This window comes from Mercurialis annua, linkage group LG6 (assembly GCF_937616625.2).
Source record: "Mercurialis annua linkage group LG6, ddMerAnnu1.2, whole genome shotgun sequence".
Taxonomy (NCBI): Eukaryota; Viridiplantae; Streptophyta; class Magnoliopsida; order Malpighiales; family Euphorbiaceae; genus Mercurialis; species Mercurialis annua.
The window spans coordinates 44,686,352-44,817,431 of record NC_065575.1 but is presented as its reverse complement, the minus strand read 5'-3'; the positions used below and the strand labels follow the sequence as shown (position 1 = coordinate 44,817,431).

The 131,080-nt window shown below is 34.0% G+C and overlaps 9 protein-coding genes and 2 pseudogenes across 19 annotated transcripts; 6 read left to right on the top strand and 5 right to left on the bottom strand.

Annotated features, from left to right (window-relative positions):
• Positions 1–14,029: 14,029 nt before the first annotated feature.
• LOC126686378 (uncharacterized) lies at positions 14,030–20,160 on the bottom strand. 2 transcript variants are annotated; one of them, XM_050380417.2, is made up of 8 exons: positions 19,115–20,160; positions 18,718–18,919; positions 17,958–18,186; positions 17,550–17,617; positions 15,864–17,460; positions 15,610–15,773; positions 15,336–15,522; positions 14,030–15,238 (listed from the first exon to the last, which is right to left on the bottom strand). In XM_050380417.2, exons 3-8 carry the CDS (start codon positions 18,106–18,108, stop codon positions 14,601–14,603), a joined length of 2,805 nt encoding a protein of 934 aa, XP_050236374.1. In that variant the 5' UTR covers positions 18,109–18,186; positions 18,718–18,919; positions 19,115–20,160; the 3' UTR covers positions 14,030–14,600. The 2 variants fall into 2 exon arrangements, with proteins under 2 accessions (XP_050236374.1, XP_050236373.1); XM_050380416.2 differs by lacking the exon at positions 18,718–18,919.
• Positions 20,161–37,465: 17,305 nt separating this feature from the next.
• On the bottom strand, positions 37,466–42,764 carry LOC126686085 (putative recombination initiation defects 3). Of its 3 annotated transcripts, none has more exons than XM_050380110.2 (12): positions 42,497–42,764; positions 41,553–41,703; positions 40,710–40,863; positions 40,441–40,575; positions 39,996–40,048; positions 39,694–39,892; positions 39,457–39,518; positions 39,311–39,360; positions 38,644–38,797; positions 38,335–38,416; positions 37,950–38,058; positions 37,466–37,714 (listed from the first exon to the last, which is right to left on the bottom strand). In XM_050380110.2, the coding sequence occupies exons 1-11, from the start codon at positions 42,556–42,558 to the stop codon at positions 37,952–37,954; spliced, it is 1,209 nt and encodes a 402-aa protein (XP_050236067.1). In that variant the 5' UTR covers positions 42,559–42,764; the 3' UTR covers positions 37,466–37,714; positions 37,950–37,951. The 3 variants fall into 3 exon arrangements, with proteins under 3 accessions (XP_050236067.1, XP_050236066.1, XP_050236068.1); XM_050380109.2 differs by having other exon boundaries at positions 37,466–37,785; positions 42,497–42,763; XM_050380111.2 differs by lacking the exons at positions 41,553–41,703; positions 42,497–42,764 and adding an exon at positions 41,153–41,241 and having other exon boundaries at positions 37,466–37,785.
• Positions 42,765–49,707: 6,943 nt separating this feature from the next.
• On the top strand, positions 49,708–55,160 carry LOC126654094 (U-box domain-containing protein 33-like). Of its 2 annotated transcripts, XM_050348150.2 has the most exons (10): positions 49,708–50,325; positions 50,517–50,638; positions 50,791–50,912; positions 50,998–51,102; positions 51,310–51,487; positions 51,537–51,659; positions 51,938–52,075; positions 52,405–52,932; positions 53,492–54,256; positions 54,769–55,160. In XM_050348150.2, exons 1-10 carry the CDS (start codon positions 50,034–50,036, stop codon positions 54,949–54,951), a joined length of 2,556 nt encoding a protein of 851 aa, XP_050204107.1. In that variant the 5' UTR covers positions 49,708–50,033; the 3' UTR covers positions 54,952–55,160. The 2 variants fall into 2 exon arrangements, with proteins under 2 accessions (XP_050204107.1, XP_050204106.1); XM_050348149.2 differs by having other exon boundaries at positions 49,711–50,325; positions 51,310–51,787.
• A 1,201-nt stretch (positions 55,161–56,361) lies between these two features.
• Positions 56,362–61,833, top strand: LOC126654095 (U-box domain-containing protein 33-like). Of its 2 annotated transcripts, none has more exons than XM_050348151.2 (9): positions 56,362–56,832; positions 56,934–57,055; positions 57,290–57,411; positions 57,831–57,935; positions 58,130–58,277; positions 58,385–58,525; positions 58,940–59,461; positions 60,546–61,301; positions 61,510–61,833. In XM_050348151.2, the coding sequence occupies exons 1-9, from the start codon at positions 56,640–56,642 to the stop codon at positions 61,690–61,692; spliced, it is 2,292 nt and encodes a 763-aa protein (XP_050204108.1). In that variant the 5' UTR covers positions 56,362–56,639; the 3' UTR covers positions 61,693–61,833. The 2 variants fall into 2 exon arrangements, with proteins under 2 accessions (XP_050204108.1, XP_050204109.1); XM_050348152.2 differs by having other exon boundaries at positions 56,363–56,832; positions 58,388–58,525.
• Positions 61,834–64,752: 2,919 nt separating this feature from the next.
• On the top strand, positions 64,753–66,933 carry LOC126687941 (U-box domain-containing protein 33-like; annotated as a pseudogene).
• Positions 66,934–67,415: 482 nt separating this feature from the next.
• On the top strand, positions 67,416–72,070 carry LOC126686536 (U-box domain-containing protein 33-like). Its single transcript, XM_050380638.2, has 7 exons — positions 67,416–67,792; positions 69,502–69,623; positions 69,706–69,810; positions 70,052–70,151; positions 70,234–70,374; positions 70,463–70,888; positions 71,099–72,070. The coding sequence occupies exons 1-7, from the start codon at positions 67,568–67,570 to the stop codon at positions 71,759–71,761; spliced, it is 1,782 nt and encodes a 593-aa protein (XP_050236595.1). The 5' UTR covers positions 67,416–67,567; the 3' UTR covers positions 71,762–72,070.
• A 1,061-nt stretch (positions 72,071–73,131) lies between these two features.
• On the bottom strand, positions 73,132–78,186 carry LOC126686535 (U-box domain-containing protein 33-like). 2 transcript variants are annotated; one of them, XM_050380637.2, is made up of 10 exons: positions 77,807–78,186; positions 76,756–76,881; positions 76,558–76,679; positions 76,348–76,469; positions 76,114–76,218; positions 75,907–76,042; positions 75,682–75,819; positions 75,147–75,605; positions 74,032–74,778; positions 73,132–73,631 (listed from the first exon to the last, which is right to left on the bottom strand). In XM_050380637.2, coding segments are annotated over exons 2-10 (2,022 nt in total). In that variant the 5' UTR covers positions 76,757–76,881; positions 77,807–78,186; the 3' UTR covers positions 73,132–73,439. The 2 variants fall into 2 exon arrangements, with proteins under 2 accessions (XP_050236594.1, XP_050236593.1); XM_050380636.1 differs by lacking the exon at positions 77,807–78,186 and having other exon boundaries at positions 76,756–76,918.
• Positions 78,187–79,053: 867 nt separating this feature from the next.
• LOC126687939 (U-box domain-containing protein 33-like) lies at positions 79,054–85,737 on the bottom strand (annotated as a pseudogene).
• A 1,657-nt stretch (positions 85,738–87,394) lies between these two features.
• On the top strand, positions 87,395–88,909 carry LOC126654075 (uncharacterized). The gene is made up of 2 exons (XM_050348121.2): positions 87,395–87,762; positions 88,236–88,909. Exons 1-2 carry the CDS (start codon positions 87,526–87,528, stop codon positions 88,329–88,331), a joined length of 333 nt encoding a protein of 110 aa, XP_050204078.1. The 5' UTR covers positions 87,395–87,525; the 3' UTR covers positions 88,332–88,909.
• An 837-nt stretch (positions 88,910–89,746) lies between these two features.
• On the top strand, positions 89,747–96,084 carry LOC126687271 (signal peptide peptidase-like 4). Its single transcript, XM_050381767.2, has 14 exons — positions 89,747–90,013; positions 91,080–91,238; positions 91,343–91,454; positions 91,671–91,790; positions 91,952–92,103; positions 92,207–92,392; positions 92,547–92,581; positions 93,635–93,797; positions 94,043–94,096; positions 94,453–94,545; positions 94,631–94,773; positions 94,908–94,978; positions 95,108–95,191; positions 95,786–96,084. The coding sequence occupies exons 1-14, from the start codon at positions 89,870–89,872 to the stop codon at positions 95,896–95,898; spliced, it is 1,629 nt and encodes a 542-aa protein (XP_050237724.1). The 5' UTR covers positions 89,747–89,869; the 3' UTR covers positions 95,899–96,084.
• A 1,151-nt stretch (positions 96,085–97,235) lies between these two features.
• On the bottom strand, positions 97,236–102,684 carry LOC126688115 (SKP1-like protein 21). 5 transcript variants are annotated; one of them, XM_050382706.2, is made up of 10 exons: positions 102,530–102,684; positions 101,260–101,456; positions 100,555–100,779; positions 100,155–100,346; positions 99,964–100,074; positions 99,709–99,787; positions 99,242–99,345; positions 98,974–99,155; positions 98,573–98,706; positions 97,236–97,874 (listed from the first exon to the last, which is right to left on the bottom strand). In XM_050382706.2, exons 2-10 carry the CDS (start codon positions 101,293–101,295, stop codon positions 97,867–97,869), a joined length of 1,071 nt encoding a protein of 356 aa, XP_050238663.1. In that variant the 5' UTR covers positions 101,296–101,456; positions 102,530–102,684; the 3' UTR covers positions 97,236–97,866. The 5 variants fall into 5 exon arrangements, with proteins under 5 accessions (XP_050238663.1, XP_050238659.1, XP_050238662.1 ...); XM_050382702.2 differs by having other exon boundaries at positions 97,236–97,762; XM_050382705.2 differs by having other exon boundaries at positions 97,236–97,633.
• Between the last annotated feature and the right edge of the window lie 28,396 nt (positions 102,685–131,080).

The window sequence follows — 131,080 nt, the reverse complement described above, 5'->3', positions numbered from 1 at the left end:
ATACGTTAGAAATATGTTTATATTGTCTTAATATATAACTGAGTGTTTAAATAAGTACATATATAAGATTATTAGCAAGTCGTCTCATAAATTTAATTAAATTACATTACTAACTGATTAGATAGTATGAACAAGCTTTTTTAAAAAATTATTGAGTATATAGAGTTTTTATTTTATCTTTGTTTATGGGAGTTTGTATATAATATGATAAATGACAAACTCATAAAAATATATTTATTGTTGATCATAAGTAATACTGACTTTAAATAATTCGAACCCAAAGCGAGGCATGGATCTCCCAAACTATCCATGGCTCGCCCCTCTATAATATCTCTCTAGATGAACTCTAACATCGCACATATGCGTTGCTTTCCATCACACGTGAATATCGCCAACCGTGGTTAGCCACGTACACATAAATCAGGAAAGAATGTGGGTGACATTTGTCGATCATGAAGACTATGAAACCAAGAAAGGACATACATAACTTGTCACTCGTAAAAACTATAAAAGTTGCTCTACAGGCATTTAGAAGGGTGATGTTTTCTAGATCTAAATACTCGGTACATCCATTAACCTATCAAAAAATATGAGTGACTTAAACATTTAAGTGAAGTGATTTTTAGACAATATTAGCCTTACTCTTAGAGCTTAGTTGTTCTTTGTGCAGGAAAATCATCGAGGCGATCCCAGTTTTTGTTGTATCAAAAATATTTTATTTATTTATTTATTCATTTTTATAATGAATTTAACCATGCATTTATTTATGATTCTGCATAGAGGGTTTGTAGTTAGAAAATCTATTGTGATTTATCCCTATTACCTTTGCTTTACCTGCAGATGTCCAATTGCTCTCTTCTTGAGAAAAACTAGGGTTTATCCCTTTGCTCTCTTCTTGAGAAAAACTATCATTTCAAAACCCAAACTCCATTTATAATACCTTCCCCTGGCAGATTAACACTCTACACGTTTATCTCCCACAGCTGCTTTTACATTCTAGCACTTATTCCATCATCCCTCTCAAAATCCGTTTTTTTAAAAAAAAAAAAAAAAAAACTCTCTTTCTGGTCATTACTTTCCCTTCATTATGACCCAACCACAACCAATCAGCATTACGGATCTCACCATGCATACAGCTAATCTCAATGTCTCTGAACCACTACTGCATCTCACTCAAGAAAAACTAGAAAACAGATTTGTCCTGGTGGGACAGTTTGCAGGGAAAAAAGTTTTTCATGATGCTGTTGTTCATGAAGTCCTAACTAAGTCTTGGAGAACTATCGAGAGGTTCAATATATCCAAGGATAGGGATGGGATATACATATTCTCATTCAACCTAGAGGAAGATTATGAAAAGGTATGGGCTGGCAGACCATGGTGCATTACCAACCACCTCTTGGTTCTGCAGCAGTGGCCAGAGGATGAGGCAATGGACACCATTGATTTCTCTCTATCTCCATTCTGGATTCATGCTATGGGTCTACCGCCAAACCAAATTAACGTGAAGAACGCAAGAGAAATAGGGAAATTATTCGAGGGATTCATTTCCTCAGAATGCGACGACAATGGAAAAGGTGGAGGATGGGGAACTTTACGTCTGAAAGTTATGATCGACGTTAAGAAGCCTTTGAGGAAAGGGTTCTACATTCCTGATAAGAATGGGCAGACCAAATGGGTAAACTTCATGTATGAGCGGATGCCCGACATATGTTTTCGTTGTGGCATAATCGGCCATGCAACTTACTCTTGCAAAACGGTGGTTGCTGTTAATGAAGATTCCGATGAAGTCGCTTTTGGATCGGAGATGAGAGTGGGTTTCAAGAAAGGATTCACTACAGCCAGAAATCCTACACTGAGCAATAGGAATGAGGGTTTGCCCAACTCAGCGAATGGAAGCTCAAAAGGAAGTTGGTCCATGTCCGGTGGGCCTTTTACGGCGGCCAGAAACCCTAGGGAAGCCCAGGCTCCTCATGCCGTTCCGGGGAGAGGTCTTTTGGCTCTTGACCATTGGATAGACAGAAGTACCAAACATGCTGCAAAAGAAGCTCAGGTAATCAGTGGACCCAGCAGGCTTGTGGCAGCAGACCCAATGCAACTCGAGGGGCGACTAGACAAAGGAAAGCAAGTCAAACACTCCCTTACCCCTAATTGTGGGATGTCTGAAGACAAGAAACTGGGGAAACAGAAGGAAAGTTCCTTTTATGTGTTAAACAAAACCGACGTACTATCAAACAAAAGTGACCCAATCAGTCTCTTTCATCCAGGAGTAGGCACATCTGTTGATAAGGTTCAAAAGGAAAGCCTAAACCTTTCCTCTCTCAGTTTGGGGGTTCCCCAAGGTAATCTCTTCAATCAAGACAACAGCAAAAGCCACCAATCAGGTTTTATTAAGGTTTGTGAGATGGAGAAACAGCTCGCTGAATCAGAACCCGTGATTAGGAACCCAGCAAATTATAGGAAAATCCAGCTTGACCCATTCCTCTTTTCTGCAAGTCCTACGATCAGAGCTGATCCAACGAAAGAATCCATTTTGTGCAACAGGCAAGTTCTGGAGGAATTAGGGCTGCTACACCTAGTGATACCAAAAATCCCCAACCTTGCTTATCCTCCCACCAAAGCACTTGCAAATCTTACTCCCCATGTTTCTCCACGTGAACAGCTCCCTACCATCACTAAGGTCCATGAGGAATTGATCCCAAATCCTTCTGCTAGCAATCTGAGAGCCAGACGTGGTTCCTCCCCCCTAACTTCTCTTGAAATAAGTCATGAAGCTTATACTTTTAACCCTATTCCTAATACTGCTGCTAGCAAGAAGACTAATACCCATGCAGCCCATGCATCCCCACGTAAACCAAACCCTAATAACACCCCTATTCAAACTCCCACCTCTGACTCTCTTACTAATAAATCTCTCACTGCCCATGATGGACCAAGTCTAGAGCAGCTCCCAGTCCGGCATAGGCTGAAAGTTCTGGCTAGACAGAATCTTCAGTCTCAAAACTCTGTGAGCAGTGGCACTATTCCTCTTTCCAACAGAGATGAAACCACTACTTTCCAAAGTGCTGCGAAGGAAAGCAATGAAGTTTTACTCAAGCGTAAGGGTGAAGAGATGGACATCCAAATGGTCAAAAAGAAGTGTTTACTCCCGTTATCCAAACCGGTGGAGGGCGCCAGCCAGAGTGGGCCCCAAAAGGATATATGAAGACCCTTGTGTGGAATTGTCAGGGTGTGGGGAACCCTCTGACAGTTCATAACCTTCAAGGGATTGTGAAATCCCATTCTCCGAGTTTAATTTTCCTTGTCGAAACTAAGAATAGGACCGAAAAAGTGGAACTGATTTTCCGAAAATGCGGCTTTAGAGAGTTCAAATGCGTTGATCCTTTGGGCCTCTCGGGTGGCATAGCGCTCACTTGGAATTCCACATGTAGTGTTAGTTTAGTTTGTTTTCAGCATTTTTTCCTTCATTGTATGGTAGCTAGTGAGGATAACAATGTAACCTGGAACTTTATTGGAGTTTATCTAAGTGTTTCCTCCTACGACCGTTTGCAACAATTTAATTTTATTGTCAATTACATTAATGGTCTATCTGGAGGCATTGTTATTGGTGGTGATTTTAACTGCATTAGCAGCAGAGAAGAGAAAATTGGAGGTCTCCCTTACAACTTGAATCGTATGGAGAATTTTCAAAAATTTCTTTGTGATGCTAAGATGCAAGATTTGGGTTTTTCTGGAGCGCCGTTTACCTGGAATAATAGGCGGGGTGGTTCAGAAAACATCCAGATGAGATTGGATCGGTGTGTGGCTAATTCCGAATGGCTGAATATTTTTCCCAATAGCACCGTGTCCCACCTGCAGGAATTGGGTTCCGATCATCGGCCTCTTATTCTGGATACATCTCCTTTGACCCAGAAGAGTCATAGCCGGTTCATCTTCGATCACCGATGGGGCACTAATCCTGAAGCCAAAAGGATTATAACCGAAGCCTGGAATGCAGAACTGCCATTGGATTCAAGATACAACAACAACAACAAGGAGATGAATCTTATCCAATCTAAGATTAAAATTTGCCGAAACACTTTGTTTGGCTGGTCCAAATCCAAAAAAACCAATGCCAGACTTCTCATGAAAACTCTCCATGACCAGATTACTGATCTCCACTCAAAAGGTTTTGACATTTTTGCGAACGAAATCAAGGCGCTAGAGGCTGAGTTCGCTAAAGAAGTCCTTCGTGAAGAGCAATTTTGGTATCAGAAATCTCGCATCAATTGGCTCCGCTTGGGCGACCGAAATACTTCGTATTTCCACTCTAAAGTTGTTGAAAGGAGGCGAACTAATAGCATCAAACAGCTTCAGGATAGAGATGGAACTATGTGCACAACTCAGATGCAAATGGTGGCTATTGCGGTTGGGTATTTCAAGGAAATCTACAAAACATCCAACCCGACGAGGATTACAGAAGCTGTTAGGAATGTTCATGGGCGAGTAACCCCAAGGATCAACCAAAGCCTCGTCAGAGCTATTTCTGATTTGGAAATCCGCAAGGCAATGTTTGACATTCACCCGAATAAATCGCCGGGACAAGATGGGATGACGGGGTGTTTTTTTCAAACTAATTGGGAAACGGTGAAGGCGGATGTTTGCTCAGCTGTGAAAGCTTTTTTTGACGGCGCTACCATTCCAACCGGTCTGAACCATACCACCATCACACTTATTCCGAAAGTTAAGAACCCAACAAACATGGCTGCCCTCCGACCCATAAGCCTTTGCCCCGTCTTCTACAAAATCATAGCGAGAGTTCTAACAAACCGGTTGCAGCCACATATGAGCGAGATTATCAGTGAGCATCAAAGTGCTTTCGTCAAAGGCCGGAACATCTCGGATAACATTTTGTTAGCCCACGAAGTGACGCATCACCTTAAGACTCGAAAAGGGAAATGTAAGTTTGAGCTAGCTCTTAAATTAGATATGAGTAAAGCATATGAGAGGATAGAGTGGAATTTCGTCAAACGGGTGATGCGTAAAATGGGTTTTCATAATAAGTGGATTCGATGGATAATGTGCTGCATCTCCTCAGTCACATACTCAGTCACGTTCAATGGAAGCTCCCATGGTTTCATCAAGCCAACCCGAGGGCTTCGCCAAGGCGATCCCTTATCGCCGTTCCTGTTTTTAATTTGTGCGGAGAGTTTCTCCTCTTTGCTTCTTCAGGCAGAATTAGAAAATAGCATATCGGGTGTCAGGATCGCTAGGCGCAGCCCACAAATCTCCCACCTCCTCTTCGCCGATGATTCGCTCCTCTTCTTTCAAGCCACATCGCAACAAGCTCAGGTGATTACCAATATTTTATCCTTGTATTGTGAAGCCTCGGGACAAGAGATCAATAAGGAAAAATCATCGATTCTCTTCAGCCGAAATACTCCTCCTTTGGTTCGGCAACAGCTCTTGGTTGATTTACAAGTTCATAACCATGGAGGGCAAGATAAATATTTGGGGTTACCGGCTCTTGTTAACAAGTCAAAAATGGAGACTTTCAAAGAAATTACTTGTAAAGTGAGACACAAAGTCAATGGATGGCAAGGCAGCCTATTGTCAAATGGAGGCCGAGAAGTTCTTATCAAAAGTATCGCCCTGGCCGTACCGGTATTCTCTATGTCTTGTTTCCTTTTACCTAAAGGAATCCATAAGGAAATTAATTCGATCATCTCAAATTTTTGGTGGGGTCGAAAACGTACCGAACGTCGAATGCATTGGGTTTCTTGGTCTAGAATGTGCCAACCAAAGGAAATGGGCGGAATGGGTTTCCGTGATCTTGAAAATTTCAATTTAGCGTTGTTAGCAAAGCAAGGTTGGCGATTCATTAATCAACCCGAGTCACTTATAAGTAGAGTCTTCAAAGGGAAATATTTTCCTCATGAATCTTTTATCAATGCAAAATCGCACTCTAATAGTTCATGGGCTTGGCATAGTATCTTGAAGGGGCGAACAGTGCTTACGAGGGGCATTCGATGGCAACCCCGATCGGGCGAACAAATTTCTGTTTTAAATGATCCATGGCTCCCTGGAGTATACCCCTTCAGAGTCTCTCCGCAAACCTCATTACCATCTACTATTAGAACGGTTTCTGATTTGGTTAAGGAAAATTCGAAAACTTGGAATGAAGAGCTTATTACCTCCATTTTTACTCCAGAGGATGCTAATGCCATTCTTTCTTTGCCTATGAGTATTACCAGAGCCCAAGATAAATTGATTTGGGATCATACCAAGTCAGGAGTTTTTTCAGTAAAATCGGCTTATCATTTATCCTTCGCTGACAATACAGGCGGTCAGTTGAACTTCGGGGTTGTCAACCAACCGAATACTGAAACAGTAAAATGGAAGGTCCTGTGGAAGATGAAGGTCCCTCCTAACCTGAAATGCTTTTTGTGGAAGGCTATCAACAATGGTCTAGCGGTTAATAGCAATATATCTAAAAGGATCCCCACAGTCTCTGCCCTCTGCCCTCGCTGTTGTGCTTCTGAATCAGTAAATCATGCCTTTTGTTCATGTCCCTTTGCTGAATCAGTTTGGTTAGGGTCTCCCATTATTCATGTTTTACAGGACAGCTCATATACTTCTTTTCAAGGCCTCTGGCAACAACTCTTTGCTCTCCAGTTAAGCATGGAAGAGCGGGACTCCATTCTTTCTAAAGCTGCATGGATAACCTGGGCACTTTGGCTGGCGAGAAACAATTTAACGTTCAGAAACGAGGATAGTGATCCTATGCAGGTCCTTCAAACGGCGAATAAACTGTTTCAAGAATGTACTGAAGCTCTGGCAATGGAACAACGAAATGAAAGAGCAGTTATTATGGAGGCCCAATGGCAACCTCCCCCGTCTACTTCGCTCAAAATTAATTTCGACGGGGCATTTCATAAAGGGTCTAACTCAGGGGCGGGGGCCTGTGTGGTGAGAAATTCGCTGGGCAGACCTTTAGCATCTTTTGCCCGCCGGTTCAGTCATGTTAGCTCTCCTGCGCTGGTGGAAGCGTTTGCGTTTCGTGAAGCCATTCTGCTAGCCCAAAGGTTACAAATCCAGAGTGTGGTGTTTGAAGGCGATGCGAAAGCGATTATCGGGGCAATGTCGGGTACAACTACTGTCGACGCATCTTGTGAAGTTGTACTACAGGATTGTAGAGTCTTATGTCAAAGTTTGAGTCTAGTTTCGTTTAATTTCATTAGACGTTCCGGCAATTGGGTGGCTGATTATCTAGCCAAAAAATCCCTTAGAGATGTAGATTTTTGTGGTAATACTCTAGCACATATGGTGTGGCTAGAGTCGAGACTTTTGTAGTCGATGTTTTCGTAATGAAATATAATCTTTTCGGCAAAAAAAAAAAAAAAATAGAGGGTTTGTTGCGAAATTTTATGCTAAGCCTGGAGAGTAAAGCTTCAATTTTCAAAAGGAAGTGGAATGAAGTTAATTTGAGCATTTATAAGCTTTAAAGTGACATTTTTTTGGATGCATATGGAAAGATTAAAAGGCATTTTTGTATATAAAAACCAAAAGGATGGTGCCACAAAGAAGGAAATGGAACACATTGACATGGTTGGTTGGTAGGTTCCTGGGAATTTGTTTTTCATTTTCTTTATGTCAAAACTAATTTCATTTCATTTCATGGTTAGGTTAACACAAAGATTAGTACATTAGCACTGCATTGCATTAAAGTATTGTGTGCCTGATTTTCTATTTAAAATTTAAATTTAGTATTAACATTCTATGTGATATATTTAAGATCAACAATGATAGAAGGGAGTTTAATAAGTAGTTTTATGTGTCTAATTTCTTTATTTTGCTCCTTGAAAACGGTGATTTCTAAGATCAAATGTCCTACCATGAGGTATGGACTATGGACAAAAGTGTGGAAGAACCCCACCGAAAATAATTTTTAAATCAAACCAAATCAATATTGTAGGTTCGATTCATATTTTAATTTATTTGTTTCGAATCGGTTTGTTCAAGTCCAAAAAACCGATCGGTTTTGATTTTATGATCATGAACATTGTAACACTAAATAATATTTACAATATGTGAACATAAATTTTAGGTCTCGCATACTGTGCGAAATTTATTTAATTTACACCGGATTAACAGTGGATTATTCTCTTATGAGTGAACTCTAACATTTGAGGATGTCACAAGAGAGTCAATGGAAATTTGATTCTTTTCTAAAAAAAAAAGTTGTGCGTCAGTGTACTGATAAAATCACGAGCGAGAAAAATCAGCATACAGATAGATTAAAACATATAATATATCATAGTGGGTATTGATTAATTGAACCTGCATAATTAATAAAAAGGTATTTGCAAAAAATACTCTGTTTTTAAATATATTTACAAATGAACATTTTGAATTTAAACATCTATTTTTTTGAAAATTTAATTTTGACTCTTAAAGCTCATAAAAAATACCCTTTTTTAGAAAATGTTTTAAAAACGGCTTTCAATTGTGTTTTTACGTGTAAAACCTTTTAACACTGTTTAGGAAATTAAAAAAAATGATTGTAAATTATAGTTTTAAAAATCATTTGAAATCCATTTAAAAATTGTTTAGAAAATGGTTTTTAAAACATTTTCAAATTGTATTTTTTAAAAATCATTTGAAGTTGCAAAGTAAAAAAATAAAGATTGAAACGCGATGGACTAAAAACACACTTTGGAGGTTGAATTTTGCAAGCATTTTTTCTTTGAAAAAATTAGAAAAAAATATTTTTTTATTAAAATAATATAATTTTCTACCTCAATAAGAAAAAGATAGAAAATATAACTTACCCTTTTAATATAGTTACTTTTTCACTCTAAGACGTATTTATATTATAATTATATCTATTTTTTAATATTATTTTACACTAATGATATTTGATTTACTCTAATCATACCATTTGTCATTTTTTCTGTTTCTCTCTCTCTCGCTCTTCTCTCTTTCTTCTTTTTCTTTTATGTGTATTTTTTTCTTTGCCATTTGTTTCTTCTTCTTTTTTATTTCTTCTTTTCTTCTCCAGTTTTAACTTTTTCTTCTTCGCTCCGCCATCGTTTCGTCGTTACTCTGCCGTTCTTTCATATTTGATTTGCAGTTTTTTTTCTTAATTCGTGGTAATAAGTACGATTTATTTTAATTTTTAGATCTAAATAAATTACTCTTGTATTTTTTCAACTTTAGATCTAAAAAGCTTCATAAAAAACGATGTTGTGATGAAAAAATAATTTTCTGCACAAAAAATGATTTTCTGCAAAAAAAATAGCATTTGATTATCATATGAGTATCACTGTATTATCATATTTTTATCATAACACTGCAGAGAAAAATATTTTTTTTATAAAAAAGTTAGCGTCTGATTATCATATGAGTACCACTGTTTATCATGTAGTTATCATAATATTGCAGGAAAAAAAGATTTTTTGAAAAAAATAATGTTTGATTATCATATTGTTATCGTAATATTATCATGTCGTTATCATAATATTATCATAAGATACCGATATGATAATGTTATGATAATATCTATGATAATATGATATACTAGTGTCTGATTATCATGTCAGTATCAGTATATTATCATATGTTGTTATCATAACATTGCAGTAAGATAATTAGATGATAATGAAATATGATAAGGTTATGATAATTGTATGATAACCTACGAAAAAAATAAATTACATAAGGATTTATGATAACCAAATGATAACGTAGTAAAATAATAAATATTTTAATACCCATAGTAGAAAAACATAAATCTTGAAAAAAAATGTGAAGTATTTTCTGTAAATTTTCCGCGTTGAGGTAAAAAGTGAAAATATTTTTATTTTTAGAGTAAATACCTAAGTTTCCCTTTTTCTTTTGGCCTAATTATTTTTTTTAAAAAAATCTCACCTTATAATTTTTTTTCATTTATACTCTGATATAGAAAAACGTTCAATTGTACCATATTTTTTTTCATGTTTCAACTGTACCCCGAAGTACTAAATTGATCTCTTTTCATATAAAAAAAAGACTAAAAAAGTCCTCCATATTTAGCTTACATTTTAATTAGACATTAATATAAATAATTGTACAAAAACACCTTATCCTCTAAAAAAAAAATCAACTAATAATAATTATTTAATTTATATTAATTATTAATATTTTTTTAAATCAAAAACCATAAAAAAAATAAAATCTATCACATTTTTTTTTTTGAAAAATCTGGATCCCTCCTCGAAGGAGGAGCACGAGCTGCTCTCGCGCTCCTCCTTCATGAAAGGAGGAGCTGCTCGAGAGCAGAGCTGCTGCTCCTTCCTGAGAAGAGGAGTAACAGCTCATTCTCAGGCGAGGAGGAGTCCTTGTCTGAAATTTGAGAAAAAAATAATTTTTTTTAATTCAGTAGATAATTTGTAAATTGAAGATGTACGGTGGTGGATCGGAATATAATTTATTTATGATTATTTAATGTCTAGTATAATTTAATCTCTGATGTGAATGACTTACTGGCTACTGCTTTGACTTCCCCTTTGTTTATGTCTAGTGATGCATACAGGTTCAGGTCGGGTTTAATCTGTTTTAATTTTTTTAAATGTAAGTCTAAATTTATTTCGGATCCAATTCGAATTTAATATTTATCATCCAAACTCAATTCTCATATTATATTTATGTTGGGTAGGGCTGAATTTTGAACCTACATAAAAAAAATTAATTAAATATAAAAATCAAACTTACACTAAAAAAATGGACTAATATGGAATCGAGTTCAGACCGACCTTTTGAAAAGAAAAATATTCGATCTGGTTCAAGGAGGTTGGATCTGTATGGGCCGGGCATCTACCCGGCCATGATCAGCTCTAGTGTTGGTGATGCCTGCCCATGACTTTGACACTCATTAGGCACTCTTTTTCATTCTTGAAATTACGTTCTTATGATGTGATGGCCACAATAAATTTGTGAGGAATTTGTACAAAACACTCTTTTTTTTAACTTATTTGTTCTAAATACCTCAATTTCAAAAATTTATTTTTTTACTCTATTTTTCTATTGTTTTTATTTGTACCTCAATTAGCAAAATAACTTATTTGTATTTTTATCCTCCTACTTTTAAACACACTGATTTTTCCTTTTTTTTTCTCTTCTTTTTCTCTTTCCTCTTTCTCCTTTTTTTTGTTTTTTTTTTCTCTTTCCTTTTTTTTCTCTTTTTTCTCTTTCTTCCTTCTCATTTTTCCTTTTTTCTCTCTCTTTTTCTTCTTCTCTCTCTTCTTCTTCTTCTTCTTCTTCTTTTTCTTCTTCTTCTTCTTTTCTCTGCAACTTTTTTTTTCTTCGTTTTTTTCGAATCTGCTTTTTCTATTTTCCACATTATACAAATGAACTCTAAGACAAAGAAATTTGAATAAAAAAATAGTTTAAGAGATAATATGATGGTGATAGATGAAAAATTCTTCTTCTTCTTCTACTTTTTTCTTTCTATGTTGTTTTAAATTATTGTAGCATCGTTTTTTGGAATTTTTTACAACAATTTTTTAAAATATCGTAATGTTCTTCATTAATGATATTTTGATCTGGTTTTCAAATGTTTTAAATTAATTTTAGAAATCGTTTGAAACTGTTTTATACTGTTTGAAACTGTTATTTTTTAAAATGTTTGAAAATATTTTTTAGAAACTGTTTTAGACTGCTTGAGATCTTTGGAAACGGTTTGAAATTGTTTTATACTGTTTGAAACCTTTGTAAACGGTTTGAAACTGTTATTTTTTATGTAAACGGTTTGGAACTGTTTGATACTATTTGAAACTGTTATTTTATAAACTATTGGAAAGTATTTTTTTAGAATCTGTTTTAGACAGCTTGAGACCTTTGTAAACGGTTTGAAACTGTTTTATACTGTTCGAAACTGTTTTTTGAAACTGTTATTTTTAGACTGTTTAAAAGTGTTTTTTAGAAACCGTTTTAGACTGTTTGAAAACTTTGTAAACGGTTTGAAACTGTAATTGAAACTGTATTTGAAACCGTAATTGAATTTAAGCGAATGAAACAGTTTGCAACTGTTATATAATTTTTATTACGTTTTAAACTATTTAAACATCTCGAAATTCTTTGAAACCTAATTAAACATACTAAAACTGTAAAATAATTCGATTGAAGAATTCTATATCCTTTTTTTTCACCGAATCCACAGTTTTTATTGATAGTAATGTATGAATTTAAGTAATGAAGCATTAATTCGAAAATATCTGACAGAATATTGAAGAAGAAATAGTGAAATTTGAGAAAATTTGAGATCTGAAAAAAAAAAAGATGAGATGAAAATTTTGAGGAGAAAGAAGAAGTTTGTTATGATAAAAACAGGTGTAGTAATTTTTAGGTATAAAAACAAATAGGGTAGGGTATAAAAATAAATAGCTGACACAGATAGGTATGTAAGTCAAGTCCAAATTTTATGGTAGGTAATTGCTAATACTTTTCTTATTTAGGTAATTCTCTGTTATCTCTAAATTTGTTAATGATACAAAATTTGACCAATTGGAAAATATTAGTGAGATCTTAAACCATTCTCTATGTGCTATTGTATTAAAGAACCATCAGTAACATTGCTTACAACACCAACCATGAAGAATTTGACGAAATCGGCCGGTTTCATCAATTAATCGGCAACCAACGAGCTATTCGACTGAAATAACCTTTAAAAATTGAAAATCTGGCCAATCAGATTGGACCGATAAAACTACACCGAATTGACGATTACAGAGTTTTTAAACCAATTGAACCGGCCAATTTCTTGATTATTCTGCCTTGAATTTCTCGGCATTTGACAATACTATTTTAAATTTTTTATATATAACTTTACTTAATAGGTTCAACCTGCGGCCGATCCAAGTTTGATTTTTAAAAGATTTACACCAAACAACAAATTATCTCTACCGTTCAAACTAGACCAAATTATTATTTAAATGAACAAATTATTCTAAAACACCCCACATATGTCATAGTTCACACTTCGATCCCTTTTATTTAAAAATCAAACGATTTAGTTCCTCATTTTTTCCCGTCAACATTTAGTCCTTCAACCCATTTCCGATATTAGTCAACCGAGCCAAAGTACCAAATCAAAAAAAATTAATTTTAGACAAAAGATGTGGTCCCCCGCTTTTGTTTTTGTCTACGATTTCATCCCTCAAGTTTTAAATTAATTTACTCCTAAGTCCTTTAACTTGGTTGACTAACACTAAAAATAGACGGAGGGACTTAATTGTTGACAACATCAAAAGTGAGGGATCGAATCGTTTGATTTTCAAATAAGAGGGACCAAAGTGTGAATTATGACAAATGCGGGGGGCTTTAAAGCAATTTTCTCTTTTTTGATTTAAATTTTTACATTTTTATCAATTACGACAATTTTTTTTAACTTTGCAATTATTTTTTATAATTATGTTCAAAATTTTAAATTTTATTTTTAAAATCTAAACTTTTGCGTGTTTTATCAATTGCAACCAAACTTTTGTAGCAACTCTTTTTAAGAAGTTAGACAATATTTTTTAAATTTTGATGGCAATCTATAAAGGACGTAAATGTTTGGATTTACACAATAAAATTCAAAATTTTGAATACAATTGCAAAAACAATCTTTAAATTGGACATAATTATAGAAATTAAAAAATTTGATCGCAATTGATAAAAGACATAAACATTTAAATTTTAACAATTTTGCCTTTATATTACGTCCTGTGAGGTCTCTTAGCATGTTTGATTCATGGAATAGGTGCGGAATGGAATAGTTATTCCGTATAAAATGATAATTATTTGTTTTGGTTCATGGAATAGGTATTCCAAAAAATTGTTATTCCATGATTTTGTGGAATAAACACTCCTCTCAAAAACTAAAGAATGGCTACCATCCTTTATGGAATAATTATTCTATTACATGCTATTTTATTCCATAAACCAAACATGGCCTTATAGAATACCAGAACAAATGAATAAAAAATACTATGTTAAAAAAGAGTTTAACAAGCAATCTTCATATAGAAGAAGATGAGTAAAGAGATGTAATATATTCCACATGTTGTATGAACTTATTATTCATTAATACGAACACAACAATCATTAGCACTCCTATAAAATCACCCCTCTTATTCTGCATAAACCCCACAAAAATAAGTAGTTGACAGAATAATTAATGAAATCAGGACCAAAAAAACCACACAAGCTATCTCAAGTTTAACTAACTAATACAATCACAATCAACACACCAAACTCTACAACGTGAGCACTTGCACTTTTGTTGTCAGCTGAGTGCAAGGCGCTGATCCAGTTATGCTTCAAACCAACTAGTCTTTCTTTATTAGTAGTACTTGCTGTCTCAAGTTTCTATCCTTCAGTTTCGTAGCTCTCCGATCTTTTACGATGTGGGACATTTTCTCTATGTACATGATCTCGATGGAAAAGTTAGAAACAGTTCGAGTCCTCAAGTCATATCCAGGACGCTTTGAAAGGGTCAAATGCAGCTCTCGGCTGCGACGTAGCGCTTATTGTTGTGACGCACAACCAACGACTTGCTTACTTTTCCTTCCCACACAAAAACTACGTAGAAAGTCGTTTACAAATCAATTGTTACTCTCATCCTTCAACTCTACAAGAGTTAAGTCATTTCCACCTTTCAAACTTTCATTTACACAATTCGACATGGTTTCTTCTATCAGCTCCTCGAAAATGGATTCACCGATCTCAATGACCATACTTTCACTATCCCATCGAAGGTCCATCCATGATCCAGTTTTAGCCATGTCTTTCTTGACAATCTGCTCTAGCGTACGAGGCAGTGGCAAGGGGAGGAGATACCAATACACTCCTTCCCAAACCTCGTGTATAGCGTTTTTCACATCCGGACCACGTCGGACAATAGGTTTCCCAAATGACAACCCGAGAGGGCAACCAAAATATCGACCATATACCTCCATAAGAACCTCATTAATACAATCAAAAAGAAGCTTTTTGTCGTAGCAAAGCTGGTTGGGAAAGAATCGCACCTCGTCACATACTGATGGGTCGAGAATTGGGTCTGAGGAATTGGACATGGTATAGAATTCATCCCAGTCCACTTCAGAGGTTTCTAGAACTTCTTTTATGTACTCGAGTACTGATTCCTTGTCTTGTATAAAAGCTTTTAAATGAGTTCCGAAATCTTCAGATAAAGAACCAATCTCTTCAAACTGAATTCTTATAGGTTGCAAAGGGACCTCAGCTGAAGATGTAAGAATGAACTGGTATTAGCTCAAGCACCATATTATGAATAAATTCAAAATAAATATTGGAAAGTAAACTTCTGTTTGACGGCCTACCAGGTTTAGATCTGGTGCTTGTTGGGCTGATGTCATCCTCTATGAAAAGTGGCTCGAGAACAGATACAGGACTTGGCCGGTCTGTCACCTCTGCAGAACCCTCCAGATCATCATCCTTCTTCGTGATTGATGAGAAGGATGGAGATGGTGATAAAGAGCATAGAGATTCGATTTCTTCTAGTGATTCCTGGAAGAAGAGAACAAGGCAATTAAGCAATAATGATATAGAATTCGGTAGAACTAGCATGGACAGAAAACCAGTAAGTAAAATTACAAGTTTCAAGATTTTGTAACAGTCTTTCACATCGGAAGCTTCGGACAATCCACAATTTTGGTCATCTCTGCTCGCAGAAGACTCGCTCAGTTCAAAAAGAGATTCCGGGACATCAATTTCTTCCTGGACTTCAATTTCATATGCTTTTACAATTTCCACATCACCTGTAAAATTATGAAAGGCCTAATTATTTGATGTAAAACCATAATTAATCCATGAATCACCAAGTAGACTATCAAGAAAATAAAATATACCTTCTGATGCCATCCCATCGTCGATGGAACACGAAATTTTCTCCAGTTCAATGTCTTGGACAACTTCAGTTGAGCCACTAGCATTTGGATCCAAAGCAACTTCTGCCTTAGAATTAGCACTTTCATCAGAAACACAAATATCAGTCTCTGAGTTTAACGTCATACGACTAAGAGGGCTGACATTGTTTTCTTGTTTCTGAAACCTGTCATTGGCAGAGAGTATCATCTGTGCAGTGACAAAATTTTGCTCCCATACTCTTTCAGGACTGCCAAGAGGAGAAAAATTGTACTCAGGAGGAAGAGAGAGTATCTTCCCAAGTGTTTTTGGAACCTGTCTGCTTGAAAAATCCACATCCGAACTCCCAGTAGTGAGCATCTCAGAAAGATGTTTCTTGGCTTCAACATAAATATTAGATACTCTTTGCTTAGGATCATTTTCACAATCTTTCAACTTGTCGGTCTTCTCACCCTTTTTGACACCTGCAGAAGGCCTTGCCATTTTTTCAATGAAGAAGTGGTCTTTATTTAAAGACTTTCTGCCAATATTCTCTTTATATCTTTTGTCTGTATCTGCCTTCGCCCGATGCTTGTTAGAAAGTATCTTGGAAGTACCATTATAAGCCACTTCTTGTTGCTCTTTCCCCATAGCTTTGATTAGCTTTCTTTTAATTTCAGAGAAAAAAAAGTGGGCACCGGCTCTTTCATCTGGTCCCTTATTTCTAACCAGAGGTAGAGTCTTTGGTGACGGCTCAACAGTTCCTTCACTTTCAGGCTTTTCCACACCTGTAGGTCCAGGCTTTAAAATTACAATCCTATTCAGAGCTTGAGAAGCATTACTTTCGTCGGATGAAGTTTTTTCAGGAGTTTTGGCCTTCCTCCTGAAAAATTTCCGCTGTTTACTGCGGACAACCTCATCATTCTGATTTGAGTTATGAACCTCCTGATTTGACAAGTTAGATGAAACTTCATCTTTCTCTACCTGAGCATTCAATAAGTCTTCAACATACTTCACCATTCCGGACTTTAGATCATGCAAGATTTCCAAAGATAATTCCTCATCAGAAGTTAAGTTCTTTAGTGCATCCTTGAGCTCTCTTGAAGGGTGGATGTACCCCTCACCACTATCACGTTTCCCGTTGATAAGCCTCTGTCTTATAAAAATTTTGATTGCCACTCTCAATTTCTCTTGAAACTCGGGATTTTTATGCTCTGACTGGTTGCGAACATCACCATGGTGGTCTTGTTCTAAGCCACTACTGTTATGGATCTGACGGCAGAAGTCTTCCATCATATCATCTATGTCAAGACAACTAGCAGATTGCTTTTCTAAACACTGAAGGCAAGGCTTTTCACATTCCTCCCTGGCAGCATCCAAATTTTCTGTATATATCTCACAACTTTTTGTGCGACTCCTATTTGTTCTTTTGCGGTTTTTCCTTTTTTGACCTCCATGTTCTGATTGTGACTGATTAGATTCCACTTTAGCACAATGCATCACCTTCTTTGAGTCTTTCTCACAGAACATCTCGTCTTCCATAAGCTTCTTCACACTTAGCTTACTAGCATCAGCTGCCACAGTCATTATTTCTTCACTATCCTGATGCATATAATTACCAAGTAATGTAAAAAAAACTGAAGCATATAAATAACATGAATTAAGTTCAAATCATAAGTTAACACACTTACAACAGTGCCTTCAGAATTTTCATCAAGATTGATCAACATTTCAGTCTTATCTGTTGCAAGTCCAGCAGCTGCAGAAAGAAAAAAATGTTGAATTTTCAATTTAGAACATTGGAAATATTTGGTCCTTAAAGTGACAGTGATAAAATTAATCTGTAAAAATGCTTAGTCTTTAGTTTAATATCATGTTCTAGCATGTTAACTAGATTACTGTCATTCAACAGTACCGTGCACTATTTATTGACTCCCTGAATCCACTTCAGTAAAATGAAATTTAAGAAACACGGTAAAATGTGTGCTTGTAATCTACACCATCCTTTCTCCTTAAAAGTAAATCTTCTCGCTTGCTCGTATATTGGAATTTGTGAATAGTTTTTCAAATTCATTTTGCTTTAAAAATAGATTTCTTACCAGCAATATGCCTGGTCCCACGTCTCTTATCTGAAAGCAGCTTATGTGTTGATCGACCATGGCGGAAGTCAAACATACTAATGAAACCCCACATGCAGCCAGATTGGCCTCTCTCTTGTCGCACAGAGCGTTTCTGAGATTTCTTTGCCATGGTGAAAGTTTGAGCTGCTCCTTTTACTAAACTATGCTTTATTCATTTCAATTTCTTACTAGTATGCCCACCTGAAATCTGAGAACAAGGGGAAAACATAAAAATTACAATCATAGTATATCCATAAGTTATGATATAAGTTTTTTTTTCTTTTCAAAACTCCACATATATGGACTAACAAGATACAAAAAGGTGTATTTCTTTTATCTATAAAGGTCTGAAAATAAAAACAAAATGGATTGTGGATTTCAGTATCATTGCATGCAGCATACATCAATTTACACATCTAACATCTAATGAAATTGACTATTAATGCCAATGCTCGCAGTGGTCCTCAATAAAATGTTTAATAGTCTCCAAGATATCACTATCAAATTTTAAAAACGGAATAAATCATAAGATGTAAAACAATAGCAAAGCTGGTTAAAACGTTTTAAATCTTTACATGATCAAACTTCTCCCCTTCAACAAAGAACAATAAATGAAGTTTCTACCCATAGCTCTCCATCAAAGATCATAAATTCAAAAGCACACTTCAATAACCTTCTAAGAACACCATTTCACACTCTTCAGCATTCAGACAAATTCTTGTTCTTCAAACAAACTTACATAACTATTTCCAGAAAAGGTAATGAAATCGAATCCGAAGTCGTCGCCGACGACCAAGGTTCTAGATGACACAAGAAAAGTGAGATCAAACAATTGAGTGTGATGATCTAATCCAAACTATTACAGCCTCTCAAAGTAAGATCTGATTCCCACTTGCATCCAAGTCCCAACTGTACTTCAAATAAACACAGTTTTTTGTTCCCTTGTCCAGAAGCAAACATGTTATCCAACCAATTACACAATTATTATTATTTTAATGATAGAGCAAAAAATTCAGCTATAAGAACACGTGAACCATCAAATATTTTCAAGTAAAAAACAAAACTAAAGAAACAGATTTTCATGTTTGATATTGAAAATTGGCATATATTATATAAATTTTGAGAGAATCAAATACCTCAAGATTGATAAGAACAAGAACAACAATGCAGCTGGATTTGCTAAAACCAAAACTTCCAAATTCAAGAACTGAAGCTTCCTCAAATAAACATCAACCTCAACTCAAACCACTCAGCAAACATTATCCACAATAATTCTTAACCAGTCCCTGAAGTTTCTCACTTGTTCAAAAACAAACTTTACATAGATAATTTGATCTTGATCTTCCCTTACACCAAATAAAATCCTTGCCTTTGAAGCTCAAAAGTGGATCAGGACTCAGAATTTAACCAATCAAAAGAAAAACTTTTGCCACCAATTAGACTATTATACAACAATAAATAGCCAACTAGTTGACATCAAATCCAGAAAAAGCATGATCTTGGCCTTGTAATAATGTCAAAACTGATGCAAAAATGATGACTTTTTTTTTATATTTCTATCCCAAAAACTGCCAAATAACAGCAACAAGCTCAGTTGCATCTAAATTAGCAATGAAAACCAACCAGCCAGCCAGCCTTTTCTCAACACATTCATCAAACCAACAAATATAGATTAAGCAACAGACCCCTAGATTTTCTCCAATTGATAAAACCCTCCAAAACTATATAAAAACAGATCAAATTTCAATGAAATAAGGTAAAAATAGGCTCTTTATTTAATTTTGGTAAGTGGGTATCTATCTAACTTTTGACAACTAAAAAGTGAGAAATTCTCACCGACCCTTTGAAATGGGCAGACATTAAAGACTGTAAAAAAAGTATCTCAAGGAAGAAGAAGAAGAATACTTGACAGTTGGGTTAAGAATTGAAGGTGGACCCAAATGCAAATAAAAAAAGCTTGGTATTCAAGAAAAGTATATATTTTTTTCTTCTCTGTAACTCCATGTTCAACAATAATCATCAAAGTCACAATCTTTTTTATTTCTCTCCGACAATTTCTTTTTGGGTGTTTGTTTCTCTCTCATCGTTATGGTTTGCTTTAACTTTTTTGGTTTCTAGAGAGAGAGAGAGTGGTTTTATGGGTTTTTCTGAGGAGAGAATGGAGAGGCATACATGCGCAGAACTGAGACATTGATGGTAATACGTTTTTATCAGGGGTGTAATTGTAAGTATAGTTGAGTGTAGGGAGGTAATTGTAAGTATGAGTTGAGTGTAGGGAAGTGATTGTAATTTGGGTTAACGGAATCTTGCTGTTGAAGGCTGTGATGGGTGTTTTATTTACCTTAATTGTAATTAATGAGTAATGTGACGGTAGATATTAATAAAGTAGTATGATGTCTATTTCCTAATTAATACTTCTACATTTCCTTAAAAAACGTTTAATAAATCGAACTAAAAAAGAAACAACTCAATTTAGGGTATGGATTTTCGCACTCCACCATTTATAACGGCACTCCACTTTTGGTGGTAAATGACTTTAACATCCTTCATTAGATATCATTTATTACTTTTATACTTTTAAAATCTCACTCATTAATAGTACTTTTATTTTTTTTAACTCTTTGGTTCCAATAACTTTAACATATTTTGACACATTTTGAACTTTTTTTATCTTATTTATTTATTTATATTTTTATTTAACTTAAAATTAATAATTTGATACATATATTTATATAAAAATTATTTATTAAACTATATACATAGATCACATTTTATTATTGTTTTCATAGAAATCTATAATTATTTGATATTTTTTAAATATAATTTTTTTCTCGAATAATTAAAGGAACTTTAAATAGATTGTGCATTTAAAAATATGTCCAAATAAAATTAATTTTTATATAAATTTATTATTAATCTATTTTTATAAAAACTTCATAATATTAAATTTAATTTTTTTACTAAAAGCATATGTAATGGTATCATATATTTATTACTAATTTAATTTTATATAATAAATTATTTATTTAAACACCATAAAATAATTAATTTTATCATCATCCTATAGTATTAAATAATTAATCAATGTACTTTCAAATAAACATACAGCTAAAAAGATGAGAAAAAGATGTGAGGGTGATGTAGTCAATATGAAATGTATTGGAGTGTGAAAATCAATTTGAGGAGTGCGAAAATCCCCACCCCTTTTAAAATTATGTTATCATTCCATCTAACATTAAATATATCTTTTAACATATTTAATTCATCTATATAGCTGATAACTTAACTTATTTATAATGAATCAATATTAAAAAGTTTAATTACTTAATAAGGAGGTCAAATTTATAATAAATTTATAAAAATTATATAAAAATCCTAAGATAATGTATATTGATAAATAAGTATATTCACCTAAAAAACGGAGAGAGTATTAATATATTACATTTATCACTAAAATTTTGTTTAATATATTTCATACACCCTCATGTTTATAATATTTATCGCATTTGAGATAAACTATAATATTTGTTACTTTAAAATATAAAAAGAGCATTTACTACTATTTTTTAAATTTATTTCCATCAATAAATAATTTAATGAGATTAAAAGGGTGTATCGAATTTAACAATAATACAAATAATTAATATGGAAAATTCATTTATTTTTTTGTACAAGGTCCATGAGGTTTTCTGAATGGGTCTCAACTATGAGGCGGCACCTTTAAGCCTTCCACATTCAGACTAACCCCACTCGAGCCGTATGTAGGTCCCTTGCGGGAAGCAAACTCCGATCCTAAATTTTAAATGGCTACATATATAAGTACGGTTCGAACTCGCGACCTCACTTAAAGTAGAAGAGCGACTTACCAACTCATTTACGCCTTGGGGTTAATATGGAAAATTTATAAATACATATATAAATCAAGACATATTTATTAATCATCCTGTTTTAATAAAATTGCCCACTTTCTCTATATTAATTTTGTCTAAAAGTTGTTATCAAAAAAAAAATTGTCTAAAACTCCTTAATTAAAATTCACTATTAAGCCAATATTTATTGCTATTTCTTGAAATATATAAGCTAGTGGATATTAAATAAGGATATATTAAAAAAATAGAGGAAAAAATATAAAAACTTATAATACTATTTGTATTTTTTTAAAATTATGTGATAATAATAAAATATACAATTTTATTTAAACATATGATATTTTTTTCATCTATATGAAATAGCTAAATGCGCTATATATGAAGAAGTAATAAATGATATCTAATGAAGGATGTTAAAGTCATTTACCACCAAAAGTGGAGTGCCGTTATAAATGGTGGAGTGCGAAAATCCATACCCTTTTAAAAGGCTGAATAGTTTACTAAAGTTGAATGCTTATTAGTTTAATAGATTGATTGCATCCAAACCCAACCTTTTTGGTTTAATTATATTTCAATTATTCAACTATTTAATTTGTGATAAAATTATTAAAGATTAATTTGATAGAAAGACTGTTTCATGCTTCTTCTTATTAAAATTCAATTTTCAAAATTCAATGGACATAATAAAATAATAAGATTTTTGGAATAGTTCATCAATGCCTGTAAAAAACAATATCAAAACAATAAAGAATTATAAAAATATCATTTTCATCAATTTTTTGATAGCATAAAAGTCAAAATCAGCATAAGACAATGACTAATCCCATGTTTTGTCGTCCAAAATATAAAAATACAAATTTAAATATTGCTTCCAACACTACACGAATTGTTTAACTGTAATCAAAATGTATTTATTTGTTTTCTCTGTTAATTTAATTTTTCAGAATTTAATAAAAGGTTAAAATAACAGTAATGTAGCAAAGTTGTGCATTGTCCAGGAAGCTTTAAATTAATTAAATATTTAATGGTAGGAAAAAAAGATGAAACAGGTTGTTAGAGGAAGATAATAAATTCGTTGGCTTGTTTTTGACATAATCACTTTTTTGTCAAAATGCTATTATAGTGGTAATGATAGTTTTGTTTTCGAATTTACGTCTGCAAATTACCCTCTCCTTTTATTTGAAAAATTCCTACTCTTAATTTATACACATATTAAAAAAAATCCTATAAATTACATATTTTATTTATCTTTATTAATTATACTTTAAAAATATATATATTATATCGTATAAATTAGATTAATTTATTAAAATAAAACTAAACTATAAATGAATTTCTTTAAATTGAATATAAAAATAATGATAAAAAGACTTTTTAAATAGAACGAAAAAAGTTTTATTTTATTATTTAATTCGGATTAGCTAGAGGTATAAACAAGTTGAACTACTAGAAAATTGTTCTAAATTAACTCAACAAAAAAATTTAGGCAAGTTCAAGCTATTTGAAATTCATCTCGAATGATAAAAATGTATGTTAAAGCTTTCTACGCTCATAAACTGATGATTTGTATTTTATTATATTGATTTTTATATGAGTAAAATTTAAGTGTACATCAATTAAGTTGATCAAAATTCATATTTTATAGTAAAATTTTTCATTAAATATGATAAATCTTTGATATTTTTTATTACTAAATTAGAGTTGAGCTCGAATTCAAATAATTTAAATAACATTTAAATTCAAATTCAAATTTAAAATTTAAAATTTAAATCCATCTAACTTCGAATTCGAATTCGGATTTATATCACACATTCGAATTCGAACTCCATTTGACATATATCAAATGGTTTTTTATTCCATAAACTATGAAGTATGGAATATTTTAACAAATACTAGTAATTTGCCAATGTACGGCTGGCCAAAAGAAGGCAAAACCCATCTACAGGTCCTTGTACTATATCATTTTTATTTAAAAAACCCTTGTACTATTTTTTTGTTCTTCCGGTCCCTCTACTTACATAATTTTTGATTTTCAAGTCCTTTTGAGGGACTAGAGAAATAAAAAAATTGTAAGTAGAGGGACTGAAAAAAACTAAAAAAGGACCTGAAAATAAAAAATTATGTAAGTAGAGGGACCAGAAGAATAAAAAAATAGTACAAGGGCTTCTTGAACAAAAATGATATAGTACAAGGACCTCTAGATGGGTTTAGTCCCAAAAGAACGAGCCAACCATCCACTAACATTTCTTACGCTCCACCAAAAATGTTGGCTAGCCAACCTTTTGTTTATTTTGGCTCTTAATGATATAGTTATATGTATGTTATCGTCATATTGTATGTTTATTATCCAAGTTGGCTCTTAATATTATCATAATATTTGTATGCGTATGATAATTATTTTAAGAGATCGTAAAATAATTTATAAACTTTAAACATGCTTTATAATTACAACACAAATATTAAAATTTCATAAAATTAACCACATGTTTTTTATTTTTGCAAATCGAAACACCGACTCATCTTTCGTTGAAAAAAGGTCACTATCTATCAAAACAATATATATTAAGATGTTTATACCAATAATTTTTTATCTGAAAATTTATGACGAATATTGTTAAATTCTAAAAATTATATTTTTATTGAAAAAATACGTTAAAATTCGTAGTTCAATATATATTTGAACCATATTTTTATCATAAGAGGTGGCTCTTAGTGATATATATATTTATTTCGACCAAGAATGTTTTATAAAAATTGATAGGAAGAGGCTAATAATCACCCATGACCCCTGATTTTAGGGGTACCTTACAACAAATCCCCTGATAAAAAAAACGATAAATAAACCCCCTGACGCCGTCATTTTTAGTCAACTAACATTTTTTTTGAAAAAAAAAAAATTGACAGCGCAACGTCAGCTGCCACGTCACCAAACTACCCTAAAACATTAAAACACCCAACCCAATCTAAAACAACCCAATCAAATCTAACCCAACAAAATCCCTTCACCCTAACCGCCACCCCACCGTCCTCCGGCCACCACCACCACCCGCCGTCAAGGCCGGAAATTTTTCCGGCCTTCTTTCTTGATACGTTCTTCAACGAAGAACAAATCTGAGTTGTTCTTCAACGAGGAACAGACTAATTTTCCGGCGATGGTTGGAGTGGCGGCGGTAGTTGGGTGGTTGGGTTGGTTATTGTGGTTAAACAAATGGTTATAGGGTTGATTTATTTTTTTTGTCTTTTTCTAAATTAAATTAGGGGTATTTTGGGTGTTTAAAATTTTTAAAGTCTTTCGCTGACGTGACGCCGTTAGAATTTTTTTTTAATTAAGACTGACAGTTGACTGAAAAAAACGGCGCCAGAAGTATTTTCGTCATATTTGGGGGTTAGGGGGTTTAGGTGGCGCCGCCATAAAAATTAGGGGGTTTACTGATCGTTTTTTTTATCAGGGGATTTGTCGTAAGATAACCCTAAAGTCTGGAGTCATAGGTGATTATTAGCCATAGGAAGATAATAATTTTGTTATTTTGAAAATACCCCTTTTTGCATAGAAGGAAGAAAATAAATAAAAATAATTTTGTCATTATAATTTTTTTACTCTGTTTTTATCACTTTTTGCTCTAAAAATAACACCGACCAATTAATATTTGAGTTTTATCGTATTTATTATAATTAAACTTTGAAGTTAAATATATTGTGAATGATAATAACAATATATTCTTTTATCATATGCGATCATGCCGCAAAACTTTACTATAATTGAAGCTTAATGAAAAGGAAAACATATGTACATCCTTATTTTAATTCTCATTATGAAACTTTTACAAATAATAATTATTTTTTGGATTAATTCATTTTTAGGTTTCTAAATTATACCTATTTTATTCATCCTGTCCTTAAATTTCTTTTTTGTCCTTATCTGATCCTTCAACTTAGTAAAAAATCATTTTAAGTTCGTTTGATTTGTTTTTTTTTTTATATATATACAGATTTTATTTGTCATATAAGCTGCATTGGAGGCGCCTAAATTGTATTTCTTAGTAAAAAAACCTAAGATCGACGAAAATAACTTTTCATTATGTTATTTAAAAGGAAAAAATTATATAGTTATAAATCAAAACAAAACGACTTTAATAGAAAAAGGATAAAACTTTAGGAACTGCTTATCAAAATTACCCACATATATGCTAACATAAGCATTGTGTTGGCCACGAAGGAATTGTGAAGCAGCCCGGGACTAAAGAAGATCAAATGAAGCAAATAGTTAGGTCCCCGCGAAATAAAATTGTTTTCAATTGGGTCCACTTATTTACCAAACCTAATGGCGACTTATTGGAACCACTAAGGCCCATATGAGACAATTCATGTTCTTTACCTTTCACATTTTAACACTCCACTACCTTTTTGGTGGATATTTTTGAATAGTCGGCAAGACATTACAATAAGTAAACAACAAAGAAAAAGGAATAAGAACTATTTTAAAAAGAAGAATATATTCTTAAAATTAGCCTATCTACTATTTCTTTTCTTTCTATTTTCAAATAAATTATTCTATAATAAGCTATTTCACATCAAATGATAAACTAATACATAATTTATTAAGGAGATCCTGAGTTGGCTTCGTGATGCGTCTTACGTCATCGTCGAATCCGATGTAGACGTGATTTCAAATATTCTTTCGCCTCTGAAGACGGGAACCGATGTTCTTATAGATAATTATGTTCGACTTATGAAGTAATGTAGTAATTTTTGTTTTAATTTGTAGGACGATCTACGAACACTGTAATACATTCTCTTGCGCATACATTTTGTTATATGTCCAGTCAGTAGGATTGGTTTGATAATTGTTCAGCGTTTTTTACTCGTGCAATTGATTCTTTCTTGGTTTAGTAAAACTTATACTTTTTCTCCAAAGAAACATAATTTACCATTTTTATTTAGGCTTAATGATTTATAAAATTCAAATATTTACATTATGGTAAATTCTAACAATTTTTTTAAATATTAGCCTATTTTATATTTTTAACTTTCAACTATAGTCATATATAAAATTTAATTGAATTCAGCCATTTCAAAGTCTTTTTAAATGTCGAAATTTTGTTGTCTTTTGTAATAATTTTTTAAAAATAACTAGTAATTAAATGCTAAATAATTAAGCTTAAATTGACATTTTTATAAGATTTTATTAGAGTTGACGTACTCATTGATTTGTTTTATGTCATTAAATCTTTTATTTATAATTTATATTTATAACCAACAAGTTATAATTCAAATTGTATAAGTGCTGGACATCAAACTGTCAAGGTCATGGGTTCTTTTCCTTCCACAAGCGCTCCTCTCTCTAATTATTAAATTAAAAAGGGGCGATGACAAAAGTACCTAAAATTTTAAAAATATTTATAAAAGTACCAGTAAACTTTTTTTATTTACAAAAATACGACTGATTTAAAATTAATTACAAAAGTACCAAAAAATGAAAATTAATTACAAAAGTACGATTTGTATAATGTCGGTATAATTATGGTATAATTTTGGAATACTAAAACTATAAATCAGATAATTTAAAAATAATATTTGGTTTATTATTGGTAAAATTTCAGTATATTTTTGGTATATCGATTATAAATTTTTATATATTTTTTCTAGTTAATAACATGTATATTTTTTTTATATGTACTTTTCACTATAGTTGGTAATGAACTAGAGAATTTGTATATTGTTACTATAATTTTAGTATATTGTTAGGTTAATATTTAGTATGCGATGTGGTGTAATGTTGATGTAATAATAAAATTTCAGTATATTTTGATGTGTACACTTTTGGTATATTATTAATTTAATTTTTAGTATACGATTTGATGTAATTTTGGTAAATTTCCATTTAATATTAATAAAATCACAGTATGTATAATGTCGGTATAATTTTGGTATAATATTGATATAATGTTAGTTTATTAGTATACTGACATTATACCCACAGTATACACCGTATGTTTGATATTATTTTTTATTTTTTTGTACTTTTGTAAATATTATTAATATTTTTGTAAATGAAAAAAGTCAACATGTAGTTTTGTAATTATTTTCATTTTTTTTGGTAAATGGTGTAATTTCCTCAATTAAAAATGTATATTTTTAACTTATACAAATCACCCGTCATTTAATTTAGAGAAAATTAGGAAAAATACTCTCTTTTTAAAAATAATAGGATTTCCTACCTCAAAAAGGAAAAAATAGAGAAAATACCTCACCCTTTCACTATAATTATTTTTTTACTCTAAGACATATTTATATTATAATTATACCTACTTTTTATTATTATTTTACTCTAATCATATTTCTTTTACTCTAATCATATACTATCTGTCACTTTTTTTTCTCTTTCTCTTTCCTTTCTCTTTCTTCTTCTTTCTCTTCTCTGCTTTCTTTTTTTTCCGCCATTTTTTTTTCTTCTTCTTCTTCTTTATTCTTCTTTTCTTCTCCATTTTTCTTCTTTTTTTCGTCATCGTTCCTTCATCGATCCGTTGTCGCTTCGCCATCGTTTCGTCGTTGCTCCGCCGTTCTTTCATATTTGATTTTAGCGATTTTTTTTCTTAATTCGTGGTGATAAATACAATTCATTTTAACTTTCAGATCTAAATAAATTAATCTTGATTTTTTTCAATTTTAGATCTAAAAAGCTGCATGAAAAACGATTTTATGATGAAAAAAACGATTTTCTGCACAAAAAACGATTTTCTGCAAACAAAACAACATCTGATTATCATATGAGTATCACTGCATTATCATCACATTATCATAACACTGCAGAAAAAATTATTTTTTTTATAAAAAAACAGCCTCTGATTATCATATGAGTATCACTGTATTATCATGTAGTTATCATAACATTGCGGGGAAAAACATTATGCATAAAATAATGTTTGATTATAAAATCGTTATCATAATATTATCATATTTCGTTATCATAACATTATCATATGATACCGAGATGATGATATTTATGTATCAAGATGATAATGTTATGATAATATCTATGATTATGTTATGATAAAACAATATTTGATTATCATGTCAGTATCAGTATATTATCATGTTGTTATCATAACACTGCAGTAAGATAACTAGATGATAATGAAATATGATAATGTTATGATAATATCTATGATTATGTTATGATAAAACAGTATCTGATTATCATCTCAGTATCAGTATATTATCACGTTGTTATCATAACACTGCAGTAAGATAACTAGATGATAATGAAATATGATAAGATTATGATAATTGGATGATAACGTGCGCAAAAATATAATTACATAAGGATTTATGATAACCAGATGATAACGGAGTAAAATCATAAATATTTTTAAACCCAGAGTAAAAACATAAATCTGAAAAAAACGTGAGGTATTTTCTGCAACTTTTATGTGTTGAGGTAAAATGTGCAAATATTTTCATTTTTGGAGTAAATACCTAAACTTCCCTTTAATTTAAACATGTGCAAATATTATGAATTATAGGTAAAAATTATGAATTACATTTTCTCTTATTGAGTTATTATTCCACGTCAGATGCTGACATGACATAGTTGCTACATCCGATAGTTTGTCCTCATCTTTTTTTAAAGATTCTAAAAATAAAGTTATGCAGCCATGAATATGGATTAGTTAAACCCTAATGATAATTAAAATTAGGACAATCAAGTGTAAACCTTGTCGTTATCTGCAATAGTTAATTAGTTGCAAATTTGGTTTTTCTCCACTATAAGGAATCTCTTAACCAATTCGATTTTTGTTTTGTTCAAAAGAGAGCAACAATTTTGTTGCTGCCTAAATCTGGGGACCATGCACTATTTTAGTGTGGTAAAATAAATCCTAAATAATTCATGTTTGTAGAGAGTTAATATTAATCTTTAAAATGTTTAAAAAAAACAATTTTTTTTTGTTTTTTGTATCTTATAACTCAATAATAATTTCCAAGAAGAATATGTGGCCGAAATCGAAAGAAAGACGGATTTGAAGAAAAAAAAAAGTTGACGTGTTTGATGTTAAGTGTTTAGATTAAAAAAAGAAGAATGGTACCAATTGATTCAAACAAATTGATTCGGGTTTTTATTCTAAATAGCACCTTTTCTTTAAATAAAAATCGGAATAAAAGATTATATTTCAAAGTCCTGCCACACTACCGAGCACTCTGGTGTTACACATAAGCAAAAAACGATCGGAAATTAAAACTACACCTACAAAAAGCAAGATAGGAAAAGATTAAAAATTTATTTTATAATATTTTGAACATTCAGATTAAATTACTGCAAACATGAAACATTGAATTTTTTTTCCACCAATTCCAAAACAAAATTTCAGCTACTTTAATTATTAGAAATAAACAAAACGTTCGAGAAAATATTATAATTAATGGAATATCGTAAATCCAACTTATTATGTTTCGGTGACTATATTTTTCCCGTTCTTTCTTCCAAATAGGATAAGAATTATAGGGGGAGTTATATGCTGTTGTATATTTATGAAAATTCATATAAATAGAGTATGGACTTTTATAAATATGCTATTTTAGTTAGTGTTTGATCTTTTTGTTATTTTAAATTAATCTTTTTTTTTTCTAAATTATATCGAACGAGTTTTTTTAGCTATGTATTTTTCGTCACCAAACTATTAATAAGATTAAAAATGTAATTTAAATTGTTGAATAGTTGGTCATTTAATTATACATAGACAAGCTATCAAGCATATCATCTACACAACATCATTTTCCTTTACTGATAGTCATGGGCTAATAATCACTGACGGTCCTCGACTTTTACCCCAAGCTTCCCTAAACCCCCTATACTTTTAAAAGCTTCCCTAAACCCCCCAACCTTTATGGCGGCGCTCACTCATGGTCCTTATGGACGAAAATACCCCTCAGCGCCGTCATTTTTTGGTGGCTGTCATTTAAAAAAAAAATAAATTGGCGGCGTCATGTCAGCTGACACGTCACCAAAATACCCTAAAAAATTGAAAAACCCAAAATACCCTCAAAATAATATTTGAAAAAAAATCTAACCAAACCTAAACCATCTATTCGAACCCAAACCACCACCCGACCTAACCCACCCGACCCAAACTGACCCGTCCCCTCCGGTCGTCTACTCACCTGAGAAGACGACCCAGAAGACGACCCAGCTGGGTCGTCTTCTCAGGTGAGAAGACGACCAGATCCGGTCGTCTTTCTCACCTGAGAAGACGACCGGATGGGTCGTCTTCTCAAAAAATTCTGTTCTCGCGAATAGATTTCATCTGTTCTTGAGAACAGATCTCAAGAACAGAATTTTCTGTTCTTGAGATCTGTTCTCAGGAACAGATTTCCAAATCTGTTCTTGAGAACAGATTTGGCAATCTGTTCCAAGAACAGATATGGCCGGAGGACGGCGATGTTGGTGGCGGAGAACGGCATCGGCGGCGGCAGGCGGTGGTTATAGGTTGACCGGATGGTTGGGTTTGATTTAATGTGGTTGGGTTTGATTTAGTGTGGTTTGATTAAAATATTTGAGGGGTATTTTGGGTGATTTAATTATTTTTGGATATTTAATGACGTGTCAGTTGACACCTGGCGCCGCCAATTTTCTGTTTTTTATATAATTACAGCCGCCAAATTTTTAAGGGGTATTTTCGACCATAAGGGCCGTCAATGGCGCCGCCATAAAGGTTGAGGGGTTTAGGGAAGCTTTTGAAAGTATAGGGGGTTTAGAGAAGCTTGGGGTAAAAATCGAGGACTGTCGGTGATTATTAGCCGATAGTCATGGTTGTGCAATAACCGGTTGAAATTGATTAATCGAACCGACTTGAATTGGTTGAACCTATTTTTTATATAAATATATATAGTAGTTAAGTTTCTGGATTGTTAAATAAATAACATTAGTTAAGCGGTTCAATTTAGTTTTTATAAATAGAAAAAAAATATCAAACCAATCGAATAATAAAATTATGCTGTTTTGATTAATCTTACACAAATAAACTCTAAAGAAAAGTGAAACCCACCCAAAATGTGTAGGCTAATGCATTATCTAGTGATTGTGTGTTCGAACTCCGACCTCTATAGTTTGTAGTTTCGGCTGATTTAATTTATAAAAAAATACTAATATACTTCTAAGTTCTAAGCCTAACTCTTGCTCATGAATTTGAGTTAAAAATAATAAAATAATAAACTCTAAAGTAATTCACCAAACCAACTATTCGATTTTTTCACATCCCATTATAGCTCCCTCTTTTCAACTTCTTCATCACCTTCCAACCCCGAAAATCCTCCTTTTGTTCACCTTTAATTCTCACCAATTACGGCGAGTCTTGCCTTGCCGTTGGTGCTGCTGGTGTGGTTGTTCTACTGCACTAGTACGGGCGGTGGTGTGAATTGACGTTGATGATAATGTTAACGAGTGATTAATGAAAAAATTGGTTTCAACCGAACAAAATCAACTACAGTATTTTATTTGGCAAATTAAGCTTTATAATAATTTTGATAAGTCAGTCAATGACTAAATTGATCGATGCACACCCCTTAATATGCCAATGAAACTCATTACTGTCTTTTCAGAACAACGACTATCAAAAATTCCTAAAAGTACTTAATTAAATACTTATATTTTTAAAAAGTTAGAATACTAACTTAAAGAAAATAAATACTAAGACATTAAAACAGTAAATTCGCAAGAATTCAAAAGCTTATGATGTAATTTTTCTTATGGGAAAGAGATGGGGGTGGACTAAGGAGCCCTTAAAAGAAAAGGTTTTGCATGCTACCAATGAGGCAGGCAGCTTTTTTGTTGCTTTGTCTTAAAGAAATTGTAGATTATTAAAAGCTGGGGGTCAAGGCTACATGAATCACTCATTTCTAAATCAATAATTTTCCACTCCACCAAATTCATCTGCAACAGATGCACATAATGGTAATGGTAATGTGTGTCCATCTCTTAGCTCCATGACAAAAAAATATAACTTACTATTGCTTTAACCACCTTTGAGAGTGATACTAGTATTTTATAATCAGGGACGAAGCCAAAATTGGAGGCATAAAAAAAAAATAGATAGTTAGAGTCCATGATTATATAGATGAGTAAATTACTCTGATATTTCTAATATTTATAGAACTCGAGAATTGGTAGATAAAAACCAAAATGTAGAAGTTTTTTGTGAATTTTAAGATATATTGATGAGTAAATTACTCTGACATTCCTAATATTTATCATAATTTATATTTGTATCTCTCTAATTTTATGATCAAATGATGCGATTCTTAGATTTTAATGATATAAATAATTAAAGTGTTATATAAGAATCTTATGATTTTACTGTTAAAAAGGAAAGAAAATTTAGCAAATAGAGTCCACAATTTTATTTCTTTATTTTACCTTTTCTAATGCTTTAAGTCCATTTTATCTTTCGAGATTTCAACTATTAGTTCTTACTTTTCCTTTGATCGTGAATATTAACAATTTTTCGTAGACAAAATACTCTAATTATTAACAAAATTTTGAGAACAATATTATTTGATCATGATTAAGAAAGATGTAAATGTGAATTACGATAAATGTTGGGCGTATTATAACAATTTAGTTGATAAACATACACTTTTATCTCCAAAAACAAAGAAAAAACATTTTGTTTTTGTTTTTCTTAACATATAGTTGGTTGAGCCAACACTGCATGTGGTGATTTAATTGACGGTTCTCATGTAATGTCTCCGCAAATATATAGTGTCATTTCGCTACCCAATTTGTTAGGATTGAAAAGCCCTAGCTACTAGTCGTTCAAATGTGTAAACATTGAACTAGCTAGTCCTTTTTGCATAATGATTTTAGTGTCTGGTTTAAGAATAGCATTTGTGTTGATTTTAACACTAGTTTGGTGGCTTAATGGTTCAAAAAAATCTAAAATATTTTTGTACTTTTATAAATTTAAGTAATTTTATCATGATGTAAAAAGTTAACTGTAAATTTAACCAATTTTAATAACTATTCAATTTAACATATATTTTTAAAACTATACTCCCTCCGTTTTTTTTAGTTGTCCATTAAAACAAAATATATTTGTCTCTAAATACTTGTCCATTTAGAATGTCAATGTGAATTTAGCTATTATCTTCCAAATTTATCCATTTTTAATAAATGACTCTATGAGTCAATTTAAAATGCATTTATTAACTAATAGAGTTATATTTGTATTTATTCTTATAATTTAAGACAAAACACCCACTATCTTAATATGTATAATTTTGACTAAATGGACAACTAAATAAAAACGGAGGAAGTAGTTGATGAATTACAAAAATTTATAAATATATTTTTCACTTTCACTTTATATTTGTAAAAATTATGTATAATAAAAGACGTTATATAAGAAATTTTGTGTTAATGCTTAAAATTGGAATGAACTATTATGTAGTCGATGACCAATTGTGTCTTAAATATATATAAAGATTTTCTAGTTCATATGCTTAAGGGTAATTGTTGTTTGTTTATAAAGTTATTATCAATAATAACAAAAATAGTTATCAAACTAAACCTCATCGGTACAACTTACATGACTGTGGCAAGTTAACTTGTACAACTAATGTTGGTGAGTTGGGTTGATACGAATATAAGAGTTTTGGCTGTTTCAACTCCAACCAATCTTTTGAAGCATTGGATGCCCCATCTTCTGATCACCCAATTATGCCTAAATGGAATCCCAATCCCTACACCAATCTCTAAGGAAAAAAGTTGTATTACACTTGAGAAAGTAATTGAAACTTTATTGTTGAAATCTACTTTATTAGATAAAGAATGATTATGAATTGGCCATCCTAAGAATTTAGTGGAATCATGAAATTTTAAAACGTTATAGCAAATTGTTTACCTTATCATCACACGGCATGGAATAAAGAACTTAAAATGTTGTAAGTTATTAGAGGGTAAAAATTCTTTTTGACTCTTGAAGCTATCAAGATATAGAACACTTTATTGTCTCATCTCATCAAAGTCGCTCATCATCCCTTCATGATCATTCGATAAAATTGATCCGATAATCACCGACTAACAAGGGTGATCCCTAAGTCGGGTCGATGTTAAAAAAAATCAAGAGAACACTAAAAAAAATTATAGTTCTTCAGTACGACACTCTGAATCAATATAGAGAAGTGACAAGGTTTATAAATGAGAAAACAGACTATACCTATGGTCTTACACATAAAAAAGTCTATCTAAAAGGTTGAATGACTTGTAAAAAAAATCACTAATTCTTATACTAATATTGAACTATATTTTATGTCTAAAAAGATGTGTCATGAAAATACTTGTCCTTCTAGAGAATCATTATAGTCCCTGGTTTTATTGTTCATGTATAGTCCGAGCTACTCTTAGCTCAAATATTTATGTTGCCCTGGTTTGAGTTACTCATAGCTCAAATATTGGTCTTCTACGGTTCCAAGCTAATTCTAACTCAGATTTTGATTTATCCTTGTCCTAAGTTAATCCTTGCCGAGATTTCTTTTTCGACTCAAAAGTAATAATATCATTAAAATAAACAATCTCGCTGCAATGTTTGAACGATGAATTTTTTTACATAGAATGAACCACCTAATATTACTATAGTGCCCGTCAAGTTAGAATAAAGAACTTGTAATCTTCAACTGACAAACTAAGAATATAGTTGCCTTTAATCTTTTTTATCTTCACAACTACATTTGATTAATGTTGGACCAATACATTGAAGAATTAATGAGATTTGATTAGATTTAATATTTCGCTTCAAAACCTATGTAGATATGGCCATAAAAACAGACTCCTACAAAAAGATGAAAAAATAGAACTCCAACAAAAAATGAGACAAACAAAAACTTGGAAAAGATAAATAAATCATATATTAATGTAGATATATCCACTTTATTTATAAATAAAGAGCAATTTAAACTAAATGGGACTTATCGTCGGTAAAATGACAACGACAGCTCCAAACGAACTCAATTTAGAAAGAATAATAAAAGAAATTGAGAGGGAAAGAAGGCAGCTAATTTTTTTTTTCAGTTCTTGTTATGATGTTATTCCGTGTTAATCTTATCTCAATTTTTAAAATTTTTATTTTGGATTTTTATGTTTGACAGAACTTGGTTTGTTAGGCTTAGTAGGCTTTATAGGAATTTTTAGTTGTTTTTGACATGTATTGTTATCAGAAATAATATATTATAAAAGATTAGCACGACCCTAGGCAAGGATGACCAAAAAGCCACCCATCTAAATGATTCTAATTTCTAAAGTAGCTAATTAGCTATAAATTACATGCCAAAATGATCAGCGATAGCATCAAATTTTGTTTACAAATGAGTTAATTTAAAAAACCATTAAAATCATAGACAGCTGATCTTTTACTTTGATTCTCTAGTAAGACAAGATAGCTTCTGTCTTTAAGAAATAAACTAAGTTAATTAATAAGCAACATTCTACTAATCTAATCATCTGATTAGAGCTTAGGAAATATATATAAAAAAGTTCATATAATAATAATTATCTCTACAGGAACCAGTTCATAAGCAACACTAGGAATCATATAAAAAAACTGAAGTTTTAGTTGCCTTTGCCATTAAAAGAAAAAAAGGAATCACCCAAAGATATGTTAGTTCAGCAAGCAAGCTGTACACAAGGACCAAATTTATTTATTTATTTTTTTTGCTGTAAAAGATGCACATATGATTTGGCCTCGTGCACTTTTGAAGAAAATTTTAAACTTTATTATATAATTATTATTCTATGTTACAGAAATAATAACTTACAAATTATATTAAAAAAGTTTATGGCACTCTCTTAATATTACCAAAAATTATGAAAATACAGGAAACTCTTACAGCCCAAGTTAATAAGAGTGGGTTTTATAATTTTATTATGAAAATACATAAAAATTAAACCCGCTCTTATTAACGGAGTGTGTACTACCCGTGCTACTTTTCCATAACCAATTATGCCATTTTCCAAATATAAATGTGTGAATAAAGGGTCATTTAACCCCTCTTACTTAACACAAAATATCAAAACTGTCCAAATTTGTATTTTATAACAAACTTACTCACAACTTGACAATATTGATTAGTTTACACCCTTGACCATCAAAATCAACTTCAGTTTAGGTTATGAATTGACTTAATTATGATAAATTATTAATTGTTTTGTCATAAAACACGGATTTAAACCATTTTTATCTCTTATATCAAGTTATAGGGATGAAATTAATCTTTGTTGATAAATGCATGCACCATTAAGATAACCACCATATCTCTATCACGTGTAATGCTAGAGTTAGGAGCAACTTTTAAGCTGTCATGTGTCTAATAGTCTAATGAATTTGTACTCAAGACAGGCCTAATTGGGCATTTGAATTCCTAAGTGTTCAGTTAAAAGAAAATTCCAAAGTGATGGACCAGGTTACAAATTGGGAGCACATGAGACAAGGCCGCTTCAGACAGACCCAATGTTAAAAGCGGAGGACCCCGACGACAAACTCATTTTGCCTCAACTTTTTTAACTTTATGCTAGCAATGCATGCAGTTATTTGTGCACCGTTTATTATAGCTGTTAAAATCAGACCATTGCCATTTAATTTCTAACTCGATCAATTATGCTATTGATTTACTTTTTACTCGTGAAAGGAAAACGATAGTTTTATGAGATACATTTAAAGAATAGGAAAAAGAAAAAAACTTTACCTATACTGCTCACAAACTGCACATACAGCTAGCATCCTCCTTCCTTAGATGGAAGCCCATTTCTGAGTTGGGAATATGAATATGCGGTAAACCTCCGGTATTCCAAAGTTCACCTTAAAATCAATCAAGTTCATAATACTGCACATAAAAATTCCTTCTGTGACCTTTAATACATCATGGTATGGACGAGAAATCTTCGCTCTGCAGAACTGGCAAAGAATTTTCAAGTTTGACAGAAAATATAAGTACCAGTGAGTTGCAAAAAGGGTTATGACAATGGAAGTATAAAGTTGTTTCAGCATGGAAAATGAGTTAGAAATCTACTAAGGCAGAGTAGTCCAGAAGAGAAGAAATACAACAGGCACAGGCATACCTTCAATTAATAATTATAACGTTGGAGTGTTTTCTCTTTCGCCTCCTTGCTTTTCTTAGAATTCTCTCAGAGTTTACAGTTGCTTGATCAACAGTGTAGTCTCCAATTCCTTATTCAAGAAAAAAGATAAAATTTAGGAGCAACAAAAGCAAGGCAATATTGTTAGCAATGCGTGCATTATAACTGGATTCACAGAATTTAGATACTTCAGGATCTTTTAGCAGTTTAGCCTACAGTAAATGGTTCACTTGATTGCAGAAATGCCAAAATATTTGCTAAATTAGTGCAGCAATAATTGCTATCACGGAAACTTCTATGAACAGATACGAGAAAGGTTTAATTATTAACAATTAACAGCCAATCCAGCAAATCTGGCTTTACCTACCTGTTTGGTTGCCGTCCATCAAGCATGAAAAAACTCCATCAATCTCCTCATCTGATTCAATGATGACACTGCATTGTTTCTCCTGTAACATTGACTACATCTTAAACATACGCAGCAACAAAAATGGACCAAAGTTTACAGTAAATAGACATATTCTCTCAAATCCCACACAGTCACGTGAATCTTAGGGCCAAGTAACTTAAAGGGGAAAAAAAAATTCAATTGTACAGGGTGCAACATGTTTTGACCACAAGGCATGATCAGCAGGAAAAGAACACCATACATAAGATCCATGCATGTACTTAGTACCTTGTGAATAGGAGAACATCCTTTGCGCTTTTGCTCCTTGTGGATTTCCCTCTGCGCGATTGTAGCTTTTTCTGTCTTTACAGAATTCCAACTTCCCATTTCTATCTTTGGAGGCATTGTTGATTGCCCACAAGCCTTTCCAGGCATCAATAGGCTGATAAAAACCATTTGTAATTTCAAAATTTTAAACAAAAGTCCAAGACAAGGATGTGCTTAACATGATATTGAATTGTACTATTGTGCATTTCTCTCTATCTCTTCGTGTTACACATGCATCCATATCCGCCCTCATGTGCATATCTATTTTGTACATCGCATAAATTGCACATAAACTTTTGTGCGAGCACTAAACTGAGTTACAGTAGCAAAAAACATATAATTTATTATTTAGTCCTTTAAAGTGCTCATATAAGAAATTTCAATAATGCAGATATCAATGTTCAATCATATATTCCATCAAAGAGAGATTGTATGTATGTCTTGCTTTCCTCCTGGTCCCTATTTGGAGGAGGAATTCTCAGCCACTATCACTTTAGTGAGAGAATACCCTATCAGATAAAGCTAGTAGACCCAACAGTCTGATATTGGATTATATAGAAGATAAAATCTATGTTGAGTAACTGAAATAATCTATGGCCAATTTAGTAAAAGAAAAGGTTATGCGTACTTGTTAATCAACTTTGGCTTCTTCTGCGGCGTGCTATGAGAGCCACTAACCTGCATAATTTATATCATAATTTTGTGAGAATTGATGCATAGATAGTCGACTGTTAAATTTTTTGTTGTGTTCCTTGCAGAAAAAACAGCAGATACCTTTGCTGGAAGTATCATAATGGATGGACTATTTTGGCTGAAGGTTTTCTGGTTCAAGGATGCTGCCTACAAGGATGAGAACTGTTAACCATAAACTAGCTGAGACGTCTTACAAAAGTTAAAACAGTAAGTTCAGCTTCTATTGGAATGGAAGATTTTGAGGCTTTATTAAACTAAAAATTGCACTGCGGCTTAAATTAAAAATGCATGTAGTTCCTTAGTAATTAATAATTATACATGCCTGTAGTTCCTTAGTAAAGGTCGTGCAGAGGTCGCTTTGTAGTTTCAATACAGAGGCTTCCATGTGATGTGGCAAGGCAGAAAGGACCAAGAAAATCTGCTGCAGTTTGTCTTGAAATATATCCTTGCTCAGTTGTTGAGATATAGATATCAAGCTCCCATTAATGCTAACTTTGGTATCATCCTGTCCCTTGATCTGGTTTACAATACACAGTCATGTTTAAAAAGACTATACCCTTCAAAACATTGAAAATGTGCAAGGTCAATGTGAAAAATAAAGGGACACTAGGGGTTGTTACCATTAACTGCAGTGAGGTGTCAAGACCAACCAACTTCTGCCGTATGGCTTCCACTGCATTACATTTTGATAAACAATAACACAGATTAACTAACATCATAAAAGTCTAAACACTCCAATAAAAGAGTACAGCTATTCAACAAAAAGTAACTTAATCTTTTACTTTAGTAGACCTGGAATTAATTCATGAGACAAACTAGAAACAATTAGACGAGAAGTATGCATTAGCAAGTCAAACAAATGAAAGCAGAAGAGAATAGATCAATTTTCAACTCTTAATGAGTTATCAGTAGATTTTGAAGCACTTTCAACTCCAAAATTTTGGAAATACTTCACTAATCTGTAATTAAGTTTGCACAACATCGCTAACTATTGTCATATGATTTAAAAAAAATCACCCCTTCAGGTCATTATATTGTAAAATATCACGGACTTGGGTTACTTACTTTCCAGAGATACTTCTTTTGTTCCTTTGCTAATTTGCATGACATCACTTTGAACAGAATCCAAGATCATGCCAAACTTGTTCAATGAAGTTTCCATCATTGTCATCCGGTGCTCAAGTTCTTCATTTATCTGACCTGATAGGGTAAATTGAAAATAGGCCCTTGCAATGAGATCTTTGGTGAATAAAGACAAACAACTGTAGGCTGTTTCGTTCTTTTTATTTTCTCAATGCAGCTTAAGTTATTTTACTTCCAGAGTAGAAACTTACATTTGTGATCTGGAATAGATGCGGGATTCCATTTACGAATTATATTGGTAGAAGATCTAGATAGAGGCATTTGACTTTCTTCACGAGCATAGCCAATTGGGGGAAAGCAAGACGTCCTTTTCACAGAGTTCTCTCGTTCTTGAGAATTAAATCTCTGTACATAACAAATGAATACAGACCATGGAGAGCGGAATTACAATCAATATGTACTATACTTCTTTGGTTACAACATTATTGCTATTAAAGACCAAAACCATTATGAGAAATTGGTCCATTGTGAAGATTTAACAAAGAAGAGATTGCAAGTAATTCAAACAAGAAATTATCCTGAACCACAAACTAAAAGATCTTTAAAGAGGTGAAAACATGCATGCCTTGTGCGTATTCAATAATAAGAGTTGTGTATCTTGCGTGATCAACGCTATATGAGTAGATCTTCAGACCTTGTACTGAAAAATATCAACCATAGGAAAAGAAAATAAATCCAAACTGGCTGCTATCCTTTGCTAAACGTATACTTTAAGATGAACAGATGGTAAATTTTACTTTTTCGAGGACATGTGATAGAAAGAAAAGAGAGAGGGGGGACCAATTTCTGATCATGCCTCAAAAGACCTACAGATTTCATAGTGCATGCTAAAAATTAATTGGAAAAGAAGATGATGAGAATAATATCTCAAATTTTGTTCCATTCATCAAGTGCATCAACCACTAAGCTTTATGCTGATGCAAATCCAGTGATCTAGCTGAGCTATGTCTTTAGCAATCTTTTCTTTTTAAATAAAAAAATCTAGAAAGCCAACTTGAGTTACTTGACATGAAAAACAAAAAACGAAATTCCACCTGATCATTTATCGGAACTTCATCAAAAGAGCTTTGAGAGAGCTGAGAGAACATGCCGTGCTGAGATGAAAACCCCTGTGAAAATGATTGCTGTGACTGTTGCGATCGATGCTGTAATGTTTGTGGTCCAGTTGCTATAGCACTCAATCTCCTAGGAATCAATAATAAAAACAAATGAAATAGTATAAGTAACTGATAAAAACACCTATTTCAGAAACAAAAGCCTCTTTCGATTCACAACCATTAAATCCAACAGAAAGTAATCATGATTTCACAATTCATAAATTATGAAATTACTGAATTATTCGATCTCACAAAGACGCTAGAATGATCTACCATTGCAAAACTAGCCAGTTGTTATAGTTCTGGCAGAGAGAAATAACGAAATCAGTACATTACTGAAGCTATTAATTCTATGTTCGTATTTTCTAACTAGTAATTAGTAACTTAGCATTAAATCGTTATAAATCTAATACTGATCATAAATTCATAATACAAAAGCATTGGTGAAATTTTGATCTCATTTTTATTTTACAAAATAATGAATTAAGCTAGGCAGCAATTCTTACGCCAGAGCAAGAGAGCTAAATATTCTACAATTACAAACTTATTTTAGTGATTTTTATCTTGGCAGTAAATAAACGGATCATACTAAGAAATCAAGAGCAATTCAATCACCTTATATAGCAAGCTAATTTACCAAAATGAGAACACAATTGCAAGCTTATTCAAAACCTAGGAGTTCGTCTACTGAGAAAAAAGCATCAAATACATAAAATCAAAAATAAAAAGAACAGCGAAATATTTTGTAAGATTATTTTCGCTATTTCAAGGTTTAGCAAAACAAACATATACAATTCTCAATAAAACGAAAACAATCGCGTTCTAGTCAGTACATATTCTCGGGAAACAAACAAAGAATAGCGAGGAAGAGAAACTAAAACCTGGACTGAGGAAGGACAGAAATAGAGCTGAGATCGCAGGCTTTGTTCATCTTCAACTTCATTTCATAATATATTAGTGATTTTAATTAGCCTCTTGTGTAGATACGAGAATGAAATCTAAACTGTGAAGTTTTTTCTGAGATTTGAAACGGAAACCCTAGGTTAATTAAAAGGTCGATGAACTAGTTTTTCTTTTGAATTGAGAGAAAAATGTTTCAAATGTTTTAGAGAGAGAGAGAGTGAAGAAGCGAGTGAGTTATAGGGAGGCATGGCGGGAACGTGACTTTGCAGGTTGTGAATTCAGTTAGCTGAACAGAGATGGACTGGCCCAATTGCCACCTCGAGGTCTGAATGTTTTGGATCGGGTTCTTTTTGCTCGGCCTATTAGCTTGAGATTATTTTAAAAAAAAAAATTACAGACAATATTCTTTTTAGAATGTAAATTTTCTCAATACTTTTCACTTATTACCTTTTAAAAAAGGTTGGCATTTTTAAAAATATTAGGAATATTTATTTACTTTTCTATAGTTTTTTTTAGATTATTGCATTTAGAGTTTAGCGTTTTGAAATTTAGTTTTTTAAACCGTGGTGGCAGGCAGAGATAGTCGGAGGTGATTGATGGTCGGAGGTTTTCATCAGCAACCGTTGATGGGGGCGGTGGCCAGTGGTCGGGGAGTAGCGGTTGACGGTCGGCGGTGGTTTTCGCCAATAACCATTAGTAGCGGTTGTTTTTGCCAATAGATCATAATTGGTTTTTTAGAACTTGTCATAAATATACCAACTTTTTTTTTCCAAATTCATACGGGGTTGATATGACATCCATTGGTTAAAAGACCTATACCTTGGTAAATTACACCAATAAATGAGTGATACATCATCATCATAAATGAATTTGAAAAAAAGAATGAAAGTTGATATATTTTATGATAAGTTTTAAAATACATGATTAAATTAAAAAAACATATAAACTTTATGAATTTTTATGCATTACTCTTTTATTTTTAACATTTTACAGCCCAAACACCTTCTTTGATGTAGTTTTAGTGCTGTTTTTATGAATAAAAATGCCAAACCACCATTAATCTACTTAATGCAAACTTTTAAAATATTAAAATATGAGCTACCAATTTTAAATAATTTTTTGGCCAAACTCATTCTCAGGTCCCTCTACTCTTCACTTTTTTTCAGCAGGTCCCTATACTTCAATTTGACGTTTACAGATCCTTTGAATTTCAATTTCGTTGTTATTACACCCTTTTATGGATGGAATTTGGAGAGTGTACCTCACTCTCCGTTATTGAGAATGTGAAAAATATATATAATATTTTTAACTTTCAAATGAAGTAAAAAATACCTTAAAATCCTTATATTTAGTTTATACTGCATAAAATCCTTGTACTTACTCTACAAATTAAAACCAAATCTTATTTCTTTTAAATTTCATTAATTATACTATTATAAATTCATATATTTATAGATAATTAATAGTGTAGCATTAACTAATTAAAACTAATCAAATAATTATAATTAGTTTATTACTTTAATTTATTTCGGATTTAATTTTTATTTTGAAATAAAATTTAATCTGTAATTTCAGTCCCGCCATCGTTTTCGCCCCCACTCCGAACGACACCCAAAAAAATTTTATTTAATGAACTAAATCTCAATTTATTTGAAAATTAATTTTTAATCTACATAAATATAAATTTAACTCGAGTTTTTTTTTTATACCGGAAAAAAAAATTTGGCCGGCCACCACTACAATATGGTGCCCTTTCTTTCCTCCATTAATGGAGGAAACTGATGTTTCCTCCATAATGGAGGAAATGAGCACAAAGCTCGTTTCTTCAATGGAGGAGACGATCTGTTCGTCTCCTCCATTGAGGAAACGCAGATCTGTGTTTCCTCCATTAAAGGAGGAAACCAGCAGGCTTCCTCCATTAATGGAGGAGAGACCTGCTTCTCTCCTCTATTAATGGAGGAATCCGGCAATTTTTTTTTTCCGACAATAAATTTTTTTTGAGAAAAAAGTGTTATTTGGTCCTTCAATTTTAGCCACATTATTTTTTTTATATTGACACGTCATTATTTAACGGAGTGTATTATTTAACGGAGAGTGTAGCACACTCTCCACATTTTCTGCGTATAGGGATATAAAAACAATAAAAATTAAAGTATAAGGATTCAAAAACGACAAATTAAAATATAGGGACCTAATGAAAAAAAGTGAAGAGTAGAGGGACCTGAGAATGGGTTTGACCTAATTTTTTTCCTATACGAATTACCTTTCATAATTTAGTTAAGGTCTGAAAAACTACCGACCTTTCAGATTTTTTTCAATTGCACCCTCACCTTGTAATTTCTTCAATAACACCCTATTTCGTAGTTTTGGTTGTCAATAGCACCCCGACCTTGTAAAACAGTCAATTTTGCCCTATTTTGTATTTTTGACTTTCAATAGCACCATAAATCATCAAATTAAACTCATTTATCGAGGACTTATTTGAATTTGTTTAAGTTAAAGGACTTGTTTAAAAGTGTTCAAGTAGAAAAAAGTACGAGTTCACCTTTAAATTTAGTTTTTTTTGAAAATTTTCATCTTTATAGTAATCAAATCATCTAATTTTTTTAATTTAGAGTGCTATTGAAAGCCAAAAATACAAAATAGGGTGCTATTGAAAAAATTATAAGGTGAGGGTGTTATTGAAAAAAATTTGAAAGGTCGGTAGTTTTTCAGACCTTAAGCTTATAATTTATAGAGTAAGAGCATCCCCAATGGTACTATTTAAAATAAAGAGCATCTTTTGTAGAATAAAGAGCATCTTAAAGATAAAGAGTGATATTTAAAATTTTACTCCAATGGACTCTTTAATATCAGTTTTTTATTGTATATAATTTCAATAATTAATAATAAAATAAAAATATTAAATAATAATAATATTAAATTAATTGACTCTAATATTAAATTTTATAAAAAATATTAATAAAATATTAAATATTAATAAAATAATTTTTTTATTTTTATTTTTTATTCATTTATTTATTCAGTTTCTTTACTAAAAGTAAAAATATAATATTTAAAAGTAAAAATAACCACCTTATTTTTTAAAATTTAAAATTCTACTATTTGAAAAATGAAGTAGAGAGTGAAAATGGCTCTCTACATGTGGAGAGCCATTTTCACTCTCTACTCTAAATATAAAAAATAGAGAGTTCATTGGACTCCTAATTTATTGTCAAACTCTTTAATTTAAAGAGTTTGACAATTTTAGAGAGTCCATTGGGGATGCTCTAAGGGTACAAGCTTGGTGTAAGTACAATTTAACTCAAAAAACGCGTTGGAACCGACTATACCACGTCAAATAAAATAAAAAATCTATGATGCCTATCTGCCTATTTGGTTAAATACTAAACCAATTGATAGTTCAAGTGTCTGTACTTAAGGAAGCAAGAAAAGATGGGGTGTTTTCTTTCTTTTTGGAACTTGACTTTTAAAAAACTTCGATTAAACACGCGAACTACTAAATTTAAATGCAGCTTTAATTTTTTTTGTAATTCTTGACTTTAAGAAATTGCCCTCTCTTTACCGGCCATGCTTCATTGACAGTTGTAAGTCTTCTGTCATCGGTTTAAACGATTCGTTTTGGATTAACGTCGCCGTGAAATTGCTGGTGGGATTGAACGGAGGCTAACACGTGGGCGTTAAGATAGAGAAGGTAGCAAAAGAAAAGACTTTTCCACCAAGGAATATTCTTTCTGATGCTATGGTCCCACATGTAATCCTAAGTAGGATGTTGAGGGAATTAATATAATTAAACTGTTATTATTGTGTGGAAAAATAATCATTGTGGACAAAATATTAAACCTTATCATAAACCTTAACTAAAATATTTACTTGTACATCTCCTTAACCCAATTTAAAGATCATGTCAAAATCAACCAATAGATTTGGTTTTAGATATATAAAATCACTCACACATTTTTTTTTTATATATAGATAGCAAGCTGATCATTGCAAATTTTAGATATTATCCTGTGTGAAAGAAAAAACAGTCATGCACGTTTTTACTTAAAAAGAAATCAGTCATATATTTTGATAATCCTAAGTAGGATGTTGAGGGAATTAATATAATTAAACTGTTATTATTGTGCGGAAAAATAATCATTGTGGACTAAATATTAAACCTTATCATAAACCTTAATTAAATGGCCAAAATACTTAAAAAAAAACCCACTATTAAACTTTATCATAAACCTTAATTAAATGGCCAAATTACACCCTATTTAGGTTTTTCAGTTTTCGCATGTACGCCAATAGACTAAAATGACCTCTTTTTATTTGAAAAAAAGTTCAAATTAATTCTTCATTTTCAGCCTATATACTAATTAGATGTTAATGTTATTAATATTATAAAAATGCCTTATTCTTATAAAAAATCAACAATTAATGATTTTACTTTTTTTTACTTTATATTAATTATTAATATTTTTTAAAATTAAAAACTGTAATCCTTTTTCCGGAAAAAAATTAAAACCTTAAAATTTAATAAATAATAATTATTTATAATTTTATTTAATTTTATTAATTATTCGATGTTCAATGGTTCGTATTTTTTATTAATTAAAATTTAACAAATAATATTTTTTAAAAAGGTTAAAAATCATAAAAAAATATGTTCACACAAAACGAGATTAATTTACGAAAAAAATTAAAAATACAAAAAAAATATTTTTTTTTTAAAAGGACCACCACCGAGTGGTCTGTTTCTTTCTTAACAGAGCACCAATCGGTGGTCTGTTCCTTTCTGAACAGACCACCACCGGTGGTCTGTAGAAGAACAGACCACCGGTGGTGGTTTTTTTTATTTATAATTTTTTTTTATTTAATTTGTTTTAAAAAATATAAAAATTAATTAATTATTAGGATTTGTTTGAATATTTTTAAAGATGAAAAATTAATTTGTATTGTTTCAAATGGAAAAAATTAATGATGCAATCCTTATATTTAGTTGGTTTTAATAATTTTATCCTTAAATTAATTGAATTATCAATTTTTTTATTTTGGGGTACAGACGAAAACTGGAAACCCTAAATAGGGTGCAATTGAAAATTCTCCTAGGCGGTGGTGGAATTGAAAAAAAAATTAAAGGTGGGGGAATTTTCAGTATTTTTACCTAATTATATATATTTAAACATCTCCTTAACCCAATTTAATCAATTATATTCAAATCAACCAATAGATTTGGTTTTAGATATATAAAATCACTCAGATATATTTTTATATAAATAGCAAACTGATGATTGCAAATTTTAGATATTATCCTGTGCATGAAAGAAAAAACAGTCATGTACTTTTTTACTTTTTACGTAAAAGAAATTCAGTATATATGATAATTTGTCACATATTAGACATTTGCTATGTAATTGTTTTACTCAATCCAAGCTAAACGTTTGGGACTATGATTATGCAAAAACAAATAATTATAAGAATTTGATAAAAAGAGCATATAATTGTAAAACATTAAAAGATAGTGAAAGTTTTTTTCTTTTGATTATACAATTCGATGTGTATCGTTTATGCTATTTGAAATCTAATTGAATTTTAAGAAGAGATTAATATTTTATTTTTGAAATTTAATTACAATAATTTTGATCATAATTTCATAATTGCCGTTGTTACCATTATTATTAATTTAATTTTAAAAATGACTTTTTTTAATCAAGGTTTTTTTTGTCTCATTTTTCTCAAACTCTTTTTTCTGTTTTTATCTTCTCTCAATTTGTTTTCTTCATTTCTCAAATCTATCATTTTTCTTCTCTTTTTTTTGTAGATTTGTGAATACAACATCGCTGTCTTTCTTTCGATTGTTTAATCGTCCACGTTTTTTTCGGTGGTTTTATCGCCTCGTCCTCTTTTCCCGGTGATTTCATCATTGTCATCTTTACCAGAAATTTCTTTATCGTCGTTTTTTCTTATGGTGATTTCATCATCGTCGATCTTCCGTCTTTTAAATTTTATGTGATTGTTTATATTTTTTAATTTTTTAGATTTTTCGCACACAAATTATTATAAATTTATTGATATCTTGTTATATAATTGTGCTCTTATTCATTGAATTGTTCTATTATTTTTAGGAATGGCAATGGGGCGGGGTGGGGACGGGAAAGCCATCCCCATCCCCATCCCCGTGTCTATGGAGAATCTCCATCCCCGTTCCCATTTAATTAATGGGGATAAAATCATTCCCGTCTCCATCCCCATGGTTTTCCTATCCCCATGGGGATCCCCTTTCCCCGTTTATTAAATATAATTTATAAATAATTTCATTATTTTCATAAGATATTTTTTAAAAAATTAATTATAAAAAATACTATTATCTTTTATAATATTATATATTTATAACTAAATAGAAACTAATAAAAAAATTAAATTAAATTATTTAAAATTATAAATAACATACTAAAATTTATAACATAATATAAATATGCATAAATATAAATCGGGTCCCCATGGAGTGGGGACTATACTCCCCGTCCCCTTCCCATCTCCGTGGTTGAAGAATGATTTTTCCCCATCCCCGTATCCATGGGAGTAATTGGTGGGGATTCCCCGCCCCATTAGGGGCGGGTCCCCACGGAAAACGGGAAATCCCCTCCCATTGCCATCCCTAATTATTTTAATGCTACTGATTCCGTACAAAACGAATTGATTTATATTTTATTGGTATTTTGATGATGTTTTTGCTACTGTTTTGTACGCAACAATTTTTTTTTTTTGAAACTACGCAACAAATTTATTTTATTTATGGTGTATTTACGCAAAAAGACCGTATCAATACACCACAAAAATACCATAAAAATATTATAAAAACACCATAGAAAAAATACTATAAAAAACAACACCAAAATATCGAAAAGAATAAATTTCAAAAAGAGATAATCCGAAAAAATTCATCTTTCTTTGTCTCAAAAATAGAATAAAATCATTTTTGACTAAAAGTAGAATGTAATTATTTGACGGTGGATTTCAAATCCACACCCAATTAATAAATCATAATAGTTCATGCAAATCAACAGTACTTTGCTACCAAAAAGAATGAACGAGCCTATGATAAATTCGTAGATCCGCCCTCACTATAGCTACATTGCTGTGGGATCTTTTAACAGAACCTTCCTCTTGAAGAAAGCAAAGCTTGATTAACTCACCTATGCTACTCTACTTAGAAAGATAATTAAATATTTATGTAAATTGCAATGGCAAATTAAAAAATTAGGGCATAAAAACCAGAATGGAGCCCGCCATACAAATTTTTAAAGTAAAATTTTTAGAGTCTGAATTTTGTTTTTAGAGTTTAACAACTAGCTCAAAGACAAGCAATCTCTTTTCAAGCCTAATCACAGCTACATAGAATGAAGTTTCATTTCTTTTTTTTCAAATATAAAAAACTTCCCTCTCTCTAAATTGGGGATTTTAATCTTTGATCTTATAATTTAGAAATACACTGAATTCTTGAGGTGTTTTAGATAGTCTGCAGTCATGGCAGTAGTGAGTCATGCGGTGAGTCCGGTGAATTGTCCACAATATAGAGACGGCGGAGGAGGAGCTACAACTAGTTCCGGTGGAAATATGGCGGCGGCGGCAAGTAGCGAGAGAATAGAAGGAAGTGGCAGTGTTTCACGTGTAATTGAAGAGAAGATTTACGTTGCTGTAGGCAAAGATTTTAAAAAAAATAAGTCGCTGGTTATTTGGGCATTGCATAATTCTGGAGGGAAAAGTATTTGTATACTTCATGTTCATCAACCTGCTCAGATGATCCCCTTGGCCTTGAGTAAGTCTGTTCATTTTCTTTTGGGAGGAATTGAAGCAGCGCTTATATCATTTGAGCTGTAGTTCATTTCATTGGTTGAATTTTTTTTATTTGATTATAGATTTTGTCTAAGTATCTCCATCATAACAGAATTTTGTGATTGAATAACTGGTTGTTTTAATTCAATTGTTTTTGTTAATTTTGTTATGCAGTGGGTACAAAATTTCATGCTAGCTCACTTAAAGAAGAGGAAGTTAGGGCTTATAGGGAGATTGAAAGGAAAGAAATGCATGAAATGCTAGAAGATTACCTTGTCCTTTGCCGGCAAATGGGGGTATTAATTTCTTTTGCTTGTTCTTGTGTTTATATTGTGTAAATTTGTTCTTGAATTGGGAATTGTGAACCACACATTCTAATCAAGAAAAAGATATGGATATCTATGAATTGGGTTAGAAAAATTTGAGTTTATGTACTCGTTGTTCACAGGTGCGGTCTGAGAAACTGTGTACTGAAATGGGAAGTATTGAGAAGGGGATTTTGGAACTTATATCTCAACATGGTATCAGAAAGCTTGTCATGGGAGCAGCATCAGACAAGCGCTATTCGAAGTAAAACAACTAGAACGTATACAAATTATACATCTTTCCATTTTTCAGCTCTTGTAATTTCATTATGGCTGCTCAAATATTGTAGGAATATGACGGAAATCAAGTCTAAGAAGTCGACTTGTGTGCGCCTGCAAGCACCTGCTTCTTGCCATATCTGGTTTATATGCAAGCAGTACCTTATATACACAAAGTATGCTTGGCATGTTAATTACAACTGCTATTTTTTTCCTTTTTTTGTTATTTTGAATTTCTACATGTGAATGATGTGTGGTAATTGCTCGTTGGAGAAACTTTACACTTGTTACTGCTTAGGAAAAATATGCAAACTGAGTTATTTTATTAAGGTGTATATTATCTTAGATGATCACGGCCATAATGGAAGTCTATGTTCAAACAGGGAAGCTACTTTGGTTGAAAGTGATACAGAAGAGTTCAGACCATTTTCACAGCCAGCAAGCCCAAACGTTGAAACTGGACAATCAAATCATTTGAGATCACAGTCTATTACCCTTGGGCAGAGCAATCAACCAAGGCTCACAAATCCAGTTCAAGATTTATTCCGCAGGGCACATTCTGTGACTTTTGGCCGACAGGGAGGAAAAGTTTCAACTTTTCTTTCTTCAGATAATGTTGGAAGGCCATCAACATCACAGAGCAGGCCAGATGCAGAAGGTGCTTTATCTGTATCATCTGACGAATTGGATACATTGTCAAGGAGTACTTCTCAGGGTTCAGTTCTTTCAACATGTTCTTCCAATGGAACAGCCGTTCTTGGTATGGCTGTTAAGAATGTAGGAAGAAGGAATGGTGCAGAGTTGAGTGTACTGCATCAGCCTAAAGAGGATCTTAGCCGATCTTCGCCCCCCAGTGTATTGGTATAAATTAATAGTTTGACGTACTTATTTTCTTTAAATTGGGCATGCTCTGGTATTCTAGGTTCATAGTTGGGCAGTTGGCATATATATTAGCATGTTATTATTATAGCTTTTTTTTTGGAGCGTTAAATTCTTGATGGATTCTGGCAGGTCGGAAGCATAGAGGATCCACTTTATGATCAACTTGAACAGGCAATGGTAGAGGCTGATAGTTCAAGGCGAGAGGCATTCGACGCGGCATTCAGGCGTGCAAAAGCCGAAAGAGACGCCATTGATGCCATACGCAGGGTATTTTCACTAGTAAACTGTCTTTCTTTTCTTTTCCTCATCAAGCTTTTTCTCCATCTCTTGATCACACCCGTCTTCTCTCCTCCCCAACCTGTTCTCTTTTCAGTTATTGTTTGAGCCTCGAGGGAAGGTGATTGTTTTCAGAGCATGGAATATGAAATAAAAGTAGAGAGAACAGTTCATAAAAGTTCAAAAAATGAAGTAGGTTGGTTACTATATGATAAAACATTTGGCTGGTAGAATGATCTACATTTAAATGCGTCCTTTTTGGGACCTCACAAAGTAAATGAGTAAATATGCATTGCACACTCATTGTTGTCAATTTTCAGGCCAAAGCATCTGAAACTCTATATGCTGATGAGTCGAGACAGAGGAAAGAAATCGAGGAAGCTTTGGCCAAGGAAAAGGAAGAACTTGAAAAGAAGCAGAAGGAGCGAGATAAAATCATGGAAGAACATCATACTGCTATGGAGCAGAAAAACCGGCTGGAGAGCCAAATTGCAGATGCTGATCAGATGGCAAAAGAGTTGGAGCAAAAAATTATTTCTGCCGTCCAACTGTTGCAAAATTACAAGAAAGAACGAGATGAATTGCAGATGGAGCGTGACAATGCACTGAAAGAAGCAGAGGAGCTGCGGAAAAGCCGAGCTGAGGCCTCAAGTTCTCAAATGCCTCGGTTCTTTTCTGAGTTCTCATTCTCAGAGATAGAAGAAGCAACTAGCAACTTTAACCAGTCTCTCAAGATTGGGGAAGGAGGGTATGGTAGCATTTATAAAGGTCTATTGCGTCACACCCAAGTGGCTATAAAGGCCCTGCACTCTAATAGCTTGCAAGGCCCTGCAGAATTTCAACAAGAGGTGAAGTTCTTGAATTGTTAAAGTTTGAAGTTTCCTGATATAGCATATTTTTCTGTTTGATTTTGAATTGAAAATCTAACCAATAGCATTATTTTCACAAACCTTCATATCTTTGGCGATAAAGCCCATTTAGCTGCCTGATTCGAAGCTGCTTCAATTTTTTGAATCTTTTTTTAAGTTTCATCTAGAAGGTCAAATAAAAATTTATCCTCTTCTTGCTCATCTGCTGTTCAGCAGTTGCTAAACATTTTGGCTAAAAGGACATTAATGCAACTGACTGTTGTTTCTCTGGCTCATTTTGCAAGTTGCAATATTCATTTTTTTAAGGTTAAATAGTGGCACAGCTATATGAATTGCATGTTTATAAATGTCTAAATTCCATAGAATGTTAATTTCTGGGGTAAGTATTTGAAGATTATTAAAATAGTAATTCTTTAGCACCTCCATCCTTTTACTGATGGTATGTTAACTTAGTAAATATCTGCATCTGCAGTTTTTAATGAATTTGAATTAAGTCTGATGTGTGAACACCCCATCATTTATGCTGGCTGTACATCAGGTTGATGTTTTGAGCAAGATGAGACATCCAAATCTTGTCACTCTCATTGGAGCCTGTCCGGAAGCTTGGACTCTTATATACGAATATCTGCCCAATGGTAGCCTTGAAGATCGACTGAGCTGCAGGGATAATTCTCCTCCTTTATCTTGGCAAACTCGCATACGCATCGCCACCGAGCTATGTTCTGTTCTTATCTTCCTGCACTCTAGTAAACCACACAGCATCGTGCATGGTGATTTGAAACCTGCTAATGTCCTCCTTGATTCAAAATTTGTGAGTAAACTAAGCGATTTTGGAATCTGCCGTCTACTTTCTCAAAATGAAGGCTCATCCAACAACACGACATTATGTTGCATAACTGACCCTAAAGGCACTTTCGCATACATGGATCCCGAGTTTCTTGCTTCTGGAGAGCTTACTCCAAAGTCAGATGTTTACTCATTTGGTATTATATTGTTAAGGTTGTTGACCGGAAGACCAGCCTTGGGTATAACAAAGGAGGTCCAATATGCATTAGATAAAGGAAATTTAACAAACCTCTTGGATCCTTTGGCCGGGGACTGGCCCTTTGTGCAGGCAGAACAATTAGCTCGCTTGGCGCTTAGATGCTGTGAGATGAACCGAAAAAGCAGGCCAGATCTTGTATCAGATGTATGGAGGGTGCTTGAACCAATGAAAGCTTCATGTGGAGGCTCATCATGTTTCCGGCTTGGTGCAGAAGAGCATTGCCAGCCACCTCCATATTTTATATGCCCCATTTTCCAGGTATTTTCACATGTTTTTTATTTATCCATTGTTGTTCAAAAGCGTACTTGTCGGTCCTTAATTTGGGTTTCATTTTCCTATGTATAACGATAAAATTTTGTTGACAGACCATTCTAATAGTCCATATTTTTTTTTCTGCATTTACATTTTACTTGCCCATAGTTTTATTGTCTTAAAAGTAGGGGTGACACAATGATGGTTCGGTTAAAAACCAACCTACAACTAAAACCAAATTTACCAAATTACTTTATCTCTTTAACTTTAACTGAACCTACCGAACTGACCAATTTAACAGAAACTGTAGTAACCAAAATACAAAACCTAAATGACTAAATTAACCAAAATATTTAACCGGACATAACCAAAATAGACCAATTAATTCGGTTTAACTGATTGTTTAGATATAAGTCGCCTGAGTCCAGAAACTGTACAACACTCTGAGCCACAAGCCTTAATTTACTGGCTTATCTGTTTGAATATTATGAACAAACTGACCACCTTTTGGCATGCAGGAAGTAATGCAAGATCCACATGTAGCAGCAGATGGTTTTACATATGAAGCAGAAGCCTTAAGAGGATGGCTGGACAGCGGACACGAGAATTCGCCTATGACAAATGTTAAGCTCACACACAACCATCTTGTACCCAACCATGCACTTCGATCAGCGATTCAGGAGTGGCTGCAAGAAAAATAAAAACTAGTGTCGATACCTCTTTCCGTTCAATACATTGTTTATAGTTGTATATCGATAGGGTAATATATAGTCTAAAGAAATGCCATTACATTTTTCTTTTGAGTCCATAGTTCTGCTGCTGTATATAGAACAGCATACATGTAGCTTAATTTTTACGGACCAGCTGGTGTTTCATATTTATATAATGAAAGCTTTGCAGGGTTTATAGATTTTAACTGTTCAAGCTATGATTGATTCAAATGAACTTGAGAAAATTCTAACCAGGCGTGCAATTGTATTTGTTTAACACTGTCCCTCAAGGAAGATGATAACAACAGAAAAAGAATCTGGTCAAATCAAGATGTCGTACCAAAATTCCGTCATTTTTCTTTATTTTGTATGATTTTTGAAACTAATTTATCATTTCCATCATGACAATTGACAAGGGAGTTGTCCTGTTCTGTGCTGTGCCTGGTACCCATGGAATATTTTCTATCACGTATGCATTTCATTTAAGGCAAAACCCCTTCTAATACGTTTCTTAGTCTATCCAGCCCGACAAAAACAATTGAGATTCATTAGTTCTCTATAGTTTTATTTTATTTTAATTAACAAGTCATTATCATAACAGAAAGATGGTGAAAAAAATAAATACATTCATAATCACGTCTCATTAGTTAACGTCTATAATATATAAATTAATATCATAAAAATGATTTAAATATTTTTAAAGAGCAAGTTAAAGAATAATTCAATTGAGATATTATGCTTTAACTTGATCTTTGATGATGTATAATTTATTTTTTGTGACTAATGTGTAAATTATGAAATTATAAAAAAAGTGTAATCATGAATGTTAATTAACAACACGTGATTGTATTTTTTTTCAATTTTGCTAAAATAAAAACTGGATAATTCAAAAAAAAAAAAACTACATAGGCATGATGAATTCCAATTGATTTATAATATAATGACCGGATAAATAAAAAATATATTTTGTTCGAACAAAATAAAAAAAATTGTATAGTACCAAATCTTAAGATGGATTTTGCCTTTTATTAATCATGATCATACCATGTAAAGTTGATAAAATGGAGATTTGGCCTTTTATTAATCATGACCATATCATGTAAAGTTTAATTTAAATATTTTATCTCAACTACTATTATTTTACATATAAAACAAAAATTAAATTAAACATCAAAAGCCGGTTTAAACAAATAGGCCAGTCTAAATTAATGGAAGATTAAAAAAAGAAAAGTTACCACGACAATTCTCCTCCAATAATGGAAATAAAGTGTAAGAAAGTAACCGTACGGATTTATTCTGTACGCAGCCGTTTCAATACAAATTTAATTTCCAAGATAATTCGATTATTGATCCGAAGAAAACGAATCATCTAACAACTGAAACTAATGAGTCAAGTACAGTTCAAATCCTAACTCGTGACTCCTCAGATGTCCCAACACCAATCAAAGAGCAGCGATGGGCCACCCTTTTACACATTAACAGACTTTTATTTCGTCCTTTTCTGTCTTCATCTTCGTGATCAGCCCTTATTCTTTTGACTTGAGTAGACTTGCTGAACAAACTGTTTAAAAGCAACAACTTAGCAAATAAGTTACTGGTTTTATTTAAAAAGGTTCGATCTTGGTTTGTTTCTTGCAATTTGACCGGTTGGGTTTCTTTAGTTCTTGATAATAATCTTGATGGCAGCATCATGGCGGGCTGAGTCTTCTTCATCAAGAAGAGGTGATAATTATGGTGATGATACTGTTTGTGTTGCAGTTGGTAAAGATTTTGAAGAGAGTAAGCTGAATTTGTTATGGGCATTAGAGAATTTTCCTGCTAAAAAGTTTTGTATTCTTCATGTTCATCAGCCTGCTCAAACTATTCCTCTGGGTAACCTTTTTTCACTGCTTATTATGTAGTAGTGTTAGTATTATAGTTGAAATGTTTATTTTTTTTTTGTGTGGGTTGATTTTTGAATTTTGTGTTTGCAGTTGGTGGGAATTTTCTGGCTAGTAGACTGAGCCAAAATGAGCTGAGGGATTTTCGAGAACTCGAGAGGAAGATTATGCACAAGATCTTGGATGATTACCTTCTGTTATGTCACCAAGTAGAAGTAAGTTACTGCTTTGATAACTGGGACGGGGAGCGTTCGTGGGAGGAAATTAACCCACAACTTTAGTATTTTGCTGTCTAGCGCTTGTACCATTAACTCGTTGGTTAATTAGTCTGAATTGTTGAGATGCATAGAACTGCATTTTGTATTCTTTATGAAGTAGCTCATTCTTGAAATGTCTATTATATGTTACTGTATTGTACTGTCAACGAGATGTGTTGATTTGTTTTGCAGGTCCATGCAGAAAAGCTCTGTGTTGAGATGGATGATATTGGGAGGGGGATTATGGAGCTTGTTTACCAGCATGACATAAAGAAGCTTGTTATAGGAGCAGCAGCAAATAAATATTATTCAGAGTACTAACTCCGGCTTAATTGCAATTGAATTTCATCATTTATGTTGCTGATTGATTAGATTTTTATTCCATAAACATGATTATATGCAACCCAAGGACAGCAGAGTCAGACGATGTAGTAGTGTCGCTAGCCAAAATGCATTTATGTCTATCAATGATGTTTGGTTATGGCGTGCATTTTGTAAGTCGAAATATCAAATAATGGAACCAATGGCATGCTGTAAAGTTTCATAGTAGCAATGTAATCACCCAAGTAGAACTGGCATTTGAGAAATTGGCCTACATAAAGGAACTACCCTACTTGTTTTGGTGTTTTGATCACCAATTTCTTTTACGGAATTGCATTTGCATTTTCCTTTTTCCTCCTCTAAAAACTTTTTTCTTTTTCCTCCGAATTTGATGTAACTGTTGCAATTGCAGGGAGATGATGGATCTCAGGTCTAGTAAGGCCAAATATGTCCAGCGACGTGTTCCTACTTCCTGTCAAGTTTGGTATACCTGCAAGGGGTATCTCATACACAGTTGGTATGCTTGACAAAACACAATTGTGAAAATGCATTCTTTAGCTTTTTAATTTAAAAAATGTTTGAGAGACATTGATTTAGTATGTTTGCAACTGTGAGTTATAGCTTCTTATGCTCCCTTGTCATGGGGTGAGGTGAGTCAAGAATTGATAATTTGATTAGTCACTAACGCGATTTCCATATTCACATTCACAGGGAAGCTGATTCAACATCCTCTACAACTACCAGTGGGTTTGCAGACTCGGCATCTATTTCGCATCATAGAAATGAAGGAGGTGGACATGAGTTAGAATTAGTTGAAGTGCCACAATCAGAGGACGATAGTCATAGTCTTGACACATTGGTACTACAAAACTGTTACACAGACATTAAACTTCTATATGCTACATGTTCTACATCAGTCCATTTCTGGGATCAAAAGATCAATAAGGTCTGAAATGGTTTGTCTAGCAGGAAGGAAGTAGTTTAGATCAACTTTATGGTCAACTGGAAAGAGCAATGTTGGAGGCTGAAAAATTTAAACTAGAAGCATTTGAAGAGTCGCTTAGGCGTGGCAAAGCTGAAAAGACTGCCGTTAAAGCTGTTTGTAGGGTAAGGTTCCCCAATCTATGAATGAAGACTCTAGTTTTTTTCTTGGATTACGAATTGACTTCTTCTATGATTAGAACTTGTAGCATAAAACTTAACGGAAAAACATGTGTTGCTCACCTCATCTAATGTCAAATAATATTTCATCGAACTCATTAGTTAATTATGGATGGAAGTGGATAAAATCAAATTTGCTATCCTTATTGCTTAAAGACATTTATATCTCTACAATATTTTAGAAGTTAAATGAGAAACATTCATGCTAACACAGGTCCTTAAAGGTTTCATGGTGTTCATCCTGAAGGTGGCCATTTATTGGAAACTATTATAATCCTTATGAACTCAATACGAAGGTTTCAATATCTTAATGGACTCTTGTCCAAATTGCTAATGATCTTCACAAACATTCATTCACAGGCTAAGACATTAGAAACTATGTATGCAAAGGAGTTGAGGCACAGGAAAGAAACTGAGGAAGCTCTAGCAATGGAGAAAGAAAACCATCAGAGGACAAAAAGGCAGCTGGATGAGGAGCACTTGGTTACTAAGGATCGGAGATTATTTCAGCAGATTCAAGTCTCGGGCTTCGATCAGAAGTTAAAAGAGTCGAACGACGAGATATTCTTTGCCATGGAACAGTGCAAAGAATATAAGAAAGAAAGAGATGAATTGCTGGTGGAGCGAGACAATGTTATCAAATTAGTAGAGGAGCTTTCAAGAAAACAAACAAACACTGCCTCGTGTTCGCAAATGAATCAGTCTCTCTCTGATTTCTCTTTGTTAGAAATTCAGGAGGCAACTTGCAACTTTGACCCATTATTAAGGATTGGAGAAAGTGGGCATGGAAGCATTTTTAAAGGTACTCTTCGTCACAGTCCAGTAGTTATAAAGGTGCTGAATCCAGATAGCATCCAAGGGCCTATAGAGTTTCAACAGGAGGTAAGAGTTGACTCGAGTTTACTTTACTTTTCACTACAGAATGGAAGATCTGAAATTAATAATCTATGAAGCACCGACACTCCGTCGGAGTGCCGTATTTAGGGGGTCGACACGGGGACACGCGGGGGACACGGCGGGGATACGTACCCGATACGCCACGTGGTGTGTCCCCGTACCTTTGACTGGTCAAACGGGGACACGCCGGGGACACTTCTAGTGGCATTTTAGTTAATTTTAGACTTTTTTGTATGAATTTTCTTTTATAAAAAAAATTAAATAAATAGGTTCAAATCCAAATACAATTAGATAATAACATAAACTAAAATCTATTTTTAATTTAAAAAAATACAGCAGCCCTCTATTTAAAAAAAAGCAGTAGGCTATTTTAGAAGAAAAAAACAAACAAACAAAACAGCAGCCCTATTTTTTTTAAAAAAATACAGTAGCCCCTATTTTAAAAAAAATACAGCATCCCTATTTTAAAAAAATTACAGCAGTCCCTCTCTTAAAAAAAAGAACCCTAACCCACTTCTTTATGTTGGAATTGTTAGTTCAACTAATTTACGTATTACTTACGCATCTTATGACATAATATTTATTGTTTTTTCATCTTGAAACCTTATATACGAGTAAATATATAATTTTAACAAATAAAAAAATTGCCGTGTCCCCGTCGTACCCGTGTCCTATTTTTTTCTAAAATGATGTTCCCCGTACCCGTACCCGTGTCCGTACCCATACCCGTACCCGTATCGGTGCTTCATAGTTAATAATTCACTATTATCTGATATAAATGTTGTTTTTTCTGTCAAATAACATATGGTCAAAATCCTAGGTTGTCCATACTTGTCCTATTAAGTCTGCATTAGCAGCATTTATGCAGTGGTAAAATCAATATAGAGGCACTATTCTCAAGGAATTCTGTATGGTTTCATAATATAATAGGAAAAGTATGTACAAATCTAGCGCATCATGCGAAAAATGTAATGAATGCTTGACCATGGTATTTTTGGTAGGACTGAGCATGTTGCTAAATTATGTTCAATCTATGGTGAATAACATGGTCAATATTGTTTTGTTGCAGGTCGAATTATTAAGCAAGTTGAGGCATCCTAATGTGGTTATTCTTTTTGGCGTGTGCTCTGAGGCAAGTGCTCTTATTTATGAATATTTACCGAATAAAAGCCTTGAAGATCGACTCGATTGCAACCATAACACTTCCCCCTTGCCTTGGCAAGCTCGAACACTCATAGCAACTGAGTTATGCTTTGTCCTTATATTCCTTCATTCAAGTAGCCCTCACAGCATTGTACACGGTGATCTTAAGGCGGACAATGTTCTCCTGGACGCTAACTTTGTATGCAAACTCAGCGACTTCGGAATCTGCCGAGCAAACTCTCTTCTTGAAAATGCAAGAGACATGACACTTTCTCATGAAATGGACCCAGAAGGAACTTTCTACCACTTGGATCCTCATTTCCTTTCAACAGGAGAACTGTCTCCTGCGTCAGATATTTACTCATTCGGAATTATATTGTTACAGTTATTGACAGGAAAATCTGCCTTCGATGTAGCAAACGATATCAGATATAAGATAGATGAGGGAAATGTGAGTTTGTATTTGGACCCTTTAGCTGGGGATTGGCCAAATGTACAAGCCAAGCAATTGGCTCGTTTGGGTTTAAATTGCTGTGATATGAACCCCAGCAACCGACCTGACCTTGTGTCGGAGGTGTGGAGGGTGCTTGAACCAATGCGAGATTCTTGCTCGACATCTGTCCAGTATGGTTCTCAAGATAGTGAACAGCCTCCATCATATTTCGTTTGTCCCATTTTACAGGTAAATCTGTTGTATTATTATCCACAAATACGTAAATTAGACTCGCGAATCACTTGGATGCGCGAGCTAGATTACTTTAGGGAAATTCCGAGAATAAAAGAAACACGTCTTCTTACTTGGTGTTCCAGGCATTTGTCTTTAATCATAATATATGCAGCTCAAACCAAGTTATGTCTGGTTACATTTTGTTTCAATACATTGTTTACAGGAAGTGATGCAAGATCCTCAAGTGGCGGCAGACGGGTTCACTTATGAAGCAGGGGCTTTGACAGGGTGGTTAGAGAGTGGTCACAATACTTCGCCGATGACAAACCTTGTGCTTCCACACTTGAATCTTATTCCCAACCGTACTCTTCGTTCTGCAATTCAGGAGTGGCAGGAACAAAACTAACGCCCTTCTTTAAGATTGATAATGCTATACTTTGGCAGTCATGTTCAGTGCAATCCAAGGAAATGTAGTTTTTGTGTCTTCTCAATTTCAGATAGTGTAAATGTTTAGTTTATCTATTCAGCTTTTCTCATTTGTCCTCCAGCAGACACCTCATGCTTCAGATTTTTTGTTTAAAAATATGCAAACTTTTAGAACTTGAATACTTCAAGTATGGAGTGGCAGCAATTGAGATCTTCATGCCAAGAATTAAACTTGCAATTGCTGCTACTTTCATACCAACTTTTTAAACAATGTTGCCGCTGGTGAAGTTTGTCATAATTTAACAAACAAATTACATTAAAATTCATTTGATGGGAACGTTAAGAATTGAATACTAAACTCCTATCTGAGTTATTAATTAGCAACTGAATACTATTAAATGGCTTGTATTACTCAGTGTAGTCAGAACCGAACCGGACCGGCCAATTTGACCAGAAAAACCAAAAACCGGTCACAGCACCGGTTCGGAATGGACCAATAACCCGGTTATCAGAGACCCTCTTTTTTCTGATCAAACCGGTCGGTTAACCGGTAAAATTTAACGGTTAATCCAGGCCGGTTCGGTCAGATAGCCAGTATACCACTTTTATTAAAAAATGAAAGTGGGAGGTGTGGGAATCAAACCCACACCATTAGAAACCTTTGTTGCCTAACTAACCATTGAACTAAGATTGGTTTATGTGTACAATGCACCTATTTATGACAATATATTATAGCTGATTGTAATAAAAAAAATTAATATAAAATTAAACAAACAATATTAGTTCTTCTTTTTTAATTAAATTTTACATACATAATTAATAGAAAGAACTTGATTATAATTTTTTTATTTAATTTATTTTTTTAATATGAGTTTAAGTCGTTGGATTTTAAATTTGTAATCTCGATAATACGAGTTTAATTTCTGTTTATAAATTGCTTGAAGTCTTATACTTTATTTTTTAATAAAATATTCTAATTATTATTTTGATAATATGTTGCAATTTGTGCAAGAAATTTTATTATTCTATATTTTTTATTATATAAAATATTTATTTCTTATACAATTATATTAATAATTATATTAATATATTATTATTTTTAACTCCGGTTTATTCCCGGTGGAACTTCTAACCCTTCATCTTCTGCCCTCACCGGTTCAGTGGCCGGGTCGGTTTTGATAATATTGGTATTACTATCATTGAAATGTTCAAGACAACAAATTACGCGGCTTTGCATTCTTTTTTTTGATAAACTAATTAACAAATTGCTCATTATTTTTCTCTAAAAGGTATTTTCTCTATATAAGCAACTCCCTTATATATCATGTTAGTGTTCTTAAGCTATTCTTTTTAATAGAGTTAAGTTGTTATTTTTCTCATAATTTATAACTCCCTGGTCCGATCGGACCGCTGCTCATTTTAAATTAAAATTAAAATTAAAATTTTTAAGTCTAAAAAAAAACGCGGGCACCTCCATTTGCTTCATCTTCTTCCCCCTTTCCCTCTCTTTTCTCATTCAAAAATCTCCATTACTGAAATTCTTGGCTCTAAATTTACCAAACCCTTTCAATTATCTTGTGCAAATCCTTCAAAAACTCATTACCCATCATCAATTCATCACTTTCCCACAAAACCCATAACTTTTTATCTCCAATTTCTTCAAATCCATACCTAAATCCCTAAAACTACTTTCTCTTTCTAACTCATCCATGACTCCTAAATTGAAGAAAACTTGTTCTAAAAGGGCTCCCATTAAAGAGGAAGAAGAAGAAAGTAACATGGTATCGGCTCAATGTGCGGAAAATTCCCAACCTAAGAGGAGCGGGAGAGTTCCAAATCTACCCACTCGGAGAACGGGTACTGCCTCCACTACACGAGTGGATATCTCAAATCGGGTAAAAGCTCCTTTTCCTATCTATAATGAACTTCATTGTGAACGGTTTACCTTGATTAGAGCTAGGGATTTTCTTGAGGCTAGAGAGTTGGGTGATATTCATTTGAGGAGACTTGGTTTAATGGATGATATTGAGCGACATTTGAATACGTGGGGGTTGTTGCATTTGAGTTCGGTTTCACATGATGCTTATAAACCTTTGGTGTATGAATTTTTGACAACTTTGCATAAATTGGAAGATGAGGATTGGGAGGTATTGAAATTCACGGTTAAGGGTGTTGAGAGGACATTTAATGCCTCCGTCTTTGTTGCGTACTTCCAAATGAGGAACGAGGGTTTGAAGGAGTTGCCTAGGGATTTTGATGCCAATGCTATATGGCGGGAACTCACGGGGGAAGCGGAATTCAAGAGAGGGAAAACGAAAACGAACATGATCAAAGATTTGGCGATTCTCATATGCTACAAATGGTTTAGTGTCTCTGTGTGTGGTAGGACGGAATCGAACACAGTCAACAAAGAAGATTTATGGCTTCTTCATTGTTTGATGCACCCGGAAGCACCGCAAATGAACATGGTGTATAGAATCTTCTCTATGCTTAGGGGAATGGCTTACCCGCGGGACAGTAATAGGGTGATTGGGATGGGATTTATCATTTCACATATTGTGGAGCAATTTGAAGATATTCCCGATCCGGAGTTGGAAGCTATGGAGAAGTCCGAGTCTAAGTTGATGGATAAGTACTACTTGCAACATTCTCACCTCATAGACTCCAAATTCAAACCATTTCCATGGCATTTGAGAGATGCGGTTAAGAAGATTTATGGAGGAAGGAATCCCGAGGAGGAAGCCGAGCAAGACGTAGAGGATGAGCAAGGAGTTATTCCGCCGGAGCAAGCCGATTTTGGGGCTGTTTTGAGAGATGATGCGGGGGCCGGTTTCAGCCGCTTTGAGCATGTACCTGGAGGTAGTTTGTGGGCTGAGATGAATCGCCAATTCCGTGAGACCAATGATCGCATTGATGAAATTCAAAGAGTGGCAAACCGAACTTGGAGGCACCAAGAGCACAACGGGCGTCTTTTACGACAATACCTCAACCTCACAGGGACGGGGCACTATCCGTCTCCACCAGGCACGCCGGAAGGCCAATGAGTTTTTCTATCCCTTGCACGTTTACTTGCCTATTTTTAATTGCTTTATTTGGTTGCATTGAGGACAATGCCAAGTTTTCGTGCGAAGGTGGAATTACTTGTGTAGTGTAGGTTTTATATGCTTTCTAGGACTTTCTTGTTGTTTTTATGCTTTTGTTGTAGGATGTTGGAACTTTTTGTGTTGTTAATAGTTGGTTGTTTTTGTGACATGTGTATGGAATGTTTGAATGTTTGAACGTATTAAAAACAAATGAACAATGCATGTTGTGAAAATGTAATGCCTTCAGAACATGTTTTTGGTTGATTAGGACGAAACACATACTGACCATTAATTGATTCTTGCGTTGATTGTTTGACTTTTGGTATGATTGTCAACCTTTGAATTTTTTTGCGATTATTGATATGATGTTGAATTGGTGAACTTGCTAGCAGGACACACTAATTTTTGAGTGATAGAGCCGTATAAGCACTATTTTAATTGTTTATATCTTTGTTGTGTGTGTTTGATTGCATGTTGACATCTCTAAATTTGAGAGTCAAAAATCCAAAATAAAATAAAATTGACAAGAGGTGCAATTGCAAACCAAAAGAAAGATCAGTAGTTTTTCAGCTTATTAGCCTAATTTGTGCAAATAATAAATTTACGTATATGTAATTATAATGATAAATCATTTTAGAAAATTTGAACTTTGTTTTTAAATTATTTATATGGTTATCAAAAAATCACAAAAGACACTCATTTGATTCATTTTAAGAAGTTGAAATATTTTTTTTAAATTGCAATATCTAAGATAACAAGGCAATTTAAGAGCTGTAACCCTTTGGTAAAATATATCATAATCTTTAAATTTTGTAAGTTCGGTTTCCTATTTTTTTTATTTTTGCCAAATATATATACCCACTTGTTTGCAGTTGACGTGGCATAATATTGTATAGACCAAGTAGGATAAATTTTAAGTGGAAAAAAAAGTAGGATAAATTTTATACATATCTACGTATAACATTGCCGTACTTTTTTTTTTTTTGGATAATTAGGGGAAGGAAAGCGTTTGTAGAAATTGAACCCATGACCTAGCAAATGCTGCCTAATGCTATACCATTCAAGCTTAAAACTCATTAGTCTATTGCTATATGTTAATTGTGGATGTAGATGGCAAAGATCAAATAAATAATGAACCAAAATGATGATATCTAAAGATCATAGTATATTTGGCAAACACGCTTACATTCTTGATAGATAAATTTATTTATCAGATAAAAAAAAATTCAGATGCTATACTGATGTAATTTTTGTTTTCAGCTTCGTGTACTGAGCAAAATTAGGCATCCAAACTTGGTAACACTTATTGGAGCCTGCTCAGAAGTTTATTCTCTAATCTACGAATATGCACCAAATGGAAATCTTGAAGACCGACTACAAAGCAAGAACCAAACTTCCCCATTGTCATGGCAAGCTCGAATTCGCATAGCTACTGAATTATGTTCTGCCCTTATATTTCTTCATTCCAGTAAACCTTACAACATTGTACACGGTGATATAAAACCTGGAAACATCCTTCTTGATGCTAACCTTTCCTGTAAACTCAGCGATTTCGGAATCTGTTGGGCACTTTCAATAGATGTGACATTGCGTCACCAAACTGATCCATAAGGAACTTTCCTTTACATAGATCCTCATTTCCTAACTACATGTGAATTAACTCCAAAATCAGATGTGTACTCGTTTGGAATTATATTGCTACAATTGTTTACAGGAAGGTCAGCCCTTTGAAAACTAAAAACTTTTTTGGATCCCTTAGCAGGTGATTGGCCATTTGTGTAAGCTAAACAACTAGCTCACATAGCTTTAAAATGCTGTGCGATTGACCAGATAAGCCAACCATATCTTGTGTCAGATGTGTGGAAGGTGCTTGAATCTTATTCCCAACCGTATTCGTGATTCTGCAATTCAGGAGTGGCGGGAACAGCTATGAAACGCCCTTTCTAGATTGATTTGGAAACTAAATGTAGTATTTGGCAGTCATATTTGGTGCAATCCAAGATAGACTGCAGCATCTGTAAAATGTAGTAGTTTTTCTATCTCAATCTAAGATAGTGTAATATTTAGTTTTTCTGTTAAGCTTGTCTCATTGTTCCTCCAGCACCCACATAATTATAACTAGGGGAAAATGGAACCAAGCTGAGTAACCAAATTGAATTCGAAAATTCAGTTTGGTTTTAGTTTGACATTATAAAAGAAATTCAGCTTACTTTGGTTTGATTTTATTTTGAGAAAAATCAAATTTTGATTTGATTCAGTTCGGCTTTAACTCATTGCACCCTACTTAGAGTTTGAAAACTTGAACACTTGAAGTAAGGAGTGGCAACAATTTAAGTCCTCATACCCAGAATCAAGCTAGCAATTGCTGATAGTTTTATAGGAACCTTTTAATCAATGTCGCCGCTAAATCTCGCAATAATGAGGTTTGGCATATTTATGAACCAATTAAATAAAAATTGATTTGATGGAATGTTAAGAACAGGATGGGCCAAGAAGATGTTCGAAAGTTAGACATGGTCATAAAGTTGACGTGCTAGACATATATATTAAACTCCCATTTGAATTATATACATTAAATGAAAACTATTGAATGATTATTAGTAGTATCATTGAAAATTTCAAGACAACATTTCCAATCGCGGCTTTGCTTGCTCTTGACTTTTGATAAAACTAATTAACAAATTGCTCATTATTTTTCTCTCAGAAGTCTTAGCTTTATATAAGCAAAGCAAATCTCTTATCATTTTGGTGTCCTTAAGCTATACTTTTTTCATGGCAGAAACGGATGATACAGTGTATATTGCTGTGGGAAAAGATGTTAGAGAGCAAACTCTGTTGTGGGCATTAGACAATTTTCGTTACAAGAAATTCTGTGTTCTTCATATTGATCAACCTCCTAAAAACGTCGAACCGAGGGAGTCCTTGTCAAGCAGAAGAAGAATAATAAACATGATGCTGGATGAATACCTTCTCATATGTGTATGTCGCCAGGCAAAGGTATATTTCTAGGATATTAAACACTGCAAGTCACCGAACTTACTTATTATTACAGAAAGGGTATTAAACTTCATTTTGTTACAAAAAAGTCACTAAACTATATATTTTGTTACAACGAGATGTCACTAATATAAAACGCACCGTTTTGACACTAAAACGCACCATTTTTGCTTATGTGGCAAGCCGGAATTACAAATAGGAATATAACTCAGTGACCTTTTTGTAATTCACGTTAAGTTTAGTGACCTTTTTGTAACAAAATTTGACCGAATCCGCCGTAGTGACCTCCCGTTGCAATAAAAGGTATAACTCAGTGACCTTTTTGTAACAAAATGAAGTTTAGTACCCTTTCTGTAATAACAGATAAGTTCAGTGATATAGGGTGTTTAATATCCTATATTTCTGCTTCAGATCTTCCTTCTTCATTTTTCAATTTTTCATGTTTTATTCTTATTAGTAATAATTGAATTAGTATACTATTTGTGAAGTATTTTTTATTAAGATAACTATGTTGTTATTAGCCAATTATGAAATATAACTAATTCTACATGGACAATTTGTTTACTATGTGTAACCATAATTAGGGCTGTAAACGAACCGAGTTGCTCGGCTTTTAGTCAATAAGAGCTCGGTTTGTGATTGTTCGTATCCTAATTGAATAGAGTTCGAACTTGATTTTATGTTTGTTTATTGAAACAAGTTGCACATGAACATAGTGGTGTCCGACTCGTTTATGTTTACAAACAGCTCGTATATGAATCATTTAATTATTCGTAAACAAGCTTGTATATATGCTCGATTAAGAGTTCGTGAACTGACTCGTATATGAGCTTGATAAGGAGTTCACAAACAGACTCGTATAAATGCTTGATTAAAAGTTCTCGAACTAGCTCGTAGTTAATTAAATATCAAATATTTTATATTAATTTATTAAAACTACATAGTTTTAAACAAAACTATGTAGTTTTGATATAAAAAATGTTTAATTGTTTGTATTCGTTTCTTTAACTGCTAAACGAATAAGGTCGCAAATGAACTTGTTTAATGTGTTCGCAAGCTTGTTTATGAGCTCTTTTGCGAGCTTTTTTTTAGCAACTAAATAAATGAACACGAGTTGAACATAAATGCTGATTTTTTTTAATGAATCAATCATGAACAATTTGTTTGAAACTCGAACAAACATGAACACCTCTTCATATATATAACTAACCGAATATGAACACCTCAAAGAGCGGCTCAGCTCGGTATATTTATAGCCCTAACCATGATATATGGTTTAGGAAAGTATAATGAGAATGTTTGGTGTATGAGATGTGAGAAAATTAAGAGGCCGTTTACTTGGTCGAAAAACAAAGGGAAATAGGATTGGAAATAGACGATTTCTATTGTTTGTGTTTGTTTATCAAATTTATACTTCTGTTGATGATTAGTGGATGACTCATTCGTTTGTGGATGTAAGCTTAATTGGCCGAACAACTTAAATCCTTTGTGATATTTGTTTAGTTTATAATATTGTTGTTCGTTGGATCAAATCCACAATTATATACATACTGAATGGTTTGGATTCCTCTTGTGCTTACCAGTTCGATCACAACACTTCTTACATAGCTTTTGAAGTTTCTAAGAACTTGTATTTGTAAAGTAACAATTAAAACTAAAAATGGGCCTAAAATCTGATGCATTTTAACCTCAATGGATTTGTTGTGAAGATTGCTGCAAACAAGATATGCATCAAGAGGGATGACGTTGGAAAAGGTATTATAGAGCTTATATGCCAACATAGTATCAACAAGCTTGTTATGGGAGCAGCAGCAGATAAGCATTATTCAGAGTACAGCCCACTTTGTCATGGAATTTCTTCCTTATTTTCTTTTTGGTTTTGAATTGCAAATACTTAACTTGTAAAATTGCAGGGGAATGAAGGATGTCAGGTCCAATAAGGCCAAATATATCCAGCAACACATGCCTTATGCCTGTCGGGTCTGGTTTATCTGCAATGGACGCCTTATCGTGAAAAGGTAGCATTGATCAATGTCATTTTACATATCAAAATGCATAAAGTCATCAGCTCCATATGCATATGCTGTTAGAGATAATACTGTTGTTGTAGCCACACTTGAAACCTTTTGAGTTCGATTCTCGACTCCCATGATTGATTAAAATGCATAGGGTAAAGTTGGCTTGTGCTTCACGTTTCAAGCCAAATAGGCATTCCTCTTGAGCTGTATAATCTCAATGTATGATTGGTGTTCTTTTCAGCAAGAGCAAGATTGCTGAATTATTATGGACTGAACCTCTTGGAGATTTACCGTCTGCCTCAGAGCAGAGAACGGAGGTCAATGATCTTCTGAATTCAAAGGTGGTTTGAAATATTTCACCGCACATGTTCTCAATGATTATTCAATTTATCAAACAACAGTCATAAACTGTCTGGTTGGCAGGAAGGAAGTAGTATCGATTTGCTCTATAGTCAACTCGAACTTGCCCTGGTAGAGGTTGGAAAGCATAAACGAGAAGCATTAGAAGAATCACTAAGACTCGATGAAGCTGAGAAGACTTCTATTAAGGCTCTTTTTTTACGGGTAAGATCTCTCAGACTCGCAGAAAAAATAATTGAATACACCAAAATATCATTTTGCGGAAATCAGTAATTTGGTAATCATCTTACAGGCTAAAGCATTAGAAAGCTTGTATACTAAGGAATTGAAACGTGGGAAAGAATATGAAGAATCACTAGCAAAAGAAAAGAAAACGCTCGAAAGAACAAAGCACCAACTGAAAGAAGCACAAGCGATAGCTACAGATTTAGATAATAAGATAAAAGGGTTGCTAATAGAGAAAAACAATCTCCAGATATTAGCTGAGAAGCTTGCAAAAAAGCAAGCAGAAGATGCTTCAGAATCACAAATGTATCAGTTTCTTTCTGTCTTCTCTTTGTCAGAAATTAAGGAAGCAACCCGTAACTTCGATTTAGCGTTTAAAATTGGTGAAGGTGGATACGGTAACATTTACAGAGGAAACCTTCGCAAAACGGAAGTTGCCATTAAAGTGCTGAATAAAGACAGCTTGCAAGGACCCTCCGAATTTACACAGGAGGTGAGAATTCGTTTTAGCAGGAATTTAATATGTAAAATACATGCTTCTGCACTCGACCATTCACGGGTTTTTTAAAAGGACAAAAATGAAAACCACATTTTCTTTTCTCTATGATAGGAGTGTTACTAGTGTATGCAAATGATACATGACATATGTGAAGTTAAATTTAAAATTTAATTTCGTCTTATACCAAAATCCTTTTAATTCCAGGTTCGTGTATTGAGCAAAATTAGGCATCCAAACTTGGTGACACTTATCGGAGCCTGCTCAGAAGTCTATGCTCTAATCTACGAGTATGCACCAAATGGAAATTTAGAAGATCGACTACAGTGCAAGAACAAGACTCCCCCACTGTCATGGCAACATCGAATTCGCATAGCTACCGAATTATGTTCTGCCCTTATATTTCTTCATTCCAGCAAACCTTACAGCATTGTACATGGTGATATAAAACCTGGAAACATCCTTCTTGGTTCTAACCTTTCCTGTAAACTTAGCGATTTTGGAATCTGTCGAGCACTTTCGGTAGACGTGACATTGCGTCACCAAACTGACCCAAAAGGAACTTTTATATACATGGATCCTCATTTCCTAACTACAGGGGAATTAACTCCAAAATCCGATGTATACTCATTTGGAATTATATTGCTACAATTGTTGACAGGAAGGTCAGCCCTTGGTATAATAAGAGAAATCAGGAATGTAATAGATGAGGGAAAACTGAGAACTTCTTTGGATCCCTTAGCAGGTGATTGGCCATTTGTGCAAGCTAAAAAACTAGCTCGGGTAGCTTTACAATGCTGTGCGATTGACCCGATAAGCCGAGCAGATCTTGTGTCAGAAGTGTGGAAGGTGCTTGACTCCTATTACTAACCGTACTCGTCATGCTGCAATTTAGGAGTGGAAGGAACAGCTATGAAACGCCTTTCCTAGATTTATTACTAAACTGAATGTTGTTCCTTGTAGTCATGTTTGGTGTAGTAATATTCAGTTTTTCTGTTAAGCATTTCTCATTGTTCCTCCAGCACCCACAAAACTAAAACTAAGGGTGCATGAAAATGGAACCAAGCTGAATAACCGAATTGAATCAGTAATTTTAGTTTGGTTTTAGTTTGACATTATTAGAAAATTTGGCTTACTTAGGTTTGATTTTAAGAAATATCAAAAGTTTGATTTGATTCAGTTTGGTTTTAACTCAATGCACTGTTTACAGAAAGTGATGCATAATCCTAAAGTGGCAGCAGACTGATTTACAGTTTACTTGCTAAGCAAGGGCTTTAACAGGGTGGTTAGAGAGTGGTCACAACACTTTGCCGAAGGATCTCATGTACAAACAAAACTGTATAAAAAAGGAATCTTACTATAGATGGTGGTTGTTTTAGGTAGATGGCCAAAATCTCAAAGTAAACAATGTTACTATAGAGCGGCTTGCCAAAATCTCGAAATCTCAAAGTAAACAATTTTCTATCGAGAATATAGTAAAAAATGAAAACAAGTAGTACCTGAATCAAACATCTCCTCCTATTTTTCATGCTTGATCGCAAATAGATTGGTGCATGCTCAACAGTCGACGTCTTTAGCTTCCCCATCACCATTATCAGTCTGTGCAAAAACCGACTGATCTATCAAGTTGGATGGAGACCAGCCATCCCCCAATATCAGTTTCGGCCTATACAAAAAAAAAAAAGATGATTAGATCTAGTCTGTCTAGTTGAACGGAGATCTACCATGCCTCCTAATATCATCGACTTGTTCATCGTCATTTTTGACAGGTTGCCCTTTAATTAAAATCAACCGACAATTAATTCTTGATTCTATAACAATAGCAATTCACCTAGTAAGTCTTTCATTATGTTCATGAAAAATTCTCCTCATATTTATTTCAGTAACTACACTAAGTCTTCAGTGCAGTCCCCAAATTATTAATACTGAAAAACAATTTCAACAGTGTGAAAAAAAAAAGCTTTGGATGGACGACTGGTTTATACTAATTATATTTTATTGAAGATAAACGAAACAGTTACATGGGTAAGAATTTAAGAAAATCCGAAAACCACTCCCGATGACCTAACAAGAAACTGAACATCACGAGCTAACAAGTACGCGGCTTGATTCACAGACCTCCTTACAAATAAAAAAGACAAACAACTAAACTAAACAAATCCTTTAGTTTGAGAAAATCCAATTAATATTAATTTACTAAAGTAAGATAAATTAATCACTAAAACTGAGAGAAAACAACCGAGGCATCAATAATTTGTTGATATATGAGGTGTGCATAATACAAAATAATTCCCTTTTTATGGGAGACTAACAGTAATTATGAAACATATTCTAACTAAACTTTCGAATGTGATTTGCTTCTAAAATAAGGAGTTTATCACTTATCAAGTGACTAATATGACTCCTACTGAAATTAAACTAATTAAATGATAAAAATTACTTTAAAATTAACACTGTAGAGAAAATAAAAATTATCCTAAAATAATGTAAATTTTCAGGGTAAACAGTGGTAACATGTGTTGTGGTTTTAGCAATTACTAGATCAGTGCTAGTTAGAGGGTTTGAATTGTTGCCATTCCTGAATTGCTGAGTGAAGAGAGCGATTAGGAATGAGATGACAGTGGTCCAGTTGTAAGTTTGTCATTGGTGAAGTATCATGTCCGCTCTCTAACCATCCTTTCAAAGCTTCTGCTTCATATGTGAATCCATCTGCTGCTATCTGAGGGTCTTGCATCACTTCCTGCAAACACCATACACAAATAAATTATTCAATCATAATATTTAGGTTTTAATTATTATCATGCTGAGTTTAAGTTAAAATTATTGTATCACTTACTGCATACAACATACACAAATAAATGGCTCAATCATGTGGTATTTAGACAAAATTGCTATCACCTCTAAGATTACCTCAAAATTATTATTCCTTCACTCGAAATTTAGAAAGTTCTTTGATTTTCTGAGAATTGAATTTTATTTAACAGAAGCCCTCCTATAAGAGTATTTGTTTGATGCCTGATAAAAGTGACTGAAATTTCTTCACTCTTATAAGGTAATGTGTGTTATGTGATACCTCCAAAAATCATAAAAGAAAAATAAAATAAAAGAATTTAAGGAGAAAAACTGTAATTTTGACCTACCTGCAAAATGGGACAGCAGAAATATGATGGAGGCTGCTGATTTTCCTGACATCCAAGCTGCACTAATCCCGAGGTTCCACAGAAAGCTCTCATTGGTTCTAGCACCCTCCACACTTCTGATGCAAGATCTGGTCGGTTTCTTGGTTTAATCGCACAGCATTTTAAAGCTATTCGAGCTAGTTGTTTAGCTTGAACAAACGGCCAATCACCTGCTGAGGGATCCAAATAAGTTTGCAAATTGCCATCGTCTATAACATTCCTGATTTCTCTTATTATGCCAAGGGCTGACCTTCCTGTTAACAATTGTAGCAATATAATTCCAAACGAATACACATCTGATTTTGGAGTTAATTCCCCTGTAGATAGGAAATGAGGATCCAGGTAAAGAAAAGTTCCTTTTGGACTAGTTTGGTGACACAATGTCACGTCTATCGAAAGTGCTCGACAGATTCCAAAATCGCTGAGTTTACAGGAAAAGTTAGCATCAAGAAGGACGTTTCCAGGTTTTATATCTCCATGTACAATGCTGTAAGGTTTACTGGAATGAAGAAATATAAGGGCAGAGCATAATTCAGTAGCTATATGAATTCGAGCTTGCCATGACAATGGGGAAGTGTTATTCTTGCATTGAAGCCGATCTTCAAGATTTCCATTCGGCGCATATTCATAGATTAGAGCATAGACATCTGAGCAGGCTCCGATAAGTGTTACTAAGTTCGGATGCCTAATTTTGCTCAATACACGAACCTGAAAAAACATTACATCATTATGAGTTTAAATTTATTTTTCAACTTTTTAACAATGTAAAAATTAGTGTTCGCAATTTTTCGATCAACAAACTACTAATAAGAACAAACACAAGTTTTAAATTTTCTAATATGATTTTTTTTTTCTAATTCCAAATAGGAAAATTATTATCTACACAAACTACTATCATTTGTTTCCTAATATTATCGAATAACTTGAGCAAAATAGAGACTCGGTTCCATTTAGCATATTCGTGATCAAAAAATGGCTAAAAGTAGGTATTTCATTTATCTTTTAAAGTCGAAACAATACTAATTTTAAAAAAAAAATCAGGCACTTTAATAATTTGAAGTAAAATGAATTCTCACCTCTTGCGTAAATTCTGAGGGTCCTTGCAAGCTCTCTCTATTCAGGACTTTAATGGCAACCGGCGTTTTGCGAAGGAAGCCTTTATAAATGTTACCGTAGCCCCCTTCACCAATTTTAAATGCTAAATCGAAATTCCGGGTTGCTTCCTGAATTTCTGACAAAGAGAAAACAGAAAGAAACTGATGCATTTCTGAATTTGAAACATCTTCTGCTTGCTTTTTTGCAAGCTGCTCAGCTAAACTCTGGAATTCGTCTTTCTCTGCTAGCAACTCTTTTATCTTATTATCTAAGTCGGCAATTTGGACATGATGTAACATTCTTTGATCCAAGGCTATCACTTGTGCTTCTTCTAGTTGGTTCTTCATTTTTTGCCTCCATTCCTTTTCTTTGTCTAGTGCTTCTTCGAATTCTTTCCTGCCTTTCAATTCCTTAGTGTACAAGTTTTCTAATGCTTTAGCCTGTAAGATGATAATCAGATTACTAATTTGCACAAATGTGTTAATTCTTTTTGTTCTCTGAGTCGGCAAATCTTACCCGACAAAGAGTCTTAATAGAAGTCTTCTCAGCTTCAATGCGTCGGAGTGATTCTTCAAATGCTTCTCGTTTATGGTTTTCAACCTCTACCAATGCTTGCTCTAGTTGACTATAAAGCAAATCTATGCTACTTCCTTCCTGTCAACCAGACAATTTATGACTTTGTTTGATTAATCGAATTAATATTGAGATCATGTGCAGTGATACGTTTCTGATGTTCAGTACCATTGCACTCAAAAGATCTTCCTCTGATTCAGGCACTTCGCATAGTTCTAATGCAAGTTCATTGTCATCAATGTCCTGCTCTGTGGCAGAAGCTGAATCTCCAAATTCAGTAGATAATCCTGAAGATTCGCTCTCCCTAAAAAGAATAACAATCATCAACCAAGACTCTATGCATTTGATATGTAGAATGGCATTTATCAATGGTACCTTGTTAGAATAAGGTGTCTATCGCAGGTAAACCAAGCCTGACAGGAGTGAGGTAACCGTTGTTTGATATATTTGGCCTTATTGGAACTGAGATCCTTCATTCCCCTGCAATTTCACAAGTATGCGCAATTCAAAACCAAAATGAAATTTAATTTTATAAGGAATGCATGAAAGATAATGCAGACAAAGAATCAAAGACAAACATAAGCAACAAAGAAAGAAAACGGGCTGTACTCTGAATAATGCTTATCTGCTGCACCTCCCATAACAAGCTTCTTGATATCATGTTGGTAGATAAGCTCTATAATTCCTTTTCCAATGTCATCCATCTCAATGTATATCTTATTTGCGTGAATCTTCAAAACAATTTCAAGTAAAAAAGGCATCAAAAGGAATTCAAAGCTCTGTAAAAATAAAACATGAAAAATTGAAGAACAAACATACCTCTGCCTGACGACATATGAGAAGGTAATCATCCAGGATTTTGTGCATAATCTTCCTTTCCAGTTCTTGAAATACATTGATTTCATGTTGTTCTAATCTGCTAGCTGGGAAATTCACACCCACTGCAATCCAAAAATTAAACAAGTTTACAAATGCACAAACTTTACGAAATGTCAGTCTTACTTACCAAGGACTTACTCAATGGGATAAATTTAGCAGGTTGATGAACATGAAGGACACAGATTTTCTTGAACTGAAAATTGTCTAATGCCCACAACAGAGTTTGCTTACTTTCTTCAACATCTTTTCCCAGAGCAACATAGACTGTATCATCATTTGCATCCATTAAAAAATATACTTAAAGAACACAGGTACCTACTACCTAGCTACAAACATGATAAGGGACTCGCTTATATAAAGATAAGACTTTTAAGAGGAAATATAATAAGCAATTTATAAATTAGTTTTATCAGAAGTCAATTGTAAGCAAGCCGCGTAATTTGGAATTGGTTTTTTCTTAGAACTTTTCAATGATAGTTCTAATCATTTAATAGGAAGTTCCCCTTCAACTTGGCACTAAAGATCATAAAAGTCAATTTCTGTAATTTTTGACAAATAAAACCTTCAACTTGACAATTAAACCTTCATCATCTTGATTATATTTTAAGCAAATAAACTAGGGGTGTAAACGGGCCGAGTCCGATTCCGAGTTAGGCCAAGCTCGTGATCGAGTGTGTTATACAAGCTCGAGCTCGAGCTCGAATGGGCTCAATTTGAAGCTCGAGCTTGAACAATATCTGAGTTACTCGAGCTCGACTCAAATTCAATATAAAATAAAATATTTATTAAAAAAATTATAATATTTGATGCATTTTCAATTTTTTTGTTAAAAAAATTAATAACCGATTAAACTGATTACAAACTTAAATTCAAAGATATAAAAAGTCAATATAATAAGAAAATAAATTATTAATTTATGTGTATGAGGCATATTTACAAGCCTTCTTAATTGATACTGGAGCTCGGCTTGTGATGAAGCTCGAGCTTGGCTCGAATTTTCCGAGTCCATGCGAGTAACCTAACTCGTTTACACTCCTAAAATGAATAAATTCATGATGAGCAAACCTCAAGAGATTCTGGATAGACTTAGTATTACTATTATTAACAAGAGAAAGCATCTAAATAAAATTAAGATTAGTTAACATAAATATAGTACCAAATACACAGTTGAAAACAAGAAATTACTCACCAGAATCATTAGCTAACAAATGAAAGCTGATTAGTTATTAATAATCGTCCTCATCTTGATTATATTCATCGATCATCATCATTACACAGTCACCTTCATCACTATAATTCTCTTCCTCCTCATCATCATCTTCAATAATTTCTGACAGCCTATCTTGAGAATCATAAGATATGAATAATAAAGAGAATCTATCCAGAAACTTGTGAAAATTAAAGATTTGGCTACTAAACCAGAGTCCGGCGAACTGTTGAAGCCACCGCCTCTTCGTTGACTCCATTTCCGGCCGCCGCGACCTCTCCACGACATTTTTCGTTTGATGTTGAAAAAGTTTAATGAAAATAGGGTTGAAAGTAACGGTCAACGATTTAATTATACGAGGATTTATATGATACTGTCAACACATGGCATAAAATTTAGGTCAATCGCAAATTAAATCACAAAATTTATGCTGATTTATAATTCTAATACAAACTTTAAAATTTTAGCAAATTAATATTCCGACCAATTATAAAACTAATACGAAATATTCTTTTAACTCGTTGTATCAATTTGACAAAAAATGAAGATTGATTACTGAAATTGACAAATTTCAAAATTCACGTTATAATTGCATATTAAGGTAAAGTTTGTGATTTAATTTGCAATTAATTCTAAAATTTTACTGTAAAAAGGTATCTAATATTTTATTAAGAGAAAATCCTAGTTTAAATGTTATATATAAGCTTAAATTTTAATAATCATAATTTTTCACGTCTTTTGATTTTAACATAAATTATTTAAAAAATCATTTTAAATTTTTGCATGTCTTTTAACTTTAGCACCAACTTTTAAATTTATATTAAATTCCAATTATATTTTAAAACTAGCACTCTAATAAATTTAAGAGAATAATAAATAATGAGAAATTAAATAATTATATAAGAAATGAATCAGTTAATACATAATTGATAACTCACTAATTAAACAATAAATATTGGTTAAACTAAAGTTTATATTATTTTTATTTTAACAAATCAAATGTCTGTCTAATTAAATTCTTTTTAAAAACTAGAAATAGAATTCAACCACTTTGAATAAGAAATAAACGTATGAATCGGTAAATTATTAACTGTAAAAATTGAATTACTTTTTTACATTTTATTATAATTAATTATTCTTATTTTTAAACTACGAAGCCCACATTTAGATTTGATTTTATTATTCTAAAAAGAACTTATACATAGATATATAAATAAAAGCTACTAAAATGTTCATGATGATTTTAACAATTAAGCCTTAAATAAAATAGACCTTTGGCTCGGCCAATAATAGTTCACCCCATGTACACATAATGGATAAAATCTACGATTAGAGAATCTTTCTTTATTGCTTAATTTTTTATCAATAAATATTCATGCATGGCAAACGTCTCATTGAATTATTGTACCAATGATGTGGCACAACCGTTGCATTGTATAATTATTCTAAAATCCAAACACAACGTGTTGTGATTTAAGAGGAATTAGATTGCTGCCACTCCTGAATTGCTGAGCGAAGAGAGCGATTAGGAATGAAATGGGAGTGTTCAAGTTGCATGTTTGTCATTGGTGAAGTATCATGTCCACTCTCTAACCACCCTCTCAAAGCTTCTGCTTCATATGTGAATCCATCTGCTGCTATTTGAGGGTCTTGCATCACTTCCTGCAAACAACATACACGAATAAATTAAAAAGTCGTGTTAAAGTTATCGAAGACGCGCCAGTTCGTGATTTTTAAAGTAATTAAGTCTAATATTTATGTACAAGTAACTAGTCATTTCTACCTGCAAAATGGGACAACAGAAATATGATGGAGCCTGCTCATTTTCCTGACATCCAAAAAACTGCATTGATCCTGAAGTTCCACAAGAAGCTCTCATCGGTTCAAGCACCCTCCACACTTCTGATGCAAGATCTGGTCGGCTTTCCGGGTTAATCGCACAGCATTTTGAAGCTATGCGAGCTAATTGATTAGCTTGCACAAACGGCAAATCACCTGCTAAGGGATCCAAAAAAGTATGCAGATTTCCCTCACTTATAACTTCCGTAATATCCCTTATTATGCCAAGAGCTGACCTTCCTGTCAACAATTGTAGCAGTATAATTCCAAACGAGTATACATCAGACTTTGGAGTCAATTCCCCTGTCGTTAGGAAATGAGGATCCATGTAAAGAAAAGTTCCTTTCGGATCAGTTTGGCGACACAGTGTCACGTTGATAGGAAGTGCTCGACAGATTCCAAAATCGCTGAGCTTACAGGTAAGGTTTGTGTCAAGAAGGATGTTTCCAGGTTTTATATCGCCATGTACAATGCTGTAAGGTTTACTGGAATGAAGAAATATAAGGGCAGAACATAATTCTGTAGCTATGCGAATTCGAGCTTGCCATGATAATGGGGAAGTGTTGTTCTTGCATTGTAGTCGATCTTCAAGATTTCCATTTTGTGCATATTCGTAGATTAGAGCACAAACTTCTGAGCAGGCTCCAATAAGTGTTACCAAATTTGGATGCCTAATTTTGCTCAATACGCGAACCTGAAAATAAAAGCATTAGGCTAGTAATATTTGAACTTCTTTTTAGTGTTCTTTTTTTTAAAAGTTGAAAGGCTGATATAATAATACAAAAAATTCAGTCACTAAAATGGATTATCACCTCCTGTGTAAATTCTGAGGGTCCTTGCAAGCTATCTCTACTCAGCACTTTAATGGCAACTGGCGTCTTGCGAAGGAATCCTTTGTAAATGCTCCCGTAGCCACCTTCACCGATTTTAAATGTTAAATCGAAGTCACTAGTTGCTTCCTGAATTTCCAACAGCGAGAAGACAGAAAGAAACCGATGTATTTCTGAATCTGAAGCATCTTCTGCTTGCTTGTTTGCAAGCTGCTCAGCTAATATCTGGAGATTGTCTCTCTCTGCTAGCAACTCTGCTATCTTTTTATCCAAGTCCGAAACTTGAACCTGATGGAAAAGTCTTTGACCCAAGGCTATCACTTGCGCTTCTTCTAGTTGGTTCTTCGTTCTTTGGAGCCCTAATTCCTTCTCTTTTGCTAGCGCTTCTTCACATTCTATCCTGCGTTTGAATTCTTGAGCGTACAAGCTTTCTAATGCTTTCACCTGTAAGATGATAACCACATTACTGATTTGCACAAATGTATTCAAGTTTCTTTTCAAGTGTGAGCTGAGAGATCATACCTGACAATGGGCCTTAGTGGAAGCCTTCTCAGCTTCCAATGCTTTTCGTTTATGCTTTTCAACCTCTACCAGGGCTTGTTCCAGTTGGCTATAGAGCAAATAGATGCTATTTTCTTCCTGCCAATCAGACAATTTACGACCTTAATGTGCTGTTTGATAAATTAAATTAGCATTGAGCATGAGAGCAACATTACAGTTTTTGATTCAGTCACTTTGCATAGTTGTTACTCGAGTTTACTGCCCTCAATTCTCTGCACTACGGCAGAAGCTGAATCTCCAAGGGATTCAGTAGACGAACCTGAAGACTCACTCTCCCTGAAAAGAATAGCCTTCCTATAAACTTCAATATATGCTTGTGTAAATGTTCTAGCAGAACCTATGTTTTGATATGAAAAATTGAATCTATTAAGAGTACCTTGTCAGAATAAGACGTTTGTCGCAGATAAACCAGACCTTACAGGAACGAGGCAAGCGTTGTTGGATATATTTGGCCTTACTGGACCTGAGATCCTTCATTCCCCTGCAATTTCACAAGTTGTGTGCGCAATTCAAAACCAAAAAAAAAAATAACTCCTGCTGCAATCTGGAGAAAAAAGTAGGCTGTACTCTGAATAGTGTTTATCTGCTGCAGCTCCCATGACAAGCTTCTTGATGTCATGTTGGTATATAAGCTTTATAATTCCGCTTCCAATGTCATCCATCTCGATGTATATCTTGTCTGCATCAATCTTTACAACAAATCCATTCAAGTTTATAAAAAGACATCAGTGTTAGGCTCATTTCTAGATCCTGAAGAAAACACGAAAAGATAAAATATGAAGAAGAAACATACCGCTGCCTGGCGACAAATGAGAAGGTAATCATTCAGGATCTTGTGCATAATCTTTGTTTCCAGTTCTTGTATTATGTTAACTGGGAAATTCACATCACCTGCAATCCAAATTGAAAAACTCATGCACAAATTGTAAACCTTCTTGATTCTAGCAAACTTAACCAAATTTAACAAGGACTTACTGAATGAGATGAAATTGTCAGGTTGATGAATATAAAGAAGACAGATTTTCTTGAACTGAAAATTGTCTATAGCCCACTGTTGGATATGGCTCATTTTAGACTTGTCCCACATTGTTTAGAAAAGGGACTTGTAATTGTTGAGCTATATACATATAGTGTAGAAATCCCACATTGCTTAGGAGTGGAAGGGTGAGGACTTCCTTAGCCTATAAAAGAGAGTCTCCTCTACCCATTGAAACTCATCCCACAACAAGCCTTATTAACTCCTAAGGCTTAGTTGGTTCTCTCTCGAGTTTGTATTTTGTTACAAACAATTAGTGGAGTATTTTGGGCAGTGCCCGAGGATGTAAGCCGGTCATTTCTGGCTGAACCTCGTTAAAAGGTTGGTGTTCTCTTTATTGTTTATTTATTAGCTAACGCTCAGGCTAGTTAGAGTTATATATTGTGAAGTTATTTATATCGTGTGAAATTCTGTCTAAGGAGTTTGGTACTTAAGTGGTCCGCCTGTGACCCACCATTCTTTCCTGGGAATTTTCCGATATAATTATTTAGCACAATACGTGATTCGCTAGCGTAATCGATTGAGCTTCCGCAACAATTGGTATCAGAGCTAAGGTTCTATCCTTGGCATATCGGTTAGCTATTAAATAAAAGTTGGAGCAGAAATGTCTGAAAGCAAAAGTCTATCCACGTTGATAGCTTCTTCTTCGGGAAGAATGGCAATGTCAAATGCAAGAATTGCGGTGGAGATTTTTGATGGTACAGGACATTTCGGCATGTGGCAAAGTGAGCTTCTAGACGCTTTATTTCAGCAAGGTCTAGATGTCGCTATTGAAAAAGAGAAACCAGCAGATGTTGATGAGAGAGAATGGAGTAGCATCAATCGTTTAGCATGTGGTACCATTCGGTCATGTCTTTCCAGAGAGCAGAAATATCCTTTCTCAAAGGAAACATCTGCAAGTAGTTTGTGGAAAGCATTGGAGGAGAAATTCTTGAAAAAGAACAGTCAGAATAAGCTTCACATGAGGAAAAGGCTGTTTCGGTTCACGTATCTCCCAGGTACTACTATGAATGAGCACATCATAAATTTCAACCAATTAGTAGCCGATTTGTTGAATTTGGATGTGACGTTTGATGATGAAGATTTGGCTTTGATGTTGTTGGGATCACTTCCTGAAGAGTTTGAGTTTCTTGAAACTACTCTACTTCATGGGAAGGTTGGTGTGTCTCTTAGCGAAGTTTGCGCTGCATTATATAGTTATGAATTGAGAAGAAAAGATAAGAAAGAAAATACTAGTAGTGCAGCAGAAGCTTTAATTGTTAGAGGCCGTTTGAAAAGCCAAACAATTGGGAAGGAAGGGAGATCAAAATCCCGACTAGAAAAAGATGAATGTGCCTTTTGTCGAGAGAAAGGGCATTGGAAAAGGGATTGTCCCAAATTGAAGAATAAAGGCAAGACTGATAAAGAAAAAGCTGAGTTTGCTTCGAATGTAGCTGAGTGTGACGACGAAGATTCAAATCTTTCATTAGTTGTTGTGTCATCGGTAAATACTCCTACTGCATGGCTTCTAGATTCGGGTTGTTGTCATCATATGTGTCCCAATCGGGAATTGTTTGTTGACTTCAAAGAGCTAGAAGGTGGAGTTGTTTACACAGCAAGTGGCAATCCTTGTTTGACAAAAGGAATTGGTTCAATTCACTTGAGGAACCATGATGGGTCAATAAGGATTCTGAAAGATGTTCGCTATGTACCGAGTTTGACGAAGAAGCTCATTTCTGTAGGAGTCCTAGAATCAAAGGGCTTTGTTGTGACTGCAGTAAATGGAGTTATGAAGGTATTCTCAGGTGCACAGGTTGTCATGAAAGGAATTCGAAAGAACAATAACTTGTATTACTATCAGGGTAATGCAATTATTAGGTCAGCTATAGTTGCTTCTAGTGATGACAATGGGCTAGAAGAAATCAGTCTTTGGCATCGGCGTTTGGGGCATGATGGTGGAAAATTCTTGACGGTTCTTGCAACTCAAGGATTATTGGAGGGACTACGTCCCTGTAATTGGATATATGAAGAAGGATTTCCGAACAAGAATGATATTGGCTATAAGGCAAAGTTGGTAGCTAAAAGCTACGTTTGGACGGAAGGAATTGAGGCTATCTCTCGAGTTGTTAAACATTCTTCCATTAGAATTTTGTTGGCCTTAGTAGCAAATTTGAATATGGAACTAGTTCAATTGGACGTAAAAACAATGTTTTTACATGGATTCTTGGATGGGGAAATCAATTCGACTCAGCCAGATGGACTCAAGGTGGCTGGAGATGAAAATTGGATTCTACAGTATACTTTGAATACTGTGGATATTGGTCTAATATTTGGGCAGGACAAGAAAGATGGTCAATATGTAGTTGGGTACAATGATTCGGACTACGTTGATAAACGGCGATCGACTATGGGCTATGTGTTTACACTAGCAAAGGCGTCGTTTAGTTGGAAGTCTACCTTGCAGCCAATAGTTGCTTTGTCTACCATAGAGGTAGAGTACATGGCAAGTGCAGAAGCTGTTAAGGAAGCAATTTGGCTTCATGGGTTGTTTGGTGAATTGGAAATTGAAGAGAAGGACCAAGTTCATCATGCAAGGACGAAGCACATTGATGTTCGATATCATTTGGTGCCAGAGGTTATTGAAGAAGGTGGAGTCCTACTTCGGAAGATTTTGACCATGGAAACTCCTGCTCATATGATGACAAAAATTGTGAAAGCAGTCAAGTTCAAACATTGTTTGAATTTGATTAGTGTTCTCAATATTTGAGATTTGAATGTGGCCCGGCCCACGCGATGCGTGAGGGGGGATTGGTTGCTCTGCTCGGTCATGCTATGCGTGAGGGAGAGCGTTGAAGTGGGATCATCCCACATTGGTACTTGACTGTTACAGTTGAGAGTTGGCGCTTTTGAAGCGCAGTTGAAGGTACTATTGAAGATAGTCCGAGATGGTAGAGAGAAAATTCGCCAAGGTGGAGATTTGTTGGATATGGCTCATTTTAGACTTGTCCCACATTGTTTAGAAAAGGGACTTGTAATTGTTGAGCTATATACATATAGTGTAGAAATTCCACATTGCTTAGGAGTGGAAGGGTGAGGACTTCCTTAGCCTATAAAAGAGAGTCTCCTCTACCCATTGAAACTCATCCCACAACAAGCCTTATTAACTCCTAAGGTTTAGTTGGTTCTCTCTCGAGTTTGTATTTTGTTACAAACAATTAGTGGAGTATTTTGGGCAGTGCCCGAGGATGTAAGCCGGTCATTTCTGGCTGAACCTCGTTAAAAGGTTGGTGTTCTCTTTATTGTTTATTTATTAGCTAACGCTCAGGCTAGTTAGAGTTATATATTGTGAAGTTATTTATATCGTGTGAAATTCTGTCTAAGGAGTTTGGTACTTAAGTGGTCCGCCTGTGACCCACCATTCTTTCCTGGGAATTTTCCGATATAATTATTTAGCACAATACGTGATTCGCTAGCGTAATCGATTGAGCTTCCGCAACACCCACAACAGAGTTTGCTTGCTTTCTTCAACATCTTTTCCCACAGCAACATATACTGTATCATCAGTTGCTGCCATTAGAAAGTATAGCTTAAGAACACAGTTGCTTTGCTTATATTAATATAAGGCCTTTGAGAAAAAAATTCATAGAAATTTGTTAATTAGTTTTATCAGAAGTCAAGAGCAAGCAAAGTCGCGGAAATTGGAATCGTTTTGTCTTGAACATTTCTAAGAAAATGAGAGTACTAACCATTTAATAGTATTTAGTTTTTAATGTATAACTCAAATGCAGTCAAATTAAAGAAATGTATAACTCAATTCAAATGGGAGTTTAATATATGTGTAGCACGTCAATTTTGTGATCATATCTCACTTTTGAACATCTTTTCTTCTCCTTTTGAAAGTTAAATTTTGGCCCGGCATGTCGTTGAAGTTCTCATCAAATCAATTTCTAAACAATTTGTTCATTAGATTATGGCAAACTTTATTATTGCATGATTTAGCCGCGACATTGATTAAAAGTTGGTATAAAACGAGCAGCAATTGCTTGCTTGATTCTTGGTATGTGATTTGAAATTTTGCCATAAAAGTATTCATATCTTCACGTTCTAAATAAGTATGCGTCTAGTTAACCGAACCAAATTAAACTGAAATTTTAATTTTTTTTCATTATTTACCAAAATGGAACAAAACTGAGTTTTTTTTCCTTCAAAATAAAACCTAACCAGATTTATACAGATTTATGTTTTTAAAACAGAATTATTAAAAATAGAACATTGTAATGATAGTAGTACAAGTCATTTATCAGTATTTGTTACTATATACCTCACATGGGAGTTTAATATTGTACTATGTGTTATGGTCCGCCTAATCATCAAATGCTCTGGTTGAGTCGTAAACCATTTGTCTATTTAACTAATTATTTTTCACTTAATTGGTGTACAACTTCCCACATTTTATAATGTTGAAGACAATTTCTGTTTTTTTTAATCTATATGAAAATTTGTAGAATTTGTCTTGTTGAATGTTAAAAGTTGACATGATAATGGAAATGAGAAAGAAAAACTTATTTTTTATTATTTGATTTAATAAAATAGTTTTGGAATAAAAATAGAAGTTAATTATTTTTACATTTATTATTAATACATAATATAAAATTAATCATTTTTAAGTGAAATATTATTAAATTACTGTATAATAAACTATACATATGTGTATAAACAATAATTTTATTTATTAAAAATATATTAATTTTTTAATAAATAGATAAAAACATTATTTATTTATTAAAATATTTTTATAGTTGTATATAATATTTTTTGATAAATATGTTTGACGAAAATTTGATTTTAATTTCATAAAAGTAAAAATACATTTCCAAAAGAAAGAGAAGAATTAAATAATTACCATGATCTCATTTTCATTCTTAACTTTTAAAAAACAAAAGAAATTTTAAAACCAGTTTTTGTTGTCATTTTTTATTTATTTATTGTGAATTTTTGTATGTTTTTCCTTTTCTAATCGAAAACCCACAAAACTAATAAAAAAACTATACAATTTTTAAATATGTTTATGTTCAAACAAATCATCTTTAAAATTAAAAAAAACAATTAAATTTTATTGTTCACACTTTTTTTTTGTAAAAAAAATATTTAATACCTCAAAGATAAATGACTCATACATATAGATTTATATAGATCGTAAATTTTTATTTATTAAAAAACATATTTAGAAATTTAATCTGTTTTAAATCATTTTTATAATTTTATCTTAAAATATTTACACTATATACCATTATAAGGTGAAATATTTACAAACATGCTATTTTATACTTTCTCTTTATAAGAGTGTTTTCCATATTTCTAAATATACCACCTTATTTTTTTTATTACCAAAAATACATACTCTCTTCTTTGTTCTTAAAAACCCTAATTTCTTTTTTTCTTTTCTTCTTCCATTAATGTCCACCACCTATCATCAAACTTCATTTTTCAAAGCACACAACAACCATTCTTCTACCGCCGCCGCCGCTCGTCCCCTCCACGCCGCCGCTGATGTGCCTCCACGTCCACGCCGCCGCCGCTGTACCCTCCACGTCCACGCCGCCGCCGTTGTTCCCTCTCGCTCAAGCCGCCGCTACTGCCCCTCCACGACCACGCCGTCGCTGCTATCTCCTCCACTCCGCTGCTATTTGAGTGTAATATTTTAAAATTTTACTTATATGTATAGATCTAATATTTATATGTGTAGATCTATGACTTGTGTGTATCGATCTATGATTTGTGTGTATAGATTTAGAATTTATTGTTGTATGTATAGATCTATTCAGTTTGTTTTTTGATTTTCAGTTTGGCTTCATCTTTATCTTCTCCGTTTTTCAGATTTGATATTTTCATTCTCAGATCTGATTTTTTTTTTTAAATACGGGTTATATACAAAATTAATGAATTATATACATATTATACACGTATTATATACCCAACATATATAAAATCTGGAAAAATCGAATTTTATATAAAAAATATATTTTTGTAATTATTTTTTAAAAAAATTTATTTTTACATTTATTTTTTTGTATTTCTGTTAAGAAAAAATGTATGTCGCTTTTTTGTAAATATTTTTATTTTTTTGGTATTTGTAAAAAAAACTCCTTTATCTTTCTAATTTCAGATGGTCAGGAGCGGAGCCCATGTGAAACTTGCCCAGCTAAAGTTTTCAAAGGGCCCATTATCTCAAATCAAACCAACAAAAAATCCACACGTGTGAGTACGTCTGGATTGTTTGCAAGTAGCTGACCAGACATTTTATCCATGTGGAGGTCCCCCTTTTAAAGGTTAAGCCGTATCATCAACGAAACTATAGTACTCCTGTAAGACATGTTCCACTGCTCTCACGCCACGTTTCACTTTTTTATTTGGTCGTGATGCAGAATTAATGGAAGCTCAGAGTTGACATTTGACTTTAACATTTAACATTCTGATTTGAGCCAATAGAAGTGCGGCATTTTGAGAGGCTCAGGTAGTCTTTATTCCACCGGATTTAAGTTAGCAACTATAAATCCCGCCGTCTTATCCGTACGGTATATACGGAGCATTTTAACCTGCTTAGACAGTTGCCGGTAACCTTTGGAAATGAAATAGAATACTATCCCACGCTCTTGCCCTTTGTTAACTAATTTCCGGAGTTGGTCACCAGTCATCAACTTTAATTTCTTTTAAACGTGGCCGAATGCCTGAAAAACTTGGCAACGGAAGGAGAAACCACACATGTGAAACAGTATGTTATAGATTATGAAAAGAAGTGACAAATTTTTTAGAATACAAAGAAATTATTAAACAAATTTTACAACAATGAGGTTTTTTCTTTATAAATGTAAAAATAAGAATACCTCGATAAAAAAATCAAGTTTCTGTGGATGCAATCAATTATAGCCCAAAAAAAAATTAATTGTTAATTTTAGTTTATTTTCAATAATCACATTTCAATTTAATGATCTATTGATAGAATAAATTTTTTTATCAATTTTTTTAGTTTTATCAAATGTGTCCTAATTTTGATACACTTTTTAATTTATAAATTAATTTTGATTAAAACTAAAAAAAATCAAACAAAGTTGACTTTTTTATATGAATATATTATTAAATTGGATAAATGACTTTATTTAAAAGCTGAAATTAAAAGTAAATCAAAGTTGAGTTTTTAAAAAATTTGATTAGAGTTAACAACGCTCGAACAAATTTGAAGTGACATTAGTAGTTAATTAACACATAATTTTAAAACGTTTAAAAAAGTTTAAAAATTTAAAATAATAGCAAGATATATAAAATTACAGATAAAATTTTAAATATAACCTTGTCAAATTAACAAAAAAGCAAAATTAATAGAACCCTTTGAGAAAATGCCAAATGGCACTACAGCCATCTTTGCATCAACTCAATATCTAATCGACACAACACATCCACTTTAGCATTAAAAGCTCAAAATCTTCAGCGCGTGTAAAAACAACGTAACAAACCCATAAAGAAAGCGCGTGAAAAAAGATAACCATCCACCAGGCTCAAACACGAAAAACGAACCAGTTCAAAGAAGGTTACCTGATGGCGTTTTGCTCGTGTACCTGTCTAAAACGACAACCAATACCAAAATAAAATAAAATAAAATTATAAACAAAAGAAAATTAAAAATTTAGGACAATACACACGGCATTGTATTTTCTTCTCCATTTCACATTTCTTCTTCCTCTTCAATCTCTCTCTATCATCTGAAACTCAAAACCCTAACGAAAAGCTGCAATTAAATTATTAATGGAGATTAGAAAACTAGGAGCTGTAATTTATTTAATTGTAGGAGTTTTAGCTTGGACTCCATGGCTATGTTCAGCTGGTGATATTGTGCATCATGATGATATATCTCCTAAACGACCTGGCTGCGATAACAATTTTGTTCTGGTATATATCGCTCACTAGCTTCACTTCTTTTGTTTTTTTGTTGTTGAAATTTTTGCTTTATTTTGTTTTGTTTTCTATTGTTACTGTAGATTTCTGTTTGCTTGCCGAGAAATTTTCTGTGGAAAAAGAAAATAGAAGAAGGAATTGTGTATTTAGCTTGTTAAATGTTTGGTTTAGCTGTTTTTTAGATTTATAAGATAATATTTAGCTTGACTGCATTAGTTAGTTGGTGATAACAGTTTTGTTTTGGTATATATTGCTTACTAGCTTCACTTATTTTGTGCGTGTTCTTTTGAATTTTTTTACTTATTTTTTTTTGTTTTCTATTGTTACTTTAGATTTCTGTTTGGTTGCCGAGAAAATTTTAGTGAAAAAGGAAAATATAAAAAGAAATTATGTATTTAGTTTGTTAAATATTTGGTTTGTCTGTTTTGTTAGATTAATTAGTTAACATTAAGCTTGACTGTATTAGTTAGTTAGTAGTTTAACAAGTACAGTATCGATAAGTAATTTTTTAAGCTTAGTTGATATATTTTAGTATTTTTTCATCTGTTTATTTAGTCAGAGAATTTTTGAAATAAGGAAATGGCGAGAATGGAATTTTTTTTTTCTCATTTATTTGGTGCTGATTTGGATTGATAAAATGATGTATGCACTGTCTATCTATGTGTGTTTGGTTGATGAGAATATAGAGAAAAATTCAATGCAGGGAAAAAATTTGTCAATATTCTGGTTTATGATCCTTTCAGTTACAGTAAAATAATTGTTCTGTGAGGAAAACCATTCCCTGCACTGTAACTTAACTGAACATTTGCATTTCCTGGGTCCAGTCAAATGAATGTATTCTGTATTCTCTAGGGTCAGATAATTTGGACATATTAGAAGCTAGAAATTTGATATTACTCTAACCTGTTGTTGGATTTTTAAAAAATTTCTAATGCTAAACGCTAGTTGAATTCATCAGTTATGTTATGTCTAGAGTTTCATCTGTTTCATCCTGTCAATTCTGCTCAAATATATGTTTCCTTCTATTTGAATTTTGATTTGATCCTGCTTTATGTACTAGGTAAAAGTTCCTACTTGGGTGGATGGCATTGAAGATATTGAGTATGTTGGTGTTGGTGCTCGCTTTGGTCCTACGTTGGAATCAAAGGAAAAACATGCCAGTAAAACCAAACTCATTTTGGCAGACCCTCCTGATCTTTGCAGTCGACCAAAAACTCAGGTTCTAAAATGATGTTCTGTTTTTCTTCCTTTCCATTGTCTAATACCTTAGTTTAATCATACATTTGACATCATTATAATTTGGACTACATTACCTCTTGGTAGCTTAATAGAGATGTCATTCTGGTGCACCGAGGTAACTGCAGCTTCACAACCAAGGCAAATATTGCCGAAGAGGCTAATGCTTCAGCTATTCTTATAATAAACAACCGAACAGGTGCTTATATCTTTGTCTTCTTTCTATTTATCTTTGTTCTTATTGTTAATTCTGTCTACCACTTGTTAAGATATCAGAGCGAGTCATAGAATCTTAATGTTCATAATTGCATATATAATTGTATGCTGGCTAATGGCTATACATATTATTTCTTAGGGATTTAGTTTGAAAACAACCCATTTGATTTTTCTTTCCTTGCTTTTAACTTCTCCGCAGAGCTTTTCAAGATGGTTTGCGAAGATAAGGAAAGTAATGTGAAAATAGGCATTCCTGCTGTCATGCTGCCGCAAGATGCTGGAGCTAGCTTGAAACACTATATAAGGAACAGCTCCACTGGTATGCTATTCACACTCTATCTGTATACCATCGATGAATAACAGAATTATATTATTGTTTTCATTGGTTTGGACATAAATTTTAAGAGAGATTTTATATAGTATCAATACTCAACAGATCTCGTGCATTGCCATTCCATATGTTTAATCCCCCTTCTTCAGTTTCTGTGCAGCTATATTCTCCACAGCGTCCTCTTGTTGATGTTGCTGAAGTGTTTTTGTGGCTCATGGCCGTTGGAACCATATTAGGTGCTTCTTATTGGTCTGCATGGAGTGCCAGAGAAGTCGCTATAGAGCAGGACAAGCTGTTAAAGGTCAAATTTAATGATTAAATTTAATAAGTCTTTAGTTGAATGTAATCCCTGGTCAACAAATCCATGGTTCTTTCAAGTAAAAGTGGATAAATTGTGCCTACAGGATGGTTCAGATGATTTCCAACATACAGAAGGTGTTCTTCCATCAAGTGGTGTTGTTAGTATCAACACAACATCTGCCATTCTTTTTGTCGTCGTTGCTTCCTGTTTTTTGATCATGCTTTACAAACTCATGTCATTGTGGTTTATGGATGTCCTGGTGGCTCTGTTCTGCATTGGTGGCATAGAGGTGTGTCTTTACTAGTTGCAACTAAACTATCCTCATCAGTTTGTTACATATGCATGTGAAACTTATGTAGGATTTCTTAATTAAGTTACTTGGTGTCATTATGCACTATTGTTCTTGATTCATGATGAATATTGAATCCTTCTCATGCTTACAGGGCTTACAAACTTGCCTGGTGGCATTGTTATCATGGTATGTTTATGCTTCGTCTTATATACATTTTGACTGCAACATCACTGTACAATTTCTTTATGAGTTTGATCATTCTTTTATTGGCACCGCTTAATTAGGTTTGTCACCGTAAACATGTGCTTATTAGTAGCCAATCATGCTTTAAACTTTTATCTTTTTCTCATTCCTTTCCATATCCATTCGTATGTGACTGGGGAGCTATAGTGGAGAGCCGGAGGCTTAATTTTATGCTAGAAGTATACCTTGTCTTTCCAGTTCCTAAAGTCTCAACAGTTTTCTCTTTTGGTGCAACTTCTTGTAATAATGAAGAAACTGTTCGTGAAATACAACTTAGTGGGTCAAAAACCACTTAAATTGATAGATCAAAACTTTTTAACTTCAAATTTCTGCTGAAAATTCTAGATTGGCTGGTACTTTCTTTTAACTCTTTTTATTGAAGGACTTTATATCCTCAATCTATCATTAAATTATCACATAATAATTCATACACTCTTTTTCACCTCTATATCCTTTTATTTATCTAACTATTGAATATATCTATATATATTAGAAATAATATTTTTTTATAATTGTGATTTTTTAATCTATTTATTTATACTTCCAATTATGTATATTTATGACGATAACTTAAAAATTAGAAAATTAATATTAAATATTTTTTAATGAAAAAAGCAACATTTTTAGTAATTAAAATTTTTCAAATAGATTATTAATTCAGCACTTAATTTTCTTTTAATATTTAATTTTCAGTTTATCAAATACCACATCTTTTTTTTCTTAAAACAGTAAAAAAAACATGTGATATATTGAGCTACGTAAAAGCTCATATAACAGACTGACCTATATAAATGCATGTATTTGGTTTTTTATTGTACTCTGCCATGAGTTTAGATTCAGATCAAATCAAACCGAATTAAAAATTCTATTATTTTCAAAATCAAACCAAATTGATTTTAAAGGAATCTTAAATGTTCCAAATCAAATCAAACTACTGTCTCGTTATTTTATTTTCAGAATTTGTGAAAGTTGTTCTGACAACTAAACCATGTATAGTTTCAGATGGTTTCAACATGCTGGAGACTCCTATATTAAAGTTCCTTTCTTTGGAGCTGTCTCACATTTGACCTTGGTTGTCTGTCCCTTCTGCATAGCATTTGCTGTTGTTTGGGCAGTTTATCGACGTGTTTCCTTCGCTTGGATAGGTCAAGACATCCTTGTAAGAAAGAATTGTAGCATTTTCTCTATTTTACTTCAATAAATATATATGTCATTAGTATTGTGGTCAGTAGAACTTAGAAGCATAATCCATTTTTGGCTCTGCCTTACCCTGCTACTTGTATTGTAGCTATATATGCTTCAAATTAACTAGCTTGTAGTACTAGTCCCTGTCCCGCATATCCTTGATATAATTCAGCTTTTTGTAAGAGTCCATCTAATTTGTTCTTCCTTTCTATCAATCAGGGCATTGCCTTAATCATCACAGTTCTTCAGATTGTTCACGTACCGAATCTCAAGGTGATCTGGCATTCTAGTCATTACTTTGAAAGTATTTTTTTTCTTTAGTTTCTGTTCCTTGAATTGTGAGAAACTTATCGTTCTAATATGGTTTGATGAAATCAGACCCCATGATTGAGCTATATATTGAATCAAAATCTAGTTCTTCGTCATACTAATTTAGCACACTTGAATATTTGGAGACTCAATTTATAAAATTATCCAGCTTTTTGTTGAAAAAGTTTAAAATTGACCCTTTAGCCTTTCTTTTGATCAAGTACTTTTACTTGCTGTTCTAGGAAAGCTTTCAAACTGCTAACTAATAGTTCTTTGAATTTATTTTCCTTGTCTTTTGGTCAAAAAAATTATGGAATCAGGTGGGAACAGTTCTTCTCAGCTGTGCATTCTTGTATGACATCTTCTGGGTATTTGTTTCGAAGCTGTGGTTCAAGGAGAGCGTGATGATAGTGGTGAGTATTTCATCTCTAGCCTAATTCCTAATGTTCTTTATTACAAAAGAAAGTTAAAACCTCCAATCTTGCCACTTGTCTGCAGGTAGCTCGTGGTGATAAGAGTGGAGAAGATGGCATTCCGATGTTACTGAAAATCCCACGAATGTTTGATCCTTGGGGAGGGTATAGCATTATTGGATTTGGTGATATCATTTTGCCTGGTTTACTTGTTGCGTTTGCATTAAGGTATGAGTTTGAAGCCTTTTAAACTGACTTGTATTTCATGCCTCAAACAAATGGATATACTACGACTCTCAAGTTTCATACGAGCCACGACACCAAAGATTATTACGTATGAACTGTTGTTAGCTTTGGTGCAGATATGATTGGCTGACGAAGAAGAGTCTTCGAACAGGATACTTTCTGTGGGCAATGACTGCTTATGGTTTAGGTATGATATACAATAAATATAGTTTGATAGTTAAATAGGTAATATAAAATCGTTTCTGGATTTCTCTGGAAATGCGTTGGAGTTCTTATGTATTTTATTAGTAACGATCCTTTGGATTTCATATTGCAGGTCTCCTAGTTACTTACGTAGCTTTGAATATGATGGATGGACATGGCCAGCCAGCACTGCTCTACATTGTTCCATTCACACTTGGTACGCCTTAATGACCTGAGAATGTGTGATCCCTACCAAAATTAACTAAAAACAGAATTGAACCAAAAATGGATATTCGATTTTTATATTATAATTTTTTTTAAATTCAGTTTTAAAATTTGAAAAATTGGAAAACCAAATAACTGAACCATGTAAATGTATCATTATTTTTTAAAAAAAAATACCATTGTTTTCATCAAAATAATACTTCTTTATATATTTAAAATTTTAAAATGTATAGTAGATTACAATTCAAACTAAATTTAATTTCTAAACTAAATGTCTTTACTTTCCCTTTTTCTTTTTAAAATTTTCAAAAGAATAATTATTTTTCTATTTTAATAAAATCACAAACCGAATCTAACCAAATTGAGTTTTGAACCATATCCGGTTTGGTTTTTAATCTATTAAAATATTGATCGAGTTTTAACATTTTTACTTTCATACCAAAAACTGTTTGCGCACCCCCAGTGATTGCGTTGTGGTTGCTTCTTTCTGATATAAATTATTGCATTAACCTTAAACTTCATTAAATTGTTTTATTTGCATACAACTACGAGTCATTGATATCTGATTTTTTGGCTGTCGATGCAGGCACTTTTTTGACGTTAGGGAAAAAGAGAGGCGACCTCGAAGCTCTATGGACGAGGGGCGCCCCTGAGAGGCCCTGTCCCCATGTGCAATTTCAGCCCTCCCAATCTCAATAACACAACTGTAGTTTATTAATTTAGGCCGTTAAGCATACAAGAAACAAAGCTGAGAAACCTCCCTAGTGTAAGTAATACGAGGAATGCATGATAATGTCTGTATTTGTATGTAAATCTCTAAACTTCTGCAGGTTCAAGATAATTTAGAATCTTTTTGACTAATAAAGCTACTACTTTACAAATCAATATGTTAGTCGATTTAGAATCAGGGGAAATACATTAACCTTTTCCTTTCACTTGAAAAAAATTAGTCATTAAATATTTAACTTAATTTTTTTTCCATATATAATCCAACTTGTTGAAAATATTATTTTTGACCTAATAAATAAGCCTTTTCTAAAGAAATGTTAATCAAAATTAAGATGCTATTCATGAAATTAAAAAAAATGATGATAAATGAAAAATTATCAAATTGAAATATATACTTGCAAAATAAGATCTTACTTGATATTTTTAAAAGGTTGGGCCATAAATGAAAAAGATCAAAAAGTAGCGGTTAAACCTAAAAAAAATCCCAGTAATTTATGATGTCAATCATTGTCGGCCGGTCTGCGTATGCCAATATATACAAAACCAGAAAGATGTTCAACTGCTAAACTGAAAACAAATGGCTGAATTATTTTTACCAAAACTCAAAAGAGAGTACATATAAAAACCAGCTTCATTCACTCTTCTTTTCCAGAGAATGAACATTTTTACTTTTTTGAACATAGAGCATGAACATTTTAAAATTATAAAGTTACAGCTAAATAAGCCCCGATATTCTCATTATTCCTATTTGATGATGATCAACACGAACAAGAAGAGAGACTAAGATACCGTGAAAAATAATACTCAATTACCGCTGACCCAAACCGAATGCAACATACAAGAAGGAAAAGGGAAAGAAAGACGCATTGCAGCAGTAGCTAAAGCAAGAGACAGTAATAAAAAGGAAATACTATTAAAGCCACAATCCTATTTGATGCTGATCAAACGTGAAAAAAAAAAATAGTAATATGTCCAATATTCAACATATTTAAGATAAGATTTATTTTGTTCAACCGGTGGTATATAATACCAGATCACATACATAAAGTTATACATACTCAAAATCACCAGTCATTTATAATTGCTATCCGTAAATATTTGTCACCTCATCAATTATTATAGAATACAAACTCCAGAAACATTTGTATCATCTTAAAAACTGTCTAAATCACTCATCATTCTCATCAAGCAGCCCGACATCTCTCTCAATCCAGATAATGTATGGTATGCAGAATGCGCAAATGACAACAATATAACAAAGAAGTAGCATGGAAGCAGTATCAATTAATGAGCAAATACACCTCTCATAAAGAAAAATTTAACTCAAACTAAACTTTCATAAAATGTCAACAATGCCTCTCTTTCTATTCCCCCTTTTCTCTAAAAAGAGATCAGAGAAAACGAAATTACCACTCACAAATTTATAAAAACTAGTCGATGAAAACGTATTTTCCATTTTATTATTTCGCTTAAAGTACAAAAGCCTACCCCCACAATCAAAATCGCCTCCTAAGTAGGCTCAACCAATTCTTGAACTTCCTTTTCTTTTTCAATTGGAAAAAGAATGAAAAATAATGTGAAGAAACTTACATGTGGATTCATCTCTTGTTGGCGCTACCAATAAAAGTGTTGGCATCTGGTCAAAATTGTTTCAGCATGAGCCGTCCTAATATATCCATAAAGCAAAATCATTTCTGCTCTAGATCTGGTCCTCTCCATCCAAACAAAGCATTTCATAAGAATGTGAGGGTGATGGTGATGGTGATGGTGATGGTGATGGTGATGATGATGATGATGGCTCAGTGGGTTGAGGTTCTAAAGCATAGCACTGGCTCTATTTGATAAATCAAAGGCATGTAAACATTTTATCAGATTCTTCATGCAAATACTTCCCCCACAACTCCATTTCTGAATGTTATGTTTTGGAACACTTGAAAACTAAACTCCTTTAAAAAAAGGGAAATGTGTCATCATTTCACACAAAAGTTTGCATATTTCATTTATCATAGCTTGCCATTCATCATTCAGCTAATCAATTAAAGCTGAGGCGAAAAACTTAGACGCCACCTTCTCACAGAGATTAATTGACAGCATTTCTTTCAACAAAATAAATATCCCTTCCGTCACATAAGGATAAAAAAATATTATTATTTTTGGTGTCCCATAAAGATAGAAAAAGTTTCTACTTAGAGATTACATTATTAAAATACCCCTATAATATTATCATATGCATTAAATATAGTGGATTTGATTTTTAAAAATTATCAATTCATAATGATTCATTTTAAAAACCTAACAGGATATTTTATTAAAATTTATAATTTCTTATTCTTTGTGAAACTACAACTTTTCTAATCTTTATGGGGAGGGAGTAATAAAGATGAGATTCCTATCTGCGACATACACTGCATGGTTTGAAACTTCAAAGTTCAAACCAATCACTGTGAATGCAGGCATATAATTAATGATATTGATTATAAAATCAAACCCTTCATCCTAAAATTGAAGGAAAAAATGTATAGGAAGGAAGAAACCTTATTATATTAAAAACGAGATGCACTACTGATGCAAAAAAAATACTCTAGCTCCAAAAATAGATCACAGCAAGAGTAACGTCAAAACCGTAAGGGAAAAGAACACATACTTCCATATCCTCCCAAGGTATTATTGCCATTAATTGCAAAATGGGGTGGCCTACTCTCTTGACTCAAAGATAGAAGTTCCTGCATTCTTTCAGGCCAATCTGAATTTAATCTCCGAGCAAAATCTTCCACCTCCCTGAGTCAAAAAATCAATGCAAAGTTTCTAGTTGGATTATTTTTAAGACAACACGTCATGAATCATGAGCTAAAAAAACATCAGCAATTCAAATTCACAACAAATGCACATACACTCATGTATGAACAATTTCTTTAAATGGATCAAAAGTTGCTATTCTACTCATCACTTGCAGTTTCAGTCTAGACACAAATAAGCATACATATAAACACAGCACACGTACACCAGCCATTCATATTCTTCAATAGTCCAAAACTTTATGCTCACCTATCAATTATTTCTTTTAGGGCTGGATCAATCTCATCATCAATATCACCATCATCAGATCCAACTTTTGGTGTGAGCATGTCCTCATCCACACCTCGGCGCTTTGGTGTCTCATTTGATTTAAACTGTAATTCATTATCTACATCAGTGCCATGGCATAAAGAACTGAGCCCATTTGATTCCTGAAAGAGATAAGAAAAAGCAATGTCCTGAATGAAACAAAGAGTAAGATGTCAACCAAGAAATAAACAATGGCAATTTTTCGAACCTTTTTATGCGGCTCAATGGATTCATCTGAAGAAGAGCACTTCTGCTGATCTTTTTTTCTACGGTTCTTCTTTTTAATCTTTGAAGCTTTTATTCCTTTGCTATCTATAAAAACGCGTCAACTAAACTTGTTTAGTTTTCCAAAGTTCTTGACTGACATTTTTCATATATTTGTCGAGTCAATGTAATAAATTGTGATGTGCAAGTATAAAAATCAACATTTTTTAAAAACAGCTATCAATTTAATTCCAGCTCTAATCCCCACTTCATGAAATTACCAGGCTAGATGCTAAGCTAACACAACTAAAATACATGTAATTAGGAAGACATGCCATGTTTCTTTTGCAACTACTAGATTGAGAAGGAAAACCTATCTGCCCAATCGACCTAGTAGCTTACTGATAAAAAAATTGCCAAGCCACAATGCTCATATAAGAAAAATGCAAAATGAAGGAAAGGAAAACAAACCTTCGCTGCCTCCATTAATAAACGATAAGAGATCATCAACTGAGCGGTCATCTGCATGTTCTTCTTGAGCCTCAGCAATCTAAAACATGAGGAAAATCTAGTGACAAACTTGTTAACATGAAAATAGAGGTCCTGCACTTGCGCTTAACATAAAATTGCATTGAGCAAAGAGAACTTATGTTTAATAGAAGTTAACATCGTAAAATACAGCTGGAAACTAAGGAATGATAACTAAACAGAAAAGTCATGTTACACCTTTAGTTTCTGCCTCTCTTTTATTTCTTTTCTCTTCTTCGCATAGAGTCTATTCAAAAGGCGGATTCGCAAATCATCTGTTGTGTTTTTTAAAGGCTCCAACTTCTCTTCCTACATGATTAAAATACTATGTAAATAACAAAATCAAACAAAACATAAATCTAAACACAGTTCCCAGAAGCATCAGACACCTCTGTAAGATCATCAGGTAAATGAAATATCTCACGTATCTCCTCAGGGGTTTTTCCTTCAATAATTCTTGCAAGAGCACGACTAGTAAGATCAACTAAAGGCTTAAGCTGGAGGCTGTCAGCTGCAGATGTCAACTCACATAGTCGTTTTGTTTCCATCCGGACAAACTTTTCATCAAAAGACTTCCGTTCCTACATAATAAACAGCCAGCATTGAGTGTTCCTTTCGAGGCATAGTTAGATGAAATGACAGACATCTTCAAAAAAAAAATCTCAAGGAAAAAATCAAGTCAATGAGTATGCCGAGCAACTAGTCAAAAACTCTTAAAACATCGCCACATGCAAGAAAGGCACATAAAGCAAAGAAACAGCAAAAGAAGATGCAGAGATGCAAAGAAACCTTATTAGAGCGACCTGGTACTTGATGAAACCTGCAGTAATCAAGAATTAGTCCCAACATGGCAGGATTGACTCGTTGTGGAAGTGGTATAGCATGGTTCTTGGAGGATCCAAAGCCTTTTTGTATTATTTCATGACATATCATGGGGCAAAACATGGCAACCTCTTGTTCCACTTGCTGAATTGAACCATCAGTTGTCTGGAGCCATATATAGGATTTCATCATCTGACAAGGCATGTAAGGAGCCAAAGCAGCTATGGGATTAGTCCTAATTTTAATGCCACAAACAAACATGAAGGGAAAAAAATGAGGCTAAAAGTAATCAATAAAGTAACATTCAGTTAAATCACTTGGTACAAATATGAAAAATGATGGCTGCTTATTTTTTATAATCAAACCGAATATCAATATACTATCTAGAAAAGCACAGCACAAGAATCCACCGGTACATATGTCCAAGGTGCATAACATAATATGACTTCAGGAGATTATCGACATCACTACCCAAGTCAAACACAAGATTGAATTGCGAGTTCGTGGGACTCTACGTAAAAGAACAATCAAATCAAACTTCTTCCTTTGGTCGAGGATGTAGCAACATTAAATCAAGAGCATCGTGTTTTATAACTCATAAAGAAGGCAAAGTAGTAACATCAAAATAAAAAGGGCTAGTTAAAACACCATAGAGAAACTAAAGAAGCATACCTCAGGTTTAGAGACTGCCATATCAACTTCCGACATTTAACTTCACAAAAGCAGCTTTGATTGTCCAAACAGCTATAGCCGGTAGACAAATGGAAAATCAATTGGAAGTCCTCAAATCTATACTAAGCATGATAGGCTACCAATTAGTTCTCAGGCAAATTATCTTCAACTTGAACCGTGAATAACACACCTTCTAACTGAAGAAACAATATATAAATCAGGTTCCACAATTTCAAAGAAACTTCAATAACACATACATAATGTAGAACACATAGATTATTTTTATTAAGCTATATTCAAATTCAAGTATTCAACCAACTCTTGATACACATAAACATTGCATAACAGCCTCAACGCCAAATACTATAAAGAAATAAAACCTTAAAACTAAACCTAACAGTGAAACATTACACAAACAAAGCAAAATTGAAAGTAAAAAGAGAATCTAATGGTTGTCTTAAACTCTAAACCCTAGGATCATAGACAATTGAAATCTAACCTCATTAAGCTATTCAAAGCTAAACAAAGCTTTACTATCTGGTAAATCAACAAAACTAAAATCAAAATAACCGAACATAATCTAAGAGATAAACATAAATCAAATTCAATTAACAGTAACAGTAACACAAGCAAGCTTAACAATAAATTAAAAATAAAACAAATACTAAAGAAATTAACATAGCAAGACCTCAAAACCAAACCTGACAGTGAAAGATAACACAAACAAAGCAAAAAATGAAAATAGAACGAGAATCTAACAGTTCTCTAAACCCTAGGATCATAGATAATTGAAACTCAACTGCATTAAGCTAAACAGAGTTAAAATACTGTCTGATAAATAAACAAAACTGAAATCAAAATAACTGAACATAACAAGAGATAAACACAGCTTAAATTCAATAAACAGTAACACAAACAGCTTGACATTAAATTAAAAACAAAGCAATATATCTCGAAACTAAACCTAACAGTGAAACATTACACAAACAAAGCATAAAATGAAATAAAAAGAGAATCTAATGATTATCTAAACCCTAAGAACATAGATAATTGAAACTTAACCTCATTAAGCTATACAAAGCTAAATTACTATCTGTTTAATCAAAAAAAAAACTAGAATTAAATTAACTGAACATAATTTAAGAGAAAAACATAGCTTAAATTCAATAAACAGTAACACAAACAGCTTAACATTAAATTAAAAATAAAAACGATAAATCTCGATAACAATCGAAGTAAACAGTGAATATAATCTGAAGAAAAACTACACCTGGCTGTACGGATTGTATAGAGTCAGAGAGAATGAGAGAGCGCGCGCAAGCTTGATTTAAAGATTGTGTTTGTCGGCGAAGCAGAAGAAACGAAGAAATGGATAGTAATAAATTAGAAAGAAACTGTGATTTTCTTTTCCTTTTTTCTATTTTTAGATTACGGGGAGATTTTTTAAATGCAAAAAAAGAAATATAAGTAAAATAAAATATTTTAACTTTTTAAGGAAAATAAAATATTATATAAAATTATTATGTGAACCGCGAAAGTTTGTTTGTCTACAAAGAGAGTGCGGCTTCGATAAAATGTCGTCGCACACTCGCACGCATACACGTGAGCCCTTCTTTTGAGGTTTTTTAGTTAAATTTGGACCGTGATTTGAAGTTTTTGTAGTATTTTTAAGATTTTAGTTTATTTTAATACTTTTCTTTGGCAATATTGTGAGAACTATTCAAAATGAGCTACTCCCTCCGTCCCAATAGAGTTGTCCACTTTGCCTTTATCACACAGTTTAAGAAAAACAATCATTTTTTATAGTTTTTGTAAAATTTTCCTTACTTTTCTTGTCATACCCCTATTTAATGTAGGGTCCACATATAATTTACTTTTATTAGTGGCCTTTAAATAGGGGTAATATAGAAAAATTAAGTGTAAAGTTAGTTATTCTTTGAAAGTGGATAAGTGTTTTGGGACAAAAAAAAATTTCAAAGTGGACAACTCTATTGGGAAGGAGGGAGTATTATTTTAATTAAATTAATTTAGTTTTTTTAGATACTTTTTTTTCATCCTTTTTTAGATACTTCTACAATACGGCAAATACCTTTGAACTGACCAGTAACCATAATGCTGATCATACAAACTACAAAGTACTAAGAGTTCCGCGCCACGTGTCCCTAATTAGTAAATTAAGTCCTAAACTGAGTATGAACAAACATCCATTCTTTTTTAGGTGCATGTCGAATAGGACAACTTTTCTGCTATCTTACCTTCAATTATATGTTCAAAATGAACGATAAACATTAAAAAAACATTGAGTATGTTCTATTTTACATACCGAAATCAAAAGAATACAATGTGAGAAATAGTTTCAGAATCAAAGGATTTTAAAATATTCTTCCCTATACTGGGAAAGAAATTGCTGATTTTCCTCGCAAATGATATGCAAAATATCCTAATTCATGGGCCGGACTTAACTCAGATTTTGGGCCGAAACATAACTGGCTTACCTCGGTGTGCATCATCCAACAAACCCGATTAAAAAATTAATTGAATTAAACTCGAAAATAATCAATTGAATTTATTCATCATAAACAACTAAAAGTAAACTAAATTGAACTGATTTTTATCTTTTAATTCAAATTTATTTTTACTTTCTTAAAAAATTATTCGATTTTAATATTTCTGTGTCGAACCAAACCGATCAATGGAAACCCTATGAAAGTTGGTTCAAGTGCAATAACAAAAGCAGCAGACTTAAATACTCAAAACATGAGCGGTAGGGTTGGTGGGAGCTGCCTCCAAATAAGTAAGAAACAGTACATGTGGAGGCCCTTAATAACCCCATTTAAGTCTACAAAATCATTAGTCAAGAATGAGACTTTGCCAGCTCTGGAAATTAGCTTGTCTTTGCATGATAATGATGGAACCCTGATCATTTGTACTCTGTTTTTATGTATATATAATTGATCCTACTATCATATTATTACAATTTATTGACTAAATTTTTATTTATTTTGTTTTAACTATTAAATTTTTATTTATTTCGGTTATTTCGGCTAAAATTACGTGCATAGCAGCTGAAATTTTACTTTTCTTTAAAAAATTGTTATGTATGCGTAAACATCATGACAAACTTTTAAAATAAAGCAAATTAGATTGTTAAGTGTTTTTTTTTTTTTAGAATTAGATTGTTAAGTGTTAAAATTGCTTTTACGTATATATTTTAATTTAAAAGATCTCATTTAAAATAAAATTAAGTTTAGTAATTAGAATAAAACAAGCTAAGTAAAAAAATCAAAACTTTATATTCTTAATCTTATGATGAATTACCCCGAATTTTTGTCTTCCTTATAGTTTTCCTATCCAATAAAGCAGCTCATTACTAGGTGGTCTAATCTAGTGTTGCTGACAATTAGTGAGAAAACTGACAAGAACCATTCTTGATAAGCATGTTTTCACAAAATTAATAATTCCACGCAAATTTTATAAGCAATTCCTTAATTATTTATTTTTCTTATATTTTCATATGAAAATAAAAATTCTATCATTTCTTTAAGGCTAATATTTCAGAAAATAAAAGTTTCCACCTTCTTGCAGATCCAACCTAAACTTTCAATTTCAACAATATCTTTTCCAATAAAGATAACACTGATTTTAATCAATTTTTTTTAATTATTCAATTCAATATGTGTTTGTTTTTGTTTTTGTATATTATCGTTGATAAATTCTGAACATTTGTATATTCATATGTTATTTTTAAATTTTTTACTTTATTGTCATAGTTTACACATTTTACTTTTACTTTTTTTTTTAATATATTGTGTCTTAATTCAATTGCATTTTCTTTTAAAATAGACTAAATTAGTTTTAAGGCTAGTGAGCATCAAAACAAACCTAACTGAAAAAAGAAGAGGTCTATACGAAATCAAGAATCTATAAGTTAATCAAAAGACTCAACAATACGAGATTATGTCTAATATGAAAAAGAAGGTATGGCCACCCAACTCACCTATTCAAGACTCCAACTACCTCAACTAATTTTAAAAGTAATTAATGTAAGAGACAAATTTGACAATAGTATGCTTCATTTCAGTGACGAATCTAGACGGTAATTTAAGGTAGGGCACAAATTTTAGTTCTTAGAATCTGAATTTTTGCTATAGATCCTTTGGTAAGTTGAGGTGCTTCATTTTCTTTGATTTGTTTAATCGAGGCATTTAATTATTATTTTTTCTTTTTTTTTCTATGGATATTAGCCTACCTAATTAGTCATAACATATCAGATGAGTATATTTCATATGACCAGGGTTCTTGTTTATTTACCTATTTTAAAGGTAATTCTTTTTGAATCAAAATTGGGGTAGGGCCCAGCACAGCCTGGCCCTACCCTGGCTCCGTCTCTGCTTTATTTGACTATACACACATTATAAAACACTTATTCCGTCCTGTTTAAAAAATGACATCTCTTTTTTATATATTTTATCATATTTTCAGCATTATTCTAAATGGACTATTCTCTTGTATTCCTTTTTTAGAACTAATAAATTGTAAACATAATTAATCAAATTATAAAATGAAAAATAAACAATATTAATTAGTATGATCATTTTAATTCATGTATAGAAAATATATGCTTTTTTTTTTATAAGAGAAGAGGGCCGAAGCCAGGAGAGAAGCACTAAGGGCTTCTATACATGCGGGGGATGGATACCCCGATAATGTCATCAGTCAGGAGAGCATTAATATCATCAGGAGTTTTATCATGAAGCAGCAACCCAACGCTATGGGAGAATCTGAGATTAGCCATATGGTCGGCGCAGCGGTTGCCTTCTCTGTGGATGTGACGGATGGAGATATTCCAATCTTGGTTGATCAGATTCTTGATAGCTCTCCGGATGCGAGTATTGGCATTAATTAAGTTGTCTTCGCTGTTCAGACTATCCACTCCAAGTTTGCTATCCATCTCCAGGATCACGTTTCTAAAACCGCGGTTCCAAGCTGTTTCGAGCCCATCAAGCGCGCCCATAACTCAGCTTGGAGAACGGAACAGCTGCCAATGTGCCTGCTGAAGCCAAAGACCCATTCACCGCTGCTGTTGCGGGCTAAACCACCAGCTGAAGCCATGTTGTTCGTGAAATCCCTAAATAGCTACCTTAGAGGGGGGTGAATAAGGTTTAGTGAGTAATTAAAATTTAGTAGGAGTTTAAGAGAAGAGAAATTGACACAAGCAATTTAGAGTGGTTCGGATTACAAACCAATCCTACTCCACTACTCAATCAAGGATTGAGATTTTAGAATTCACTAATGGATTGTGCTTTAAAGCTAAACACAAACTTTACAAAAGAGATTTCCAAGAGATAATCTCAAACTCACAAAATGTTTTTCTAAGGATAAACAAAAACCTACAACACTAATAATTGAATCACAATGATTAATCAATCAACAAAAGAGGTAAGCAATCAATTAATTGATGCACAATAAATGTAGAGAGAATAAATTGAATGCTTGAGTATATGTTTTGTTGCTGGAGTGTCTAACCTCATAAATGAGGTAGACAAGGGGTATTTATAACCCCAACAACAAACCCTTGAATCTTCTAGAAGAAAACTCAAGTTTGTGCTGAAAAGCACCCTGTCGCGCTCGTGATACCTATATCGCGCCCGCGATATTCAAATGTCAGGAATTCAACCAATGGTTGAAGGCCACTTGTCAAGCAACTGATGGAGGGCTCTGATATAGCCGTTGGACCTTCAACGTTCATATTCATCGCGCCCGCGATGTACGTGTAGCGCCCGCGATACATTTGGAAAACCAAAGCTGTTTGATGAGTGGTGTATCGCGCCCGTGATGTTATGTATCACGCCCGTGATGGAAAAGGGATCTCGGGCGCGATATGCTACTGGAACTAGTCGGAATATGGAATTTTCGATTCTCGCTAGAAAGCTCCGATTCGACCCGGGATGGTTTCTATATGTTCCTACACACTAATAAACATGATTAGGCTCTTTAAATTGATTGTCAAACTCAAAATTAGGGTTCAAATGGGACTTGGTCCAACAATCTCCCCCTTTTTGATTTTGACAATCAATTTACGGAAATGGCTAAGTTTGTGGGAGTTCAAATGAGTTTTGGCTCCCCCTCACTTTATGCACAAGAATTTTTAAATAAATCTAGACAAGCATAAAGTAGATACGATTTTAAAAGCTTAGTCATTTGAATAAAAGTTGCACTTTTTGAGAGATATGAAAAAAAAACTTTAGAAAGGCAAATATCTCTCCCCCTTTGTCAAGATCAAAAAGAAGTAATGGCATATAAAAAAATCGGAAGTGCAAGAAATAGAAATAAACTCAATTATAAACAAGGATTCATAGATAACCAAGATAAAAACCACATTGAAATTAGGAAATAAGGACAATACAAGGCTTACACAAAAGACATTAACCATATATAGGCATGTAATCCACAACTAGGTAGGATTTACAAGGCATTGTTGACAAGGTGAAAAATGCAAAAAAAAATTAAAGCATAAAAAAAAATGCATGAAATGGATGAAATGCAAATGATCAATCCTCTTCTTCAATGTCATTGAAATCTTCTTCCTCAAGCACCGGAGTATGAACCGGAGAAGGCGGAAATTGAGCATCGAAGCGGTTCCGCAAAATGCCAAAATCGGACCGTAAACCACCAAACTCCGTTTCCATTCTCCCAAAGCGATTTTCCAAATTGTTGAAACGGGAATCCACATTTGTTTCCAACAAGTTCATACGTCCAAACATCCGCTCATTTTGACTATAAATGAGCGAGAGCATTTGATTTGTGCTAGAGCCGGGAGGTGGGAGCCAAGTGGGATCCATTGCCGGTGCCGGAATTTCCGGTTCTTGAAAACCGCCAAACGCTTCGTCCTCAACTTGAGCTTGAAACACTTCCGGAGGAGCCGGTTCTTGTAGTTGCCTTTGCCTCTTCCTAGCAAGCCTATGAACTTCTTGTTGAATCCACCTTTCCCCAAAGAGATAAATATAATGATGGTCATTTGTAACTTGAAAGGCATTGACCCTATTGACGAAATAGTCAAGATCGAGAGGAGAGTCCTTCCAAGGGAATACAACACCCGGAGCTTGGCGAAGAGCGGGAGTGTAGGCCCTTGCCTTCTTGACCATGGCGGTGACATAAGAACCAACTCGAAGAGTTCCCTTTTTCTTGCCAAGGGAGACGAGATGCTCCATAAAGTAGCGAGCACATGAAAATTTCTCGCCTTTAACCGCACACCATAAGAAGAAAAGGTCCTTGATGGGGACTTTTTCGTTTCCCTCATGCCGCCCGTTGATGGAGTAAGTGATAATGCGATGAAACACAAAGAGCGGAAGAGAGGTGATGGACTTAGCAATTGCGGTTCTCGGTTCATGCTTCACATCGGCACTAATTTCCGCCCAAAACTCGTGAATGTGAAATTCCTCAACCCGGAGATAACTAGTGGCGAAACCTTCTTCAAAACCGAAGCAATCATCAATGTCTTTGGGGGTTAGCTTGTAGGTAGTACCTTTAACTTGAAAAGTGACCCCATAAAACCCGGAACGATGATTTTCGTTAGTAATGATATGGAGAGTAGATAGTACCTCTTTCATCAAATCCTCTATAGTGTCTTCACGGTTTCCGCACACAAATTTTTGCCAACCCAAGACATCAATGTAGGCATAGACTTGATCCGCAAGCCCATCAAAGGTCATGTTGGATAAATCGGGAAACCGAGTGCCTTCTACTTCGGCAATTTCCAAATTGGCACGGCGAGAAGCAATTTCTTCCATGTCTAAAGTCGGAAGTGGAGATGCCGAAGAAGTTTGCCCCATAGGGCGTTTGCCTTTTGAAGGAATGACTTTCTTGGGAGCCATGATATGAGTGATATGATATGAGAATGAGAAAAAGCAAAATTTTGAAGTGCAAGGATTAAAAGTGAAGAATTTTGTTGAAGAAAAAAAATGGAAAGATGGGAGAAAGGTTGTAAATGAATGTAGCCCTCAAAATGGCTTTTTATAGGCCTTTAAAACCCTTAAAACGGTCATAAACGGCTAGTTTTTGAAAATCTAGCCCTTTTGACAAGTGTTAAAAACGGGCAAAAATTTGAAAAAATCAACGTATCACGCCCGTGATACATGTGTAGCGCCCGTGATATAGGAAAATAGCCGTTATTTTCAAAAGCTGCCTATATCACGCCCGCGGAACACGAATCACGCCCGAGATTCAAGCAGTGGCAAAAAGATTTGCTTACTGTTTGAATATCTCGCCCGTGATATACATATCACGCCCGAGATTCAAGCAGTAGCAAAATTCTTGCTTTCTGTTTGAACATCTCGGTCGTGATTTATACATCACGGTCGTGATACATGATATTTAGAAAAAAAATTGCAATTTTAATTCAAAAACACAATTTTTCACAATGTCAAGCCTTAATTCCAACACATATGGATAATTAATGAGCAGGAAACACCAAAATATATGAATATCATAAAATGGGATACATATACGTATTGGTCCAAGCAATGAAATCGACAAGACAAGTAAAGTAAAACATCAAATAGGCAAACCAATCATGCAATTCAATTCAAAGTGCTCCCATCAAGCATACCAAGCTCTCGAATGATAAAATTCATACGCTCTTCATTTAGAGGCTTGGTAAAAATATCCGCAAATTGGTTAGTTGTATCGATGAATTCGACTACAACGTCTCCCTTTTGCACATGATCACGTATAAAATGATGACGGATATCTATGTGTTTACTCCTAGAGTGTTGAATAGGGTTCTTGGATAGGTTAATTGCACTAGTGTTGTCACATTTGATGGGAATATGACTAAGTGTAACACCATAATCCAAAAGTTGTTGCTTAATCCAAAGGATTTGAGCACAACAACAATCGGCCGCTACATATTCGGCTTCCGCGGTTGACAAAGCCACAGATACTTGTTTCTTACTACTCCATGAGATCAAGCTATGACCCAAAAATTGGCAAGTCCCGGAGGTACTTTTACGGTCTAAAAGACAACCCGCATAGTCGGCATCGGAGTAGCCAAGCAACCTAGGGTCTACATTTCTAGGGTACCAAATTCCTAGGTTTAAAGTGCCATGCAAATACTTGAAAATACGCTTAACGGCATGCAAGTGGGATTCCTTAGGACAAGCTTGAAAACGAGCACATAGGCACACACTAAACATAATATCGGGTCTACTAGCGGTAAGATAAAGAAGTGAACTGATCATACCTCTATACATTGTAATATCAATGCATTTACCCGATTCATCCTTGTCCAACTTTATGGTGGTACTCATAGGTGTCTTGCTACTTGAGGAAGTTTCCATGCCAAATTTCTTGAGCATTTCCTTGGTGTACTTGGATTGATTTATGAAAATGCCATCCGCATTTTGTTTGATTTGTAGTCCAAGGAAGAACTTGAGTTCCCCCATGAGACTCATCTCAAATTCCCTAGTCATACACATAGAAAAATCTCCACAAAGAGACTCATTAGTAGCACCGAATATGATATCATCAACATAGATTTGGACAAAAAGAATATCATGCTTATGAGTTTTTGTGAAAAGAGTTGTATCAACTTTTCCTTTGGAAAAACCATTTGAAAGCAAAAAATTACTCAACCTATCATACCAAGCTCTAGGAGCTTGTTTTAAACCATACAAAGCCTTGTTGAGTTTGAAAACATATTGTGGATGCCGAAAATCTTCAAAACCGGGAGGTTGTTTAACATAAACTTCCTCTTCTATAAAACCATTTAAAAAAGCACTTTTGACATCCATTTGAAAAAGTTTGAAATTCATGCATGATGCATAGGCTAACAACATACGAATTGCTTCTAATCTAGCAACCGGAGCAAATGTCTCCTCATAATCAATGCCTTCCTCTTGGTTATAGCCTTGGGCAACCAATCGGGCCTTGTTTCGAGTTATTGCTCCGCTTTCATCCAACTTATTCCGATAGACCCATTTTGTTCCAATAATGGTATGACCATTAGGAGGAGGGACTAACTCCCAAACTTTATTCCTTGTGAATTCATTGAGTTCATCTTGCATAGCAATCACCCAATGTTCATCAACTAGGGCTTCACTAACTTTAGTGGGCTCGAATTGAGATAGGAATGCAACATTTGCAAAAGTACGGAATTGAGAGCGAGTGCTTACTCCCCTTGAAGTTTCACCGATAATCAACTCTTGAGGATGACTTTTGTTAAAAGCCCAATCTTTAGGTAGATCATGAATGAGTTGAGCCGGAGGAGGAGATTCGGATTCCACCTTGGACTCCTCTAGAGGTGTTTGAGTTTCATCCACTTGACTTGTAGTAGTTCCTTGATTTTCAACCAAAGAGAGATCCTCAAAAGTACCTAAAAAGTCATGAACAAACGAGTCCTTTTCCGGAAAATCCTTGGAGGACTCATCAAATACCACATGCATAGATTCCTCAACAACTAAGGTGCGCTTGTTGAAGACTCTAAAAGACTTGCTATTAGAGGCATAACCTAAAAAGACACCTTCATCCGTTTTGGAATCAAATTTTCCAAGGTTATCCTTGGTATTTAATATGAAGCATTTGCATCCAAATACTCTAAAGTAGGATATCTTGGGTTTTCTTCCTACCCAAAGCTCATAAGAAGTTTTGTTTAAAATTGGTCTTTTAAAAATGCGATTTGAAACATAGCAAGCGGTGTTCATAGCTTCGGCCCACAAGTAATGAGGTAAGTCATACTCATTGAGCATAGATCGAGCCATTTCAACCAAGGTTCGGTTTTTCCTTTCAACAACCCCATTTTGTTGAGGCGTTCTAGGAGAAGAAAAATTATGAAAAATGCCATTTTCTTCACAAAAAGATTTGAAAGATTCATTTTGAAATTCGGTTCCATGATCACTTCGAATACTTGAAATAGATAAATCTTTTTCTTTTTGAACTCGCTTTGCAAAACTTTTAAAACCGTTAAAAGCTTCATTCTTATGAGCCAAGAATATAACCCAAGTGAATCTAGAGTAGTCATCAACTAACACAAATGCATAATGCATGCCACGCAAACTAGCAACTCTCATAGGTCCACACAAGTCCATGTGAATCAATTGTAATGGTCTAGAGGTAGAAACAACATTTTTAGCTTTAAAAGAAGACTTGTGTTGTTTTCCCATTTGACAAGGTCCACACACTTTGTCTTTTGAAAAATTTAGCTTAGGCAAACCTTTAACAATTTCATCCTTGCTAACCTCATTTAAGAGGTCTAAGCTAGCATGACCAAGTCTACGGTGCCACAACCAAGATTCGTCGCTAAGTGATAGTAAACACTTGCCATCTCGGTTTTCAAGCGTATCCAAGTCAATTATGTAAGTATTTTGTCTTCGATTTCCTTTGAAGATAACCGTGTTGTCCATTGGTTGGATAACATAGCAAGCCTTGGAATCGAAGTTGACATTATAGCCCTTATCACACAATTGACTTACACTTAAAAGATTATGTTTTAGACCATTAACAAGCCACACATTTTCTATAGAAGGAGAAGAAGAGTTACCTATCTTGCCTATCCCCACAACTTGACCTTTGGCATCATCACCGAAGGTGACATTTCCCAACTTTTTATGTTCCAATTGGGTGAAGTTGGAGATGTAGCCCGTCATGTGCCTAGAAGAGCCGCTATCGACGTACCATTTGGTTTTATTCAACACGGTTTCTTTTGGCACCTAGAATAAACAAGCTCAACCTTTAGGTACCCAAATCACATTGGGTCCTTGGAAGTTAGCACTAGAATAGTCCAAGGGAATTAACCTCAATTGGACCTTTCTAACATAACAATCAACATTCTTATGACCATATCTCATGCAATAAACACATTGAAGTCTAGGGGATATGTGAGCATAAGATGGATAGGTCTTGGCTCTAGGAGCCTCACATGAGTGAGCATAGCAATGTGCACAAGAGTGATCATAAGTATATGCATGAGCATTGTTGTGAGAATGAGCATAGGGATATGAATGAACATGATTCTTTTTCATACTTCTCTTCTCCCATTTGTGACTATATTGAGAGGCATGGGTATGTCTAGGGGGTCTTGTACCCACTTTGCTCTTAGACTTAGAAGCCACAAATGACTTAGTCTTGGGAGCTTGAGCATACCTCTTATTCACCTCTTTTGGTTTGACCAAAGAAGGAGGAACTTCTATAGAAGAAATTTGAGGTGAAGAAGCCTTCACAAAAGTAGTCACACTTGAGGAAGAGGAGTTGTGACTATAGCCAAGTCCAAATTTTATGGTTGGGTTTCTTTGGGAATCAAGAAGATTGTCCAAAGATTCCTTCCCTTTGTGAAATCTTGAGATAGAGCTATTTAGAGAAAGAATTTCACTCTTTAGTGTTTCATTTTCCTTTAGCAAAATATTGACATCTTGCTTAGGGATAGATTCTAAAGAAGACTTTAAGTCTTGAATTTCTTTCTTCAAATTGAGCATCTCAAGTTTAGCCATAGAGGCTTCCCTTTTGAAAAGTTTTATTTTGGCATGATAGTCACTACATTTGTTAGTTAGTTCATTTATCATGTCATGACATTCATCATCAATCTCATACACCAAAGAATCATCAACCAACACATTCTCAACCTTTACAACACAAGAGGCACTAGGGTTATTTTTCACAACAACAATATCACTAGAGCTATCATGAGGTTCTATCCCTACACCATCCCAAGAAATAAAAGGTAGAGTACTTACCTCGGATGGGGACTCATCAACTAGAGCCATGAAGCAAAGATTTGCTTTTGCCTCTTCTTGGCAATCTTCATCGGATTGATAATCACTTTCATCATCCCAAGTGGTGATGAATCCTTTCTTATCCTTTTGAAAGGGTTTCCTTTGCCCTTGTCGACATTCCGGTCTAATATGACCCGGTTTGCCACACCCATGACAAGTGACATCTCTTCTAGGAGTAGGAGTCTCTTGTTTGGAGTTGGATGATCTCTTGAAGTTTGAGGACTCACCCTTTTGCTCATATTTTTGAACTTGAGACTTCTTCCTTGTTCTCCATTCCCTTACTTTCTTAGACAATAGCACCATCTCTTCATCATCTTCTTCATCACTTGCATTAAGCTCCTCTTCAACCTTACTTTCAATTGCTTTAGTCTTCAAAGCAATTCCCTTAGTTTTCTCTTCTTGAGACTTCTTCAACTCTTGAATTTCCTTCATGTAGGTCATCTCATGAAGAAGTAGGTTTCCGATAAGCTCATCGGTTCTCAAATTCCTTATGTCATGTGATTCCTCAATGGCGGTTATCTTCGGTTGCCAATCAAGGAGAGGCAATGAACGAAGAATTTTGCCATTGATTTCACCAAGAGTATAGTGCTTACCAAGCTTCTTGAGATTGGTGGTAATGCCAAAAAGTCTATTGGTAGTCTCGGTGACGGTCTCATTTGGCTTGTTCTTGAACCCTTCATATTCTCCAATGAGAAGCTCAACCTTCTTGTTCTTTACTTGAACCGTTTCTTCATGGTAGTTCTCAAGAATCTTCCACATATCATGAGCCGTTGTGCAATGTTGAACCCTTCCTTGCTCTTCTCTACACAAAGATGAAATGATCACACAAATAGCCTTCCGGTTGAGAGCATTAGCTAGAACTTGATCCTTGGTCCAATTTTTTCTTGGCCAAGGTATAATAGCATCATTCAACTCTTGAGTAGGAGCCACATAACCATCAAGAACCATATGCCATAAGTTCACACCATCCATATCGAGATAGTTTTCCATACGAAATTTCCAATTTGGATAATCCGTTCCATCAAAGAAGGGACGAAGAGTATGAGTAAAGTTTTCGGTAGCCATTTGAATCGAAGAACTCGCAATTAAGCAATGAGATGAGTAACTTAGCTCTGATACCAATTGAAATCCCTAAATAGCTACCTTAGAGGGGGGTGAATAAGGTTTAGTGAGTAATTAAAATTTAGTAGGAGTTTAAGAGAAGAGAAATTGACACAAGCAATTTAGAGTGGTTCGGATTACAAACCAATCCTACTCCACTACTCAATCAAGGATTGAGATTTTAGAATTCACTAATGGATTGTGCTTTAAAGCTAAACACAAACTTTACAAAAGAGATTTCCAAGAGATAATCTCAAACTCACAAAATGTTTTTCTAAGGATAAACAAAAACCTACAACACTAATAATTGAATCACAATGATTAATCAATCAACAAAAGAGGTAAGCAATCAATTAATTGATGCACAATAAATGTAGAGAGAATAAATTGAATGCTTGAGTATATGTTTTGTTGCTGGAGTGTCTAACCTCATAAATGAGGTAGACAAGGGGTATTTATAACCCCAACAACAAACCCTTGAATCTTCTAGAAGAAAACTCAAGTTTGTGCTGAAAAGCACCCTGTCGCGCCCGTGATACCTATGTCGCGCCCGCGATATTCAAATGTCAGGAATTCAACCAATGGTTGAAGGCCACTTGTCAAGCAACTGATGGAGGGCTCTGATATAGCCGTTGGACCTTCAACGTTCATATTCATCGCGCCCGCGATGTACGTGTAGCGCCCGCGATACATTTGGAAAACCAAAGCTGTTTGATGAGTGGTGTATCGCGCCCGTGATGTTATGTATCACGCCGAGATTCATGTATCCCGCCCGTGATGGAAAAGGGATCTCGGGCGCGATATGCTACTGGAACTAGTCGGAATATGGAATTTTCGATTCTCGCTAGAAAGCTCCGATTCGACCCGGGATGGTTTCTATATGTTCCTACACACTAATAAACATGATTAGGCTCTTTAAATTGATTGTCAAACTCAAAATTAGGGTTCAAATGGGACTTGGTCCAACAGTTCGGGTTACGGACTGCACCGTCGGTATTGATTTTAATCCAGCCATAAGGAGGAGCGTCCCAACCAATAAGATGTTCCGTCTTAGGTTTTAAGCCGGGGTTTGACAGGTTGACAAACTTCTTAGCAGTGAGAGTGTAATGCACCATATGGATGATGGATTGGACAAGCATGTTGGGGCTGCACCTTTCGTTGCTGAAGATGACTTTGTTCCGATGATTCCAAAGGGACCAACAGGTGATGCCAAAAGTTGTTTGCCAATTCTCACTCTCTTCGTTATTGATGGTTGCCTGCAAATTGACAAGGAACCAGCTATCAAAAGGTACGCCAAAAAAATCATGGTTATAATTAGTGGGGAGTAAAAGCATCCACACTTCCCTGGAAAAATTACAAAAACGCAAGACATGGTCTCTGTCCTCAATGGCGCTCGGAATTAGTCAAAAGCTTGTTTTTAGCCACTAACCAAAGAGTGGTGCGAACTCTATGGGCCCCTGGCCAGTGCCAAATGGCTTTCCAGATACCATCTCCATCGCTGCAAGTCAAGTGCTCCTGAGCTTTATAAGCAGAACTGACGCTAAAATTGTCGGAGCTGGTGAGACTCCAATAAATCTGATCAAGAGCATCGGTAGTCAAAGGGGGTTTGACGGCAGCAAGACGAAGTAGCACAGAACATGGGACTAGCGCTGAGATGTATTCCCAGTTCCAAGTGCCGTTAGCTATGACGTCTTCAACTTTTTTCTCAAGGTCAGAGTCTTGAAGCGGGGAAGTTGCTAAGAGAATTAAAGGACCGAGGTCTCCAACCCAGCTATCAGTCCAGAAGCTGATTCTTTTACCATTTCCCAACGTCGATTGAGTGCCATTGTAAATATCATCCCAAAGGCAAGAGAGACTTCTCCAAACAGTGGAGCAGTTACCTTTAGCTCGAATAGGAGCACTATTACCAGACCATTTGTATTTCGAACGTAAAACCTGAACCCAAAGGAGATCGGGCTTGGTCATGATGGCGAAACCGAGCTTCATCAAGAAAGCGTTATTTTGCTTCCCCAAACTGCGAATTCCAGCCCCACCATTGTTGCTGAGATATATGCTTTTTTTGACGGGACTGAATGAGTAATTTTTGTCTCTCGTGCATTTAAAGATTCAAAATTATTACAACTAAAATAATGTTTTTCAATGAATTTTTCAATCAAAGTCCATAAAATTTATACAAGCTAGCCAAATTTGGTATACCATTTAAAGCTCCTTGTGGCTTTTTTCCCTTCATCTGACAAACAATAAAAGTTTCTAATATATTAGTATATCCAAGCATATGATATGGTGGAGCGCAACCACTTTAAATTACACGAGAAAATAAATTTTACTCTTTCATATCATAATAGTATATTGAACTTTGAAACCTCAAATGGAGTAATATAGTTTTAGAGAATAGTTTGTAAATTTTTGTGTGTATATATATACTCACTATTCTACAAACATATAATTCATATGATGTATTTCGTTATTTATCATAAAATTATGCTACATAGTTCTATAGATTTATCAATGTGCAGGCATGAGGAAGCAGAATAGCACCAGTGTCATACCAATTATTGCCACCACTTCATTCCTTGACGATTATGAGATTTTGACACAATTTATCCCTTCTACTGACCAATAAACTTCAAGGAAATCACCACTTCAATGAATTTGTTCCAATTATTTCACTTAGTGCAGTAACTTTCAGGCTAGTTTGTTGAACATACTTTTCTATTTAAAATTGACTAAATAAAATCCCTTAAATCTACCACTTTTAATTACCTGGTCTTTAAATAAAATTATATTCCTTTTTGGTATTTCAACTCAGCGAAATGTATGTTCGTGTCTTTAAATAACAAAAATAATTCCGTTTCAATATATTCAAAAATATTTTTTTTTATCCTAAATTCGTCATTTTCGTTATTTAAGAACTTGAACATGCGTATTCGCTAAGTTAAATAATCAAAATAAAATAAAATTTTATTTAAGGACCAAATAATTAAAAATGGTACAATTTAAGAATCTTAAAATAAACTAAGCCTCTAAAATTTAAAATAGTAACCATATTAACACTTTAAAAATATCGGTATTATTATTAGGCTTAATCACCAAAAAATGCCAAACCTTTGCGTCTTGTGTCAGATTTAGCCAAACCTTTAAAAACCACCAGATTTAGCCAAACCTTATATGTCATGTGTCAATTATAGCCATTTTTGAATCGAACCAAAATTGTTGCTCACATGTCATCCATGTCACCTCCAACTCAGCAAAATTTGCTAACATGGCATATTTCAAACCAACCAAAAAAATTAAATCCAACCAAATATTAATTAATTACTAAACAATATTATAATATATATATAAAATTCATAAATAGATATTACTTTATTTTATTTAATAATTTGATATATATATATATGATTAATTTTAAATTTTTACTAAATAAATAAAAAATTGCATAATTCAAACGGACATCGTAAAGTTTAATATTTTTATATTTAATTAAGACTAATTCCCGATCCGTCCAGTTTTTTTATGGATCCAAAAAAAATCTACCTCCGGTCGCTACCGATTCTCAAATGATTTTCCAATGGACGTAAAAAAAATTAATTTTCAACAAAAAAATATATTTTTATTTATCCAAAAAATTGTAAGCAAAAAAAATTTCCGATTTTTTTTTATCGGTTCAAGAACAGATCCTCGTCGGAATCTGTCCTTGAACAGGTCCGGCGAGGATCTGTTCAATCTGTTTTTGAACAGCCCCTCGCCGGAGCTGTTCTTGAACAGATCCAGCGAGGTCTGTTCATAAGAACAGATCCTCGCTGGATCTGTTCTTGAACAGACCCGCCGAGGTCTGTTCATAGCAACAGATCCTCGCCGGATCTGTTCTTGAACAGACCCGGCGAGGTCTGTTCATAGCAACAGATCCTCGCCGGATCTGTTACAGATCCGGCGAGGATGTAATATGAAATAGATCCTTGTCGGATCTGAACAGATCCGACGAGGATCTGTCGAACAGATCCTCAAACGAGATAAATCCTCGTTTAAGGATCTGTCATTTGTTCTTGAACAGATTCCGACGGGAATCTGTTCAAGAACGTTCGTCTTCTCAGACGAAAAAAAATTTAAAAAATATTTTTTTGTCGGAAATAAATTTTAATTAAAAAAATAATTTTAAAAATAATTTAAATTGAATAAAATTAATTAAAATTTTGCGTGATGTTAATTTATTAATTATAAATAATTAATTATTTTAAACATATATCGGAGTCGGGAAAAAACGGCGAGGTCGAAGTAGTGTGGCGGTGAATTTTTTTTAATATTAAAATGTTGAGATAATTAAAATATGAATTTTAATAATTAATTAATAATTAATTTGATTTAGTTGGATTTGATTTTTTTTTGGTTTATTATTTGGTTTGATTAAGTTGGGTTAGTGGTTTGAAATGTGTCATGTCAGTAAATTTTGTTGAGTTGGAGGTGACATGGATGATATGTGGGCAACAATTTCGGTTCGATTTAAAAATGGCTACAATTGACACATAACATATAAGGTTTGGCTAAATCTGGTGGTTTTTAAAGGTTTGGCTAAATCTGACTCGAGACGCAAAGGTTTGGCATTTTTTGGTGAATAAGCCTTATTATTATGGGTCACTTAGCTTTTATGATATTTTACTGTAGTCATACAATTTTATTTATTTCAATTCAAACATTAAACTTCAAAATTACGGGTAATTTAATTTATGTTAAATTGAGTCTATATATATGTGACAAATAGATCTTGCCACGTCATATTTCTTCTTATACAATGATAAATAAGGAGTAGATTTTTATTTTTAAAATTTTATGTAAATTGTTATTTTTGTTTGGCTTAATACATAGCCATGTCCCTGCACTTCTTATTTTTTGCACCGGAGGTCCCTGCACTTCATTACCCCTATTATAAACCCCTACACTACTTAACTCATAAGCCCGTGGTCCCTCCGTTAACAGAAGTTAGCGAGTGTTTTGCACGCTTTAATCTCTGCGAACACTGAACATCTGCATTTGTCCACCTCATTAATTTTTAGCCAACTCATATTGCCACATCAGCCATACCATTTATCTTTGGGTAAAACGGTAAAGTTGAAAATTTTTCACCTTTCTGAAACCTTTGTTGTTCGACCATTTCCCCCAAAAAAACCTAACCCTAAATTGACAGCACCCAATTCAATTCAAAACAATTAGTCGCCTCCATCAAAATCGAAGGTACCCACATCCACTAATTGACGAGGAACAACAATTTGGCAACCTGAAGATGAAGAAAAAATCGGCTAGGAAAAAAGTGAAACCAATTCCTGCGATTGAAAAACAAAAAGGAGACCAATTTTTTCTTTCTTGTAAGTTGATTTTTCTTTCTTGTTAGGTTTCTGTTCTTACTGAATGAGTTGTCATTGTTTGGAGTTGGGCATTATTTATTAAAGTGGACATGTTAGGTTCTGATTTTGCTAAATTGCTGCCATGTTAGGGTTCTTATTACCTTCAATTGCTGACATGTCATGGTTTTTAAATGTTATGGTCCCCAATTTTTCTGATATTATGGTTAAATGGTCCCCATGCTTTAGAGTAGATTGGTCAAATGGTCCCCATGGTGGTGTGCATTTTAAATTGCATATGTAGGGCCAGTTGACAATTATGTTACTGCCATTTGTGTTTAAATGTTCTCATTGCATATGTAGGGTCAGTTGATATTGTGGTTAAATGTTATCATTTGTGTTTTTCTGTGCATTGGACCAACTGTGAACCATTTATTTATAGATTTTGTCTGTATATTTAGGTGGTGACAGGTTGGAGGCCAAGATTGTGCAACTTATTTTATGTTATGGGGGTAGAATAGAATTGAACGAGGGTAAATTGTCTTATGTGGGAGGAGAGGAGGAGATAGGTGATCCCTTATTTAGCTTAGATAAACTATCATACTTCAATATGCTGTCTTATTTGCATTACTTTGAGATAGAAAAAGGGGATATGTATCTGAGGTCCAATTCCATAGAGTTGACTAGGTTTGAAGATGATAGATGTGTTTTGGGGTCTTGGGAAGAACTTATACATAACAAAGAAAAAAAAATTTATGTTTGTGTGGATTATTCTAAGTTCCTAGAGCAGGACAAACAGCCCATTTTAGAGGGGGAGGGGGAGGGGGAACCTAGTGGTAATGTTCTACATTCACAAGTCATAAATGTTGAGGATGACTTGACCTTTGATGATTTATGTATTAGCATTGAAGGCCACAGTGATGATGATGATCTAGAATTGCAGGAGGCTAGGCAAAATGTAATCAACTCTAGACAGGATTTGCAAGGTTTATCAGAACCTAGTATGGAGGAGGGGGGTGATGAACCTAGTGATGAAGATATTGAGGAACCTATGGTGGATGAGGGTGCTAATAGGGGGGTAGAGGAGCAGAGGGTAGAAGGTGTTATTGATAGTGAAAGGGGGGCAGAGGAGCAGAGGGCAGAGGCTGTTATTGATAGTGAAAGGGGGGCAGAGGAGCAGAGGGCAGAGCCTGTTATTGATAGTGAAAGGGGGGCAGAAGATGTCAATGAGAGTGAACCAAGGGTAGATAGGGATTGTGACTCAACAGACCCTACATATAAGGATGATAGTGTATATTATAGTAGCTCTGATGTTGGCAGCCACTTTAGTGAGAATGAAGATGATTTTGGGGCTGAATCACATAGGGATGAGAGTATAAGAGTACAGTTTGATGCAACCACTGAGATTCCACAATTTGCAGTGGGAATGTTTTTTAGTAACTTAGGGGAGGTTAGATATGCAATAGCTAGATATGCAGTCATGAAAGGGATGTGCATTAGGTATGTCAAAAATGACCTTCAAAGAGTTAGGGCTAAATGCATGGTGGGCTGTCCTTGGGTGATGCAAGTGAGCCCTCACAATGCAGACCAAAACTGGACCATTAAGACCTATGAACCTGAACATAGATGTACTAGAAGCAACAAGGTGAAATTTTGTGACAGTAACTTCTTAGCCAAGAGATACAAAACAATGATCACTAACTTACATTACATAAAACTAAAGGACTTCAAATCCATTGTTAGGAGTGAGCTGAAACAGAGCGTGAGTTTGAATGTGTGCAGACATGCAAAGACCAAAATTATAACTGAGTTGATGGGGTTTTATAGGGGGGAGTATGCAAGTCTGAATGACTATGCTGAGGTCATTTGTCATACCAACCCAGGCACAACATGTTTTGTGAAATCCACATCTGAAAATCCTGAGGGGAAACAGGAATTTCATAGGTTTTATGTGTGTTTTTCTGCTTGCAAAAGGGGTTGGCTTGAGGGTTGCAGAAAGGTCATAGGCATAGATGGGTGTTTTTTAAAAGGAATATGTAAGGGGCAATTACTGATTACTGTGGGTAGGGATGGAAACAATCAAATGTTTCCAATAGCTTGGGAGGTGGTTCTTGTTGAGAATAAAGACAACTGGAGCTGGTTTCTGAGGATGATCCAGTATGACCTACAACTTGAATATGGAGAAGGCTATGCAGTCATATCAGATATGCAGAAGGTAAATTTGCAGGTTTTTTCATGTGTATGTTTGTTGAAGCTACAGTTTGCAGGTTTCTGGGTTCTGATGTTTGGTTATGTATTCTGATACAGGGCCTTGAGAGTGCTGTAAAAGACATACTTCCCCAGGCAGAACACAGAAGATGTGCCAGGCATGTCTATGCCAACTGGGCCAAGAAATGGAGGGGTGATGAGAGAAAGAAGGCTTTTTGGAGCTGTGCAAAGGTCACTACATTTGCAGATTTGAATGTAAGGTTAACACACCTGGGAACCTTGGGGAACAACATAGTCAATGATGCCTTAAGCTATGAAATAGAGACCTGGAGCAAGGTGTACTTCGACACATCAATTAAATGTGATGTGGTTGATAATACCCTGGCAGAGACTTTCAACGGTTGGATTTTGGAGCCTAGGTGTAAGTCTGTGATCACAATGCTTGAGGATATTAGGGTGAATGTGATGAATAGATTGTGGAATAAGAGAGATTCCACAAGGGGATGGATTACAGATGTGTCCCCTAGAGCCCTAGAAGTTGTTGAGAAAAACAAACAATTATCATATGACTGGGAGGTGGAGTTTAATGGGGATTATGGTTATGAGATTGCTTGGCGTCAAGACAGAAGGAACAAGCACACAGTGGACATTAATAGGAGGGTCTGCACTTGCAGAGAATGGGACTTGACTGGGATCCCTTGCAGGCATGGTGTGTGTGCCATATATGCTAAGGGTCACAAGCCAGATGAATATGTCCATCACTTGTACAACAAGGAGACTTACTTGAAGGCTTATGGTCATACAATCCAGCCAGTTCCTGGAAAGGACCATTGGGTTAGGAGTGAGAAGGGACCAATAGAGCCTCCACCATTCAAGAAATTGCCTGGTAGACCTAAAAAAAACAGGAGAAAAGAGCCATTTGAAGTGAAGAAGAAAGCAAAGCTCTCACTCCATGGGAGGGTCATGAGCTGTGGAATCTGCAAGGGCATTGGGCATAATTATAGAAGTTGCCCTAATAAAACTGCCAACAGCCAGGTAAACTTTTTATTGCATCTACAGTTTGTAATGTTTCCTCAACTATTTGCTAACAACTTATATCTCCTTTTTTCAGTACAAACCAAAGAAGAACAAGAAGCAGCAGACTGAACCAACTCCTGCAGCAGCTCCTACCAGTACTACAAGAAAGAGAAAAAGGAAACAAACTGAGGTTACTTGCAATGGTTTGTTTCTGTGTTGGTTGTTTCTGTGTTGTTGGAGGATTTAAATAGACTCAATTATAGTTGGACCATATTTAATTGTCATTGCTATTGGTTGCAGCGAGATGCCTCCACCACTGCTGCTGCACGTGCAAGGCTAAGGCCTAGGATAAGGCAAACTCAATGAATTGGGCAGCATATTTTATGTCAAGTGGGGACAGTTTGATATTGGGCAGTGTCTCAATTTTTGGATTTTGTAGTTTTTGTATAGGGCAGTGTTTTATATGCTGATAACTTTGAAATGTGTTGATAACATTTGCATAGGGCCCTTGGGAAAGTATTGATTATCCTTTCAAAATTAACTTTTTGTATAGAAAGGTATTAAACAATGTAACTACATTACCCTTTCAGTAAATGGCAACTTTTGTGATATACTTGTACATTTCATTTTCAAGATGCAAAATGTTTGATTTACAGGTCATTTTGAAGGCATTCTATATGTCTTATTTACAGGTCATTTTTCAACCTCATTTTGGGACCACTTGTTTTTAAATCTTCAATTATTGCAGATTATTTATTTTAAAAAGTCTTCAAGCTCTTTACAGGTCATTTTGCAAGGTCCTTTTGCAAGTCAACTTGTGTGCAAATTATAGGTCATTTTCATGCACATTTGTTTCAATTTGTAGGTCATTTTTCATGCATATTACTTGCAATATGTAGGTCCAACTGGACAAACTCTATAACACACAAAGATACACAAACTCTATAACACACAAAGATACATAAACTCCTAAAGCAAACAAACATACAAGATTACCAAATGAAAGGGGAATAAACATATTACTAGTTCCAATTAAGAGGCCAATCTTATAAGATTGGCAAACATCAATATTCTAAACAAGATATTGTTCCAAACAAAAGCAAACTACCAACAAAAGAAGAGTAGCAACAAACAACATTCAAACTGCCTAAACAAGTTGCTCTCCTACCTAAACAAGAACTCCTAACGAAATAATGCATAAACAACAGCCCCAGCAGTGACTACCCCACATCCACAAATTCCATACTTCATCATTTTGGCAGTCTTCTTGGCCTTTGCATGATGGAGCCGAACTTCCTCAATCCTCTCCTTCAATGTGTCCACTTCCATCATTTCAAGACCCATTTCTTCCTTCAGTATCTGGTTTTCATTTTTGTACATGTCAACAGTCTCCTTCAGGGCTGCAACCTCCCCATTCAGAGAGTTATTCTCTAAGATCCTAGCTGCCAATAGTGCTCTAACTTCACTAGCTTGAAGAAGAGCTGCATCACGTTCATTCTTCAGATGAGTCACCTCCATCTTCATGTTAGTGACCATCATAAGTGCATATCCATCCAAATCTTTGTCAACCCATGCAAAGAAGTTACAATTTGGATTCTGCAATGCAATTGCAGATAAGTCAGTTATTTAACAGCCTAGGTTTCAGGTAATCAAACACAATTTCTTTGAAATAATAGAAACACCCAAATGCACCCAATCTCAAAACCCTAATTTAACAAACATCAAGTAATAAAACCCTAATTTAACAATTACCCAAAAATTACTCAAACATGTCACATTCCTAAGGTCATTAACAACAAATGGTTTAATTCATGAAAACCCTAATTGAAAACTTACATTTCTCCCAGCACAAGTATAGAACCTTCGACCTGGATTCTTTTCAGTAGTGGAGACCTTAACTCGCGCCGGACTTCCACAGTCACAATGAACAACACCATCACCACCTTCCATCACGTTGTTAAGAAGTTCTTGCAAAGGTGTAGGAGGCTCTGTTGAAGAATGGCTAGGGAATGGAGGAGAGCTCAACTTGGAATGAAGGAGAAGATGAGACTCGATGAAAATGCTTTCTGCCATGTCATTATGCCAAACTGGACACCCATTTGGACGTGTAAATAGATGGATGGAAATTCTAACGGCGTCAACACTCGCTGGGCCAGAGGGACCACGGGCTTATGAGTTAAGTAGTGTAGGGGTTTATAATAGGGGTAATGAAGTGCAGGGACCTCCGGTGCAAAAAATAAGAAGTGCAGGGACATGGCTATGTGTAATACCCCAAAATATTAAATTATCTAATTGGACCACGTGTCCAGTCTAGATTTGCCAGAGTGGCAAAATCGGAAAGTTTTCCGATGAATAAGTTTTGGTAGGTCGGCTTTGAAAAGGATTATATGCGAGGAATTTAATAATATAGTTCAAGTCTAAAGTTAGAATTAGAATTAAAAGGAAAAGTGTCAAGAAAATTTCAAAATAAAGTACAGGGACCAAAGTGGTAATTTAGCCACTTTGTGTCGAAAATGGAAATTTGTAGATTTGACGGGAAAAATGTTAATATTAAGTTTTGTATTATTTATCGGATATAAATAATACGTAAAAGTAATAATTTAAGAATTTATCGATTTAGTTATGGACTAAATCGTAAGAAAGGAAAGTTTAAAAGATAAATAATAACAAACAAAAAGAACAAGGATTAAAGTGGCACTTTAGCCAAGATATATATAAGAAAGAAATTGAATCAGAGAAGGGAAGAGAGACTTCCAGAGAGAGCGAGAGTTATATCGCCGATTACGTCGTTTCGCCGCCGTTTCGCCGTTCGACGTCCGATTCAAGTGATTCAAGCGGCAATCTCTTCAGAATCGAATTCTCTATCGATATCAAACATCGTTTTAAGGTAATAATCTGAGAATTTGGTGGAAAATTCGAATATATAGCCGTTTTGGTTATAATTAGGAATTTAATGATTTTGGATCGTTTTTAGCGTTTTTGGAAAAACGAAGTTACGGGTTTTGAAGGAAATGAGGTTCTATACGTGTATGGCGGAAGATAGCATGACGGGAAGCCCGGAAACGACGTTTCCAGGAGCTGCCTCAGGTCGCACGTGGTGTGCGATCGCACACCCGTGGTGTGCGAACGCACACCTGTGATGGTGTGCGAACGCACACCCAAGGTGTGCGAACGCACACCCAAGGTGTGCGAACGCACACCAATGATGGTGTGCGAACGCACACCCAAGGTGTGCGAACGCACACCCATGGTGTGCGGACGCACACCACCCTGTGCGGGCGTGTAATGAGTCCACGAGGGACTAAAATGAACTTTTGCCCGAGGGGCTAAAATGGACTTTTAGCCATAAAGAAATGGGATTTTGATATTTTCAATATTAGATCCTAAAAACGATTAAGAACTCCGATTAATTAAAAAGAGATATAACAAGTATCTCGACTAAGTGTCAGGACACGACCAAAGCTAAGAATCGTATTTGGAATACGATAATGTTAACCTAAGTCGATAACTTAGGATTTAAGTATTAAGTTTACGTTTATAAATCAAGAATTCGGTAACGTGAATAGGTGAATGACGCACCGACGAGCTACCAGGCCAACGAGCTGGAATAGCTACGAGAACGATGCATGGAGCTTACGTTATGGAATCATAATAGTGCAATTTTGGGATAGCGGTCACTGTGAGTTGCACTTTACTTTCGTGTATTATATATTAAAGTTATTTTATATAGATATATATATACTGTTTATACGCATCGCATTACATATAATTGATTGAAATGTTATATGTTTACTTAATTTCTATATACGAGAACTAGTATGCGATCCGATGAAACTAGCTACCTATTGGGTGTCAATAGGCTGTGTGATCACCAGTATTGAGTCAGTCTAGTATGTTCGCATTGAGGAAATGACTTGACACAGCTGTAAGCTGTTGATGAATATGAAATTTACGATTGGGTTATGATTTAGATACGCAGAGTGAACTCGGCTACGGTGTAGCCTGGAAGTCCCCGTATCTAGTGGCTGGGCCACCAGCGAGTTGGACTCGCAATTGATATTTACGATGTTGGATTGAATGTTATATGATTATTCGAGAGATGAGTCGCATGCTAGGATATTAGTTTCACACGGATCAAATACATGTTATATGTTTTATAACATTGTTTTCTTAAAATGCGATGTTGTGTCTTTAACGTAATACTGTTAGTAAATGCAAACTCACTCAGTATTCCCCAAATACTGACCCCTCACTTTGATGTTTGCAGGTAGTGGAAGTCGGATCAGACAGATCATCTCCTTTGTGTCAACAGCCCTTTTGGCTCACACAAAGTATAAGTTTTATAGAGCTGCAGTAGTCAATAGGTGTCAGTATAAAGTTTATGATTCGATTTCAAACGGTATTCGAAAAGTAAACTCTAACAAAATTTTATAAATAAGTCATTTATAAAGGTGATGTTTTATCCGTTTGAATTGAGTACCAATTGCCTTGAGAGGAATTGGTTATGTTTGTGATCAGAAACAGGGCGGTGCTGGATATGAGATATCGCTCGGTAAGACCCTGGTTTCTAAGGAATTGTGCTGCAAACGTTTTCAGGAAAGGGATACAATATTTCAATATTTGAATTATATTATTTAAAAAAAATGTCTGAAAACGTTTTATATATAGTAATATGTTTTAATTCGCGAAAAAATTAATAACGGTTTTAGGCTTGCTACGGGTTTTGGAGCTACCACTCCCATTCCCTAGCGCCGGTCTCGGCTCAATAATTTGGGTCGTGACAATTGTGGTATCAGAGCAGTTGGTCCAGTTACCTCTGCTAATATATGTTTTGTCAGTTAAGTGATCTAGGAACTACTGCAGCTATAGAGTTGAGTTCTGTCTGATCCAAGTAGTTTGCATTGTTGTTAAGCGATAAGTATAATTGATTGATTTGTGAAATACTTATGTGTTTCTTGTGACACGTATATACGAGGTATACACGCATATATTGTTTTGATGAGACATGCATATGAGATATGTTTTTTTGAAATGAAGTTTCTAGGAGAGGTGTTGCCTCCTATGACTAGAGTATAATTGTTGTGAATGTGATTTGATGATATGTATGTATGTATGTTTAGCATCTTATAACGTAAGAGATGCTATTGAATTCGATCGATCGAAACTTTGGAAAGAGTATGAAGAAGGAATGTAAAGTGGCAGAAGTTGAAGAACTTTCTGGATACAGAGTTTGAAGGTCTAGAGAACTTACAAAACTCGAAGTTATAAATTTTTTTAAAAGTTATTTGTTTAACAATTTTGAAAGCATAATTGTGCCTAGACCCGATATAGAAATGTATGATTGCCACGACATTGATAGAAGTGCATCACTACATACATTATTAATGAAAGAATAATCAATGAAGACATGCATTAATAGTACATGCATCATATGCATTACGCTCAGACCAAAAGGTGAGCTGTGGCAACTCTTTGGGGATGAGAGACGTCATCACCCTAGTGCACAATTCTGCTAAAGTTTCAATGGAATTTTTGATTTAAATCTCGAAATGAGATGTTTTATTTGAGAAAGTTTCCAAAGAGTTTTGTTTTTATGTAAGTATACCTAGACCATAACTCTGTGAAGGAAATGAAGTGCTCGCGAGCAAGTTGCGATCAAGGCTACGAGAAGATCGAATAAGTATAATTGCGAGAACATAGAAGTTATGCTTCTAGGACATGAACTTAGCCTTGATTAAACAGAATAATATATGAATAGAATAATATGTGTGCCCAGATAATGAAGCATATCTGATTAATGACGTATAACACATGTATGTTATACGTAGACATTCTAATGTTTGATTAAGTCCATGTGAGTGGAATGCTCGCAAGACTTAAGATGCGATGCGTAATCAAGAAAATCTAGGGGACACTGATTTTCTTGAATCCGGTCAATATAGATGCTTATAGCTACGATAGTAATATGCGTTTAACATATACAACGCGAGTATATGTTTTGGCAATTGGCTAGTCTATGATGAGTCAGAACACTCAGAAGACTTCCAATAAGAGACGTAACCCTAGAAAGTTTAAAGGAAGGAGACGTCTCTAGAGTCCAACGTACGCGGGCATCGAATAGACGTGAAGATTAGTAAGGATTATATTTTAAGGAATTTATCAGTATTCCTTTATATAATCGCTATACTATGAACAAAGAACTGCACGATCGCGTGCTGCTGCACAACAAGTAAATGAGGCGCGGGAAGAAGATCGAGGTAACAAAAGTGAATGCACCCTAATCCAATTGGCTAGTAGAGGCCAAGAACGAGATAAAAGTCAACGAGAACTTAGTAAAGTAAAGTGAGAATATATAGGCATTGGAAATGACGTAATAACCCGACATCATTATGGATTAGTTAGCTGTAAAAGCAACTGATATAAGTAATTATATGTCAATAAAAGGATGATGAGTACAGAGATAGTATCAACGTAAAGAAAGAGACACCTATAAAGGTTTGATAATGGTATGGATAAGTTAAAGCTAAAGAAGTTTAGCGGATCAAGTGGCATGCCAAAACCTTTAGAAAAAGTAAAGTAAGATGTTGTATACATCGAGCGGATGACGGACAAACAGTAATGTCAATAAAGATGTCGATGAAAGGTTCAACCTATAATTAGTTCCGACATGCAATTGGAGCGGTGAAAGACCAAATAACATGAACTAAGTTTGTGACCCGATTTGGGAAATTCTTTCTACCATTAATTCCGATAAGGAATAATCGGGAAGAATCAAGGTTATTAGACCAGAAGATATGATGTAAATGAACAGTTGAAGTATACGATAAGAAAGATCGAGACATAAATAACAAGAACTGCAATCGGTGGATTAAGAGTTGAAACTTCCACCTTAAAGATTCGATTATGAAACGAATTAGTAAAGCGTAAAGGTGTAAAGGATTAAAAGGTGTCAGACAAGATCAAACTTATTTGATACATTCCCAGGAGCGGATTCTCAGGAAAAGGACTTCGGAGAGGAAGAATTATCAGACGAATCTGATATTGAAGAGTACTGGAATGAACATTTCTGATTCAGTGTACGGAAATATCACAGTCTGAGGAAGAATGCAGAGATAGCTCTGAATCATGTAAGGAGGTAAATGCGCTCCTCCTCACAAGAAATGCTACCGGTAGGTCCACTAACTTCCGGCGTACGGTCAAGGGATTACCAAAGGTACATGACGTACATGATAAAGTATAAAGACGCAAAAGAAGGTTATGAATGATAAGAAATCAGTTAAAGTAAGCAGAGTCAAGGAAAGTACGGATAACCGCGTATATCGCAAGAAACTTGATAAGAGTTATTGAGGAATGAAAAAGAGAAAGTCACGTAAAAAGATGACGAGAAGATCAAAT

Excerpts from the sequence above, each read along its gene's own strand:
- LOC126686535 (XM_050380636.1), bottom strand. The coding sequence starts at position 76,903 with ATGGATGCAAATGATGATACAGTCTATGTTGCTCTGGGAAAAGATGTT. Across the intron at positions 76,219-76,347 it reads GCAGATAAGCATTATTCAGA|GGGAATGAAGGATCTCAGTT; the intron begins GTACAGCCCGTT and ends GTGAAATTGCAG. Across the intron at positions 75,820-75,906 it reads AAGATCTTTTGAGTGCAATG|GAAGGAAGTAGCATAGATTT; the intron begins GTACTGAACATC and ends TCTGGTTGACAG.
- LOC126688115 (XM_050382702.2), bottom strand. The coding sequence starts at position 101,295 with ATGTCGGAAGTTGATATGGCAGTCTCTAAACCTGAG. Across the intron at positions 100,075-100,154 it reads TACCTGATGATCTTACAGAG|GAAGAGAAGTTGGAGCCTTT; the intron begins GTGTCTGATGCT and ends TTAATCATGTAG. Across the intron at positions 99,346-99,708 it reads TATTAATGGAGGCAGCGAAG|ATAGCAAAGGAATAAAAGCT; the intron begins GTTTGTTTTCCT and ends GCGTTTTTATAG.
- LOC126686378 (XM_050380417.2), bottom strand. The coding sequence starts at position 18,108 with ATGGCAAAGAAATCTCAGAAACGCTCTGTGCGACAAGAGAGAGGCCAA. Across the intron at positions 17,461-17,549 it reads AAAATTCTGAAGGCACTGTT|GATAGTGAAGAAATAATGAC; the intron begins GTAAGTGTGTTA and ends TATATGCATCAG. Across the intron at positions 15,523-15,609 it reads GTTACAAAATCTTGAAACTT|GAATCACTAGAAGAAATCGA; the intron begins GTAATTTTACTT and ends CTCTTCTTCCAG.
- LOC126654095 (XM_050348151.2), top strand. The coding sequence starts at position 56,640 with ATGGCAGCATCATGGCGGGCTGAGTCTTCTTCATCAAGAAGAGGTGAT. Across the intron at positions 57,936-58,129 it reads GGGTATCTCATACACAGTTG|GGAAGCTGATTCAACATCCT; the intron begins GTATGCTTGACA and ends TCACATTCACAG. Across the intron at positions 58,278-58,384 it reads GTCATAGTCTTGACACATTG|CAGGAAGGAAGTAGTTTAGA; the intron begins GTACTACAAAAC and ends TGGTTTGTCTAG.
- LOC126654075 (XM_050348121.2), top strand. The coding sequence starts at position 87,526 with ATGTCCACCACCTATCATCAAACTTCATTTTTCAAAGCACACAACAAC. Across the intron at positions 87,763-88,235 it reads CACTCCGCTGCTATTTGAGT|ATGGTCAGGAGCGGAGCCCA; the intron begins GTAATATTTTAA and ends TTCTAATTTCAG.
- LOC126654094 (XM_050348149.2), top strand. The coding sequence starts at position 50,034 with ATGGCAGTAGTGAGTCATGCGGTGAGTCCGGTGAATTGTCCACAATAT. Across the intron at positions 50,326-50,516 it reads GATGATCCCCTTGGCCTTGA|TGGGTACAAAATTTCATGCT; the intron begins GTAAGTCTGTTC and ends TTTGTTATGCAG. Across the intron at positions 50,639-50,790 it reads TCCTTTGCCGGCAAATGGGG|GTGCGGTCTGAGAAACTGTG; the intron begins GTATTAATTTCT and ends CGTTGTTCACAG.
- LOC126686085 (XM_050380110.2), bottom strand. The coding sequence starts at position 42,558 with ATGAAGTTGAAGATGAACAAAGCCTGCGATCTCAGCTCTATTTCTGTC. Across the intron at positions 39,893-39,995 it reads ACACCTCACTGCAGTTAATG|ATCAAGGGACAGGATGATAC; the intron begins GTAACAACCCCT and ends ATTGTAAACCAG. Across the intron at positions 38,059-38,334 it reads GATGGACGGCAACCAAACAG|GAATTGGAGACTACACTGTT; the intron begins GTAGGTAAAGCC and ends TTCTTGAATAAG.
- LOC126687271 (XM_050381767.2), top strand. The coding sequence starts at position 89,870 with ATGGAGATTAGAAAACTAGGAGCTGTAATTTATTTAATTGTAGGAGTT. Across the intron at positions 94,546-94,630 it reads AGGAGAGCGTGATGATAGTG|GTAGCTCGTGGTGATAAGAG; the intron begins GTGAGTATTTCA and ends ACTTGTCTGCAG. Across the intron at positions 94,774-94,907 it reads CTTGTTGCGTTTGCATTAAG|ATATGATTGGCTGACGAAGA; the intron begins GTATGAGTTTGA and ends GCTTTGGTGCAG.
- LOC126686536 (XM_050380638.2), top strand. The coding sequence starts at position 67,568 with ATGGCAGAAACGGATGATACAGTGTATATTGCTGTGGGAAAAGATGTT. Across the intron at positions 69,624-69,705 it reads GCAGATAAGCATTATTCAGA|GGGAATGAAGGATGTCAGGT; the intron begins GTACAGCCCACT and ends GTAAAATTGCAG. Across the intron at positions 69,811-70,051 it reads GGACGCCTTATCGTGAAAAG|CAAGAGCAAGATTGCTGAAT; the intron begins GTAGCATTGATC and ends TGTTCTTTTCAG.